The sequence below is a fragment of the Trachypithecus francoisi genome, unplaced genomic scaffold (genome assembly GCF_009764315.1).
Source record: "Trachypithecus francoisi isolate TF-2019V2 unplaced genomic scaffold, Tfra_2.0 Lachesis_group19, whole genome shotgun sequence".
Lineage (NCBI taxonomy): Eukaryota > Metazoa > Chordata > Mammalia > Primates > Cercopithecidae > Trachypithecus > Trachypithecus francoisi.
Genome location: NW_022681464.1, coordinates 46,344,330 through 46,460,814, shown reverse-complemented (window position 1 = coordinate 46,460,814; position 116,485 = coordinate 46,344,330). Strand labels below are relative to the sequence as shown.

The 116,485-nt window shown below is 38.6% G+C and overlaps 1 protein-coding gene, 1 long non-coding RNA gene, 1 other non-coding gene and 1 pseudogene across 3 annotated transcripts; 1 reads left to right on the top strand and 3 right to left on the bottom strand.

The window, feature by feature from the left end:
* The first annotated feature begins 5,021 nt into the window (after nucleotides 1-5,021).
* LOC117064177 lies at nucleotides 5,022-5,786 on the top strand (annotated as a pseudogene).
* A 23,360-nt stretch (nucleotides 5,787-29,146) lies between these two features.
* On the bottom strand, nucleotides 29,147-102,926 carry ANKRD62 (ankyrin repeat domain 62). The gene is given in 18 exon segments (XM_033178401.1): nucleotides 29,147-29,338; nucleotides 30,724-31,205; nucleotides 31,208-31,270; nucleotides 31,273-31,645; nucleotides 32,791-32,994; nucleotides 34,854-34,957; nucleotides 34,960-35,055; nucleotides 42,321-42,462; nucleotides 42,733-42,766; nucleotides 51,485-51,654; nucleotides 55,712-55,782; nucleotides 96,913-96,980; nucleotides 99,445-99,582; nucleotides 100,919-101,025; nucleotides 101,611-101,784; nucleotides 101,936-102,050; nucleotides 102,743-102,822; nucleotides 102,824-102,926. Coding segments are annotated over 18 exon segments (2,709 nt in total). The 5' UTR covers nucleotides 102,920-102,926.
* Nucleotides 98,082-98,187, bottom strand: LOC117064323. The gene has a single exon (XR_004429385.1). It is a non-coding gene; the product is annotated as a U6 spliceosomal RNA (small nuclear RNA).
* A 1,276-nt stretch (nucleotides 102,927-104,202) lies between the features above and the next one.
* LOC117064183 lies at nucleotides 104,203-111,469 on the bottom strand. The gene is made up of 3 exons (XR_004429311.1): nucleotides 111,359-111,469; nucleotides 110,823-110,986; nucleotides 104,203-104,292 (listed from the first exon to the last, which is right to left on the bottom strand). It is a non-coding gene; the product is annotated as an uncharacterized LOC117064183 (long non-coding RNA).
* Nucleotides 111,470-116,485: the final 5,016 nt, after the last annotated feature.

Here is a 116,485-nt window from a genome sequence, read left to right as displayed (position 1 = left end):
TCACGAGCTCAGGAGATCGAGACCATCCTGGCTAACACTGTGAAACCCCGTCTCTACTAAAAAAAAAAATGCAAAAAACTAGCCGGGCGAGGTGGCGGCGCCTGTAGTCCCAGCTACTCGGGAGGCTGAGGCAGGAGAATGGCGTGAACCCGGGAGGCGGAGCTTGCAGTGAGCTGAGATCCGGCCACTGCACTCCAGCCTGGGCGACAGAGCGAGACTCCGTCTCAAAAAAAAAAAAAAGAAAGAAAGAAAGAAAAGGTTCTGATCTTCCAGAAAGATTTTACTAACATCTTAGCTCTATAAGGAATGGGTAAATACTGTGTCCTTGTGAATTATTTTTATGTAAACGTTATGGAGAAGGCAAGATCTTCTGGAATCACGGCCTCCAATCTTGCCCCTCTCCCGCCCCGTCCTCAGCTCGCTCTGGATCCTCCTGTGCCTTGTCCTGTGGGTGACAGCCACACGCCACAAGTGGGATTCTGCGCTGTGGGTGGTCTGCACAGTGGTGTCATATTCCACGGAATGTTCATAGCTTGGTTTCTCACCCAGCAGTGTGCAGCTCTTCCCGTCCCCGGACACGGGGACCGGCCCGCTGTTGTAACTGCCTGGAGTTCCCGGCATGTGTGCAGCTGTCCCAGCGAACATCTCCCTCTTGCTGCCCTCTGCGCTGTTTCCAGTTGGCCCTTGGCATCCACAGTGCTCTCCTGGGCATGCTCACGTGCATCCTGTCTCCGTGGGTGCCTCGCGGGGGGTAATACTAGGAAGTGGAATCCGTGGATTTTAGGGCATGTCTATTTCATTTATTTATTTTCTTATTTCATAACTGTAACTCTGCAGTCCAGCTAAATGTGGAGGGGAATAAGGAAACTGCAGCGAGAGCACAAAGACCATAGGACACTGTGAGCAATGGGGCGGAGGGGCGCTCCCGAGCTAGGGAAGGAGTGGGCTGTGGTTAAGAGAAAACACAAGCCCAGTCGTCAGCGCTGTCCACAGTCGGCAATGGTGATCTGCTGCTGGTCTTGCCATTCCTGGGCTCAGGCGCTCTGTGGCTTCCACCGTGTCCATGAACCTTGCCAAACATCACGTGCTTGCCACCCAGACACTCAGTCCTAGCTTCACGGGTGAAATACTGGGACCTGTTTGTGTTAGGTCCAGCATTTGCCATGGACAAGTCACCAGGACCCGGATGAATCAGGATGAAGTCCTTGTCATCACATTTCTCCTTGCAGACTTGCCGCCAGTGTCATTATAGCCTGTGAAGTCGCCACCCGGGCAACAAGCCCTGGAATAATTCTGTGGAAGCAGGAACCCTCATAGCCAAATTCCTTCTCTTCAGGGTTCAGAGCATGAAAGTTTCTGCTATCTTTGGAACTTTGTCTGCAAAATCTGGAAGGAGACTAGCCCAAGGGCTCACCACCAATGGCAATGTCAAAGAACATGGTGGGGTTGACCATGGCTGATGGCAGGGGACTCTGGGAGGCAGCAGCGTCTGCAAAGCTGTGTATTTTGACATTTCAATAGATCCCACCTTGCTTCTCTTTCCTCCAAGTATGCAGACCCTTTCCCTGTGCTGACCATGAAGCTGGGCTGGACGGTGTCTCTGCAATGCTCTCCTTCCCCTTTCTATGGCATCAACATCATACTAATGATAATGTAGCGACTGCTCTTTATGCCTTCCTTCAAACCTTATTCAGAAACTTACCTTTTCAAATAACAGAAAAATAGAAAAACAGACGGAAATGGCTGGCAAAAAATGCCCTTGAGGAAATATCCAGGATGACAAATAATCAAAGGGAAATAAAACAGTTCCTGATGCCACCTTTTGCCTGTCTGTTTAGTAAAGTTTGTTTAAAAGAACCATCCACGTTGGGGAAGGTGCAATGAAACAGGAATTGGTACTCTTACTGCTGGTGGGAGGGTAACCTGTTCCACTCTTTGAAAAGTAATTGGGTAAATATGTATCAAAACTTGAACAAATGAGCCTCACCTTTCCTATACCAGTTCCGCTTCCGAGAACCGGTTCAGGCAGCTTTGGCACCCCTGGTGTGTATTGGGTCCGCTCTGTCGACAGGTCTCATGCAGAAAAGGCAAGAAGGAGGTTGGCGGCAGCTGTGGGGTGGTGGCGGCTCTGCACCCGGCTGGCTTTGCATCATCGCTCCTCATGCCCGGTTTTGCATCTTCGCCTCCAGTCTGGAGCTCCAGCCTCTGCCCTCCCTGGTGCCTCCCTTCAGCTCATGGAAATGGTCCTCTTCTGACTCTGCTGGGTGGGGTGGCCCTGACCAGAAACATCCAGTGGCTACTCAGCCTGGCATGGCCATGGTCTGAGAGGCCCCAGCAGAGCACAGTGACCTGGTGCCAGGGCCCCCTTCAGCACATCACAGGATGGGGACAGCACATCACAGGATGGGGAGTGGGTCTGAGGGCTGACCCTGCCTTCTTTTTTTTTCTTTTGACGAAGTCTCACTCTGTCACCCAGGCTGGAGGGCAGTGGTGTGATCTCGGCTCACTGCAACCTCTGCCGCCCGGGTTCAGGCAATTCTCCTGCCTCAGCCTCCTGAGTAGCTGGGATTACAGGCGCCTGCCACCACGCCTGGCTAATTTTTGTAGTTTTAGTAGAGATGTGTTTCACCATCTTGACCAGGCTGATCTTGAACTCCTGACCTCTTGATCCACCCACCTTGGCCTCCCAAAGTGCTGGGATTACAGGCATGAGCCACGATGCCTGGCCAACCCTGCCTTCTTAGGCGGAGCAGGCCAAGCTCTGACTGCAGCACTGAGGCCAGAAGAAAAAGGACTTGTTTGGAAAGGGCGAAGTTTCGGCATTTCGGGGGATTTATATTAGAGGCATAAGTGGAGCACGTGCTTCAAGCGATTACACTTTCTGAATTAGCAGCATAGTTGTTAAGTGACATACCTGGATTCAATAGCCAAAATTCAGAGAAAGGGAAGCTTTCATAAAAATCATGTTAATGCAGCCCGAATCTTCTCTCCCTTTTTGTTTTATGACACCCGGGATTGGCTGAGAGAAAGGGATTCCCCACCGTTCCACTTCATAATTAAAGACAACCTGAAATCACAGAACCCCAAGGATCACATGACTAAATGAAAACTGCTTAGAGGAGAGAAAAAATTCAAAAACCCACTAACTGTTCAGTGCTGAGGGTCTAGTGCAGTAATTTTTACCCAGTAAGAAATGTATCCTAGTTATTGTCTTCCTGAGCTCCTCCACCTTTTTCTCTTAAATTTGCAATTTCTGATGTTCCTACAGGGTGTGGAATCTGATGGGTTGGTCCATAAATATTGACAAAACAGAAAGAAGAAAAATGAAAGAAACAAGCGTTACCACTTCACCTTATGTGTGAACCTAAAACTCAGTGGTACAATGTTTCTCTTTCCCGGCATAAGATGGAAAGAGAGAATAAGCCCTTTTAAAATTCTTAGGCACTGCTTATAACGTCTCAGGTGAGTGAGTCCCTGAGAATGAGCTGGAGTTGTTTGCAATACCTACCTCGTACTTTGCACCTTACACACACACACACACACACACACACACACACTCCCAGACTCTCATGCCTCAACCAGAACCTCAGTATTGGGTTTCATGGAGTCCGGCTTTTTAAGTTGCTCCAAAAACTGCCCATAGCATTTGTCTTGGTGGATGGCACTGGGGAGACGAAACAGAAATGGAAAAGAAATTGAAATGTTTCCTGTGACCTTTTATACCTTTTGAATTTCACACCTTTTAATTTTAATTGAAACCACATGCATGTATTACCAATGTAACGTATTGATTAGTTATCATTCAATATCAGCTCAGAATGCTCTTCAGTAACTTCTGTGTAATTATATAGACATAATTGTGAAGAATTATTTTTTAAAAAAAGGAATACTGACTGAGAGTCTAAGTTAACCCAGTGGTGACACTCGGGGCTGGAACTACTAGATATTCACATAGAAAAACATGCACCTCAGCCCCCTCTCACACCACCTGCAAAAGGAATTCAAGATGTGTCATAGGCCCCCATAAAAGAGCCAGAACCATAAGGCTTCTAGAAAAAAAGAAGGAACTGTCCTTACAACTTAGGGTGGACACAGATTTCTTGGAGATGGTGCAAAAAACACTGGCTGGATGTGGTGGCTCACGCCTGTAATCCCAGCACTTTGGGAGGTGGAACCAGGAAGACTGCTTTAGCCCAGAAATGTGAGATTAGCCTGGGCAACAGAGACAGACCTCATCTCTAACCAAAAATAAAAGGTAGCCGGATGCAGTGGTGCATGTGACAATGGTCCCAGCTACTTGGGAGCCGGAGGCAGGAGGATCAGTTGAGCCCAGGAGGTCAAGGCCGCAGTGAGCAGTGACGGTGCCACTGCACTCAGTCAAGCCTGGGGGACAGAGTGAGATCTGTCAATCAAGCCTGGGGGACAGACTAAGATCTGTCAATCAAGCCTGGGGGACAGACTGAGATCTGTCAGTCAAGCCTGGGGGACAGAGTGAGATCTGTCAGTCAAGCCTGGGGGACAGAGTGAGATCTGTCAGTCAAGCCTGGGGGACAGAGTGAGATCTGTCAGTCAAGCCTGGGGGACAGAGTGAGATCTGTCAAAACCAAAACCAAACAAGAAAAAGCCACTATTGGTAAAACAAAAAATTGGTAAATTGGACGTCATTAAACTTTGAAACGTTCTGCTTACCAAATAACAATCCAACAAAATGGAATAGGTAAGCTACACACGGGGGGAAGTATTTGCAGAAAACATATCTGAAGAAGCATCTTTAGAGAACTTCTGAAAGTTAACAATAAAAAGATGAACAACCAAATCAAAAGCGGACACGAGACTTGAACGACCACGTGACAAAAGACGCTACACACATGGCCAGCCAGCACGTGAAAGCTGCTCACGTTAGTGGTCACTGCTGGGCAAGGCAGTTTCAGCAGGATTCCAGTTTCAGCAGTTTCCCAGCACTGGGCCTTTTGGACATTGATGGGACCCTGACCACCCTGCAGCAGAAAATTACCAAAGAAATGGATGACTTCCTACAAAAAGTGAGGCAGAAGATCAAAATCGGAGAGGTAGGCATGCTGGACTTTGAGGAAGTGCAGGAGCAACTGGGAAATGATACGGTTGAAAAACATGATTACACGTTTCCATAAAATGGCTTGGTAGCATACAAACATGGGAAATGCTCGTGTAAATGTCACGAGCATTCAAAGTCACCTGGGTGAGGTCCTAATCCAAGATTTAATCAACTACTGTCTGGGCTACAATGCAAAAATTAAACTCCTGAAGAAGAGGGGTACTTTCACTGAATTCTGAAATGGGATGTTAAACATGTCCCCTATTTGAAAGAAGCTGCAGCCAAGAGGAACGCATTAAGTTCTACAAATTCAATAAAAAAGAAAATATAAGAGAAAAACTTGTAGCAGATCAAGGAAGGAGTTTGCAGGAAAAGGTCTTACGTTTTTCACAGGAGGCCAGATCAGCTTTGATGTCTTTCCTGATGGATGGGACAAGAGGTATTGCCTGCAACATGTGAAAAATGATGGTTCTAAGGCCATTTACTTCTTTGGAGACAAAATCATACCAGGTGGCAAAGACCTTGAGACCTCCACAGACCCCAGAACCGTGGGCTACTCCATGATGGTGCCTGAGGACACACACAGGATCTGTAAAGAGTTTGCCTACCGTGTGAGTGGGAGGGGCAGGGGTCCCGGCTGACTAGCCAGCAAGGGGCATTCAGTGGCCCAAGCCAAGGGCCCTCCCACACATGCTCACCCCCCACCCCCCCGCAGCCCAGCCAGGCTCTGCGCACTGTGTCAAGCACGTGTGGTCTTGACCTCCACCGCTGACATGTCTTGCCTCCATCTCCAGTGCCCAGAAGCTTCCAGAAGGGAGGAGAAAAGAGTTGTCAAGAATTGCTTAGAGGAACACCTCCCATAAAAGATTTTCCCCACCCATCTGCAGCCCCCTAGTCTAATATACTCACCCCAATACATGCAGTCACAGTACACATGGTTTTTCGGGAAATTTCCCCATCATTCCAGGTTTATCTTTCTGATACAGAAAGAAAAAATGTGCCTGGACCCTCCCTCTTTGTGGTTCTTGTGAAAACGTGTTAGTTTTAATGTCTGGACCTCTGCGTCAGCACCAAAAACGGAGACCTGGTGATGAGAAAGCAAGGACAGGCCATCTGCAGTGGTCCACCCCAGGAGAGAAGCTCACAGACACCTCCTGGAACCAAGCTCCCGCCTGCACGTTGCCTTGATGCAGGTGGTGGCTGTGAGCGGGGCAGCGTGATGCCCCGTGAGTAGATGCGTCCTTCTGTTTTCCTGTGTGTGAAGCTGAGGCCTGCTGGACGGATGGCTGGCAGAGTGACAGCAAACCCTGTGGAGTTTGCACTTCAGCTGGCCCCATTTCAGCAGAAATAGTATCAGCTCTTTTTTGTGCATCTGGTTGAATCTGGCTGTGAATCCATCAGGTCCTGGGCTTTTTTTTTTTTTTTTTGGTAGCTTATTTATTCTGATTCAATTTTGGAGCTCATCATTTGTGTGTTAAAACATTCAATTACTTCTTGATTCAGTTGTGGGAGGGTGTATTTGTAGAAAAATTGCCCTATCTCTTGTAAGAAGGTTTTTTAGTTTGTGTGCATAGAAGCATTTGCAGTAGTTACTCATTTTACTTGTATTTCTGTGGGGTCAATGGTCACATTCCTTTCATCATTTCTTTTTTTTTTTTTTTTTGAGACGGAGTCTCGCTCTGTCACCCAGGCTGGAGTGCTGTGGCCGGATCTCAGCTCACTGCAAGCTCCGCCTCCCGGGTTTACACCATTCTCCTGCCTCAGCCTCCCGGGTAGCTGGGACTACAGGCACCGCCACCTTGCCCAGCTAGTTTTTTGTATTTTTTAGTAGAGACGGGGTTTCACCGTGTTAGCCAGGATGGTCTCGATCTCTTGACCTCGTGATCCACCTGTCTCAGCCTCCCAAAGTGCTGGGATTACAGGCCTGAGCCACCGTGCCTGGCTCCTTTCATCATTTCTAACAGTGTTTATTTGGATCGTCTCTCTTCTCTATTAGTCTAGCTAGTGATCTATCTATCTATCTTATTACATTTTTCAAAAAATCAACCACTGGATTTGTTGAACTTTTGGATAATCTTCTGAGTCTCAATTTCCTTCTTTTTTTTTTTTTTTTGAGACCAATTTCCTTCTTCAGTGAAGCTCTGATGTTGGTTATTTCCTGTCTTCTGCTAGCTATGAAGTTGATTTATTCTTGCTTCTCTAATTCTTTCAGCTGTGATGTTAGGTCATTAATTTGATATCTTTCTAACACTAATTTTTATTGCATTGTGGTTCAAGAGTATGTTTGGTATGATTTCAGTTCTTTTCATTAGCTAAGGATTGTTTTATATCCAATTATGAGGTTGATTTCAGAGCATGTGGCATGTGGCAATGAGAAGAATGCATATTCTGTTGTTTTCAGAGAGAGAATTATGTAGCAGTCTGTCAGACCCAGTTGGTCCAGTGTTGACTTCATGTCCCATATATCTTTGTTAATTATCTCCCTCAGTGATCTAACATTGCCAGTGGATTATTAAAGTCTCCTACTATTATTTTGTTGGAGTCTATGTCTCTTTGTAGATGTCTAAGAACTTGCTTTATGAACCTGGGTGCTCCTGTGCTGGGTGCATATATATTCAGAATAGTTAGGTCTTCTTGCTGAATTCAACACTTTACTGTTATTAATGCCCTTCTTTGTCTTTTTTGATCTTTGTTGGTTTGAAATGTGTTTTGTCTGAAATTAGGATTGCAAGCCCTGCTTTTCTTCTGTTTTCCATTTGCTCGGTAGATTTTCTTCCATCCCTTTATTTTGAGCCTATGCGTGTCATTATGTGTTAGACATGTCTCTTGAAGACAGCATACGATTGGTTCTTGCTTTTCTATCCACCTTGCCACACTGTGCCTTTTTAGTGAAGGGTATTTAACCCATTTCCACGTAAAGTTAGTGTTGATATTTGTGGATTTGATTCTGATGTTGTGTTGTTAGCCAGCTGTTATGCTGGCTTGTTCATGTGGTTGCTTCATACTGTCAGTGGTCTGTGGATTTCAGTGCATTTTTGTACTAGCTGGTAGCAGTCTTTCCATATTTAGTGCTCCTTTCAAGATCTCTTGTAAGGCAGGTCTGGTGATAACAAACTCCCTCAACTTTTGCTTGTCTGAAAAGGATCTTATTTCTCCTTCACTCAGGAAGTATACTTTGGCTGGATATGAAATTATTGGTTGAAGGATTTTTTTCTTTTAAGAATTTTGAATATAGTCCCCCAATCTCTTCTGGCTTGTAGGGTTTCAGCTAAGAGGTTCACTGTTAGCTTGGTGGGGTTCCGTTTGCAGGTGACTTGCCCTTTCTCTCTTGCCACATTTAACATTCTTTCTTTCATTTGGATCTTGGATAATCTGAGGATTATGTGTCTTGGAGATGGTATTCTTGTGTAAAATCTTGCAGGAGCTCTCCGTATCTCAATGGGTTTGATTCTCTAGTGAGGTTGGAAAAGTTTTCATGGACAATATGCTGAAATAGGTTTTCCAAGTTGTTGGCTTTCTCCCTGTCCCTTTCAGAGATGCCAATGATTCATAGATTTGGCCTCTTGACATAGTCCCATACTTCTCAGAGGTTTTGTTCATGTCTTTTGATTGTTTTTATAAATTTTTTGTCTGACTGTCTCATTTCAGAGAGCCAGTCTTCAAGCCCTGAAATTCTTTTCCCAGCTAGATTTATGCTGCTCTTAATTGTTGCAGTTGCATTGTGAAATTCTTGTATTGTGTTATTCAACTCTGTCAGGCCTCTTAGGGTTTTTTCTTTTTCTAATAGTGGCTATTTCATCCTTCAGCTCCTGTATGATTCTATTGTGTCAGCTCCTGTATTATTCTATTGTGATTCTCGGTTTCCTTGCATTACGTTTTGCCAGCTACCTGAATCTCAGAGTTCCTCATTCCTGCCCATATTCTGAATTCTATTTCTATCATGTAGGCCAGCTCCATCTGGTTAAGAACTCTTCTTGCAGAACTGTTGTGGTCATTTGAAGGACATATGACACTCTGGCCATTTGAGGTACCAGAGTTCTTGCATTAGTTCTTTCTCATCTCTGCATGTGGGTGTTCCTTTAACTTCAGTGTAGACTGAGTAGTCAATAGACTTCTTTTCTGGATGTTTTCACGGAGCTGACACTTTTTCAGGTCTTGATATGAAGCTGACTTCTTGTCCTTGGTTTCAGAGGGGGGTATGTTAGCAAGGTATACTAACATATTGGTGTTGAGGTTTTGGGGTGTGATCCAGGAGGTGGTGCTTCGGAATACTGGTCAGTTGGTAAACTCTTGCTCACTTGTGTGGCTCATCTATGTTGAACCACAGTTGCAGCCGTGTTCCTTCCCAGTACTCTGAAAGTATGGGTTCCTCTCCCCCTTGAGTGCTGGCTGTAGATTGTGGCTTGGCACTCCTGGGCTGCTCGCTGCAGCTCTGGGGCAATCTCAGTGTTTGTGTTCCTTCCCCAACTCGGAGGCCCAGAGAAAGGGACGTTAGTAGTGGTTGTGGCCAAGGGTGTTTTGTGTGTCTCCTGGGGGCTCCACCCAGAGAGGTGCAGGTCAGCATTTGCTCAGCGCCATCAGCCCAGGATGGAAGGTCTGTGCTGTGGGCCCAAGCCAGGGGTTCCCTGTCTGGTAGTGAGCAGAGGGGAGCGTGTGGGGCCCATGGGAGATGGACTGGCCTCCTCTCCTTTGGTCAGCTGCAGCTTATTGGAGGTGTGGATCAAGGACATAGGGTCTTTGCTCCTTCACTAGTCCAAGGGTAGCAAGGGCAGTTCCACTGCAGAGGCAGTGGCAGAGAGGCTTTCGGTTGCCCTTGGAGGCTGCGTCAGGAGAGTTGCCGAGCTGCTACTGGCTCCATACGTCTGGCGAGGGGTGGCTAGAGGCCCAGGCCTGAAGGACCTGCCAGGTGAGAAGTTTTGGGAAAGGGCACCCACGTAACAGTGTGGCCACTTTTCTGTAGGGCTGCTGCAGTATGCTGGGGGCCCACTCCAGTCCCTAGTCACCTCGGATTGTTCAACACCTGGAAGTATGAAGGTTGCAAAACAGCGAAGATGGTGGCCTGCCCCTCCCGCTGGGAGCTCTGTCCCAGGGAGGTACGGACCTGTTGATGGCCTGAATGCATCTCTAGGAGGTAGCTGGAGAGACCTCGGTTGGCAGGTCCCTCTGAGTGAGGAGAAACGGGATTGGGGGGCCGTATTTTTTATTTTCGTGAGACAGAGTCTTGCTGTGCTACCCAGGCTGGAGTGCAGTGGCGCAATCTGAGCTCACTGCAACCTCCGCCTGCCGGGTTCAAGCAATTCTCCTGCCTCAGCCTCCTGAGTAGCTGGGACTACAGGGTAATATTTTGTACTTTTAGTGAAGAGGGGGTTTCACCATGCTCGCCAGGCTTATCTCCAACTCCAGACTTTACGTTCTGCCCACCTCAGCCTCCCAAAGTGCTGGGATTACAGGCGTAAGCAATTGTGCCTGTTTTTAGAAAACAGCACCACGTTTTTTTTTCAAAAAGCAGTCTGGGCATGGTTCTGTTGAGCAGTGGTGGTGTGCTGTGCTGTGCTACGCTGGGGGTCTGCTTTCGTCCGGGTCTCCTGGTTCACTCCCAAGCCCGAAGGCTGGATGGGCTAAGTCGCCCAAATAGAAGAGACGGTGGCCTACCACACTCCCTGGGAGCTCCATCTCCAGGAGGTTTGGGACCTCTGTCAGCCAAAGAACACAGGCAAGGGTGGCTGGACACGCCATTTGAAAGCTCCCACCCAGTGAAGAGGAACGGGATCGGGGACCCGCTTGAAAAAGCAGTCTGGCCACGTTTTCATAGAGCTGCCCCAAGTTGGCCCTTTTAAGCGGGGTCCCTGATCCCGGTGTTTTCCAGCTGACAGAGATCTGAAACCTCCCCAGGATGAACCTCCAAGAAGGAGAGGTGGGCCACCATCTTTGCTGTTGTGGCAACGTAGCCATTGCATCCTGAGGGATTCAGGGGGTTCAAGCCGATCGAGGGTGGCAGCACCAGCCCAGCCCAGCCTCGCGCCGTCCTCACTGGGCGGGACCTCCCAACTGGAGTCTCCAGGCACTCTTGCCAGGGCTCTCCAGCTGACAGAGGTTTGAGGCCTCCCTGCGACGGAGCTCCTAGCGGGACGGGCAGCCCGCCGTCTCTGCGGTCTGGGTGGCCTGGCGGATCCAGCCGTCTGGCTTGGAAGTGAACCGCCTGACCAGGAATGGAAGCCTACCCCCAGCACAGCACAGCTGCTCGCTGAAAATATGGCCAGACTGCCTTTTTTTTTTTTTTTTTTAAGCAGTGAGAGATGGACTGGCCTCCTCTTTTTGGGTCAGCTGCAGCCTACTGGAGGTGTGGATAAGGCAGGTAGGGTCGTTCAGTCCCAAGGTAGCAAGGGCAGTTCCACCGTAGAGGCAGTGGCAGAGAGGCTTTCAGTTGCTCCTGGAGGCTCTGTTCAGGGCGTTGCAGAGCTGCTGCTGGTTTGGTATCTCTGGTGGGAGACTGCTGGAAGCCCAGACCCAGAGGACCAGCCCAGTGAAAAGATGTGGGAACGGACATCCACGTGACACTCTGGAGACTTTCCTGTAGGGCTGCTGCAGTATGCTGGGGGCCCAATCCTGTCCCTAGCCAGCTCGGATCTTCCTGTACCTGGAGGTTACACGAGTGAAGGCTGTGAAACAGCCAAGATGGCAGCCTGCCCCTCCCTCCAAGAGCTCTGTCCCCGGGAGGGATGCACCTGTTGCTGGCCCAGACACACCTGTAGGAGGTGGCTGGAGACCCCCGTTGGGAGGCCCTGCCCAGTGAGGAGGAACAAGATCAGGGGCTCCCTTTAAAAAGCAGTCTGGCCTCGTTTTTGTAGACCAGCTGCACTGTGCTAAGGGTCCGCTTCAGCCCCCAGTCACCTAGAACACTCCAAAGCCCAAAAGCTGGACTGGCTAAGTCACCCAAATGGCAAAGGTGGCGGCCTGCCTCTGCCTCTGGGAGCTTCATCCCAGGGAGGCTGGAAACCTCTGTGGTCCGGCAGACACTGGCAGGTGTAGCTGAAGACCCCTGGTCTTCAAGGGAGGTCTCACACATTGAGGAGGAACAGGATCGGCAACCCACTTTAAAAAAGCAGTCTGGCCTGGGCGCGGTGGCTCCCCCCTGTAATCCCAGCCCTGTGGGAGGCCGAGGCAGACGGATTGCTTGAGATCAGGAGTTCAAGGCCAGCCTGGGCAACATGCGAGAACCCATCCCTACTAAAACTCCAAAAATTAGCTGGGCGTGCTGGCGTATGCCTGTAGTCCCAGCTACTCGGAAGGCTGAGGCTGGAGAATTGCTTGAACCCAGGAGGCGGAGGTTGCAGTGAGCCAAGATTGCACCATGTTTTCGTAGCTATACTCATTCTTCCCAATCATTTTTAGGAAGGATAAATTGATATGAAAACTGTTTGCATGAGCAATAGAGAATATTACAAAGAATTAAAAATACGAATATGAAAGTAACATTTTTACATATTAGAAACCACTGTGTTAACACATTAAAATATTATAGCATTACTAAGTGCCCTTTATGCCAGAAAGGCAAGTGAGATTCATTCTCAGGAAATTCTTTAATTACATTAATTGTATGCATAATTACATTAATTGAATTAATGAGAATGTCATGTGCTCATGTTCATAAATGCAAACAGATGTCAAAATGTCAAACAAAATTATATTTTAAATAATTTAAGCAATAAGAAATTACCAGAATTTTTTTTTTATAGACTTTGTCTTGTTTGCTTTTAATAGACTTTATTTTTTAGAGCAATTTCAGGTTTACAGCAAAATTGAATGGAAAGTACAGATAATTCCCTGGTACCCATTGTTCCCAAATAACAACCTTCCCCACTATCAACATTCCACACCATAGTGGTGCCTTATTTGTTACAATGGATGAACCTACATTGGTACATCATCACCCAAAGTCCATGCTTTGCCTTAGGGTTCACTCTTAGTGGTGTACATTCTACTGGTTTTGACAAATGCATGATAACATGTATCCAGTATTAGAATATTGGACAGAATTGTTTCACTGCCTTAAAAATTATCTGTGATCTGCTTATTTAACCCTCCATCCCCCTAAGCCCTAGCAACCGCTGATCATTTTACTGTCTCAATTTCGCGTTTGCCAGAATATCATAAGGTTAAAATCACACACGGTTTTTTATCAGGCAGGGTTCTCCAGGGAAATAGAATCAATAGAGTGTGTGTGTATGTATGTGTGTGTTCACACACACACGGGGGGTGGGGGAGAGAAAGAGAGAGGGAGAGAGAGAAAGATAGAAGTTTATTATAAGCAATTGGCTTATGCAATTATGAAGCCTGGCAAGTCCCAAGACCTGCAGGGTAAATTGGCAAGCTGGAGACCCAGGAGAAAACAATTAACAATGTTTCTGTTTTTAGTCCAAAGACAGGAAAATTCTTGTGTTTCAGTTTGAAGGCTGTCAGGCAGGAAGAATTCTATTTTGCAGAGGGTCAGCCTTTGTTTTCTATTCAGACCTTCAACTGATTAAATTAGTTCCATTCCATCCACATTGTGTCAAAGAAAATTATATTTTAAATAATTTAAGCAATAAGAAATTACCAGAAAATATTTTTTAAACATAAAAATAGATTTGTACAAATGAAGAGTAATGACATTACATGATTAGGCAGCAAGAGTCAACATTATTAAGAAATCAAAAATAATTTTTTTTTTTTTAGATTCAAACACAGACTGTAATATAATAATATTAGGAAACTTAAATACCCTACTTTCAACAATGGACAGATCATCAAGTCAGGAAATTAATAAGGGAATATTAGACTTGAAATACACTTTAGACCAAATGGACAGAGCAGACATATAAAAAACATTCCATTCAATGGCAACAGAATACACATTCTTCTCAAGAGCACACAATAATTTTTTTTTTTAAGATAGGGTCTCTCCCTCCCACCCATGCTGAAGTGCAGTGGTGCGATCTCAGCTCACCGCAACTTCTACCTCCTGGACTCAAGCGATCCTACTACTTCAACCCCCCAAGTAGCTACGACTACAGTCATGTGCCACCATGCCCGGCTAATTTTTTTATTATTTGTAGAGCCGGGGGTTTGTCATGTTGCCCGGGCTGGTCGCAAACTCCTGAGCTCAAGCGATCTGCCTGCCTCCACCTCCCAAAGTACAGGGATTAAAGGCCTGAGCCACCGTGCCCAGCCAAAAACTAAAAAGAAAAAACTTTAATAAATTGATTTTAACTCCAATATAACTATCATCTGTTTGTATTCTGGAGATAGTTTATTCTAAAGAAGAATAAACGAAAATATCCATGAAAAGTCTGAAAAGAGAGTGACTTCTTCTGTAAAATATTGGAGACTTTGAAATTAAAATTGTGTTGTGTTAATTCATAAACAGAATGAGAGGCCAATGGCATGTAAAATTCAATAGTGAACTAACACATATATGAAATGCACTGTGCAATATAAGCAGCAGTGGTGAAAGAAGTGATGCAAGCTCGGCGTGTCTCCCTCAGGACTGATGCTCACAGACACGCAGCACAGACTTTGTCTCTCTCTACAGGTCTGGTGTGCCTACACGTGCAGGAAGGATACTTTGCCTTCCTGCAAGAGCATTTTGGGCTAATATCCAATGAATGTGATTCTTACTGCCTCAGCACTCATTGTAACCTGTTTTCAGAGCCCACAACATGCTTCCTGCTGAGCTGAGATGTCACTGCCATTACTACAACTTTATTACCTGCAGGTGACCCAGGTCTATGTTTGTGAATTATGGAAACAGTCAGACATTATTGGAGTAATTCTGTAGTTGGTGACTTGCCTGGTGCAGGACTATCGGGGGGCACCTTTCTTTACTAGGTCTGCAGGTGAAGAGTGTGTGAAGTGTTCAGAGACACTGGGATGGGCCACTCCAAAGCGTGATGCTCTCAAACTATACCCCAAACTGACACAGGCAGAAAGTTCATGTCCGTTTAGAAGAAGGAAAAACATATTTGGAAAGAATAATCATCATTGCTTGTGAAACAAAGTCTTCTTCTGAGCATGTGCTAAAATAAACACTAACAGATGTTCTATGGCCACAATAAAAGTGTTTATTTGTTAATAGATGCTGGTGAGGGTGGACAGAAAAAGGAGCACATATGGAGTTGGTGGGAATGTAAACTAGTTCAGCCACTGTGGAAAGCAGTTGGAGATTTCTCAAGGAACTTAAAACAGGTACCATTTGACCTGGCAATCCCATTACTGGTGCCGGGTGCGGTGGCTCATGCCTGTAATCTCAACACTTTGGGAGGCCGAGGCAGGTGGATCACCTGAGGTCAGGAGTTTGAGACCAGCCTGGCCAAAATGGTGAAACCCTGTCTCTATTATAAATACAAAAATTTGTTGGGTGTAGTGGTGGGCATCTGTAATCCTAGCTACTCAGGAGGCTGAGGCAGGAGAATCGCTTGAACCAAGAGGAGGTTGCAGAGAGCCGAGATCACGCCACTGCACTCCAGCCTGGGAGACAGAGCAAGACTCTGTCTCAAAATAATAATAATAATAATAATTAACAAAATAAAAATAAAAATCCCATTACCGGGTATACACCCAAAATAAAATACATTATTTTACCAAAAAGACACATGTAAACCTGCACATGTACCCCTTCTATCTAAAATACAATTTGAAAAACTATTTTTAATAACATTTGTGAAAAATGTTATCTAATTGTAGGAATAAAGACGGACTTTCTAACTAAGTTCAAGAGGACACAGCCAAAAGGAAGGGACTAGGAGAAGGGCTGAGGCAAGCCAGAAGTGTCAGCATGCTTGGCACAAGCTGGTGGGTATTTGCTGGACTGACAGCTGCCCTGGGGAAATGAAAAAGTGTTACTGAGACACAATTATTGATTCTTTAATTTCTTGATTTTCCTAGGACATCTTTATCATTCTTCTCTCACCCTCCTGTGTGTGTTCAGACATCTGCCTCTTAGAGGTGACTTGTTGGCTGCAGAATGTGGCACTTATTACTGTCCTTTGCTCAAGGAAGAAGGACCTCTCTAATTCCAGAAATGTCTCTATCTGATGAAAGAAATCAAATAACAAATGAAGAGATATACCATATTCATCAACAGAAACAATAGTGTTAAGATGCCAGTTTTTCCTAATATACAGATTCAATGCAATTCCAGTCAAAGTAGAAGCCAGTAAGTTGGAGAATATAGAAAAACTAACTCTAACGTTTATATGGATAGGCAAGAGAACTTCAATGGTAAAACATAATATTGAAGAAGAATAAAATTGGAGGACGGACACTAATCAACTTCGAGACTTACTATAAAACTACAGTAATCAAGAGTGTGAGATTGATGAAAAATAGACAAACAGATTGATAAAACATGATAAAGTTCATAAATAGACACAAATCAATGTACTCAATTTGTTTTTGAAAAGGAAATAAAGGAAATATGATGATGAAACAAAGATAGTTTTTCAGGAAGTGGGGCTGGAACAACTGAACATCCACAGGCAAAAAATAGAATCACAGACCTTATACCTTAACAAAAATTAACTCAAAATAAAGACCTAAAATATAACAGAAAATTATAAAACTGATAAGGGTTTGATAATGACCTTTAGAAAAAAAACAGAGTTGCAGTTCATAAAAGAAAGAAGTGATAAGCTGGATTTGATTAAAATGTATTCCTTTTCCTCTGTGAAAGACACTAAAAAGAAAACCCATAAACTGGAAGAAAACACCTGCCAAAACATATCTGATTAAGGGCTGTTGTAAAAATATATCAGTATTCTTAAAACAGAATAGTAAGAAACAACCCAATTTAAAAATGACCTAAAGGGCAGGAGCAGTGGTTTATGCCTGTAATGCCAGCACTTGGGGAGGGTAAGGCAGGTGGATCATTTGAGGTCATGAATTCGAGACCAGCCTTGGCCAACATGACGAAACCCTGTCTCTACTAAAAATACAAAAATAAGCCAGGTGTGGTGGTGCATGCCTATGATCCCAGCTACTCGGGAGGCTGAGGCAGGAGAATAGCTTGAACCCAGGAGGCAGATGTTGCAGTGAACCAAGATTGTGCCACTGCACCCCAGCCTGGGTAATGGAGCAAGACCTTGTCTCAAAAAAAAAAAAAAAAAAAAAAGCGCTAAAGACCTTAACAGGCACCTCACCAAATGAAATATACAAATGAAAAATAAGCATATGTAATGATGCTACACAAAATATTTCCTCAGGGAAATGCAACAATGAGATGCCACTGCACACCTATTAGAATGACCAAAATCCAGAATACTGACATCACCAAATACTGGCAAAAATGTGGAGAGGAACTCTAATTCAATGCTGTGGGAATGCAAAATGGTGCAGTCATTTTAAAATTGTATTTATAATTTCAACTTGTATTATGGATTAAAATGCATACATGCTGTCACATGGGTAAACTGCATGACACTGAGGCTTGGGGTCCCAACAATCCCATCACAGAGGAAGTAGGCATAGTACCCAATAGGTTGTTCTTCAGCCCAGACACCCCTCCATCCTTTCCTTGTCTAGTGGTCCTCAATGTCTAGTCTCATCTTTATGTTCATGTGTATTCAATGTTTGGCTCCCACTAATAAGTGAGAACCCACGTATTTGGTTTTCTGTTTTTGCAGTAGTTCACTTATGGTAAGTTACCTCCAGTCCCAACCATGTTGCTGCAAAGGACATTATTTCATTATTTTTTATGACTGCATAGTATTCCATAGGGTATATGTGCCACGTTTTCTTTATCCAGTCTACCATTGATGGGTGCTGCCATGAACATGCATGTGCATGTGTTTTTATGGTAGATTGGTTGATATTCCCTTGGGTATGTGCCTAATCATGGGATTGCTGAGTCCAATGGTAATTCTGTCTTAAGTTCTTTGAGAAATTGCCCAACTGTTTCCACAACTGCTAAACGAACTAACATACCCTCCAACGGTGTGTAAGTATTTCCTTTTCTCCACAGCCTTGTCAGCATGTTATTTTTTTACTTTTGAGTAATAGCCATTCTGACTGGTGTGGGATGGTATCTCCTTGTGGTTTTGATTTACATTTCTCCAGTGCTTAGTGGTGTTGAGCATTTTTTCATATGCTTCTTGGCCTTGCATATGTCTTCTTTTGAAAAATGTCTGTTCATGCCCTTTGCCCACTTTTTAATGAGGTTGTTTTTTGCTTGTAAATTTAAGTTCCTTTTAGATTCTGGATACTAGACCTTGGTCAGCTGCACAATTTGCAAATATTTTCTCTCATTTGGTTGATTGTTTACCCTGTTGATAGTTTATTTTACTGTGTAAAAGCTCTTTAGTTTAATTAGGTCCCATTTGTTGACTTTTGTTTTTGTTTCAATTGCTTTTAGCATCTTCATCATGAAATCTTTGCCAGGTCCTATGTCCAGAATGATATTCCCTAAGTTATCTTTGAGGGCTTTTTTAGTTTCAAGTTTTACATTTAAGTCGTTAGTCATCTTTAGCTGATTTTTGTATATGGTGTAAGGAAGGGGTCCAGTTTTAATCTTTTGCATAAGGATAGCCAGTTATTTCAGAACCATTTATTGAATGCGGGAATACTTTCCCCATTGCTTGTTTTTGTTGATTTTGTCAAAGACTAGATTGTTGTAGCTGTGCGGCATTATTTCTGGGCTCTCTATTCTGTTCCATTCATGTAAGTCTGTTTTTGTACCAGTAGCATGCTGTTTTGGTTACTGTAGCCTTGTACGATAGTCTGAATTTGGGTAATGTGATGCTTGCTTCCACTGTATGTATACCACATGTTAAAATCCATTTATCTATTGATAGACACTTAGGTTGTTTTCACATCTTGGCTACTGCAAATAATACTGCAATAAACATGGGAGAGCATACATCTTTTTCAGATTCTGATTTTAATCCCTTTCTGTATGTTCCCAGTAGTGGAATTGCTGGATCACAGGCAATTGTATTTTTAGTTTTCTGAGGAATCTTTTGTTTTTCAAAATGGCTGTACCAATATGCAATACCACTAATAGTAAATAACAATTCCCTTTTCTCCACATCCTTTCAAAACTTATATTTCATCTTTTTGCTAATTGGCAATCAAACAGATACGAGCTGACACCTCAATCTGGTCTTATTTTGTATTATCTCATGATTAGAGATGTTGAGCAGAGTTTTTAATATATCTGTTAGCCATTTGTGTGTCTTCTTTGAGAAATATATATCTAGGTCTTTGCCCTTTTGAGACAGGGTGTTGCTCTGTCACCCAGGAGAAAGTGCAGTGCTGTGATCAAGGCTTACTGCAGACTCTACCTCCCAAGATCCAGCAATCTTCCTCCTTCAGCTTCCTGAGTAACTGAGACAAGAGGCACATGCTTCACACTTGACTAATTACAAAAAATTTGTTTTGAAGATGGGGAGGTCTCCTTATGTTGCCCAGGCTGGTCTTAATCTCCTGGGCTCAAGCAATCTTCTCAGCTCAGCCTCCAAAAATGCTGAGACTATTTACAGGCATGAGCCACACTGCATCCGGCCCTTTGCTCATTTTTCAATTGGGATATGTTTTCTTATTATTCAGTAGATTGTGTTTCTTTTAAATTTTGGTTATTAGGCTCAATGTATAATTTTCAGTGTTTTTTTTCTAATCTTGTGTGTTGTTTCTTTTGCTGTGCAAAACTTTTCAGTTTGATGCCATCATATTTGTCTACTATATCTTTTATTATCCATGCCTTTGAGGTTATTAAAAGAAAATACTTGCCCACAGCATAAGATTTTTTCTATGTTTTCTTCTAGTACTTTCATAGCTTGAGGTTTTAAATAAGTTTTCAATCCATATTTAGTTGATTCTTGTATAAGGGTAAGATAATGGTCCATTTTTATCCTTCTGTATATAATTACTCCATTTTTCTAACACCATTTGCTTTTTTCCCTAACACCATTTGTTGAAGAAAATATTGAGTATTTTCAATGGGGAAAAGGCAATCTCTTCAACAGTGTTAGAAAAACCGGATAACCACATACAGAAAAAGAAAATTTTTGTCAAACATTAATTAACTGCAGATGCATTGATTCATTTCTGGCCTCTCTTGTTCCATGTTGGTATACCTGTTTTGATGCCAGTGCCATGGAGTTTTGATGCTAAAGCTTTGTATTATATTTCAAAATCTGGTAGTGTGATGCCTTCAGCTTTGATATTTTTGGTCAAGACTGCTGGCTATCCAGAGTTTCTGTGGTTCCTTACCATATTTTTTCTATTTCTGCAGAGTGAAATTAGAATTTTAATAGGGATTGCACTGAATCTGTAGATTGCTTTTAGTATACACTTTTTAACAATATTCTTTCAATTCAGAAGCATGAGATATCTTTCCCTTCATTTCTGTCATGTAGAATAACTTTTATCAATGTTTCATAGTTTTTAGTATACAGATCTTTCACATTCTTATTAAATTTACTCCTATTTATCTTATTTTATTTCACTGTGAGTATTCTTATTTTTTAGTCAGTTTGTTTTTTGTTTTTTTATTTTTATTTATTTTTTATTATTATTATACTTTAAGTTCTAGGGTACATGTGCATAACGTGCAGGTTTGTTACATATGTATACTTGTGCCATGTTGGTGTACTGCAAGTCAGTCTGTTTTTAATGTGCAGTAACACTTTATTGTTGAGTGGGCATCCTCATCTTGTTCCTGATCAAGAGACACAAGAAAAGCCTTCAACTTTTCACCAGTGAATATAATGGGAGCTGTGAACATGTCATATTTGGGCTTTATTGTGTTGACAAACATTCCTTCTATACCTAATTTATTGAGTTTTTATCATAAAAGGATATTGTTTTGTCAAATGCTTTTTATGCATCAATTAGAATTACTGTGTTGTTTTTGTCTCTCATTCTGTAAAAATGGTAAATCGCACTTACTGATTTTAATATGTTATGCCATCCTTGCAACCTAGGAATAAATCCCACTTGATCATAGTGAACAATCCTTTTTAATGTACTGTTGAATACAGATTCATATTATTTTGTTGAGGATTTTTGCATCTATGTTTATCAGTAATAGTGGTTTGTAGTTTTCTCTTATAGTATTTTCTTTATCTGGGTTTGGTTTCAGGGTGATGCTGGTCTTATATAATTAGTCTTGAAGTCTTCCCTTCTCTTCAACTCTTTGAAGGAGTTTGACAACAATAGGAATTAGTTCTTAAGTGTTTAGTAGAGTTCAGCTGTAGAGATACCTGTTCCTGGAATTTTCTCTGGTGGGAAATTTTATTTACTAAATCAATTTCCTTACTCCATTATTCTGTTAAGATCTGCACCTTCTTCATGATTCCATCTTGGTAGGTTTCTAGGAATGTATGTACATCTAGTTTGTCTGATACCTTTCTGCATAATTGTTCATAGTAAGTCTTGTGGGCCTTTATATTGTCTTATTAATGGTAATATCCCATTTTACTTTTATGAATTTGAGTCTTTTCATAGTCTAGCCACGCATTCATCAATTGTTTACCTTTTCAAAACACTACGCATCTTAGTTTCATTGATATTTTCTATTTTTTCTAGTCCAAATGTATTTCTGCTCTTTGTTACTTCCTTTCTTCTGCTAAATTTTGACTGACTTTGTACATTTATTTTCTAGTTCTTTAAATTGTAACTTTGGGTTATTTGAGATCTTTTATTTGATGTAAGCATTCATTGCTATAAAATTTCCCCTAAGAACTGCTTTTACTGTATATAACATATATTCATAAGTTGTTTATCCATTTTCATTTCTCTCATAGTATTTTGTAAATTTCTTTAATTTCTTCTTTATGCAGTTTTCATTAGTAGTTCAGGAGCATATTATTTAATTTCTACATATTTGTTAACATTTTAAGATACTCTTGTTAATTTCTAGCTTTATAACATTGTGGTCAGAAAAACACTTGATATAAATTCAATACTGTCAAATTTCTTATTACTTTTTTTGTGGTCTAGCATATGATCTATCCTGGATAATGCTATGTGTGCACATGAAAACAGTATGTTTCTCTTGGATGGTATGTTCTACATATGTTTGTTAAATTCATCTGGTCTGAAGTGTAGTTTCAGCTCCGTGTTTACTCACTGATTTTCAGTCTGGATTATCTGTCCAGTGTCGAAAATGGGGTACTGAATTTCTCTAGTATTACTGTGTTGCAGTGTATGTCTCCCTTCAGATCACTTAATGTTTGCTTTATATGTTAAGATGCTCTGTTGTTGAGTACATATATATTTACAATCGTTATATCCTGTGGCTGAATAGACCCTTTTATGACTGTATAATGACATTCATCATCATCTTTTTACAGTTTGTGACCTAACATCTATTTTGTCTGAGATAAACATAGCCACCTCTGTTCTCTGCTTTTCTTTTCATTTGCATGAAATAACTAACTTTTTCCATTTCTTCACTTTCACTCATGAACGTCATTTAGCATTAAGTGAGTCTCTTATATGCGGCATATATTGAGTATTGTTTTATGTTATCCACTAAGCCTCTCTCTACATTTTGAAACTATTAGTTTGTTCTTGCACTGCTAAAAACAAATACCCAAACTAGGTAGTTTATAAAAAAAAAAGAGGTTTAATTCGCTCATGGTTCAGTAGGCTGTAAGCATGGCTGGAGAGGCTAGATCTTACAATTATGGCAGAAGGCAAAGAGGAAGAAAGTAAGACTTACATGACTGGAGTAGGGGGAAAACAGAAAGAAGGGGAGGTGCTACATACTTTTGCAAACAACCAGATCTCATGAGAACTATCACAAGTAATAGCAAGGGAGAAATCCACCCCCATGATCCAATTACGTCCATCCAGGCCCCTCTTCCAACACTGGGGATAACTGATGCACAAATTCAGTAAAGTTGAAGGATACCAAAATAAGCTAACACAAGTAAATAGTGTTTCTATATACCAATAAACTAACTATCTGATGAAATTTTAGAAAACAATCCCAAGTACAATAGCAACAAAAAATTAAATACTTAGGTGTAAATTTAATCATTTTGTCTTTTATAAAAAGATAAAAAGCCCTCTATATGAAAAACCTGTAAAAAACCAATGAACTGGCCGGGCGCGGTAGCTCAAGCCTGTAATCCCAGCACTTTGGGAGGCCGAGATGGGCGGGTCACGAGGTCAGGAGATCGAGACCATCCTGGCTAACACGGTGAAACCCCATCTCTACTAAAAATACAAAAAACTAGCCAGGCGAGGTGGCGGCGCCTGTAGTCCCAGCTACTCGGGAGACTGAGGCAGGAGAATGGCGTAAACCCGGGAGGCGGAGCTTGCAGTGAGCCGAGATCTGGCCACTGCACTCCAGCCTGGGTGACAGAGCGAGACTCCGTCTCAAAACAAACAAACAAACAAAAAAAAACACCCAATGAACTACAGTTTACAAACCCAATAAAAAGATATCCTATGTTCATGAACTGGAAGAATTAATGTTGTGAAACTGTACAAAAGGTAACATATTTAATGCAATCACTATCGAAATTCCCATGTCATTCTTTTTTTTCTTTTTCTTGAGAGGAAGTCTTGCTCTGCCACCACGCTGGAGTGCAGTGGCGTGATCTCAACTCATTGCAACCTCTGCCTCCCCAGTTCAAGTGATTCCCCTGCCTCAGCCTCCCGAATAGCTGGGATTACTGCCACCACACCCAGCTAATGTTTGTATTTTTAGTACAGACATGGTTTCATCATGTTGGCCAGAATGGTCTCGATCTCTTGACCTCATGATCTGCCCACCTTGGCCTCCTAAAGTGCTGGGATTACAGGTGTTAGCCACCATACCTGGCCTCCAATGTCATTCTTTTACAGCAACGAAAACAAAATTTTGACATTTGTATGAAATAAAGACTCCCAACTAGCCAAAAGAATCTTGAGCAAAAAGAACAAAGCTGGAGACATCCTACTACCTGATTTCAATACATAGTATAATACAATTTTAATACAAAAAGCATCATACTGGCATATAAATGGACACATTGGCTAAATGAACAGAATGGAAAACCCAGAAATAAACCCACATGCTTACAGTCAACTTATTTTTAACAAAGATGCCAAGAACACACAATGATGAAAAGACAGTCTCTTCGATAAACGGTGTTACAAAAATGGAATATCCACCAGAAAAATAAAATTAGACCCTGAACTTACATCATATTAAAAAATCAACTCCAAATAAAGACTTAAATACAACACTTGAAAACTACTGGAAGAAAACACAGGGCTAAAGCTCCATGACATTGGTCTAAGCAATATTGCTTTTAATAAGACACTGACAGCACAGTCAACAAAAGCAAAAATAAGACAAATTTCTTGTGGCTCATGTTTTGAATTTCCGGTCATTACTTAATCTGGTCATTACTTTCTGGCACTTCATGGCACTTTCTGGCACCAAGGGAAAACAGATGAGAAAGGCAGGGACTATAGTTAACAATGACAAACACTGGAGTTTCAGTCAAATATGTGCCATCTTTGTAATAGATTTTGACATGTAAATTCTAAATTATCTTCTTCTTTATAAGTAAATATGAAGCTTAATGACATGGCATCTGTTAGTATCTTCGGCCATTTATTGAAGGTATGTGAGCTAAATCCTTTCAAGGCATGTGAGCCAGTGCTCCTGAGGAAAGCAGTGACATACATGCTTTCTCCTGATGTCTCCAACTATGTAAAACTGCATTAAAGCTACTCCTGAACAACATAAAGGAAGTTCCCTCAGTAAGATAAATCCCAGTCTTTTGCCCCAGGAGAGAGAATGTGGATTATAGAATAGTGGGTGTGAGTAAAGCGGGAAATTATTTGGATAATGAGAGTATATTTTTTTCTTTGAGGCAAGGAAGCAAATCATGAAAACAAGATTGGAATATAGAAATATGATACTAATATATATGGTAAATTCTTGAGAAAAGAGCCTGATAAAACAAAAATTTAAAACACAGAAACAATAAAGAATACAAGATTTAGAACAAAGTTTATGAAGAAAGTATAAAAAAATACATTCACGTTCAGAATATATAAAGAACTCTTACAAATCAATAACAAAAAGGCATCAATTAAAACATGGTCAAAGGATAATGACCAGGTTTTTCATCCAAGAACATAGACAATGTCCAGTAACCACATGACGATGCTCAACATCAAAGGGAAAGGCAAATCAAAACCACAGTGAGGTACCACTTCACACCACTAAATGCCTATAATAAAAAAGATGAAAAATAAATACTGGAAAAGATGTAGAGAAACTGGAACCCTTACACACTGCTGGTGGAAATGTAAAATTGCGCATTTCTGTGTCATCTACATGCCATGCGAGTCTTAAAACCAATTGTCAATTTCTACAAAATAGAAAATGCGCAATAACTCTGAAAAAACCAAAAGAATACATTTAGAGGAAAAATATAACCCAGTTTGAAGAATTATTACAAAGCTACAAAAATTGTAACAGTGTGATTTTGGCATAAAGATAAAGAGATCAATAGAACAGAACAGAATCCAGAAACCAGGTATACATAAAACGCGCACACACACACACACACTCTTTCTCTCTCTCTCTCTTATAATATGACTGGTCAAGTGACTGCTTATGAACTGTAATTGCTTGATACATGAGTCTAGCATCTCTTGGCCTTAAATCGCTACCATAACCTTGAGAAGTTGATGATACCTTTGTTTTCTGAGAACAGCTGCAGTGTGCAAGCTGACAGTTCCATAGAGATGGAACAAGTGTAGAGCCAGGGAAAAAAAGGGATACACACAGACTTCTTAAGATATTTTTTTGAAAGCTATGGAAGATGATAAACTAATGAGGCATAAGTATACTTTTCATTATGAATGTTTGTGTTGTCACATCTTTCAGTAATGTGTATAAGAAAAAGTATTTAATGTGGTATTTGTTAACCAAGCAACCCATTCACTATTTACATTTACTTCAGAAATCCATGATTTAAATTTAATTCATAATTTTTGGCAACATACCTTCATCTACTTCTGCAGTTATGTTCTCTTGCACACCTGCTACATCTGAAAAAGTCAAATATTATTAATAATGTTTAAGTTAAACAAGAGACATTATCATGTAGCCCTTTCGTAAGTCAAGGAGCATCTCTACTCTGGGTTGATCATTCCTAACTTGAAAATCTGAAATCCAAAATGCTCTACAATCTGAAACTTTTTGAGCACATGCATGATACCACAACTGGAAGGGTCCACACCTGACCTCATGTGACAGGCTGTGATGGAAACACAGTTAAAACTTTGTTACATGCAAAACATTTTTGTAAAACATTGTACAAGCCAGATGTGATGGCTCACGCCTGTAATCCCAGCACTTTGGGAGGCTGAGGCGAGTGATGGATCACCTGAGGTCAGGAGTTCGAGACGAGCCTGGCCAACATGGTGAAACTGTCTCCACTACAAATACAGAAATTAGCCTGGTGTGGCTGCACGCACCTGTAGTCCCAGTTACTTAGGAGGCTGGGGCAGGAGGATTGCCTGAACCTGGGAGGCAGAGGTTGCAGTGAGTTGAGATCATACCATTTCACTCCAGTCTGGGCGACAGATCAAGACTCTGTGCCCCACTGCACCCCCATGCCGGGCAAAAAAAAAAAAAAAAGAAAAAAAGAAAAACATTGTGTAGAATTATCTTCAGGCTATGTGCATAAGGTGTATATGAAACATAAATGTATTTCACATTTACACTTGGGTACCATCCCTAAAGTATTTCATTAGGTGTATACAAATATTCCAAAATCTGAAAAAATCCACTTTTGGTCCTCCCAAACATTTTGGACAAGGGATATTCAATCTGTCCTATGAGAAAAATAAAATTCCTTTTCAGTGTGACAGAAAATAAGATTGACTTATCAAACTTGAACTTACCAAAATGTTCTGAAGCTGCTCAATTTTGTTCACTCGCTTTTTCATTCTAATTTTTAACATGGCATTTTCTATTTTAAGCCTAAAATGCATATTTTAAAATAATTATTGTCAGACATAATTTTTTAAAAAATCATATAAATTGTGAACAAACATCTGAAGGAATAATTACATAAATTCTGAGATATTTGAAAAGTAGAAAATTGAGCAACTGTTATTTTTCTACCTTTGTTTTGTAGATGTAAAATTTAAAAAATGTAAAAAATGTAGAAAATTTATGCATTTCAAAATAGCTTAAAGCTGAAATTTTTCCTTGGCTTCACATAGACATACTTATTATCTTAACTGATATAATCTCATACTACACATAGTCATTTGCTTTATAAATACTCAAGATACTTTGTATACTGCTTTAAATTGTACTTTTGCACGTGGTCTGGCATCTCCTCAGCACATCTTAGAGTCTCTGTGCGTTGATCCTGCATTTCTTGCAACTAAAACAAAGAATTAAAAACAACCTTTAGGTGTGGAAATAACCCAAATGCCCATCAATAGGTTAATGAATGAACAAAATACGGTTATACATAAAATACTGTTTTAGACTATCACAATCTATTTTATTAAAAAATGATAATCTAGGACAAATCGACCTATTACCTGTTTTAACTAAATTTTACTGGAAGGCAGCCACACCCCTTCAGTCTGCGTATTGTTTATGGCTACTTTTGTGCTGTAACTGTAGTGTTGAGCTGTTGCAACAGGGATCTTATGGCTCACAAAGTCTCAAATAATACTACCTGGCCCTTTACAGAAAAGTTTACTGACCTATGCTCTACGATTAAAAGACAGTATTTTTCTTTTTTAATTTATATTTTATCAAATACTCACATTTAATAAATGGGTAAAATGGGGAAATATAGGAAATTACTTTATAGTAAGCATTTATATTTTTCAATTCCAAACACCACTATATCAACTATAATTTCATTTCTTTTTTGTCTGTATCCATTTAATTTTGTTATAGCAAGAAAACTTGCACTTTTTTTTTTGAGACGGAGTCTCGCTCAGGCACCATCTTGGCTCACCACAACCTCCACCCACCGGGTTCAAGCGATTCTCCTGCCTCAGCCTCCCGAGTAGCTGGGACTACAGGCACGCGCCACCACCATGCCCGGCTAATTTTTGCATTTTTTTTTTTTAGTAGAGACAGGGTTTCACCATGTTGGCCAGGATGGTCTCAAACTCCTGACCTCAGGTGATGCACCCGCCTCAGCCTCCCAAAGTGCTTGGATTACAGGCGTGAGCCATGGCATCTGGCCCATTTTTAACATTTAAAACTAAGCATCATCTTTCCTTTGCAGGGACCAACCAAAAAAAAATTTAAAATAAACAGAAATAATTAAAATAGACAAGATAAATTTCAGGTAAGATCCTACAGGTTCTGCTGATTCTCCTATTGAGTGGCAGGGCTCACGTCATCATAGAAGATAATTGATTTAAAAGTGTATCTTAAACTGCAGAGATGTCCATTGAGCATGCCAACGGAGAAGCCATGTTGTCAAAATGCCCACCTGACCCACCCAAACATCTCAAACCTACCCTTTGCCGACCTCCTATAACCCCATTTGTAATTTTTGTGTTTTTATTTTTTTAAACAAGAGAAAGTAGACACATACATGTTGGCAAATGCTAACTGTCCATAGTTCTATGACTATGACTACAGCCCAATAAAAAGTCAGAGTAAGGATTTTCATCAAAATACTAATTTATTCTGTAGAATGGCCTTTCTGTACAAGTTAACCAGAAACCCATGAAATAAGTAAGCACAAGTCTTTATTCACACAGAAAAGTAGAGATTAAAACAAGAAAATTTTCTGAACATTCCATTAGACATTATCCTCTGAATTAATCTGGCTTGTCTCCACGTGGCAATGAAAAAAATCACTAAAAATATACTGTAAAAAGAAAAAAATTCTCTAATCTTCTGTGAGAAATGATGTGTAATTCTCAACTTTCATAAGGGGAAATACTAAGAAAATATTTGTAATTATAAAACACGGCAGAGATTGAGAAATGTGTATTATAATCAAATTTTAACAAAATTAATTATAATGAAAATACAAAAGAAAGCTCTCCACTGAAACTGGTGTCCTGAAACACTTGATATTATTTAACCAGCTACAGAGTAACTGTTGACATGCTAAGTTTCATACATACTTGACTTCTCAGCTGGCCTAATTTCTTTTTTGAATCTCGTGTCTCATCTTCTAAATTAACGTGACGTTGTGATGAAATCTCTAGCATAGCTTCTGACAGTGACTGTTTGTTCAGGGCATCCCCCACTTCTCGCTGAAGCTGTCTCATGACTACCTGGTAAGATGTCATTTTTGTTACTGATTTTACATATCACCTTATTATTAAATTTTGTTAACAGTATGTAACTCTAATGTATACGTTTTGAGAAATATCACCACACACATTGATTCTTCTTCTTCATGTGTACACATTCCTATTTATTTCTGAATCCAGGTAAGGATAAAGAAGGTGTTATCTTTGTGCCAAACTGGTGCTGTGTTACTCATACAACAGATTCAGTGCACTGATGAATGTGCAACGCTTAAAAACCTTCTGAGGTCTCAAAAGGAAACAGGCATGTGGGTGGGACTGGTGGTAGTGAATTTTACACTGTGCAGTGCTTTCCCTCTTTTTAATAAGACGCTCAAACCAACCTCAGAGTTCCTCACATATTCAGTCACCAGCTCAAATTATTCCAATCGATTTCCATCTCAGAAGAAAAGTAACATGCCAATGGCCTTAGAGGCTCTAGGTAACCTGGCTTCCACTTCCCTCCCTGACCTCAGCTGCGGTGTCTCTCTTCCCTACTCCCCACCATTCTCTACCACCCCTCATTAGTCTAAAAATGAGGATCCAATGTGAAACTAATAAATCACAGACAGCTAAGCTTATCTTGTACTGGACAACATTATATCCAAATGAGAGTCATTGAGCCTTGAAATAAAAATTATGACCATATTATGACTGAAAAATGTGAAAGTAAGTTATAAATGCCAGTGGGAAGATTAAATCAAAGATGGTTTTTGGCTAACATTTATCACATTTTCCCCATATTATAATGTAAGAAAGATGTCTTTAAAGAACGGAATGGTTGTATCAATACGTAATTTGAGACTGAATTATTTTCAGATTTAAGTCAAATTGACATGAATAAAAATAAAATTACGATTAAAAATTTTTACGAATAAAAAATCAATTACGATACATTAAAAGCTATTGAGGAAGAATAATTATAAAATAGGAAATACACTTTAGTTCATCTGGGAAATGTGGAATTAACTGTGAAAGTAATCCAATTAATTGAATCAATTTCAAAATAACACTTTATGAATATTTCTTTATATCTGCTTTATCATAATCCTAAAATGTGGCAACATACAGACATTAAAATTATTTCAACAGTCTAAGACTACATTATAAATGTTAGTCTATATTAATATTTTGTAACTGAAATGCTTAAATTTTCCTAAGTGTCACATTGTCTTTACTCAAAGGAAAGCATCTCCTAGCTCTAACTTTTATTTGCTGGAAACAAGTTACGTTTCTAAGGTGATATAGCAGAACTGTTTATCATGTATGTACTTTGATATTCAACTTGATTCAGTGTTTAGCCATAACCAAATAGACTTTAAATTTTGCTTCAGAAGGTTTGAAAAATACTTATTTTTCTTGATACTTACTTCTCCTTCTTCTTTCTCTTTTTCACATTGGCATTGTCTTTCTTTTAAAAGAGTGCATTCCTTCATCAACTCCTTATTGTTCTCTTCTAGCTTTCTACACTCAGCTTGAAGTTTTTCTACAGTATCTTCACATTTGGCTCGGATATTAATTATTATTTCTTCCTGATTGTCAGCTTTCTTGTGAACATCATTACACTGCTGTTGATACAACAGATTTCGGCTTTGTAGTTGAAATAGTCCATCCTCTACAGATTGCTGCTTTCTCACGTATTTTTCAAAAATAGGTTGGTCATTTTGGTACATGTGCTCAATGTTCTTCAGTCGACACTGTGTTCGGCTTAGGACTCCTTGTATGTGTTCTACAGCCAATGTCTTTTCTTTGAGAGCCTCTCTTTCATAATGGAGCTCAGTTTCCAGGCCACTGGATGTACTCTCAACTTTAGAAAGTTGCTGAGAAAGAATCTGAATGTGAGAATTAATATTTCTTGTAAATGACAGCATTCATTTACTGTGCTCTGGAAAGCAAGCTGTCGGTCTCTTTTGCTGACTGACACTGATCGTGATCACATAGGGTAGCAGCCAGTCTACAAGGGTATGATTCCATTTCTGTTTTCAGTCTTTGTGTGCTTTGTTTTTCCTTCTCTAGCTCCAAATTGAGCATTGTATTCTCATCCATCAGAGCATGAAGCTCTTTACTGTAACCGGTTATTGTTTTTGTTAATGCTTCCTCATTCAGCTTTAGAGTCTTTTCAAGGTCTTCATTGTTTTCCTTTATAATTTCAATATCCTTGAAATATTTCTTTTCAGTTTCCTGGTTCTGATATTTTATTGTGTCTGTTTCCAGCCTGAGTCTGGCAGTTTCATCCCGCATCAAGTGATTTTCCTGCCACAGGTCTCTTTCTTTTTCATGAGTATGAGAACTCTAAATAAAACAAAGAAAACTTTCAGCTAGCACCCAATAAAATGACACATTATGATTTCTTCTGAAACCAAATAAGTAATAACCTGTTACATTTATACAATGAAAGAGTTGCCATCTGGATATCCAACTAAAAAAAAGTTGAATCAAAACCTCAAACCTTTTAGAGCATAAATTCTCAAAAGTTCAAAAATGTATTTGAAGACAATGAATCTATAAAAGAAAAAAAAAAGAAACACTAGAAATGACTTAAGAATCTCAGAATTTTTTTTAAAAAAGGCTTTTACTGAATTTCAACAAACCCCAAAACATAAATGATTAAAAACTATGATTACATTTAGAAACTGGGTTTACACACTAACATCTAACCTTTACTTTCCCTATAGTAAGAGCCTTAGGTCTGCAGATATCTGGACAGATGAAATTTTCCAAATTCCTTAAGTTTCTTTTTTCTGTGAATATTTTATAGATAATTCTACTTTTCTTACATTTTTAGAGTCAGTTTTAACAATGATATGTATTGATAAATGACAGATCTGGGCATTGTACTAAGCACTTTTGTATGCATACATCAATAAATTCATTTAGTTATCACAATTCTGCAAGGAAAGGTCAAAAATAGAAGCAAGTTGCTGGATTTTTCCTAGGTCCTCTGACTCTGCTTCTAGTGCTCTTCCACCAGACCACAGTTACTTCCATGGGGTAGACATGCAAATACAATAGAAACCTTTTCTTTCAAAACACAAAGAAGATAAAATTTATAAAGCTCTTCTTACAAAATCATGAGATTATTTGCTATTATGATCACTTTTATTTCTTTTCACATGTTTGAAACCATAATTAATGTGAAATAGGGAAAACTACACTGAACTATGTCACTAAGAACAGATTACTTATCAACAAAATATCATTAAGCATATATTATGGGTTATCATTGTTTTCCAAAGGTCTTTGAGCTGAAATAAAATATAACTTTGAAGCCAAGATTTATAATAAATAGTTGTAGTTATAAGTTTCATTTATTTTTAAGATGAAATAAAATTTGTGGCTTGTTTTAGAGCTACATCATATATATAAAGTCAAAGGGATATTCTAAGTAATATTAATAAAATATTAGAAATGTAAAATTTTACTAAACATTAATTTACCTCATTTGAGTTACTTCTTACAGTCTTCAATTCCACTTCCAACAATTCGAGAGTCAGCTGAAGTTGTTTTTTCACTTCGGTTTGTGTCCTATACTGCTCTTCCATTATTTTTAACTCTTCCGTATCTTTTTCATACAACTCTTCAGCCTTTCTTCTTTCTTCTTCTTCTTCTTGTAAGATACAGCTGTAGTTAAATATACTTATCTTAAAATCCTTTAAAAACAAAACACTCACACGCTGGTTTACTATCCTAATAAAGTGCCAATGTTCTTGAATATTTTTTCTTCTAGTTTTCATGTTAATATCTCACTTTGATATCTTCCAAAGAACATACAAATTGAAAAGTAGTAAGGAATGAACATCCTGCTAATTGATTAGCTTCTGTTACTAGTAACTCTAGCAAATATTAGGAAAAAAGATGCTGAAAATTATTCAGTAAAGTTACAAGATAAAAATTACCTTTTCTTCACACAGTAATTACTCCTCAATTAGGATGAATCATTTAGAGTAATTAACATAAAGTAACTTTTTATAAACAAGTTGATACATTCACTAGAAATATATTTTCACCTTCATGAAACATTCATTGCAAGTATTCCTAAACATAATCTACATTGTAAGATAGCACCTTCAGATGTCTTCTCGCAACATATATCTCCAGATGACAATAATCCAAGACTAAGCTAAGGAATCTAAGATGTTACCCATACGTTTTATGTTTCTTTTTCTGGTAAGACTTTTGACTTATTCTGTTGATTAGTATGTATTTTACAAGCAATTTAAAAATCCATTCTCAAACAAGATCTAATATTTAAACAACAAAGAATAATATCTGCCTTCTGCATAGAAGTTTGAATTAATTTAAACTCTGCAGCACAGACAGATGTTGACTAAGCTAATCAGTAATCACTTTCCATTTTACTTTTCATTCACTGCATATTAAGAGTAAAACTGGGCCAGGCGTGGTTGTTCACACTGTAATCCCAGAACTTGGGAGGCCAAAGCCAGTGGATAACTTGCGGTCAGGAGTTTGAGACTAGTCTGGCCAAAATGGCAAAACCTCATCTCTACTTAAAAAAAAAAAAAAGGACGGGCGCGGTGGCAAGCCTGTAATCCCAGCACTTTGGGAGGCCGAGACGGGCATCACGAGGTCAGGAGATCGAGACATCCTGGCTAAACGGTGAAACCCGGTCTCTACTAAAAAAATACAAAAAATTAGCCGGGCGAGATGGCGGGCGCCTGTAGTCCCAGCTACTCGGGAGCTGAGGCAGGAGAATGGCGTAAACCCGGGAGGCGGAGCTTGCAGTGAGCCGAGATCGCGCACTGCACTCCAGCCTGGGTAACAGAGCGGACTCCGTCTCAAAAAAAAAAAAAAAGTTAGAAGCATGGTGATGCATGCCTGTAATCCCAGCTACTTGGGAGGCTGGGCACAAGAACGCTTGAACCCGGAAGCAGAGGTTGCAGTGAGCCGAGATTTCACCGCTGCACTCCAACCTGGTGACAGAGCACGACTCTGTCTCAAAAGGACAAAAAAAAAAAAAAGTAAAACTGGTTAATTTTAAAAATAATTACTCTGGGTGGAGAAAAGTATACATTTCATACTCAAATTATAAATTATAAACTTTCTTAAAACAACTTAGTTATATTTAATCAAAGATCTCTTTTAAAAAGCTCCTATACTCTAACCAGATAGCTCTATTTTGAAAAATTTATCCAAAGAAATAGAAATGTAGAAAACTATGGATATGTAAGATGTTTCTTATAGCATTAATACAAAAAATTAAAACCCCCAATTTCAATTTTTTAATGAGATTTCCAAAGGGTAAAATTCTATACAGCCATTAAAATTATGATTTAAAAGAATATGCATTTAATTATTAGAGAAGCATTTACAATTAAGAACTTGTGATATTTTATCAAAAATTTCACATTCCACAATTTTAAGTTTTCTTCTCTAGTAAACCCTAGAAGGTAAGTCAGCTATTACAAAAATTATCCTACATATCTTTAGTATAAATAGTTCAAATATTTCTTTAAAACTAGAATGTGATACCTGAAATTACAGAGCTTTTGTTACATTCAAGATTCTGATGCTCTAACTGTGATTTGGTTTCATCTGTTTCAGATAGTTCCTTTTGTAGCATGCTAATCTTATTTTTCATTTTTGAAATTTTACTTTAAGTTGCTCACAGTTACATTTTTTATGTTCTGTTGATCTTTCACATGCAGCTATTGCATTCTTGATTTTCAATAGGCTAACAAAATCTGTAACCAGGAGAAAACAAAATAGAGATAAAATACATGAGTAGGTTTTTAAATGTAAAGGACTGTGCATTTCAACATGGCACTCATTCATACACTGAATGGATATGTATCTATTAAGTGCTTGCAATGTGGAAAATATGTTAAAAAGCTCTTCAGATAAAAGAGACAACACGTCTGATCTTGTTTAGCTTAAAGTGTAGTAAAGAACACAGAAAAAAAGTGACAATTACACATTCAGATAGATGCTCTAAGAACACATAGTTTTTTAGTCACCTAAGAGAATCTGACCTATAGTTGGCCCAGGGAATTTCGCTGAGGAAGAGAAGGCTACACTGAGAAAAAAAAAAAAGAGAAGGAAGCAGCTGAGCAAAGGAGGAAAGCAAAGCACTCTGGCTAGTCTGCTGCATGTGCTGGAGTTCTGCTGCAATCTGCTTCCAGCCAAGAGGGAGCAACAGGTGCTGATTTTCCTCCTTACCTGAAACAACCAACACAGACAAAATATATTAAACAATGATTTTCAACCCAGTGGACTTCAGGTAATGAAGATGGTCATCACTGAAAGACAGAAGCAAATGTAACCTTTTTTTGACAGAGCTCTTTTGTTGCCAGAGCTCCCAGGCCATGACAAAGTGAGAAAATCTGACAGATTTCCCTGAGTGGGGCGGTGACGCTAAGAATCTAGTAAAACCAAAGCAGAAAGAAATCACAGGACAGAACACTGGAGAGGATAAAGCAGCAGAGGAGACAAGCCCTGGAGATGAGCACAGGTCCCCTCTGAAGAATTTAGTGGAATAATGAAAAAAATGGATGTGTGCTAGGAAACTTCCTAAGACCAAGGGGTGGCAAGCGGTGGGGGGACACAACAGAAAAGAAGATGAGAAAACCATGCCTGGTGTTCACAAAGTGCCCAGAAGAGGGTCCATTACCCAAGAGCCAGGCCCAAAAACTCTACTTCACAGGATGATAAATAATCCAAAACTCTTGCCTCAGGAGTGGCAAATTACCCAGAATCTAAGCAAGAACAAAAAGAATCTGTTAGAAGTAAATCACTGTACCCCAACTAAAGCTCGAGACAGTAAGTGGAGGTATGAAAGGTATTTTTTAAAAATCAACCACACCTGTAGAAATGCAAATTACAATGTCAGAGGTAAAAACTACAATCAAAATAAACACAGATCACAATCATAATTTGTCATGATGAACCATGAGAAACCCTCAAGCAACTAATACATAATCTCAAATAGAAAACAACAAAGACAGAAGAATTTGAAAAATAATTGGCCAAAACCATTCTAAACCTGGCAAAATCCATATTCCCCCAGATCCAGGAAGGAACTGTCTGGACAAAAAAAAAATAAAACGTGACACAAGCCTGTAATCCCAGCACTTTGCGAGGCCGAGACGGCGGATCACGAGGTCAGGAGATCGAGACCATCCTGGCTAACAGAGTGAAACCCCTCTCTACTAAAAAAAAAAATACAAAAAAACTAGCCGGCGAGTGGCGGGCGCCTGCAGTCCAGCTACTCGGGAGGCTGAGGCAGGAGAATGGCGGAACCCGGAGGCGGAGCTTGCAGTGAGCTGAGATCCCCACTGCACTCCAGCCTGGGCGACAGAGCGAGACTCCGTCTCAACAACAACAACAAAAATAAATAAGAGTGTACCATTGTCATTTTCTTATACCATCTATGATGTGGTATAACATTACTTGAAGGTAGACTGTGATAGGTTAAAATTATATACTATAAATCCTAAATAACCACTGATATAGCAAAGAGTTATATATAATAACCCAAAAAGAATACAAAATAAATCATAGAAAGTAGCTGATTAATCTAAGGAAAGCAGAAAAAGAAGGGGAACAAATAGCAGCGAGACTAACAGCAATCAAACAGCACAATGACAGACAAACTTAACTCTATTGAGTATCACATTATAAATGAAACTGGTCTACAAGCCTCAATTAAAATGCAGACTGCCAGACTCGATAAGAAAGCAATACCCAACTCCATGCTGTCTATAAGAAATGTATGTTAAATGTAAAGAGACAAAGCGGCCGCAAGAATAGAAAAAGATACATGCTCACACTTGACAGAAGACTACTGAAAGAAATGTTCAATTAACATCAAAGTAGCTTTCACAGCAAAACCATTTCCAGCAATAATAAGGTCATGTCATAATGATGAAAGTTTCAGTTATTCAAGTAGATATAATATCCTAAATGTTTATGCCCCTAATAACATAAGAAATTCAAAATACATGAGCCAAAGTAGATAGAACTATAAAAGGAAACAGACAATTTCTGAGTAATCTGAGATTCAATACCCTTTACTCAGGAAGTGATAGAACAAGGAGGCAGAAAATTGGCAAGAATAGAGCAGACTTAAAAAACAGCATGCCTTTCAAGTACCTATGGAACACTTACCAAAATAGACAATATTTTAGGCCATACAATAATCTCATTAAAAAGATAAGTACAAAGAATGTAAGTCATACAAAGTACATATCCTGACCACAAATCAATGATATTAGAAACAATAACAAAATAATGCTAAGAAATACTCAAAAACATAAAACTAAGAAACCACGTCTAAAAAACCCTGGTTCAAAGAGACGATGAAAAAAGAAAATCTTTTGAACTGAGTAAAAATGAAAAAATAACATATCGGGGTTTGTAGAATGCAGCAACAACTGCACTTAAATACACATTTTTAGCACTATGTCAATATTATAAGAGTCCCAAATCAATAAACCTGACTTCTCCCTTAAGAAAATGGAAATAGAGGCCGGCGCGGTGGCTCAAGCCTGTAATCCCAGCACTTTGGGAGGCCGAGACGGGCGGATCACGAGGTCAGGAGATCGAGACCATCCTGGCTAACACGGTGAAACCCGTCTCTACTAAAATACAAAAAATTAGCCGGCGAGGTGACGGGCGCCTGTGGTCCCAGCTACTCGGGAGGCTGAGGCAGGAGAATGGCGTGAACCCGGGAGGCGGAGCTTGCAGTGAGCTGAGATCCGGCCACTGCACTCCAGCCTGGGTGACAGAGCGAGACTCCGTCTCAAAAAAAAAAAAAAAAAAAAAGGAATAAATAAATAAATAATTAAATAAAATAAAATGAGAGAATTAAACCAAAGCAAGCAGAGGATAAAAACAAAACCATCTGCTGGGTCTGAATGTTTGTGTTCCCAAAAGTTTATCTGCTGAAATCTAATCACAAGGGCGGATTTTTTGAGGTAGTCAACATGAGAGCCAAGCCCTCATGAATGGGATTAGTGTTCTTACACAACACACCCCAGAGAGCTCCTCCACCCCTTCTGCCATGTGAGGATACAGAGAAAAAGAACACATCTATGATCCAGGAAGGTTCCTTACCACACAGCAAATTTGACAGCACTTTGACCTTGGACTCTGCAGACTCCAGAACTGTTAAGAAATCATTTTCTACTGTTTATAAGCAACCCAGTCTATGGTACTCCGTTATACTATTGGTTCAGGAAAAAAGGAAGATCAGCAACACCAAACACTTTGGAGATTGATAAATGTGAGAAATGTCTATTTACCCTGGCTGATCAGGAAGAAGAGAAGTTACAAATTACTAATTTCAGAAATAGTAATGTCACATGATTACAGACTGTACGGATACAAAAAAAGAAAACAAGGTGACATTATAATTTTTATGTGTAACATGACAAAATAGATAACATTAACAAATTCCTTAAAAGGGAAAATTACTAAATGTCAACCAAGAAGCAATAAATAACCTGATTGCCCTAAATATAAAAAAAAAAAACTTCATAGCTGAAGACCATCCTACCAAAAGAAATTCAAACTCAGTTAGCTATGGCAGTGAACTCCACTAAACATTTCATAAGAAATAATACAATTCAATCCTAACTCTCCAAAAAAAAAAAACAAAAAAGTACACCCCAACTTACTCTTCAATGTTAGCATTATCCTGAGCCAAAACCAGACAATGATATTACCAATTAAAAAAAAACTCCCTCATGAGCATGAATGTAAAAACTGAATCAATTTGTGAAACAACCAAGACATCCTCCAGTAGGTGAAAGAATAAACTGTGGTTAAACAGCCAACAATGGAATATTATCCATGCTAAAAGATATGACAAATCAAACCATGAAAATACATGAAGGAACCATACATGCATATTACCAAGTCAAACAAGCCAACCTAAAAAGGCTACTTTTTTTGTTTTGTTTTGAGACAGAGTCTTGCTCTGTCTCCCAGGCTGGAGTGCAATGACATAAGCTTGGCTCACTGCAACCTCTGCCTCCCAGCTTCAAGCGATTCTCCTGCTTCAGCCTCCTGAGCAGCTGGCATTACAGGCGCCTGCCACCACACCCGGCTAATTTTTGTATTTTTAGTAGAGACAGGGTTTCGCCATGTTGGCCAGGCTGGTCTTGAACTCCTGACCTCAGGTGATCCACCCATCTTGGCATCGCAAAAGTGCTGGGATTACAGGCGTGAGCCACTGTGCCCGGCCTTAAAATGTTACTTTCTGTATGATTCCAACTATATGACTTTCTGGAAAATGTAAAACTATGGGTACAGTAAAAAGATCAGTGGCTGCCAGAGGATGAGGGACACCAGGAAAGGATACACAGGCAGAGTACTGAGGATTTTTAGGGAAGTGAAATGTATATGACCCGCATACATGTCAGTGTACCTTAAGATCAAACCCATATGATGTAGAGCACCAGTGTACAATGCACACTACGGGCTGCAGGTGATTCTGATGTGCCAATGTAGGCTCATCCATTATAGCAACTGTATCACTATGGAAGGGTTACTGATAAGGAGGGAGGCTACATATGTGTGCAGGTAGAGGTATTTGAAAGTCTCTGTACCTTCCTCTCAATTTCGCTGTGAACATAAAACTGGTCTAATAAATAAACTCTTTATAATAAACCAATAAACACTTTATCATAACTTCTTTGAAAATTGAATCCAACAGTATAATAAAAGGACAATACATCATAAACAAATGGGTTTTTTTCCCAGGACTGCAGGGTCACCTTAACATTCAAACATCGTTGTTATCTGCCAGATTAACAATGGAAAACAGTAGATCCATAGAATCATCTCAACAGATAGAGGCATTTGATACAATTCAACACTTATTCCTGATTTTGTAAAAATGAAAAAGTCTCAGCAAAGTAAGAATCCAGGGACCTTCCTCAGCAAGATAAAGAGCATCTATGATGAACCTTCAGCTAACATGTAGCATGGTGAAAAACTGAGTATGTTCCCCAGAAGATGAACAACAACACAGGAATGTCTGCTTTCACTGCTTTTATGCAGCATTGTTCTGAAGACTCTAGCTAGCGCAGTCGGGCAAGAAAAAGAAATAAAAGTCATCCCAGTTGAAAAAATAAATAAAACTATCTTTATACACAACCATGACCACACAATAGGTTTGAGTAAACTCTAACCTGTGGGCCTGCTTCTTGTCTTTGTCAGTGAGCACAGCTGTGTTCATTAACATACAGGTTGTCCATGGCTGCTCTCATACTACAATGGCAGAGTCTATCAGCTACAAGAGAAACCCCTTTTGCCACAAGTCTTTAATAAGAGGGTACTTTGAGAAAGAAAAGGTTTGATAATCTTTGGTCTATGTAGAAAATCTGATCAAATCTACCACGAATTAATAAGTGAGTATTATTAGTACCAGGACTAATAAGTGAGTTCAGTAAGATTGAAGTATACAAAACCAACATACAAAAATCAACTGTATTTCTATACACTCATGATACACAATCAGATTAAATTTTTAAGCATATCATTTACAACTACATCAAAAACTGAAACAGATAAATGTGATAACTATAGACTATACACACTAAAAACTACACAATATTACTGAGAAAATTAAATATGACATATAAATGCAGACATCCATTTTTTAAAGAGTAGGAAGATTCATTATTGTTAAGATGTCCACTCTCCATAAATTAATCTATAAATACACACAATTCTAACCTAATGTCCAACAAGCCAGCACTTGTTGGACATTTTTAAATGACAAGGTGATTCTAAATTTTTTTTAAATTGACAAGCTGATTCTAAAGTTCATGTGGAAATGTAAAACTAGCATAGGCAAAACACAATGAAGAAGAGAAAAATCAACTTCAACAACAATTATATACATCCAGTAACCAAAACAGTTGGCCACTAGTATAGGATGAATATCCCTTATTAAAAATGCTTGGACCAAAAGTGTTTCAGGTTTTGGATTTTGGAATATTTGCATATACATGATGCAATATCTTGGCGATAGGACCCGTGTCTAAACACAAAATACTTATTCACAAAGACAGATGGTAATTAAAAAAATACTTTCAATAATTTTGTGCATGAAACAAAGTTTGTGTATATGAGGTGAACATGTTTAGTCATTAGGATCATGCATATTAACCACACCCATAAGAATGGCTACAAATAAATACTGCAATACTTAGTGTGACAACACAGTAACCACAACTGTCCTGTTGTGCTGATGAGATGGAAATGGTACACTTTTTTTTTAAACAATTTGGCAACTTTTTCTAAAAAGGGAACATAAAGCTGCATAGGACACTTTTGTGGGTTATGGATAACTACCTTGATTATGGTGACAGTTTCACATGTGTATGTATCTGTCAAACCTTATCAAACTGTACATTTTACATATGTGCACTTTAACATGTATCAGTTATACCTCCCTGAAGCTACTGATTGTAGGAGCAAACACCTGGGCACTGGCTGTGACACAGAAACAAGGGTGTGAAATGAAGTAGTATAAAGCTAGAGCATTGTCATCTTTACCTTATAGCAATGATAAGTGGCAGCTGGGTGTTAAGCAAACAGGTAACATGATCAGATGTGAATTTTAAAATGTATATAATTATGATTGCAGAATAGACCATGGTTTTGGAAGGTGGGGTAGTAGGGAAAAGAGTTAAATAAGGTTATCACAGTATTCCAGGTATGAGATAATGATAACCTGACCCTGTGTGAAGGCATAGAAGAGAAGCAGAGTCAACAAATAGATTTAAGAGTGTCATTCACACTGAGAAAGGTACAGTGGAATGATCACAGCTCTTTGGCTAACAGTATACAAGATACAGTAGTTCTCATTCTATGTTCACAAGAAGCATACTTCCAAGATGAGCATCCCTATAACACATCTATGGTACAGTGCTAAGCAGTATCTGCATACATTACTATAGGATAGGGAAAGAACCTTATATGTATGCGTTGGTCCTACCTTTACACTCCATTCCATGTTGTTCAATGTGTAACATAAAATTCTTATCATCAGAGTAAAGCAAGTCATCATCCTCTGAGGTTTTTTTAGATGACCCAGTTACATCATTAAGGTCATCGCTGAAATATATTTGGCTTTTAACCTATAAAATAAATAACACTGTTTCAAAATGCCCTCAAAATATTTATAGCATATACTAAATATACACCAGTGGGAATTATCCATCTTTTTATATGAGCAAAAACACAGGTACTTCTTAAAATAACTGACTTTGGTTAAAAGGTGCTTTTATGAATGGTTAATGCTGCTTTATCAAAATCAATGTCTTTACAACAAAAGATTTCTGTTTTTTTACTATGATCTTTTATAAGGGATTTTCAACAACATCCTTGACAATTTACTTTTACAATACCTTGCTCTTTTCATTAGAGGTTTTCCTTGCAAGCCTAAAAAAAAAAAAAAAACCAAAAAAATCCAATCAGGCTATTAGTAAATACGTAAAATACAAAGAATATCTAAAACTTTTTTATATAAAAACCTCTGTATTTGTAATTTCTCTCTCTTATTCATAATGTTTACAGGTAATGTTTTTACAGGTGATGCAAAAACATTTTTTACAAGGGGAAAAACTATAAAGGGAAGGGTGGTGCTACAGGACAAATGAAATATACTAATGTCAAAATATTAATTTAAATCAAGCTTTCTGATCATCAAAGACAGAAAAAAACCACATTATTTGCAGTATTTGATAGAAAAATATGTATCCTGGGTTTTCTCTCATCGCCCTTTTCAATACAAACAAGTTTCACTGGTACTAAGACCTATTTGATAAATATTACTTACGTAACAGAATCCCTTTTTTAATGATAACATTAGCTAGTCGTTTCGGGACACACTGTGCGAGTACTGTGTACTATTCTAAACACTGTGCATGTATTTCCGTCACTTAAATCCTCCCAGCAACTCTGTCAAGTAGGTAACATGCTAGATACTTGATAAAGAAAGAAACTAGGCACAGAAAGCCACATAACTTGCCCAAACACATAAAACTGTTCAATAGCAGACTAAGCATTCAACCCAAGAACTCTGGCTCCAAAATATGTGTTTCACAATACATTATGAAAGTAGTATTTATTTTCAAGTAATATGATAGCAGATGAATTCATATTATCTTTCCATTTCTGAATATAAGTAACAATTTCTGAATCTTGCAATATTTTTAAAGTAAGATTTTAACCTTGGCTTTTCTTTTAAGTTCAGTGGTACAACTGCAGGCTTGTTATGTATGTAAACTTGTGTCACGGGGGTTTGTTGCAGATTATTTCATCACACACGTATTAAGCCTAGTACTCATTAGTTATTCTTCCTGATCCTTTACCTCCGCTCTCCACCTTCCAAAAGATGCCAGTGTGTGTTGCTCCTCTCAATGTGTCTGTGTGTTCTTACCATTTGGCTCCCATTTTTGAGAGAGAACATGTGGTATTTGGTTTTCTTTTACTGTGTTAAATTGCTAACGATAATGGCCTCCAGCTCCATCCATGTTCCCGCAAATGACATGATCTCATTTTTTTATGGCTACCTAATATTTCCTGGTGTATATGTACCACATTTTCTATATACAGTCTATCAGTAATAGGCATTTACTTTGATTCCAGGTCTTTGCTATTGTGAATAGTACTGCAATGAATATATGCATGCATGTGTCTTTATAACAGAATAATTTATATTCCTTTGGGTATATACCCAGTAATGAGACTGCTAGGTTGCATGGTACTTCTGTCTTTGAGGAAATGCCACACTGTTTTCCACAATGGCTGAACTAATAATGTACACTCCCACCAACAATGTATACGCATTCCTTTTTCTGTGCAACCTTACCAGCATCTGTTATTTTTGTACCTTTTTTTTTTGAGACAGAGTCTCAGTCTGTCGCCCAGGCTGGAATGCAGTGGCGTGATCTCAGCTCACTGCAACCTCTGCCTCCCAGGTGCAAGCAATTCTCCTGCCTTAGCCTCCTGAGTAGCAGGGATTATAGGCGAGTGCCACCATACCAGGTTAATTTTTGTATTTTTAGTAGAGACGATGTTTCACCAATATTGGTCAGGCTGGTCGCAAACTCCTGACCTCCTGATTCATCTGCCTCGGCCTCCCAAAGTGGTGGATTATAGGCATGAGCCACCATGCCTGGCCTGGACTTTTTAATAATAGCATTCTTACTGTGTTAGATGGCATGTTATTGTGGTTTTGATTTGCATTTCTCTAACGATCAGTGAAGTTGGGCTTTTTTTCCATGTTTGTTGATCTTGTGTATGTCTTCTTTTGAAAAGTATCTGTTCTTGGCCTGGAGCAGTGGCTGACATCTGTAATCACAGCACTTTGAGAGGCCAAGGTGGGCAGATTACTTGAGGTCAGAAGTTTGAGACCAGCTTGGTCAACATGGCAAAAACCCATCTCTATTAAAAATACAAAAATTAGCAGAGTGTGGTAGGGCATGCCTGTAGTCCCAGTTACTCGGCAGGCTGAGGCATGAGAATCACTTGAACCTGGGATGAGGAAGTTGCAGTGAGCTAAGATCACAGCACCGCACTCCAGCCTGGGAGACAGAGCAAGACTAAAATAAAAAGAAAAAAAGAAAAGTATCTGTTCATGTCCTTTGCCCACTTTTTATAGGGTTTTCTCTTGTATTTACGTTTCTTACAGATGTTAGATATCAGACGTTTGCCAGATGCATAGTTTGCAAAAACGTCTTCCCTTGTGGAGGTTGTCTGTTCAGTCTGATGACAGTTTCTTTTGCTCTGCACAAGCTCCTTAGTTCAATTTGATTCCATTTGTCAATTTTTGCTTTTGTTGCAATTGCTTTGGCATCTTCATGATGAAATCTTTGCTGGTGCCTATGTCCAGAATGGTATTGCCTAGATTATCTTCCTGGGTTTTTATAGTTTTCAATTTTACAGTTAAATCTTTAATCCATCTTGAGGTAATTTTTGTTTATGGCATAAGGAAACGGTGAACTTTCAATCCTCTGCATATGGCTAGCCAGTTATCCCAGCACCATTTATTGAATACGGTCCTGTCCTTGTTGCTTTTTGTCAGGTTTGTTCAAGATCAGAGATTTGCAGCTGTGTGGTCTTGTTTCTGGCTTCTCTTTTGTTCCACTGGTCCATGTGTCTGTTTTGAACCAGTGCCATGTTGTTTGGTTTCTGTAACTCTGTAGTATAGTTTGAAGTCAGGTAGTGTGATTCCTCCAGCTTTGTTCTTTTTGCTGAGGACTGCTTGGCTATTCACGCCTTTTTCTGGTTCCCTATGAATTTTAAAATAGTTTCCTGTATTTCTGTAAAGAATGTCAGTGGTAGTTTAATAGGAACAGCATTGAGTCTATCAAATGCTTTGGGCAGTATGATTTTTTTTTTTTTCCTTTTTTTTTTTTGAGATGGAGTCTTGCTGTTGTCGGCCTAGGCTGAAGTGCAATGGCATGATCTCTGCTCACTGCAATCTCCGCCTCCTGGGTTCCAGCTGCCTCAGCCTCCCGAGTAACTGAGATTACAGGCGACTGCCACCATGCCTGGCTACTTTTTGTATTTTTAGTAGAGACAGGGTTTCACCATGTTGGCCAGGCTGGTCTCAAACTCTATCTTTGAACAGTGTTTTGTAGTTCTCCTTGTAGAGATCTTTCCCCTCTCTACGTAGCTGTATTCCTAGGTTTTTATGTTGTTGTTTTGGTGGCAATTGTAAGAGTTCCCTCTTGGTTTGGCTCTTCACTTGACTATTGTTGGTCTATGGGAATGGTAGTAATTTTTGCACATTGATTTTGTATCCTGAAACTTTCCTCAAGTTGTATCAGCTTAAGAAGATTTTGGGCTCACACTATGTGGTTTTCTAGGTATAGGATCATGTCATCTTCAAACTAAGATAGTTTGACTTCCTGTCTTCCTATTTGGATGCCCGTTATTTCTTTCTCTTGATGGATTACCCTGGCCAGAACTTACAATACTATGTTGGGAAGAAGTGGTGAGAGAGGGCATCCTTGTCTAGTGCCACCTTTCAAGGGGACCGCTTGCAGCTTTTGCTCATTCAGTATGATGTTTGCTGTGGGTTTGTCATATATGGCTCTTACTATTTTGAGGTATGTTCCTTCAATAACTAGTTGAGAGTTTTTAACATAAATGTATGTTGAATTTCATTAAAAGACATTTCTGAATCTATTGAGATGTGATTATCTCAATAATAAACAGAGTAATTCTGTTTATTTGATTAATCACTTATTGTTTTTTTTTTTTTTTTTTTGAGACTGAGTCTCGCTCTATCACCAAGGCTGGAGTGCAGTAGTGCAATCTTGGCTCACTGCAACCTCTGCCTCCCGGGTTCAAGCGATTCTCCTGCCTCAGTCTCCTGAGTAGCTGAGACTACAGGTGCGTGCCAGCACACCCAGCTAATTGTTTGTATTTTTAGTAGAGACGGGGTTTCATCATGTTAGTCAGGATGGTCTCGATCTCCTGACCTCATGATCTGCCCACCTCAGCCTCCCAGAGTGCTGGGATTACAGGCGTGAGCCACTGTGCCTGGCCTATTCATCTGCACATGTTGAAACAACCTTGCATCACAGGGAGGAAGCTAAATGCTCACATCACAAAGAAAGATCTCAAGGATAACAACCTAATGTCACAACTCAAACAACTAGAAAGGCAGGAGGAAAATCTAGGTGAGGGAGTGACATTCTGAAAGCCAAGTGAACAAAGTGATATGCAGGAGAAAGTTCTCCATGGGGTCAAATATTGCTGATAGGCTAAATAAAAGGAGATCTAAGAAATTATGCCTAGATGTATCACAGTGAAAAAATGAAAAGCTTGAGAATAGCAAGTTTGGAGGAGCGGTGAGAGTGAAAATTATGACAGAGTTCAAGAGTGAATGAAAGGGAAAGTTGAGTCCATGAGTACAGATGGTTCAATCTCAAGGATATCATACCTAAGTGGCATTATCATGTATGACCTAATATTCTTCTTGAATTTCCCAATCCTTTTACGATGATTAGTTACATAGTATGTTTTAACACTTTAAGCATTTTAAAAATTATATACATATGGCATTTTTATAAGCCAGACCATGGTATAAATGAATAAAGCCATAAAATTATAGAACTAGAAATCCCCTTGAGCATTTCTAGATTATATAAAAGTGATTACTATTTTGCTCATGCTTATAAAGACCACAGAAAGACTAATGATTTCAAGGACAGTATTTTTTACTTGAGAAAACTCACCCAACTCTGGGACATTTTAAACTCATCAAATACACAAAGCAATTAGTCATACTAAAATACTCAGTTCTGTAACAGGAATAAAAAGTGACAATGCAAAAATATCTTATTTTGTAAACTTAATTTTTGTAAATTACACAATATGAAGTCTACTGAAAATATGGTGTGGTTCATACTTTTCAAAGGAAGAATAATGATATGCATTGAGAGTGCCTCTAAACAGGACATACACTGCATTGGCAGCTCCTTGTTTTAAGCACACAGGGTCAGCAAATTATATAAACAGTGTGTGCCAAATAATAAATAGTGTGTGCCAAATTCAGCCTACTACCTGTTTGTGTTTTTTTTTTTTTTTTTTTGTAACATTGAAACCTATTCTTTTATTGAATGACAAGGAAACCTATTCATTTATTGAATGACAGTAATTCACTTATCAAGTGACAGAGTGACACCTATTCATTTATTGTCTATGAAAGATGTTGGACTACAACAACACAGACCCTCTGGTCCATGAAGCCTAAAAGTTACATAAAAAGTTGGCCAACTCCTGGCTTGGTAGATCAAAGGTCCTTTGATATACTTCGATAACTTTTAGCAATATTGTAAATCTTTATATAAATTATGGTTCCCCATGTGCAATCCCTTGGCAATATTCAGATTATTATAAAGGTCCAACATTTGAGCACTTTTGCATTGAGAAAAACAACAATTTTATAACTAACGATTCTGTTGGTAACAAAGTAAAGTGCCAACGTAGCATGTAGCTTCCTTTTCTAACTCAGTCAACACTGTAAGTATTAAGATCATACAATATTGTATTCTGACAAAATTTGCTTAGGAGAATTGGTACTTGCAGAGTGGGGTACTGCTATAAAGATAATCTGAAAATGTGGAAGAGACTGGAACTAGGTAACTCACAGAGGTTAGAACAGTTTCGAGGGCTCAGAAGATGACAGGAAGATGGGAAAAGCTGGGAATTTCCTAGCAAATTGCTGAATGGTTTTGACCAAAATGCTGATAGTGATATGGACAATGAGGTCCAGGCTGACACAGTCTCAGATGAAGATGAGGAAGTTAGTGAGAACTAAAGTAAAGGTCACTCATGCTATACTCTAGCAAAGAGAATGGTGGCATTTTGCCCCTGCCCTAGAGATCTGTAGAACTTTACACTTGAGAGAGATGATTTAAGTATCTGGCAAAAGAGATTTCTAAGCAGAAAAGCATTCCATATGTAAGCTAGCTTATTCTGAAAAGCATTCATGTGGTCACAAAGATGGTTTTGAACTGGAACTTATGTTTAAAGAGGAAGCAAACCATAAATGTTTGGAAACTTTGATGCCTGACTACGTGGTAGAAAAGAAAAACCTGTTTTCTGGGCAGAAATTCAAGCCTTCTGCAGAAACTTTCATAAGTAACAAGGAGCTGAGTGTTAATAGCCAAGACAACGGGGAAAATGTCTCCAGGGCATGTCACAAATCTTCCCAGAAGTCCCTCCCATCACAGGTGCAGAGGAAAAATGGTTTCTTGGGTTGGGACCAGGGCCCCGCTGCTCTGTACAGACCTGGGACATGGCACCTGGCATCCCAGCTGCTCCAGCTCCAGCCATGGTAAAAAGGGCCAAGGTACAGCTCAGGCTGTTGCTTTAGAGAGTGAAAACCCCATGCCTTGGCAGCTTCCATGTGGTGTTGGGCCTACAGGTGCGCAGAACACAAGAGGGGAGGTTTGGGGACCTTTGCCTAGATTTCAGAGGATGTATGGAAATGCCTGGATGTCCAAGCAAAATCTGCTGCAGGGGCAGAGCCCTCAAGAAGAACCTCTGCTAGGGCAGTGCAGAAGGGAAATGTAGAGTTGGAGCCCCCACAAAGAGCTCCCAATGGGGCACTGCCTCGAAGAGCTGTAAGAAGAGGGTGACCATTTTCCAGACCCCAAAAAGGGAGATCCACTGGCAGCTCATACCGTGCACCTGGAAGAGCTGCAGGCACTCAACATCAGACCCTGACAGCAGCCACAAGGGCTGTGCCCTGCAGAGCCCCAGCGGCAGGGCTGCCCAAGGCCATGGGAGCCCACAAGGGCTGTGCCCTGCAGAGCCCCTGCGGCAGAGCTGCCCAAGGCCATGGGAGCCTACAGTTCGCATCAGTGTGCCCTGGATGTGAGACACGGAGTCAAAGGAGATCATTTAGGAGCTTTTAGATTTAATGACTGCCAAGTAGAGTTTCAGACTTGCATGGGGCCCATGGCACCTTTGTTTTGGCTAATTTCTCCCATTTGGAATGGGAACATTTACCCAGTGCATGTACCCTCATTGTATCTTAGAACTAACTAACTAGTTTTTGATTTCACAGGCTCACATCCTTGTCTCGGATGAGACATTGAACTTGGACTTTTGGGTAAATGCTTGACTGAGTTAAGACATTGGGGGCACTGTTGGGAAGGCAGTATTGGTTTTGAAATGTGAAAAAGACATGAGATTTGAAAGGGGCCAGGGGTGGAATAATATGGTTTGGTGCTGTGTCCCCACCAAAATCTCATCTCAAATCGTAATCCCCACCTGTTAGAAGAGAGACCTGGTGGGAGGTGACTTGATCATGGAGGCTGTTTCCCCCATGTTGTTCTTGTGATAGTGAGTTCTCACAAGAGCTGATGGTTTTAAAGTAGGGGACTTCCTTGCTCTCACTCTCTCCCACTGCCTTGTGAAGAAGGTGCTTGCTTCTCCTTTGCCTTCTGCAATGACTGTAAATTTCCTGAGGCTTCCCCAGCCATGAGGAACTGTGAGTCAATTAAACTTCTTTTGTTTATAAATTACCCAGTGTCAGGTAGTGTCTTTATAGCAATATGAAAATAGACTAATACAAGATATGTTATCAAACCAAATGCTTTAAAGATACTTTACTGGTGAAATAATCACTACACTATAAATGCAACTTCATTTTTATAAGAGGGTTGCATACTACATTATTTTATGGGTATGACTATTTATTTATTTCCTTATTAATAGACTTTTATGCAATCTCAAACATTTTGATATGACAATGCTATAATGAAAGTTCTTACGATATATATGTATGCATGCAATAATTTCATATAAAGAAATAACTATACGGCCGGGCGCGGTGGCTCAAGCCTGTAATCCCAGCACTTTGGGAGGCCGAGACGGGAGGATCACGAGGTCAGGAGATCGAGACCATCCTGGCTAACACAGTGAAACCCCGTCTCTACTAAAAATACAAAAACTAGCCGGGTGAAGTGGCGGGCGCCTGTAGTCCCAGCTACTCGGGAGGCTGAGGCAGAATGGCGTGAACCCGGGAGGCGGAGCTTGCAGTGAGCTGACCCGGGAGGCGGAGCTTGCAGTGAGCTGAGATCTGGCCACTGCACTCCAGTCCAGGCGACACAGCGAGACTCCGCCTCAAAAAAAAAAAAAAAAAAAAGAAATAACTATACACACACACATGTTGGCCTATATGTGATATATAACATATATCACAAATTATATATATAACAAATATATAATTAATGACCTTAACTGCTTGTGTGTATATGTAAACTCATATTTTCCTGTAGAATCTAGTCCCAGAAGTAAAGCTGTCAGGTTAATGAAATGACATATTTAAAATTTTGAGGCATGCTACTAAACTATCCTTCAATAAAGATTTACCAATTTCATTTAGCAACAGTGTATAAGAGCATATCTTTCTTCACATTTGTCTGTCTAGTTATTTTTTAAATAAAACATCAATATATTGGAAAGATCGTATCTCATTGCTTGTTAATTTCCATTTTATGATTACCAGGCAAGGCAGAATATTCCTCATAAAAGTACAAAATTTGTTAATCGTATATATTAACCCAAATTAGAATTCATTTTATAGAACAATTAACAATGATCTGCTGTTAAATATTGCTATAGGATTACCTATCAAACTTGTCATGCTCCTTCCTGGGAAATTGATGATTATCAGGTTTTCTGTTCTTTATTTTGTGAATTAATTCATCAACATCATTATCATGGTCACTGTCATCAGCATGGATGTTTCTTGAAACTTCCATTTTCTTATTTCTGCATTTCTTCATTTTTTCTTCAACCTTCAATGAAAGTTTCATACTGAGAATAGCTGTCATTATTTTATCTAATAGAACTTTTTTGTGTTCATTTAATTACTTGACTCAGTCTGTCATATTGGTCATGACATGATAAAGTACCTTGTGCTTACTTTCATCATTATATATAATTCTACGTGTTATAATTTTTATTGAAATTCATATAAAGTCTGATTTATTTCTGTTGGAGTGAATAAAATTTTCAAAACTTTCAAAATGGGCCCATTCCAAATTTGTGCTTTTATTCCCATTGCTGTCTAATATACATTCCCCCCCCCCCCCCGGTGCCCTTGTGACGAGCAGAAATAGAGAAATAAAAAGAAAGCCGTGAAATCTGTCCTCTTCTATCTGTACCTCCTGGAGTTGACACTAAACGGCCAGATTTAGAGGGTGTGACATTGTGGGGCTTCACCAAGAACAGAAAGGAAGCTTTCCCCTTTCTGCGGTTAAGCTTTCTTTTCCCACTGTCTTTTATTTTACTTTTTTCATTTGGATCCTAGGATATCAAAAATGTGAAGGTGCCTGCTGAAATACAAGAACCAAAATTTGAAACCACACAAGAAACAGAGTCAAACTGCTAAGATGCTACTTTAGGGTTCTGGAAAATGAGATGCTTTCCAAATTTCACATTCAGTAACCACGACATTTTATAGCTGGAGGATATACAGTGTAAGAAATTATCTACTTTAGCCCCATTATCAAAAAAGATTAAATGATTCATCTAAAGCCCCTGGCATTTCCGAGCATTTTATTGCACAAAACCTGATAATACTGTTTCATAATGCTGAATCAGATAAATTACCTGATAAATTCATCAAATTAATCAGAAGAATTAAAAGTGTAACTCCGGGAAAGTAACTTAATGCCTCAGAAGGGGCTGAGAGGCCTCATCTACTTTTACTTTTAAAGGTGAACATCACCAGATTTTTGTTTATCTTTAAAACTCGATGTACCTAAATCAGGTTTCTACTTTGGAGTCATATACTAAATTTTTGGCTGAGAATCCATGGTACTGACATAATAAAGTTATACATGCTAAAACTTATGCTCTATTAAACAAAATCACATTAAGATCTGCTTTGACAGAAACATGTGGAAGTTGTGATTAAAAATAGATGGAGATATCTATATACATTTGTTTTCAAACATATTTAAGGTTGGCATGATGAAATTATAAGCCCTAACATATTGAGTGAAATGGATCAACTTGCACACCTGAAAGCACAACATACAGATTCCTTTGCCTATGAATATTTGTTCCAACTCTCAAGGATAGATACATTTTTAGAGCACTTCTCAGTCATTGCTTCCTTCCCATTGACTTCCCACTTTATTGTTTAAGTGCATTTCATCTTTAAATCAATAGGGAAAAATTAAACTCGAGAGCTTATTAAATGTTTAAAGCATTTCATATAGGCTAACCCTAGTTTAGAATTGTCTATATCCATGATATATGAATAGATTAGTTTTTTTCCAGTCCCTATGCCACTTGGAAAATGGACAGACTTGGGCTGATTAAGTAATGAAGATTATAGAATGTTTTCCTGAACTCCTATCATTTAAATTGAGAAATAATCTATTTCTACACACAATTACATATATAGATAACCCCATTTGGCGTAAGAGCTTTTCATAAGTAAAAAAATTAGAATGCACCAAATAATTGGTCAAGAGAAAGAAGAACAAATAGCAGCAAGTGACCCTGTAAATCTTTCTGAAGTTGAACTTTTCTTTCTTCTAAGAACTGTGGGAAGACAGCGACCGTCTTCCAGACCCCAAAAAGGTAGATCCACTGACAGTTCATACTGTGCACCTGGAAAAGCTGCAGGCACTCAACATCAGACCATGAAAGCAGCCACAAGGGCTGGAACTCTAGTTGTAATATACCTGCCTCATTCTTAAGTCTTTGTATATTGTGCTGTAACTATTCTATATGTACTTATGATGCTCTGTCACTGTGTGGTGGAGAAGAATGCACATTTTCTAACCCAAGTTCTATTCTTTTATAGTTATTTGTACTGTAATTATGATATAATGGTTTCTGGAACAAGTTCTGTATTGGTTTTGTATTCTTATTAAGTGTCTGTAACAACAGAAACACTATGCTTTTTTTTTTCTCACATACTTAATTTATGTGGAGCAGGTAAGCCACAAATCTAAAAGGCTTGTTGGATCACTAAACTGAGGCACATTTCTGATGTCCAATTTGCAATTGATATTATGTTGGTGATTTTTTTCATCATGGACCTACAACACTCTTGGTCTTCTTTTATTTCAGTGGTAATTACTTCTGAGTTCCTTGCTTTTGTACTTTTTGTGTCATTATAAAATTCTCCTGGTCAATGTTAAAAGCATGTTCTGTGTCTGGTTTGTTACTATTTTCACAGTATATTTTCATTTAAATAAAAATTAGAAGATGACTGGCAAGCAAATTCTGGAGACCAAGAGTATAAATGAGATCAAAAGACATTTATGAGGCGGCACTATTTTTAAACAGGAAGTATTAGGAATACATATTAGATGAACACTCCCAGATACATCTTTTCCTGACAATCAGGTGCATTATTTGTCAAATTTGAGGGTATTTTCTTTAAGTTTGCTATTCCTGTAGTTATCATGGAGTGGCTCTTCCTAAAAACAAGGCAGTAGTTTTGTATTCTTCAGAAATTTCACCCAAATTCTGCTTTAACTCAATTTTGATGAGTTTTAAAGTTTTTTTCCACCTCATTTGTCTTGTTTGATCCACATTTTCCTCCTACTTTTGCACATAAGGGAGTCCTGCATATACAGATGTATGCTATTACAGTACTTGTTCACTTCTGTTTGCTGAGACATTTTTTGCAGATGTGAAAGTGGAAGATTATGAGTTTTGTTTGTCAGATGTCTTTTCTGTCAGGGTATATGCTTTAAGGACAACTTTGTCTTTAAATAATGAAGTATGAAAAAATGAAAATTTAACTGTTAAATTTCTTAATATATGTTTACCTAATCCCAAATCACTTTCTTGTAACCAAAAAGTGAAAAATAGTTTGCATAAGCCTAAAATATAAGAAAAACACAAACCATCAAACTTCACTTTCACAGTGTTTGCAGTAACATTAATTCATTGTGTGACAGATTTACCAAAAATAAAATGAGATTATTTTTAGTAATACAAAGTCATCTTCACTTAACAAGATTTTATCTCACTGTGCTGGAAATAGTGATACCCAACAATGGACATTTGAGTGTTTTTTCAAAGATTACTAACTGGTGAGAAGGCAAACTTTAAATTATTAGGAGTCAAAATCAACACCAATCAAAAGAAAAGCAAATTCTTACATTTTAATTCAAATTATATACTGTAAAATAATAGTGTTATATAGCTATATAAACTATAGGCTTAAGTCAAGTTCTAATAAATTTTCAGGCCTACGAATGGCAGTTGATTTAAAATATTTAAAAATATTTGCAGATTTCCTATGTTGAAATAAGTTGGGAACATTATTGCTTGAACCCAAACACCAAAAGTGCCATTTTGCAAGGTCTGATTCTCTTGATAGGTAGTTGGGTTGATTTTATGACCCCATTCTACCCTGAACATAGATATTGAAATTAGTAAGCGATCACAATGGAGTATGCATGTTTAATCTTGGTATTAGTCATAAATAATATCAAATGCAAATTTTGGACCACTGGCAATGATTACTCCTTTAACAGGAATCCAACTCAGCAGCCATCACTGTTAAATTATTCATAATTTTTTATTGCTTAAAATTATAATTCAATATTTGATATTACCTTCTTTATTATATTAGGTTATAAAAACGGAACAGCAAACAATACTCAGGAACTTTTTGCCTTAGTTCCAAGATTAATATTAGCTGTAAATCACTGTATATTCTTAGAACACTTTAAGTTTTAGAAACAGTTAAAATGTTTTTAAAATTAACTATTAAATTATATTCGATTGATTCTAAAAGGCTAGTCCAAAAGTAATTTCATTTGGATTATGCTACATTACCAAAGAAAACCAGAAATTTGAAATTAAATTTTGACATACCTGTGGCTGGCTACTCTCGCATCCTTCAAGGCTCTCTTGCTCTCCCTCTGATGTCATTTCTGAGTCTTGTTCTGCTCACAAATCCATATATTTAGTTAAAATGAACTACTTAGAACAATTAGATAAAAACTTTAGTCTTTATAAAAATGAAAATAACATATATTTTTCTTGTATAAATTGAGAATTTTAATGAAGCTTAATCTTTAGTGATATATCTACTTCTTAAGAATTACTTCTAGTTCCCCAAAACTTCAACAAACTACTTGGTAAGACACCAGATGTCACCAGATTCAAGCCATATAGACCAACACCTCAAAGATTCACTTACAAATTAATCCACCCAATATAAATGAATGAAACTATCAGAAAAACAAAATTTGAAAATCCAGTATTAACAGATAAACTAACACTATATATTGTTCTTTACTTCCTAACATTACCTTTTTAATAACACACTAAGCCTGCTTCTCATTATGAATAACTTCCAATATGACTGTTACTGCTTATACGTGTATCCATATACACCCCGTTCATAGTATCTGAAATGTTTTCCTCTACTATTCTGACAAATTTCATTTTTCAACAGACAGCTATATAAACTCTTCTTTGATTCTGGCTCTTTACCCAGATAAACAGTTTTATATAATACAGGTTTCATAAAACATGCAGTTAAGGTTTCAAAAGTGGGTTTATGTTTTAACTGACTATAACTAAAACAGAAAGTGGGGGTTGGTAGATGACCTTGAGCTATCAAGAATGAGATGATGGTTCTCTGGAGACTGAGCACCCTTCGCGGTGCCCAAGGAGGCTGAGCTCTGTTGCTGCGAACCCCAGTGGTCAGACCTGCTCATATCTCAGCATTACTTCAGAACTGACCTACCGCAGAATGGTGTGGAGTGCAGCACATTTGCTTGTCACCGAGCCACCATCCTGGTTCCCAGGTTGCATCTCTCCACTGGACTAGTGAGAGGGTCGTCAGTGTTTTGCTCCTGGGCCTGCTTCCAGCTGCTTATTTGAAGCCTTGGCTCTGTGACCCACTACTCCTGGCTGCAACCCTCACTCTTCATAGTTACCAAAACAGAACCAATAACAAAATCTGAAAAGTGATTTTCAGAATTATTATAAATCAATAGTAATCAAAACAATGTGCCACTGGTACAGGATGAGTATCCCTTATTAAAAATGCTTGGGACCAGAAGTATTGCAGATTTTGGATTTTGGAATATTTGCATATACATAATGAGATCTCTAGGACATAGGACCCAGGTCTAAACACAAAATACACTTATTTTTCATATACACCTCATACACAAAGCCTGAAGGTAATCTGACTTTATTTTATTATTCTAATTTTTCAGACAGTCTTGCTCTGTCACCCAGGCCAGAGTGCAGTGGTGAGATCATGGCTCATTGCAACCTCTGCCTCCCAAGTTGAAGCAATTTCTTGCCTCAGCCACCTGAGTAGCTGGGAATACAGTGTGCATCACCATGCTCAACTAATTTTTGTATTTTTAGTAGAGATGGGGTTTTGCCATGTTGGCCAGGATGATCTTGAACTCCTGACCAAAAGTGATCCTCCTGCCTCGGCCTCCCAAAGTTCTGGGATTACAGGCATTAGCCATCACGTGAGCCTGGCCTCTTAAAGTAATTTTAAATATTTTGTAATTTTTGAATGAAACAAAGTTTGTGCACATGAGCTCAGTTATGGAACTTTCCACTTGTGAGATCAGGCTGACAATGAAAACATTGTGGATTTTACAGCATTTCAGATTTGGGATTTTGAATTAGGGATGCTCAACCTATATAAAAAAAGTCAAATACAGACAGTCCCCAACTTCAGGTGGTTTAACTTATTAATTTTACAATGGGTTTAATGAAGTATTACTTAGCTTTTGACTGAAAGGGTGGATTTATCAGGAAGTAACCCTACCATAATTTGAGGAGCATTGAATTAATAGAATTCAATAGAAAGTCCACAAATAGATGACATATAGGCAACCAGTTTATTTCTGACAAAGGCAGGCAGGATGGCAATGTGGTAGAGAAAGGATAGCCATTTCCACATATAGTGCTCAAACAACTGGCTGTTCAGATCCAAAAAGTTAACTTGAATCTATACCTCATTCTATATACAAAAATAAACTCAAAATGAAACATGCATTTAAATGTAAGACCCAGAACTATAAGACCTCTAGAATGATGCACAGAATAAAATTTTTGAGAAAATTACTTGTGCTAGGCAAAGTTTTCTTAGATACGACATAAAATGCAAACTCTGTAACTAAACAAGTTCTTCAAAATTTAAAACTCTTCAAAAGACACTATTAATAAAGTCAACCTACAGACTGGAAAAAATGTTCTTGTAATAATATCCAGAACTATTAAAATTCAACAAGCAAGAAAACATCAATCTAATTTTGTAAATGGAAAAAGATGTGAAAACATAGTTCACTAAAGAGGATATACAGATGGCAAATAAAACCATAGAAAGATGTTTAACATGTTTAGTCATTAGGATCATGCACAGTAACCACATCCATGAGAATGGCTACAAATAAATACTGCAGTACTTAGTGTAAAAATGCAGCAACTGCAACTGTCCTATTCTGCCGATGACAATACAAAATGGTACACATCTTTTGGAAAACAATTTAGCAGTTTTTCTAAAAAGGGAACATAAGGCAGCAAAGGACACTTTTGTGGGTAATGGATATGATAACTGTGTTGATTATGGTGACAGTTTCACAGATGTATACACCTGTCAAAACTTACTAAATTATACATCTTACATATGTGCACTTTAATATATATCAACTATATTTCACTAAAGCTAAGGATTGTAGGAGCAAACACCTGGGCACTGGCTGTGACATAGAGAGAAACAAGGGTATGAAATGAAGTAGTATAAAGCTAGAGCATTGTCATCTTTACCTTATAGCAATGACAAGTTGCAGCTGGGTGTTAAGCAAGCAGGTAACGTGATCAGATGTGAATTTTAAAAATGTATATAATTATGGTTGCAGAATAGACCATGGTTTTGGAAGGTGGGGAAGTAGGGAAAAGAGTTATAAGGTTATCACAGTATTCAAGGTATGAGATAATGACAACCTGACCCTGGGTAAAGGCAGATTTCTGAGATGAACATCCCTGTAACACATCAGTGATCTATGGTATGGTGCTAAGCAATGTGTGCATACCTTACTACAGGATAGGGAAAAAGCCTTATATTTATGCATTGGTCCTACCTTTATGCTCCATTCCATGTTGTTCAATGAATAACATAAAGTTGTTATCATTGGAATAAGGCAAGTCATCATCCTCTGAGGATGTTTCAGGTGACCAAATCATGTCATTGAGGTCATCCTTGGAACACAGATCTCTTTTAACCTATAATAAATAACACTGTTTCAAAATGTCTACCAAACATTTATGGCAAATACTAAATGTACACCAGTGGGAACTATTCATCTTTTTCTATGAGCAAAACCAAAGTACTTCTTAAAATAACTGACTTTGGTTAAAAGGGTACCTTTATGAATGGTTTTGCTGTTGCTTTTTGAAAGCCAACGTCTTTACAACAAAGGATTTTCTGTTTTTAAGTGAACTTTAATACGGGATTTTCAACAACATCCTTGAAAATTTACTTTTACAATACCTTGTTCTTTTCATTAGAGGTTTTCCTTGCAAGCCTAAAAAAAAAAAAAAAACCAAAAAATTCCAATCAGGCAAATAGTAAATATGTAAAATACGAAGAATATCTATAACTACTTCTTAAATAAAACCTCTGTATTTGTAATTTCTCTCTCCTATTCATAAAGTTTACAGGAAATTTTTCACAGGTGACATAAAATACAATTATTTTCTACAAGGGGATAAAACTATACATGGAAAGGGTAGCATTATAGGACAAATAAAATATATTACTACTAATATAAAAAATTAAGTTTAGATCAAGTTTTCTGACAGCCAAGAAAAAGAAGAAACATGTTACTTGTATTACTTCATAGAAAAAATATATATAACACACTAGTTTTTTCTCTTGTTGCCCCCCCTCCATTTTTTTTTTTTTTTTTTTTTTTGAGACGGAGTCTCACTCTGTCGCCCAAGCCAGTGTACAATGGCGTGATCTCGGCTCACTGCAACCTCCACCCCCAGGGTTCTAGTGATTCTCCTACCTCAGCCTTCTGAGTAGCTGGAATTACAGGCGCCTGCCACCACGCCCAGTTTATGTATTTATTTATTGTTTGTATTTTTAGTAGAGACGGGGTTTCACCACGTTGGCTTGGCTAGTCTTGAACTCCTGACCTAAGGTGATCCACCTGCCTTGGCCTCCCAAAGTGCTGGGATTACAGGCGTGGGCCACTGTGCCAGGCCTTGTTGCCCTTTCATATACAAACAAGCTTTAATTGGTACTAAGACTTACGTGATAAATATTAATTATGTAACAGAAACCCTCATTTAAATGATGACATTGGTGAGCTTTTCAGGACATACTGTGCAGGTACTGTTATTCTAAACACTGTACAAGTGTTTAAGTGTCTTGAATCCTCCCAACAGTTCTGTGTAGTAGGTAACTTACTAGGCATTTAATACAGGAAGAAAGTAGGCAAGGAAAGGCCGGGCGCGGTGGCTCAAGCCTGTAATCCCAGCACTTTGGGAGGCCGAGACGGGTGGATCACGAGGTCAGGAGATCGAGACCATCCTGGCTAATACGGTGAAACCCCGTCTCTACTAAAAAATACAAAAAACTAGCTGGGCGAGGTGGCGGGCGCCTGTAGTCCCAGCTACTAGGGAGGCTGAGGCAGGAGAATGGCGTAAACCTGGGAGGCGGAGCTTGCAGTGAGCTGAGATCCGGCCACTGCACTCCAGCCTGGGCGACAGAGCAAGACTCTGTCTCAAAAAAAAGAAAAAAAAAAGAAAGTAGGCAAAGAAAAGCCATATAATTTGCCCAGGCCCATAAAACTGGTCAGTAGCAGACTAAGCATTCAAACCCAAGAACTCTGGCTCCAAAATACGTGTTTCAGGATACTCTATAATACGCTATAAAAGTAATATTTATTTTCAAGTGTTTACAAGTAATATAATAGCAGATGAATTAATATTATCTATGACTACAAATAATAATCTCTGAGTCTTGCAATGTTTTAAAGTAAGATTTTATACCTATGCAGTTTTGGAAACCTTTTAGTAATCTGAAAATTTGGTTTCTCTAAAGAAATTCACCAAAAAACATTCATTCATCCTTTCAACTATCCATGCATTCGACCAACACTAACTGAGTGTACAACACATGTCAAAGAGTCTGTTGGTTGGTCCAGGGAAACATTTTTTTTTTTTTAACCTTTGAACTACACAATCCAAAAGTAACAGTCTGCAATGAATTTTTTCAGGAGTTTGCTTTTCTATTATTCATTAGAAAGCCTCCCCCTCCCCAAACCTTAAAGGTGACACACCTGTTACTTCAGAGTACCTTGCTAAAGCACAGCTATTCGTGATGCTACTTTCAAAGGTACTGTGATACATAAATCATCAAGGAATGTTTAAATTCTATTCAATATGACTCAAGTGTTTGTATGTTTATTATTACAGAGTCTAAAAATATATGCATGTGAGTTTAACTTTTAGGTCATCATTTTCACATACCATTACATTAAAATATTCCATTTCTGAACGAGTTCTGAAAGAAAAACCTTTTCCAATAAAATGATACATGAATAGAAATTGTAAGAATTGATTTACTATAAATATTTAAAAGAGAATGGATCAAACTTTCCAAAGCTCACACATGCAAACAAAACTAAATTCCAAAAACACGTTTCTTCTCTACTGGATTATTCCAAACAACAAACAAAAATACTCTCTAACAGTTTCCATTTTAAAATTGAAAATGAAACAAAAGTCCCTTGAATCTCACATTCTTCTTCTTCACTTGTCACCCATTCATTTCTCTACTGCCTTTTGCAGTCCAAGTTCTCTCAGGAGTTGTCTGTGTTTAGCGCAACAGTCAGGGTTCCATGGCAACCAGCTGACACTCCTCCTTGACCAGGGCACTAATCATCATCTGAATCAGTCTTCCAGCAGCATTGATACAGTTGACTATTCTCTAGATTAGGCTGTCTACACTAGTTTATTTCCAGATAAAGTAATCACTGCTAGTATTCGTTCACAGGGAGATAAGAAAATTAGAGATTTTATCCTCCTTCATCCTTAACCATTTCACTAAAACTGCTATCATTATTTTTATAGAAGACTGCAGTCTTCTAGACTGGGTAGAAGACCAGTAAGTACATTGGCCTTCTCAAACACTGGTGTAATGACCAGTTCTTTTGAGGTGTATTTTTTAAATTTTCATTTTTCTTTACTTCCTTCACATGCAAGGGATGATCACTACTTTAAAAAATCCATTAAAAAGCCAATGTTGGCCGGGCGCGGTGGCTCAAGCCTGTAATCCCAGCACTTTGGGAGGCCGAGACGGGCGGATCACGAGGTCAGGAGATCGAGACCATCCTGGCTAACATGGTGAAACCCCGTCTCTATTAAAAAATACAAAAAACTAGCCGGGCGACATGGCGGGCGCCTGTAGTCCCAGCTGCTTGGGAGGCTGAGGCAGGAGAATGGCGTAAACCCAGGAGGCGGAGCTTGCAGTGAGCTGAGACCTGGCCACTGCACTCCAGCCTGGGCGGCAGAGCGAGACTCCGTCTCAAAAAAAAAAAAAAAAAAAAAAAAAAAAGCCAATGTTTTCTAATAATTCTACTTACAAAGAATAAAAAATTTATTGTGAGATTCATACTCTTCTCCATCTCAATTTATTTACTAATTCAAAAACCAATTTGAACTACCAACATATCCAAAGAAATGTATATTCCCAGCTTTAAATAAAAAAAGGTAATCAGCCGAGCGCAGTGACTCACGCCTCTAATCCCAGCATTTTGGGAGGCCAAGGTGGGTGGATCATGAGGTCAGGAGTTCAAGACCAGCCTGGCCAAGATGGTGAAATCTTGACTCTACTAAAAATAAAAAAAAAATTTAGCCAGGCGTGGTGGCGAGTGCCTGTAATCCCAGCTACTTGGGAGGCTGAGGCAGGAGAATTGCTTGAATCAGACGTTGCACTGAGCCAAGATTGCACCATTGCACTCCAGCCTAGGTGACAGAGCAAGACTCCATCTCAAAAACAAAACAAAACAAACAATACAAAAACAGGTAACCAGGCCGGGCATGATGGCTCACACCTGTAATCCTAGCACTTTGGGTGACCAAGGCAGGTGGATCACTTGAGGCAAGCCTGGCAAACATGGAAAAACCCTGATTCTATTAAAAATACAAAAATTAGCTGGCGTGGTTGTACACGCTTATAATCCTTTGGAAGCTGAGGCATGAAAATCACTTGAACTTGAAAGGTGGAGGTTGCAGTGAGCTGAGATCGTGCCAGTGCACTCCAGCCTGAGCAACAAAACTAGACTTTGTCTCAGAAAAAAAAGCAAAACAGGTAACAGGTAATTATGACACAACGCAATACGTAAGAGCTCATCTAGCAAAAATTATATCTGAGCATGAGGAAGACTTTATGGAAGAGGCAAAAGACAAGAGGAGCTCACCAGGCCAAAACAAACAAACACACAAAAAACAAAACAAAACCAGAAAGAGTAGGAGAAAACCATTCTACATAGAGAATAGAATGTGAGCACAGGGATTCTACATAGAGAATAGAATGTGAGCACAGGGATTCTACATAGAGAAGAGAATGTGAGCACAGGGATTAGGCACGTGGCATCCGGATGTTTCTTGGGAACTTGAAAGGTAAAGTGTAAAACACATGAAAGTAAACACTGAGAGAAGAATGCTACACTCAACTTGAATGCTACACTACAAGGCTGGAGCTCACTGCCTGCAAGCAATGACTCTTAGACATGGGGTCACAGTTGGATTTGTGCCACAGTTTTTAATATGTTTCACTTGAATTAAGTTTTCAAAATACCATGACCTACATACAACCTGAAAGAAACTGTGAAATTACCTTAAAGGGAGAAAACACTTTTAAAATACCCGTATGTCTTTATATATTGTTCAAATTAGCATTATTCTGATTAGATAGAATTTTGTTTGAAAATAGAATGATTTTATTAGAAACTTTTAGCATAGTATCTATTTCTAATAAGAAAAGCTGAGTGACCACAATATTGGGGTGTGCTCCTGAATTAGAAAACCATTTATACAGAGTATAGCTCATTAAAAAGAGTCCAAAGAATCCAAAAAGGGCATATAATTGCCAGGTAAAACTGTCAGAATGAACCCATGTCAAACTGTATTTTAAGTGAGTATTAATGTTTAAAACCATACACCAGGATAAACTCTACTCACTCATTCGGTAAACATTTATTGAGTTGCTACTTATTATATGCTAGGTCCCTTCCTAAGCAATGAAAAACACAGTGACGACAAAATCCTACTCATGAGCGCCAAGTAAACAAAACAACTAACAGCAGAAGCAAAATATATAGTATGTTAGAGAGGAACAACTGAAACAGAAAAAAGGAATGTTCATGTGCAGGAGGGGCAAGGTGGCGAAAATATTAGGATGACTAGATAAGACCTTGCTGAGAGAGTGGCTTTTAAGGAAAGAACTGAAGAAATGGAAAGAGTAAGCAAGGAGGATATCTAAGGCAAAAGCACTCCATACAGAGTCAACTGCCCAGTACAGAGGGATGCAGAGTGTGTTCACAAAATAGAAAGAAGTTCCGTGTGGCTGCAGCAGACTGGAAAGAGGAGAAAGGCAGAAGCCTAAGTCAGGAAAATAAGAAGTCAGATCCTGTGGTTCCTTTGGAGTATTAGGAGAAAATCTGGCATATATTTTGAGTGAAATGGGAGGCAACTAGAAGTTTTTAACCAAAAGAGTGACATAATGTGACATGTTTTAATAGGTTCACTGGGTAAAGAATTGACGAAAAGAGGATTAAACATGGAGAAACAGAAAGACCTATTAGCAGTCTATTACACTACTCTACATGGCCAATCACATGATAGTAGAGTGGCTTGGACATGAAAGATGTGCTGGGTTTCTGGATATATTGTGAAGTTAGACCTGATGAGATCTGCCAACATCTTAGCTGTGGAGTGTCGGAGATGGGGGTCGGGGGAGGGAGAGAGAGAGAATGTGTGAGTCAAAGAGGACACCAGGGTTTTCGGCAGAGCATTTGCAAGAGTTGTTATTAATGGAACAACCGGACTACATAAGGGGCAGGCAGGAGGAAGAACATCAGTAACCAGATTTTGGACCTGATAAATTTGACATACCTAATAGCTAATCAAGGAGAGATGTCAAGTAGACAGGCTGATATACAGGTCTGAAATTAAGGAGAGAAATGGGCTGGAAATATAAATTTGAAAATCATTAGCATATACAAGCTGGTAAAAGTCAGAAGATAAAACCTCAAGAACTGAGCCCTGGGTCACTTTAATCTGTGAAAGGTAGAAGACGAGGAGATGTAACCAAAACAGGCTAAGATGGATGGACTAGAAAGTCAGGAGGAAAATCTAGGCCAGAGAGTGAGATTCTGAGAGCCAGTGAAGAAAGTGAAAGTATTGTTGATAGGTTACATAAAACCAGATCTAAAAAATTATATCTAGATGTGTCACAGTGAAAAATCAGTGACAACATGGAGAATAACAATTCTGGAGAGTGGTGAGAGTGAAAATTATGGCAGTGAGTTCAAGAGTGAATGGAAAGGAAACTTGAGTCCATGAGTACAAGCAGTTTAATTTTAAGGACATCATGCCCACGTGGCATTATCATGCATGATCTAATTTTCTTCTTGTTAAACTGTATTTTTCAATCCTTTCATAATGATTAAGGATTAATTACGTGGTATGTTTTAACACCTTAATAGTTTTTAAAAATTACATATATATGGCATTTTAAAAGCCAGACAAAGGTAATAAATAGCATCATAAAATTATAGAACTAGAAACCCCTTGAACATTTCTATATTATAAAGCTGGTTATCATTTTGCTCATGCTTATAAATAAAGACCACAGAAAGGCTAAAGGGCAGTATTTCCTACCTGAGAAAAATCACCCAACTCTGAGATATGTTACACTCATCCAATATACAAAATGGTTTGTCATATTAAAATATTAAATTCTATGAGATGAAAATTCAAATAATCTTATTTTGTCAACGGAATTTTTGTAAATTATATCATAGGAAGTCACTGTGGTAAAATATGGTGCCGTGCATGCTGAAATGTCTTTTAAAAGGATAATGGCAGGCATTCAGAGTGCCTCTAAACAGGAGGTTCACTGCATTAGCAGCACCCTGGTTTGGCACAGGAGTCAGCAAATCAGTACTTGTGAGCCAAATTCAGCTCACTGCCTGTTTTTGTAAGTACAGTTTTCTTGGAACACAGTGCCACCTATTCATTTATTGTCTATGAAAGATGTCAGAGAACTTCTGGTCCAGAAAGCCTAAAATAGTTACTATCTGGCTCTTTACAGGAAAAAACTCATCAACTCCTGACTCAGCAGATCAAAGATCCTTTGATATAGTTTAACAAGTTGTACCAATGCGCTGAATATTTACATGGAATACAGATCCCCATGTGCAATCCCTTGGGAATATTCAGATTATTCTGAGAATTCAATATTTGAGCACTCATGCATTGAGAACAAAAAAGCAAATGACATAACTAGCAATTTTGTGGGTAACGTAAAGTGCCAAGGTAGCATGTAGTTTCCTTTTGCAACTCAATAGATATTACAAGTATTAAGAAATTACAACATTATATTCTGACAAAATTTACTTAAGTTGTGTTATCAAACTAAATGTTGTAAATATACTTAACTGATGAAATAATCAGTATACTATAGATCCAACTTCAGTTTTAAAAGAGACTTGCATACTACATTATTTAATGGGTATCACAATTTAGCCATTTCCTTATTAATAGGATTTTAGACTATCTCCAGCTTTTTGATATGACAATGCTATAATGAAAATTCTTAATATATATAACTATGTAATATATATTAATATCCTTAACATACTTTTGTTATACTTAAGATGTTTCATAAACATGTTACAAACATACACATAGAAATACATAAGACATATATGCATGCATGTATGCATGTCTATATGCATGTAGCCAACATATATATATATAACATACAATAGGCCAACATATATATATAAAACATACAGTAGGGCAACATACACACACACACACAAAGATACACATATCAGAATATATATGTTGGCCAATTGTATATTATATATAACACGTAATAAATGTCCATAACTTGTATGTATGTGTAAAGTCGTATTTCCTTCAGGATCCAGTCTCAGAAGTAAAGCTGATATGTTAAAGGAATGACATATTTGAAATTTTGAGACATGCTATTAAATTACCCTTCAATAAAGATTTACCAAATAAGTGTATGAGAGAACTTTTTTTCACATTTGCCCACACTAGTTATGTTTTAATAAAATACCAATATGCTTGGAAAAACTGTATCTAATTGCTTGTTAATTTGCATTTTTCTGATTACCACGCAAGACAGAATATTCCCGGTGAAAGTATAAAATTCATTAATCATGCATATTATTTGAAATTAGAATTCATTTGATAGTACAATGATAATAATGTACTATCAAATATTGCTATAGGCTTACCTATTGTACTCTTCACTCTTCTGCCTGGAAACTGATGATTATCAGATTTTCTGCCCCTTCTTTTTTGAATTAATTCATCATCATCATCATCATTGTCACTGTCATCAGCATGTAGGTTTCTTGACACTTCCATTTTCTTATTTCTACACTTTCTCATTTTTTCTGCAACCTTCAATGAAAGTGTGACACTGAGAATAAATGTCATTATTTTATCCAATAGAATAAACTGTTCATTCATTTTGTCGCTTGACTCAGTCTGTCATGATAATAGTCATTAAAATATTTCGGACTTTCATTTTATCATTATATAATTATTAGTATAAGTTATAATTTTTCCATTGAAATTCATATAAAGTCTAATTCATTTCTGTTTGAGTGAATACAACACAATTTTCCAAACTTTCAAAAAGGGTCCATTCCAAATTTGTGCTTTTATTCCCATCCAGTCTTTGCTAATATAAATTTTCACCATTTTGTGATGAGCAGAAATAGAGAAACAAAAGGAGAAAGCCATGAAATCTGTCCTCTTCTATTTTTACCTCCAGGAGTTTACACTGAACGGCCAGATTTAGAGGATGTGACGTTGTGGGGCTTCAGGAACAGAAAGGAAGCTTTTCCCTCTCTAGGGTAAGCTTTCCCCACTGTCTTTTTCTTTTTTCATTCGGATCCTAGGACTTCAAAACTGTGAAGGTGCCTGCTGAAATACAGGAACCAAAATTCGAAACCACAGAAGCAGCAGAGTGAAACTGCTGAGGTGCTAGTAGAGTTCTGGAAAATGAGATGCTTTCCAAATTTCACATTCACTAACCATGACATTTTATAGCTGGAGAACAGACAGTGTAATTATCTACTTTAGCCCTGTTATCAAAAAAGATGAAATGACTCATCCAAAGCTCCTAAAGTGGCATTTCCTAGCATTTTGTGGCACAAAAACCAATAATGCTATTTCATAATGCCGAGTCAGATAAATTACCTGATAAATTCATCAATTTATCACAAGAATTCAAAGTATCACTCTGGGAAAGTAACTTAATGCCTCACCAGGGGCTGAGAGGTCTCATCTATTTTTACTTTTAAAGGTGGGTATCACCAGATTTTTGTCTATCTTTAAAACTTGATGTACAGAAACCAGGTTTCTACTTTGGAGTCAAAAACTAAATTCTTGGCTGAGAATCTATGGTATTTATATGATAAAGTTATCATGCTAAAATTTATCATACTCTATTAAACAAAATCACATTAAGATCTGATTCGACAGAAACATGTAAAAGTGGTGATTACAAAAATAGATGGAGGGAGGTGGCCAGGTGCGGTAGCTTACATCTGTAATCCCAGCACTTTGGGAGGCCGAGGCGGGCAAGTCAAAAGGTCAGGAGATCAAGACCATCCTTGCTAACACAGTGAAATCTCGTCTCTACTAAAAATACAAAAAATGAGCCGGGCGTGGTGATGGGCACCTGTAGTCCCAGCTACTCCGGAGGCTGAGGCAGGAGAATGGCGTGAGCCTGGAAGGTGGAGCTTGCAGTGAGCCGAGATCATGCCACTGCACTCCAGCCTGGGCGACAGAGCGAGACTCCATCTCAAAAAAAAAAAAAAAAAAAAAAGAAAAAAAGATGGAGGTATGTATACATATTTGTTTTCAAACATATTTAAGGTGTTCACGGTGAAATTATAAGCCCCAACATAATGAGTTAAATGAATCAACTTGCACACCTGAAAGCACAACATACAACATACACCTTTGACTATGAATATTTGTTCCAACTCTCATGGATAGGTACATTTTTATATCATTTCTCAGTCACTGTGCTTCTTTCCCACTGATTTCCCACTTTATTAAGTAAGTGCAATTCATCCTCAAGACTGTAGGGAAAAATTCAGTCCTAGAGCTTATTACATTCTTTTTTTTTTTTGAGACGGAGTCTCGCTCTGTCCCCCAGGCTGGAGTGCAGTGGCCGGATCTCAGCTCACTGCAAGCTCCGCCTCCCGGGTTTACGCCATTCTCCCGCCTCAGCCTCCGAGTAGCTGGGACTACAGGCGCCCGCCAACCTCGCCCGGCTAGTTTTCTGTATTTTTTAGTAGAGACGAGGTTTCACCATGTTCGCCAGGATGGTCTCGATCTCCTGACCTCGTGATCCGCCCGTCTCGGCCTCCCAAAGTGCTGGGATACAGGCTTGAGCACCGCGCCCGGCCGCTTATTACATTCTTTAAGCAATTTCCTATATGCTTACTCTACTTCAGAAGTATCCATATCCTGGTGCATGGATAGATTAGTTTCCCAGTCCCAATACCACTTAAAAAACTGATAGACAGACTTGGGTTGATTAAGAAACAAAGACTATAGAATGTTTTCCTGAACTTCTGTCATTTAGATAGAAAAATAATCTATTTCCACAGAAAATTATGTATTTAGTAGCCTCAATTTACACAAGAGCTTTTCATAAGTAAAAAAGTAGAATGCACCAAATAATTGATCAAGAGAAAAAACACGTAGCAGCAAGTGAGCCTCTAAGTCTTTCTCTAAGTTTCAAGTTGAACTTTTTCTTTCTTCGAAGTCAGGTACTCTAGTTTTAATATGCCTACTTCATTCTTCAGTCTTTGTATATTGTGCTGTAACTGTTCTTCCAGATGTACTTTTGATGTTCTGTCACTATGTGGTGGAGAACTTCTAATCCAAGTTCTATTCTTTTATAGTTATTTGCACTGCAATTATGATATAATGGTTTCTGGAACAAGCTTCTGTAACAATATAAACATCATGCCTTTTTGTTTACTCACATGCTTCATTTCTCTGGAGGAGGTAAGTCACAAATCTAAAAGGCTTTTTGGATCACTACACTGAGGCAGCACATTTCTGATGTCCAATTTGCAATTAGTGTTGTTTTCATCATGTGCCTATAACACTCTTGGTCTTCTTTTATTTCAATGATAACCACTTCTGGGTTCCTTGCTTTTGCATTTTCTGTGTCATTATAAAAATTCTACTGCTCTGTGTTAAAAACATGTATAGTGTCTGGTTTGTTATTTATTTTCATAAAAAAAAAAAAAATCAGAAGGTGACTGGCAAGCATATTCCAGAGACCCAGCATAGAAATGAAATGGAAAGACATTTATGAGACTGAACTATTTTTGTTCAGAAAATATCTGGAATACTACACGTAGGAATATTCCAGATGCATTCCTTCCTGACAATCACGTATATTATTTTTCAAATTAGAGGGCATGTTCTTTACATTTCTTTCTTCCCGTAGTGGCTCTTCCTCTGAACAATCCAAAGTTTTGGATTCTTCACAAATTTTACTCAATCTCTGCTTTAACTTAATTGTGATGAGTTTTAAAGTTTTTTCCACCCTCATTTGCCTTGTTTGATCCACATTTTCTTCTATTTTTGCACACAAAGGAGTCCTGCATATAGAGATGTATGCTCTCTATTACAGTACTTGTTCACTTCTGTTTGTTGAGACATTTTTTGCAGATGCAAAAGTGGAAGATTAATTTGCTAGTTTTGTTTGTCAGATGTCTTTTTTGTCAGGGTGCATGTTTTAAAGATAACTTTGTCATTAAATAATCAAGTATGGAAAAATAAAATTAAAAAATTGTAAAACTTTAACTGTTAAACTTCTTATTCTATGTTTATCTACTCCCAATCACTGGACTGTAATTAGTTAAGTTAAAACTAATTTACATTAGTCTAAAATAGGGGAAAAATATCAACCATCAATCTTAACTTTGTAACTGTTTGTTTGGACTAAGATTAATTCATTGTGTGTTTAATTTACCAAAAATGAATTAAAAGGTGATTTGCACTATTACAAAGTCATCTTCACTTAAGAAAATTTTATCTCAGTGTACCTGAAATAGGGATACTCAACAAACAGTGCACACTTGAGTGCTTTTTTTCCAAAGATTACTAACTGATGAGTAGGCAAACTTTTCACAGAAATCAAAATCAATACTAATCAGAAACAAAGCCAAATTCATAAAATTTAATTCAAACTATAAACCGTAATATGATAGTGTTATGTAGGATTCTATATAGACTATAGTCTTAAGTCAAGTTTCAATATATTCTAAAGTCCACTAATGACAGTGGTTTAAAAAAATTTTAACAATAGTTACAGATTTCCTATACAGAAATAAGTTAGAAAGTTACTGCTGTTTGTACCCTCACACCAAAGCTCCCATTCTGCAAGTCCGGTTCTCTTGACAGGCAGTTGGGTTGACTTTATGACCCCATTCTCTTCCTGAACACAGATACTAAAGTCAATTAAAATTTACAATGGAGAATACATTTTTAATCATAGTATTAGTGACCAGTAATATATAAAGTTGCAAATTTTGAACCATTAGCAATTATTACTCCTTTAACATGAACCCAAGTCAGCAGCCATCACTGTTAAATTGTTCATAATTTTTACTGCTTAAAATTATAATTCATTATTTGATGTTACCTTATTAGGATGTTATAAAAATGAACAGCAAACAATATTTAGGAACTTTTGGCTTCATTTTCAAGAGAAAAGATTAGCTGTAAATCACTATAGATTCTGAAAATATTTTCAGTTTTATAACCAATTAAAATGTTTTTAAATTAAATATTAAATTATAATCAACTGATTCTAAAAGGCAAGTCCAAAGGTAATTTCATTTGAACTATGTTATGTTACCAAAGCAAAGAAAACCAGAAATTTGAAATTAAATTTTTACAAACCTGTGGCTGGTTATTTTCACATCCTTGAAGCCTGTCTTGCTCTCCCTCTGATATCAATTTTAAGTCTTGTTCTGCTCAAAAATCCATATATTTCATTAAAATGAACTACTTAGAACAGTTAGATAAAAGTTATAGTCTTTATAAACATGAATAAAGAACATTTTTCTTTTATAAAATGAGAGTTTAAATAAAGCTTAATCTCTAGTGGGGTATCTGCTTCTTTAAAAAATACTTCTAATTCTCCAAAACTTCAACAAACCACTTGGTAAGACACTAGATGTCACTAGAGTCAAGCCATACATTCATCTCATAGATTCACTCACAATTTCATCCACCCAACATCAGTGAACAAAACCACCAGAAACAAAATAAATTAAAAATCCAAAAGAAACACAAATTTTCCTTTACTTTATAATAGTACCTTTGTAACAATACACTAAGCCTGTTATTTAGTACTAATAATTTCCAATATGACTTTCTCTTTACCCCTTCATCAATGTACACTCCATTCTTTATATCTGAAATGTTGTCCTGTACTATTCTGACAAATTTCATCTTATAAGACTAACACACCTATGTGATGTCTTCCCTGATTCTATCTTTCCCTAGATAAAAGTTTTATATAATGTAAATTTCATAAGACATGCAGTTAAGGTGTCAAAAGTGAGATTATATTTCAACAGACTATAACTAAATTACAAAAGTGCACATACTCCAATGACAAGAAGAAAAAAAAGATCTTCACTAAGAATAGCAATCATGACCGTGAAAGGATAAATGTCAAAGATAATGGGAGAGTGGTGTGGCGTATCGTTACTGCAACACATCAGATTCATTTATACCATTATCCTACAAGTATCCATCATATTCAACTATTTGTCTTGTAATTGAGGAATTACACAGTTGTGATGAAAGATAAGCTGAACATATTCAATTCTCATCAGATAAACTGTTCCGAATTCATCAGCTCAGATAGTTGTAGAATAAGTTAATATGAATATACATCTTTTTAAATTACAAGGTGAGATACTGCTATGTGTAAATTGATTGTATCGTGTGGTTTGCCCTGTCTTAAAGTTTCTTGATCCACTCATGCAAGATGGTATATAAAACACATCACAAAATAATGTGTGAGCAACTTTCAATGTGTAAATATTTATTGCAAAAAATAAAAATTTCACATTCATTGTATTAAGCTTTTATATTTCAAAATCAGTACAATGTTTATTAAAAACATTAGTTTTGTTATTTGAGGAATAAATCCTGTACTTTGTTTCTGAAACTACTGTGATTGGGTATACCATCCTAGTCTCTCAAGTACTTTTATGGAACAGGTATCTAACAAAAAAATAGCTTTCTTAATAAAAAAAATAGCTTTCTTAACAAAAACAGTAAAAGTTCTTTAGTTCAAATGAGTTTCATTTGATTATTTAATATAAATTTAACTTATACCTTTGATGTGTGATATAAAGTACAGCAATGAGTTGCTATGGTTTACCCCAATTACTGCAATCCCTCCTCCATCCAATAATTTCAAGGGCAGTGATAATCTAATGTCCTGAGTACAAACATACTGAAGCCATCTGAATTAAGTTCTCTCAAGTGTCCTCATCACTAACTCCAAAACTACTGAGATAGCTTATTTCTTTCCTCCCTCATTCCCACTTCACAGTTCCTATGTCTTTGGAAAAGTCTCTCAATGTGTGGTCTTTCTTCTTGCATATACCTCTCATGGATTATGCCCACTTCTTTCCTCTTCATTAGGCAGTAGGATCCCACATCAATAATTTCTATTTCATAATTTTATCCTCTGGCTGGAAACATGTTCAGAAATAAAAGCAACACAACACTTTCCCTTGGCCCTTTTATGTCTTGAACTGCTATCCAACAGCAATCCACGGGCAAACAGATACATAGTTGAGTACTCAACAGCACTGATCACCAGAGAAATCCAAATCAAAATAACAGTGACAGATCATCTCACCACCCCAGTTAAAATGGCTTTTATCCAAATGACAGGGTATAATGAGTGCTGATGAGGACATGGACGACGAGGAACCCTCCTACATTGTGGGCATGTAAATTACTACAGCCACCATGGAGAATACCGTGCAGAGTCCTCAAAAAACTAAAAGTAGGCCAGATGTGGGGCTTATGCCTGTAATTCCAGCACTGTGGGAGGCCAAGCCAAGAGGATTGCTTGAGCTCAGGAGTTGGAGACGAGCCTGGCCAATACGGTGAAACTCTGTCTCTACCAAAAATGAAAACAATTAGCCAGGCATGGTGGCATGCACCTGTGGTCCCAACTACTTGGGAGGCTGATGTGCGAGGATCATCTGAGACCAGGAGGCATTTTTTTTATTTTGGCATCTAAAAAAAAAAAACCCAAAACTAAAAATAGAACTACCATATGATCCCAGCAATCCCATTGCTAGGTATATACTTAAAAAGCAAGGGAATCAGTAAATTGAAGAGATATCTGCCTTCTCATGGTTATTGCAGCACTCTTCGTAATAGCGAAAATGTAAAATCAACCTATTTGTACACCAAAAAAATGGACAAAGAAAATGTACATATACACAATGGAATACAGTCTAGTCACAAAAAAGAATGAGATCCTGTCATTTGCAATGGCATGGATGGGTATACATTTTCTCATCAGAAACTTCAAAACTACCAGCTCACTTCATTCTTTCCCCTCTGTCCGTGCTCACAATCTATCTACTTCGTGAAAGATTTCTACATCTGCAGTCATGCTTCTTCCCACTCCACATTTTTTATGGATTACTACCACCACATCTCCGCTCTTGTTTTAGCAATAGTATGTTACATCTATAATTTCTATTTCTTCACCTCTTTCTACTTCCCCTCTGGCTAGAAACATGATCTGAAATAAAAGCAAAATCATGCTGTCCTCTGAGCCTCTTATGTTTTAACTGCTCCCCAGTGGCTCCTTTCCCATTCCTATATAGGAAAAAGTCTCTAACATTGCCACTCAGAGTGTGGCTGGAGGATCAGCAGCGTCAGCATCGCCCGAGAACTTAATAGAAATGCAGAATCCCAGGCCTGCTGAATCAGAATATACATTTTAACAAGGCCCCCAGATGATATATTGAAGTGTGAGAAGTTCTGTTCTACACTCACTGTATATGACTTTAAATTGTATACATGCATAGATGACCACACATTCTTATATTCACCTAGGGTAGATAAAACATAGCATTGCCTGGTCAGGTTCTTCCATCAATGAGGAAGACAGGAAGAATTCAAAATTTTGCTCCAGTTCTCCGACAAGTTTTGGTGCTAGAAGCCCACTATATCTTCTTCCCACTTTTCTAAAACTCTTTCCTTCCTTTTTCTTGAGATGGAGTCTCGTGCTGTCGCCCAGACTGGAATGCTCACTGCAAGCTCCGCCTCCCGGGTTCATGCCATTCTCCCGCCTGGGCCTCCAAAAGTGCTGGGATTACAGGCATGAGCCACCGTGCCCGGCCCCCTTTTCTTCCTTTTTCTAAGGAATTATTCTATTTTGCCACGTTCTGTTATATGTACCTTCTTTTTCCTTCATTTACCCCTGCACTCACTGCCTTTCTCATTCTTCATTCCCTCTTCTCATCTTTCTTCTTATTTCCTGACTTTCCTCAGATCTTAGAATACCTTGAAATGCAGCTATTAATTCAGCTCCTTTTAGTGGCACTCTCAATTTACTCTCCTGTGGATGTCTGTTAATACATAAAATGTATCACCTTATCACTTTTCTTTTTTCTTACTGTGCATTTAGTAAGTGACCTTCCTTTGCTTGTTGTAATACATAAGTGATGGTGTTTTCAAGTAAACATTATGGGAAATGCATTTAAAAAAATACAATTATTACCATCTACATTTCCATTTACTGCATTTTTCCTCTGCTGATCAGCCGGCCCAGATGAATGACCACCATGCTTCTGGAGAAGATTCTTGGAGATACTCTGTTAAAATTAATATCAACAATGAGTTTCAATATAAAATAACAATAATAGTTGCACAAAAATTTCCTAATCACTTATTTTAAAAATCCAAATGTCCTATATTAAAAGCATGTAGACTTAAAAATAAAAGAAGCTGGTACTGAAAATCAAAACATTTCTTTTTTTTTTTTTTTTGAGAGCCAAGGCTGGCGTGTAATGGCGTGATCTCGGCTGACTGCAACCTCCCACTCCTGCGTTCCAGCGATTCTCCTGCCTCAGCCTCCTGAGGAGCTGGGATTACAGGCGCACGCCACCATGCCCAGCTAACTTTTCTATTTTTAGTAAAGATGGGGTTTCACAGTGTTGGCTAGTCTGGTCTTGAACTCCTGACCTCAGGTGATCCACCCGCATCAGACTCCAAAAATGCTGGGATTTCAGGCATAAGCCACTGTGCCCAGCCTGAAAACCAAAACATTTCAATAGAGAACCTCACATACACTGTTTAGATGGAGCTTAGTTTTATCTTCATTAGGCTATTGACTCTGTAAAACTGAGTATGGAAGGCAAAAGGAAACCTATTTGCAGACAAAGTATTAACTTAGGTGCATATTTCAACAAGACACTTACTTCAGAAGACCTAACTCTAATTTGCAAACTCCATCAAAAGTAAGAGGGCACTACAAAAATAAATTTGCTACATTAGGGCATTTAACATTTAAATTATTCCCAATTATAGAATTTTTTATTATTAAAAGAAGATTAACTGGCATGATAAGAAACTTTGGAGTACTCCATGTTGTGTATAAAAAGAACACTGATGAAACTGCTTCATTTAGGTAAACAAGGGCTTGAAAAAATTAAAGTATTTCTTGATAAAATTTTTACTGATAAAAAAATGGTTGAATAAAATTACAAAGTACTAAGAAAAACTTCTGTTTATGTTTAAATAAATGCAAGCAAGGTATACTCTGCCACTCTTTTCCAATTAAGAAATAACTTCAAAAACTAGAGCAAGCCTTAATAAAACGGGAAGAATAAGAACATTGGCCGGGCGCGGTGGCTCAAGCCTGTAATCCCAGCATTTGGGAGGCCGAGACGGGCAGATCACGAGGTCAGGAGATCGACATCATCCTGGCTAACACGGTGAAACCCCGTCTCTACCAAAAATACAAAAACTAGCCGGGCGAGGTGGCAGGCGCCTGTAGTCCCAGCTACTCGGGAGGCTGAGGCAGGAGAATGGCGTGAACCCGGGAGGCGGAGCTTGCAGTGAGCTGAGATCCGGCCACTGCACTCCAGCCTGGGCGACAGAGCGAGACTCCGTCTCAAAAAAACAAACAAACAAAAAAAAACATTTATTCACAAAGCATCTAAAATGTTCCAGATTCTCATTTGCACATTTTCTTTTCTACACATTGCAAATGATGATGATGATGGTTACCCCATTCCCTGTTTTCTGGTCATTCGAGGATGTTTAAAGCAAAATGAACAATTGTTATCCATTTTTCTCTCTGTTCAGAATATCCTCCTTTCAGACTTTCAGGGGGCTTGCTTTTTCTCAGCCTCTAGATGGCAGCTTAAATGGCACATAGAAAGATCTTCTCTGACTACACAATTCTATCCCAATCCTAACTACAGACTTCCTCCATTTTCTGTAATTGAACATTTTCTGTTTTCTTTATAGGAAGCACTTATAGTGACTTAGGCGTTTGTTGTTTCCTTGTTTTTGTGTTCCTACTACTCTAGGATAAGCCCTCCTCTTGTGTATTCAGTGTCTTACTGCCTAGCACACAGTCCGTACACAATGACAGAAATTTATTCCAGGTCAAAACATTTAAAATCTTATTAGGAGGTCCTGGGTGCCAAATCACCCTACTCCCGTAGGATGTCACCAGTAATAGACCACTAAAACTTACCCTACTCCAATCTGGAAATCCACATACCTATGTTATACTTTCTCATTGTTCTCTTGTCAGTACTGACTACTTGACAGTACTCACTAAAGGTTAAAAAAAAAAAAAAGACTCGCAGTATGTATTAAGGCACTGAATCCCACTGTGCTTCATTTTGTCCCATATTTGCATACACACATTCCAGTTTACAAAATGTTTTCACATTTCTTGCCACATTTGTTCATTACATATACCTAAGAGCTAGATATCAGTACCATCTTTATGAAAAAGGGCACTGACATTCAAATAAGTTAAATAATTTTTCCCAAGGTTCCATAGCTAGTAAGTGACAGGACCAGGACACTAACGTATCTTTTGACTTCCAGTCAGTGCTGGTACCACTATGCACCAGTTGCTTCTACCTAAGAGGTCAGGCCATTCCCATCTCTTTCCACAGTTGTGGCCTTAGAATACATCATTGTTATTTTCTACTTATGTTACCACAAGCATGACTGCCACAAAGAAATTCAAAGCATTCTACTGTTAAAAAGAATTAAAACACTATTAAACCAAATGGTTGTTTTTATACTTCCACACGTAGACTATTTCCCATGCTTTTCCTTCTCATAAAATGTTCCTTGCAGATCTACACTGATGATCCAAACATATCAATACTTTCAAGTCCTAGGCACTATCTTTATTTATTTTTTATTATACTTTAAGTTCTAGGGTACATGTGCATAACGTGCAGGTTACATATGTATACTTGTGCCATGTTGGTGTGCTGCACCCATCAACTCGTCAGCACCCATCAATTCATCATTTATATCATGTATAACTCCCAATGCAATCCCTCCCCCCTCCCCATGATAGGCCCCAGTGTGTGATGTTCCCCTTCCCGAGTCCAAGTGATCTCATTGTTCAGTTCCCACCTATGAGTGAGAACATGCGGTGTTTGGTTTTCTGTTCTTGTGATAGTTTGCTAAGAATGATGGTTTCCAGCTGCATCCATGTCCCTACAAAGGACACAAACTCATCCTTTTTTTATGGCTGCATAGTATTCCATGGTGTATATGTGCCACATTTTCTTAATCCAGTCTGTCACAGATGGACATTTGGGTTGATTCCAAGTCTTTGCTATTGTGAATAGTGCCGCAATAAACGTACATGTGCATGTGTCTTTATAGCAGCATGATTTATAATCCTTTGGGTATATACCCAGTAGTGGGATGGCTGGGTCATATGGTACATCTAGTTCTAGATCCTTGAGGAATCGCCATACTGTTTTCCATAATGGTTGAACTAGTTTACAATCCCACCAACAGTGTAAAAGTGTTCCTATTTCTCCACATCCTCTCCAACACCTGTTGTTTCCTGACTTTTTAATGATTGCCATTCTAACTGGTGTGAGATGGTATCTCATTGTGGTTTTGATTTGCATTTCTCTGATGGCCAGTGATGATGAGCATTTTTTCATGTGTCTGTTGGCTGTATGAATGTCTTCTTTTGAGAAATGTCTGTTCATATCCTTTGCCCACTTTTTGATGGGGTTGTTTTTTTCTTGTATATTTGTTTGAGTTCTTTGTAGATTCTGGATATTAGCCCTTTGTCAGATGAGTAGATTGCAAAAATTTTCTCCCATTCTGTAGGTTGCCTGTTCACTCTGATGGTAGTTTCTTTTGCTGCGCAGAAGCTCTTTAGTTTAATTAGATCCCATTTGTCAATTTTGGCTTTTGCTGCCGTTGCTTTTGGTGTTTTAGACATGAAGTCCTTGCCCATGCCTATGTCCTGAATGGTACTACCTAGGTTTTCTTCTAGGGTTTTTATGGTATTAGGTCTAACATTTAAGTCTCTAATCCATCTTGAATTAATCTTCGTATAAGGAGTAAGGAAAGGATCCAGTTTCAGCTTTCTACTTATGGCTAGCCAATTTTCCCAGCACCATTTATTAAATAGGGAATCCTTTCCCCATTTCTTGTTTCTCTCAGGTTTGTCAAAGATCAGATGGCTGTAGATGTGTGGTATTATTTCTGAGGACTCTGTTCTGTTCCATTGGTCTATATCTCTGTTTTGGTACCAGTACCATGCTGTTTTGGTTACTGCAGCCTTGTAGTATAGTTTGAAGTCAGGTAGCGTGATGCCTCCAGCTTTGTCTTTTTGACTTAGGATTGTCTTGGCAATGCAGGCTCTTTTTTGGTTCCATATGAACTTGGCACTATCTTTTCAAGTTCCAAGTTCTAAAAAAACCGTACAGCTTAAACTCTTTTATCTCTGCATCTCATTAGGATATTTACACATCCAGATACCATGGAATCATACATTTGCTCCTAGGTTGACCTGGAATAATTCTTTAGTTTTTAGACAAACTTATCTTCAGAACTCAAAGTGATTCCCTGTATTTTCTTTTTCATTATACTATATTGGCTTCTTAAATGGATCCTGCAAATTAGCAGAATTGTACTATGCAGCAGTAATCTACTTAGCACATAATTATTGTATTCATCATACACTGAAATGTGAGAAAATAATTCCTTTATGGGCGTACACACAGGTGAGAAAGTAAAGCTCAAGCATCCTATTTTATGATTTAACATCACTTCATATTTATGACAGTAGACAGTACCTTAGAACTACAGGATGATCCCATATCTTCCTCTTCTGATCCTGATGATGACTTATCTATAAAATGTTATTCACAGACACATTCATGAGACTATTAGTTACTGTAAATTTCAAATACATATAACAAAAAGTCTATCTCCATTCATGAGTATTTAAATAAAATAAAAATAATAAGAAAAACTAATTTCAGGTTTGATGTAGTTTCAGGAAAAAGGAGTTTGTAATATAAGAAAAATAGCAAAAAAAATATATAAATTTGGTTCTGTAATTTTTTTTTTTTGACAGGGTCTTGCTGTGTCATCACGAATGGAATGCAACGATGTGATCACAGATCACTGCAGCCTCACCCTCCTCAGCTCAAGTGATCCTTCACCTCAGCCTCCCAAGTAGTTGGGACTACAGGCCTGTACTACCACGCTCAGCTAATTTTTGTAGTGTTTTTTTTTTAAGAAGAGACCACGTTTTGCCATGGTGCCCAGGCAAGTCTCACACCCCTGGGCTCAAGTGATCTGCCTACCTTGACCTCCCAAAGTACTGGGATTATAGGCATGAGCTGCCACACTTGGTTTCCTTTTTTTTAAAGTAATACCATTAAAGCAAATACTTTTTTTCAGAGATATTCACTAACTTACCACCTCTAATTTTTATACACAAAAAAATAAAATTATTACAATTTGTTTGCTCTTGTGGGGCACTTTAAATAATACCATTTTCGTTTTTTCCAGTTGATGGTTTTGTTGCTTCCTCCTATTAAAAAACAAACAAACAAAAAAAAACCAACTTTACAAAACATTGTATTTCTTTATTCACTGTGCGTAGAAAATCAAGGCATATCCTGAGAGAAGCCAAAAATATAAACAAAAGACAGATTCCACCCTCTATTCAAGTGGGGATATATGAAAAGAAACAAGAACAGAAACATATAACACTAGGTCTACAATTAAAATGAATAAAATATGGTGAGGGCATAAAGAGAGAATAGTCAGTTCTACTTGGAAAGCTCTATAAATGCTGCAAAGTCAGGGCCATATTTTAAAAGTCAGACAAAGTAAAGAGTGAGGGTATAAGGGGTTTCTAGGCAAGGTAGCATGGGTAGAAGGATGGGACATGAAACCACATGGCAAATGAGAGGCATTCAAGTAAAACTGGGATGCAGTCAGAGGGAATGGGATGGAGAGAGAAAACAGGACAATCAGGCCAAAGTACAAAAGATATGTGTCATGCTGGAATGTAAAATTCCCCCTTCATGCAATCGGGATCCACTCAATAAGCAGATGAGTTAGATCATTACAAATGTATTTTGGGAAGGTCACCCTGGCAGCAATGTAAAAGGGAGTGAATATGGTGAGGCAGGGGCCCAACTATAAAAGAGTATTCTAGAATTAGAGGTCACAATGTGAACAACAGTAAGAAGATATGAAAAGTGGGAAGCAGGTAAAAATACAGAACTTGGTAAGAGAATGCATTGGTGATGTGAGACCTGGAGTGCAGCATGTTTCCTCTTTCAATGTTTCAGTGCTATTTATCAGGTGTTACGTACTAGGAGGGGAAGCCAGATGACAGATTACAAAGGGCCAGGAGTCAGGAAAGACTCACGAACAATGTGTTCAGTTTAGGACCTATGAAATTTGAGGTACCCAGGAAAGTTAGAAGACAGATCGGGATAAATACATTTGGAACCAAAGTAGATGGCCTTACTCAGGAAAAGGACACAGTGTTGATGAGACAAATATTTGTAAAATATACTAAACTAGTAGAATTAAATAATGCAAACCTATACAGAACTCTAAACTTTTGAAAATAAAAACATGAGGGAAAAACATGGAATTCTACTTTTCAATTATATATTTCCACATTTGTTTCAAGAGTACAAAATATTCCTTAATCTATGCAGACACTTATTTCTGGAATGTTATGGCAATATGCATTTTTGAATTGCACGGAAAGATTTAATTCTTGTTTTTTTGGAGACAGATTCTCACACCCAGGCTGGAGTGCAGTAGCATGGTCTTGGCTCACTGTAACTTCCACCTCCTGGGTTCAAGCAATTCTCATGCCTTAGCCTCCTGAGTAGCTGAGACTACAGGCATGCGCCATCACGTCTGGCTAATTTTTTGTGTATCAGTTAAGATGGGGTTTCACCATGTTGCCCAGGCTGGTCTCGAACTCCTGAGCTCAGGTGATTTGCCTGCCTCGGCCTCCCAAAGTGTTAGGATTACTGACGTAAGCCAATGTGCACAGCACATACTGAGCTGTTCTTTTTGGTTGCTTTCTACATCTTTCCTTCCATAAAGGCAAACCTAAGAACTATTTATTCCCACCATTTTTCATAAATCTCAATCCCATGCATCTATCTCTCTGGTAAGACTTGTTTTCTGTTATCATCTTGAGGGCTTGTATTTCTTTCTAGGATCTCTGTCATCATTATTAAGATTGAGGGGATGTATGTGAAAAAGCATGGGGAGGGGAAAGATTTCAAAAAAAACCAATCTACCTTTGTAACACCAGGGTTCACTATAGGATTGAGGGAAGGTTTCAGACCAGGGTGTGTAGGTCGACGAGGCTGACCATTGATGATTTCAGGATGGATTTTAACCTCATCTTCATTTTTACTGTCAGAACCGCTGCCCTCAAGCAAAGTTATATTTCCTGTTCTCACAGTACCATATGTCGTTTTCACTATAGTTAAAGCAAAGAGTATATAAAAAATGTGTAATTAACTGTCAGTGAATAACACAAGAATAGGCAGTCTTCAGATAGCTTACGATTCTTCCTTGTTGAGAAGATTGCTTGTTGAGAAATAGTCCTTGTTGGTTGTTGAGAAATAGTTCTTCGCTTGGTTAAGTGTTTTTCTGGAACATTCTACAAAGAAAACAATAGCTTTAAGAAAATAACATGTATCAAGTTTAATAACACAATATTCACCAGTACTACATGATCTAACACAAAGCATACAGGTTTTACAGTCACTCAGATGTATTAACAGATTCAAACCTTAAATCTGCCATTTACTAATCTACATGCTCATGGGGTGAGGATTATGAGAGATGATACAGATATACTCAAAATGTTACTCTTTTGCCCCTAGTTCATTATTACACAAATACTGTATCGATTAGAGTATTTTCTTAACCGAAATAACCTAGAAGAAAGCTTACCCATAGGGAGTTTTGAGTATTACTGAAAAAATGAATATATTCAAAAATATAAAATAAATATGTGATAATATTTTGTGCATTTTCATAAATTTCGTCTTATGGGGAAAATGTGAGAACTTAGTTTTTAGTGGTATCTGATTTAAATGGGTAGGCACTGCAAACAGTACAAGCAACTTCTAGGCTGTTTATAAAAAAGCTGAAACAAATTATCATATTAATTCAGTTCCTTCCAAGACAGAGAAAAAAAAAAAAACAAGAATAAAGCTTATGGGGCAATGACTGATGAGTGAAATCCACACACAGCTACTAAAGAGGAAGCTGTCACTAAATATGCTGACAAAAGAGACAGAATACTGTAATCAAAGAGCAGACACTAAAACTTGTTGTGCAAGGCAAAAGGCTGAGGTAAATCATTTTTAAAAGGAGAGGCAGGACAGAGAAACATCAAAACAAAAAAAGAGACACAGCCAGTTAATCAAGCATGAGCTTAAGCCAAGGAAAGAATTTTAAGCACAATAATGTATGCGGAGAAATACAGACACATAACAAAAACTTGTGTTCATAATGGATCCCTGTAGTAGCACTTATTAGAATTTGCTCTACAATAAGCTTTTTGTAAAAACTTGTCTAATAAACGAGTTAATTCTATTACACTAAAATACATCTATCACTACCTGAAAGCTGGAACACTGTTACCCCAGAGAGAGAAAAATGGAAAAAGAAATATTCCATCAACTTTCTACCTGGAGAAAGAATAAGCAAGCAGAATTCTAAAGAGTAATGTGTGGCTCGAAAATATGTATTTAACAGAACATGAGTTGGGGCTTTAAAAAGTTTAAGAAATTGGCCGGGCGCAGTGGCTCAAGCCTGTAATCCCAGCACTTTGGGAGGCCGAGACGGGCGGATCACGAGGTCAGGAGATCGAGACCATCCTGCCTAACAGGTGAAACCCCGTCTCTACTAAAAAATACAAAAAACTAGCCGGGCGAGGTGGCGGGCGCCTGTAGTCCCAGCTACTCGGGAGGCTGAGGCAGGAGAATGGCGGGAACCCGGGAGGCGGAACTTGCAGTGAGCTGAGATCAGGCCACTGCACTCCAGCCTGGGCGAGAGCGAGACTCCGTCTCAACAACAACAACAACAACAACAAAAGTTTAAGAAATTGTATCCTAAAATCGAAACCTAACCTTCCAGTTGAAGAATATTAGAAACTATACTGAATCTATCTTTCCTACTTATGACATATTTCTAATTTCTTTCCTTCTTATTTTGACATGTTTTCTCAACACAATTCATCTGAACTTATATATCTTAAACATTACAAGAGGCCAGGCACAGGGGCTCACGCCTGTAATCCCAGCACTTTGGGAGGCCAAGGCGGGTTGATCACTTGAGGTCAGAAGTTCACGACCAGCCTGGCCAACATGGCAAAACCCCCATATCCACTAAAAAAAAAAAAAAAATTAGTCCGGTGTGGTGATGGGCACTTGTAATTACGGCTCCTAGAGAGTCTGAGACATGAGAATCACTTGAACCTATGAGGCGGAGGTTGCAGTGAGCTGAGATCACGCCAGCCTGGTGACAGAGCAATCCTCTGTCTCAGAAAAAAAAATAAATAAATAAAAGGGAATATAAATTTAAGCCGTAGTTTAGAAATGAAAGAGATTTAGTTATTAGAACATATCACGTGTATTATGTTACTTATAACGTTCCATTATATAGAAACTCATTTGTGTGTTCATTTATTCATATTGAAAACTATTAAAATACTTCTTACACACAAGTCACAATTATAGTTACTCCAAATACACAAAAACATGTTTCCTGACCTCCACTCCAGTAGCTCATAGTAATACAGTAGCTTTGAAATTATTATTTAAATAACTAAATAGAAAAGCCTGAGATTTAAAATTTTAGAACTGAGTAGGTATTTCCGAAAATTACACTTACAAAAACCTTCTGAAACTAAAGTCTTACCATATGAACACTAAAGTCTCTGCTTACTTCTGAAAGTTGTTATTTTGAACAAAACATGTATTCTTCAGTTAGAGTAAGGCTTTAAAATAGACTCTCAGTGACTTAGAAAATATAGTGGAATCCCTTTGTAAAACAGGTTTTGAGGAAGAATTTAAATTTCGAGTCTTTCACAATTTTAAAAAAATTAGATATGGAGTCTTGTTACGTTGCCCAGGTCTCAAACTCCTGGGCTCAAGCAATTCTCGTGTCCCAGCCTCTTGAATAGCTGAGATTGCAGGCACATGACATCATACATAAATAAATTCTCATAATTTCCAATATTATTTTAGGCTAATTACAGAACAAAGGATAAAATTATTTTAAAACTCTCTGCTAAAAACTGTATAATAACAAAATAATAAATGTCCAAGAAGAAAAAAGCAAATATATACTTTGGGCAACAGGGAGACCCCATGATTACTATAACAAGTAATTGGATCCATTTGACCTTCGTTTAACAAATAAGTAGTATAAAAGTCATGTTAGTATGATTTAACACAGTAAGGATCTTTTTTTTTTTTTTTTTTTTGAGGCGGAGTCTCGCTCTGTTGCCCGGACTGGAGTGCAGTGGCCGGATCTCAGCTCACTGCAAGCTCCGCCTCCCGGGTTTACGCCATTCTCCTGCCTCAGCCTCCCGAGTAGCTGGGACTACAGGCGCCTGCCATCTCGCCCGGCTAGTTTTTGTATTTTTTTTTTTTAGTAGAGACGGGGTTTCACCGTGTTAGCCAGGATGGTCTCGATCTCCTGACCTCGTGATCCGCCCGTCTCGGCCTCCCAAAGTGCTGGGATTACAGGCTTGAGCCACCGCGCCCGGCCAGGATCTTTATCCCAATAAATTTTGACCAAATTTCACATCTCCTCTATTGTGGGGAAGCTTTTGTAATATAATTTTCCTGCCATTATGTAGTTTCTAGCCCATTCTCTTCTTCAGTTCCCATTCCCTCAAAGTATTGATCAGTTACCTGTTACTTACCAAAGTAAAAAAAAGAAATGTACCTAGTCATAGTTCTATAAAATGGTTTTCTCTAACCAAATTTCTATTACACAGATAAAACAAAGGTAGACCACTATTAAATTTTAAAAGTAAATACTATGCAAAACTAGATTCAGAGTGAGAATATTAATTTCACAAGACCACTTTACCTTGGATTTAAAATTGAAGTCACCATCCTTTTTTAGTCGCGTACGCACTAAAAAAGTATCCAGTCTGCAGGAAAGCCGATAGGGCAAAAATATACAAGAAAAAAAATGAGCAGGTTCATTACTTACAAAACAATTAAAACAAAACAAAAATCCCAGTCTATATCTGTATGCCCCCTCCAAAAAACAAAAAAAAGAAAAACAAAATCTAGGAAAAAGTCAGCTATCAATATATCAAATAATGTATCTTGGTATAATTAAAACATGACCTTTGTTTTAAAAAATATTTGTTACCTATTTCTGCCTTCAGCTCTCCAAACTTTTTTTTTTATTTGTTTGAGACAGAGTCTCATTCTGTTGCCCAGGCTGCAGTGCAGTGGCCGAGTTCACGCCATTCTCCTGCCTCAGCCTCCTGAGTAACTTGGCTACAGGCGCCCGCCACCACGCTTGGCTAATTTTTTTATTTTTATTCTTTTAGTGGAGACAGGGTTTCACTGTGTTGGTCAGGATGGTCTCAATCTCTTGACCTCATGATCTGCCCGCCTAGGCCTCCCAAAGTGCTGGGATTACAGGTGTGAGCCACTGTGCCTGGCCCAAACCTAGGAGATATCCAATGCCTACCCAGTCTTACTTCCATAGCAAACAGTGTCAGCCAATACACTGGCAGAGACCCACAGTAATTTGTCCTGAAGGCTGAACTGAAAGCTCAATTAACTCAATCATGCCTGAGGTTGCAATTTTTGGAATCTGAAAAATCAGACCTTGGCGATGGCCTTGAGTGGTAGGCTATAAATAATTCTCACAGGCTTAGCATTTCAATAATGGAATACTAGATATACACGGGTTTAGCTGACATAACTGAGTCCTGGTAGTTGTACCTCTATTTCCCTAAGTACTGTATCTAAATATCTTCCTTCCCATGGGCTCCCACTTCCAGATCCTTCTTCTGCAGGGCTCCATGGCAGTCTCCAATTTAAATCTTCAGCCTAGGAAAGCACAGCTTCCTAAAAGAATGAGCTCAAATAATCAAGGGTAGGAGCTCTCTGTTTCCCTGTTCCTGGAAAGTAAGCTAAATGGAGTTTCAATCATCCACCTGCAGCATAGGCATATGACCAACTACCCCACTGAAGCTCCATGACTGATTTGCCAGCTAATCCTACTCTTGCCTTAAGCCTACACAGATATGAGAAGAACATTAGTTAATTGGGAAAAGTGGCAGAGAAAAGGGGATACCTGGCCTGGACCACAGATCCATGCAGTTCAGCAACCTCCAGTACACTAGTACTCAATGGGCTCTAAGCTACCCCTCTGTAAGTTGGAGTGGAAGATGATACACATTTCTATATACTCTAAGACTCTTCCCAGTGGCTCAAATTCTCTTAACATCTTTCCAAACAGACAAACAAACAAAACCTTGATGTCTGTCACTTTTTCCAATTAGAGAACCAACAAAGCAGCAACCCGTTTAGGACTCTCTTAAACCCACTACTTTAACATGTCTTTTTTGCTAACTTACAACATTCTGTGTTTTTCATTTCTCTAATTTATCACAAAGCCCACTATTCTGATCTCTTTTTCAAAACCCCTACTCTTATCCAACTCAGTGTCTTTGGCCTTCCCCTGCTAATTCCACTCTTATCCGCTTCCATTAAGGTTCACCAGCTCATTCCATTCTCATCCTCTTCCACTGGGATCACTAGACCCACTCTCCCTTTTCTATTATTAAAACACTCACCGATAGGATGATACACAAGAGGACTAGGCTTTGAATGAAGGAATCTGAGTTTGCATCTCTTTTACTCTCTTTGAGTTTCAGATTCTTCACCTGAACAACCACTTGACCCAGACGTTCAACACAGATAGAAATACTAAAGAATATTTTGTTTGGTCTCTAAGATCCCTTTAAAATCCTGAAATTCTATGTGCTTTTGATTCTGTCTGTTGAAAAATGAAGAATATTTAGCTGGCATGAGCACAGTAATAGAAGAAAAAACCACCAAGAAAAGCAGAGAAGAAACAAACAAACAAAAAAAATCAAGAAAAGACACCATGGAATACTATGCAGCCATCAAAAAGGATGAGTTTGCGTCCTTTGTAGGGACATGGATGCAGCTGGAAACCATCATTCTTAGCAAACTATCACAAGAAGAGAAAACCAAACACCGCATGTTCTCACTCATAGGTGGGAACTGAACAATGAGATCACTTGGACTCGGGAAGGGGAACATCACACACTGGGGCCTATCATGGGGAGGGGGGAGGAGGGAGGGATTGCATTGGGGAGTTATACATGATATAAACGTCATGCACATGTACCCTAGAACTTAAAGTATAATAAAAAAAAAAAAAAAAAAAATCAAGAAAAGAATACAGAAAACTCAAGGAAAAAAAAGGACTCCACAGAAAAAGAAAAAGCTTCATGGAACTAGGCAAGCTACTTGCCTAAAGGAAAACCACATAGAGAAGTCAGAAAGGAGAGAAATCAATTAACATTTCCTTTGAATGTGAGCAAAATAAAATTAACATAACATAGTCTATATGCAGATCACCTGCAGCAAACTAGTCCTCTCCAGGACTTGCCTGATGTTGCTTATGGAAAACCTAGGGCCCTGTAGCCCAGCTGAGTGAGATCTGCCCTAAAAACGTTGATGGTAACAATAAGGTGCTGGTTACCACTGCAATTGTCAAGTACATTAGGACAAATTTCTGAACTAACCAAGCTTCTAAAAAGGACTCTAAAGAGTGTTAACGTAAAACAAAATGTGACTTTCTGAACTGATCTGATTTGGACCCGTACCTTGATCCCATTGCTGCACAGGTCTCAAGAGAAGTGATCTGGGGGCCAGGCAGGCTCATGTTCAAATCTTGGGTTGGCTACTTGTTAATTATGGGATCACGGGCTAATTATCCAACCCTCTGAATCATGGCTGCCTAATTATTTAAATAGTAGGTGATAACAGCACAGATACTTGCAAAGCAATGTGAGGACTACAGGAGATGATAAATGTGAAGCACATAAGCCCAGAGTAAAACAACCAACAGTTATTAGTTTCTTTTCTCTGCAGTCCCTTAGAAGACATATCACTTTTCAGAATCTGTGAAATCCTACCTGTTCATGCAGTCTTCAATGGTAACAGCAGGCGCTACTAAAGAAAAAAATACATTTAAATCAACAATAGAAACACATAAAATATCAGAATCATAAGGGAGCATGGCAGCAACTGCCTGTAATTCCAGATAGGAAAATAAGATCACAGTCAGTTTCTCTTAATAATGACTGTGTATCAAGCCAGGTGCTATGTGTGCGCATGTAGTCCCAGCTACTCAGAAAACTGAGGCTGAAACATCACACGAGGTGAGGGGTTGAAGGCTGCAGTGCGGTATGACTGTGCCTATGAATAGCCACTGCACTACAGCCTGGGCAACATAGCAAGACTGCCATCTCTTAAGAAATAATTGGTGGTAATAAGGCCAGGCACGGTGGCTCATGCCTATAATCTCAGCACTTCGGGAGGCTGAGGTGGGCAGATCACTTGAGGTCAGGAGTTCAAGATCAGCCTGGCCAACATGGTGAAACCCTGTCTCTACTAAAAATACAAAAATTAGCTGGGCATGGTGACAGGTGCATGTAATCCCAGCTACTTGGAAGGCTGAGGCAGGAGAATTGCTTGAACCCAGAAGGCGGAGGTTGCAGTGAACTGAGATCAGGTCATGCCACTGCACTCCAGCATGGGTAACAGAGCAACTCTGTCTCAACAACAACAATAAAAGAAATAATAATTATTACTAAATAAATGTGCATCATTCACTCAACTGTGATAATTATAGAAGTATATATAGCCACTGGATATAGAATAATACTTTACTACTGACCATAGAGTTCCTTTTGTTTCAAAACTTTTTCTTAATTGCATATAAAGCTAAAAACATGGTTCACCTATTAAAGGTACTTCTTCACAGAACAAATCAAAAAGTCAAATACTGCATTCAAAATGTAGGATGAGTTGTCTATTTCCCTCCTAAAACAGTGGATTTTTATCATTAATGGTCAATAGTACTTTAAACTTCTTTAGGAAAGAAAAAAGTCTTGTAGACTGGGCAGGGTGGCTCATTCCTGTAATCCCAGCACTTTGAGAGGTCAAGGTCGAAGGATTACATGAGGCCAAGAGTTAGAGACCAGCCTGGGCAACAAACATAGCGAAACACTCATTACTACAAAATGAAACAAAAAATTAGCTGAGCATGGTGGTGCATGCCTGTAGTCCTAGGTGCTTGGGAGACTGAGATGGGAAGATTGCTTGTGCCCTGGAGCTCAAGGCTGTGGAGAGCTAAGATCACACCACTTCATTCTAGCCTCAGCAACAAAGCAAGACCCTGTCTCAAAAAAAGGAAGTTATATATAGATGACTAAAAGTATGATCAAGAAATGGACCTCATATTCTACTTAAATCACAGATCACAAATTTCTGAAAAATATAATACCAGAAAAACACTTCACTTTAAAACTATGTCAGATAAAACAAGTTGAATTTGACAATCCAGAAGATACTTAAAAAATTCTTGGCAGACCATCATCAGTGACACTGCCATTGTGATAGAAGTTTAGCATAAGAGACTAACAGAATAACAGATACACTTTAGGATAGGTAGCCAATTCTCTTGAAATAATCCACATTTGTCAAACACACATCTGTTAGAAATGCGTTCTGAAAGTGTTTTCTTTAGGGATGAAATTCAAAAGGAAGCAGTAGAAGTGTAGATATCAGAATGGCAAATGAAGAGGCAATTGTACTAAGAAAAAGAACCAGGTACTGGGTTTTCTACTGATGTCATCAGAATTCCCAGAATGCTGGGAACTAGTATATTCAGCATATCACCTTATATTTTTCTCCATATTATACAAAAGATGTCAGTTTCTCCAAACTCCTCATCTGTAAACTACACTTCTGATCAAAACTTGAAACTGTCAAAACATGGCTGTATTATAATTCCATGACAGAGGGAGGTATGTGTCTGACAGCAGGTTCCAGTTGTTGCTACCAGAATTCAGTTTCAAGATGTATCCAGAAGAACTTATCAAGTACTTGAGTGTAAATCAAGTTTTTCCACAAGAAGCAGATAAGAAAGACAATACTTTTCCTCACACGTGACCTTTAGGTTTTGACAATTCTGGAAAAATGTTGGCAAGTGTACTCATCAGTCTAGATTATTTTCCCTGACTTTGTACATAGCTGTACGTAGCTGCTGTAGTTACCAAAAACCTAGGTAGGATCTTGGTAGATTTGTTCTTTCATATTTGAACACCAGAAGTATGAATCACATCTAGAGTAAACCTTACAACTCCAAAATCATTCTTTTGAAAAGGGTACCACTAATGACCTTGTAAAAGTTAAATCCATTTTACTTTTTAGTAATCTTGTTAGAATTGACATTCCCTTCTTGAAATTCTCACTTTTTGAACTTTGGCAACTTCACTTCCTCTGACTCCTCTCCCACTTTTCTCTAGCTACTGCTCATTCTCCTTTGTCACCTCCCTTTTCCTTTGGGAAATCTTGCTATGCCTAGGGTTCTGTTACTGGCTTTCTTGTCATTATCCACCTTCTGCACGATGGACAAGCTCATTGAGATCTATGACTTTGCTTAATAATTATAACAGGACCATTCTATGTCTGCAAATCCAACCTTGGAGTTTTATCTGCAGCTAGAAATCCTATTATCTGATTTCCTACAGAAAATATTCCTCCACGGTTGTTCCATTCAACTCAACACGTATTGGAAAAACATTTGTCTTCCCTATTCCCTACACTTCTCTATTCACCTGAACTTCCCTGTTCAAACTCAGTACAAACGCTAGTGCACAACCTCAAAACTTACGATCTAAGATTTCTCTCTGCCACCTAACTTTTTACTTTCAACAATCACTAAATCATATTAACTGCGCCTCTTTTCTGCCTCTGCTTTATATTTCCACTGCCACAATATAAATATGTTTATATTTCTGAGTTAAACATGGCCTCTTAACTGATGTCTTTCACAGGAGGAGGAAACCCTACCAACTATTAGTATTTCTTAAATTGAAAAAACTAAGACAACAAATGAAAAGGGCATAAGGCCAAGAAAATAAACATTTTAAAATGAATAAACTGAGCTTCTTATAATTATTTCACCTTGCGTGGGTGAAAACATCACAGTAGATTGAGACTAGTACAAGGACTGGAGATAAGGAAACTACAGCTTTGACTACAGACAGAGTTTCCTTTGTCTCCCAGTCTACCTGGTTACCTTTCATCTACCTTCTAAGTGAGGGGTCAGCAAACTACAGGTCACAGGCCAACTCCAGCCTGCCATATGGTTTTGTACATAAACTTTGGAGCACAGCCTATCTATGCCTGCTTTCACACTTCAGTGGCAGTGTTGAGTAGCTATGACAGAGACTACATGACCTAAAATATTACCTATCTAGCCCTTTACAGAAAAAGCTTGCCAATCCTTGCTTTGTACCATAACCAGAATGCCCTAATCCTTCTCAAATCTAATCTTGAGACTTCCCTGCTGAAAAATTTCTAGTGAATGCCTGCAGCAAACATTGCTGGTTCCCTACCTAATAGCCATTCTTTATTTTTTCTTGCTGGAGAAATGCAAGTCTACTTAGATATTTATCATCTAATATCCCTCCTAGCTCCAAGAAGAGAAATGATTATTCTAAGCAAATCACAGTAATTACATTTGCTTTTCCAGTGCCTGGTTTAGGAATGAGCAGCTCGTGTAATCAGGGCAATAAAATGTCACAGGAAGTCCAATGCAAGCTTCTGACTTTTCTCCATTTTCTGAAAGAAACACGTGAAAAAAAAACAACCCTTCCAGCCTTTAGATATTGTCTTGTGAGAACATGGTGTTTGAAACTGTTGCTAAGTAGCCAACCATGAAATGTGGCACATATACACCATGGAATACTATGCAGCCATAAAAAAGGATGAGTTTGCGTCCTTTGTAGGAACATGGATGCAGCTGGAAACCATCATTCTTAGCAAACTATCACAAGAGAAAACCAAACACCGCATGTTCTCACTCATAGGTGGGAACTGAACAATGAGATCACCTGGACTCGGGAAGGGGAACATCACACACTGGGGCCTATCATGGGGAGGGGGGAGGAGGGAGGGATTGCATTGGGGAGTTATACATGATATAAATGATGAATTGATGGGTGCTGACGAGTTGATGGGTGCAGCACACCAACAAGGCACAAATATACATATGTAACAAACCTGCACGTTATGCACATGTACCCTAGAACTTAAAGTATAATAAAAAAAAAAAAAAGAAAGGAGGTAGCAACAAAACACTGCGAACAGCGCAGCTGAAAGAGGGACGAATGAGATACGACGGTATCACTGAACCACCAAAACAACTTTGGCTCCCATTGTTTTAGCTATTGTTAGTTAGGTCATCTAACGTTTGCAGTCAAAAGCACCCTACCGAAGAATTTTTCCATGGCCTACAGATAAGATCTACACATTTCTATATGTTTAAAAAGTCTTTCCTAAGCTTGACTTAGCTAGGTATTCAAATCATTACCAACCATTCTCATAGCATACTTTTTTTTTTTTTTGCACTAGCAAAACTGAACCAACTGCTCATAAACTCTGCAAAGTTCCCTCAAGCATCTTACCTTTTGCATTTGCTTTTCCTTTTGGCAAATGGGCGATCTTGTTAGCTGTTCCTTCTGCCAAAGACACAATCTTGTGAGATATTCCTTTTGACAGGGAGCATTCTTCTGCTTCTTTACCTAGCAAATGTCTACTCACTCTGCTGCATGCTTACCTTAAATCCTACCCATGTTTTAAAATCTTTCATTCCCCACCATGGACATAACATATTTGGCACATACTGAATGCGATAAATACATAATAAACAATAATTATAAGCTCCCAGAGGGCATCTGACACACAAAAAGCACCGAATAGAGTAGTAAATAATAAAAATGACAATAATAACCATGGCTTCTGACTATGTATTTTTAAATGTTTGCATTCTGTACTTATTAGAAAAATGCTTACTACCTTAAAGACACTTTATATTTATTAAGTGGACAAGAGAATGAAAATGTTTTCTTTGAAAACTCTGTATAACCATAAAAATTATGAGCACCTTAAAGACCAAAACTATGTCTATTCTACTTTTGTCTCCTGTAACTTGGAAAGCCTAACCTACAGGCATTCTTTCATAAATATACATTAAATCAAAGGTGTCCTCATACACTTCAGATTGTACAAGTGCATTAGGTGTCACATCGAGGTAGGAAAGTAGCATCTTCGTTCTTCTGAAACATTTTTGTATGAAGAAAATTACCAAGCAAACCCTCTGAAAAATGGCACCGAATCACGCCTCTATTTTGGGAGTGAATGTGAAGTTGTAGGGCTGTGTGGCAGAGCACATGTCCTACCTCAAAGAGACAGCCCTTGCTCTGTTCTGGTAATGGTTGCTGTACTTTTACCATAATATGTTGAGCCTAGAGTTGGGTTATTCGAATATTATAATAATCTTTTAGCTAATAGTAACAGAGTGTCTTCTTCTAATAAAATTGATGTTACCATGACAATTAACTAGCAGAGAGAACAAATTTCACCCTAACGAGGTAAATATATCTCATTTTATTTCCACTTGGGGGGAATTAAGTCAACACTAGTGAGACCTTCTTGGTATAAGAATATGTAACATGGCCTGTGCTTCTCAATAAGGAATTTATTTTCTGACTTCTCCACACACTGGGTATCTTTAAAAAATAACATCCTATTGGTATTGGTACAGTTCTTATTGTTTGTTTGTTCATGGTACCAGAAAGATCTCATTGAAATTCTAGTTTTAAGGAAAGTTACTTTTTTGTGACACAAATCACCATGTCAGAGTTGAGCTCTGAATAACACAGGTTTGAACTGCAAGGGTCCACTTATCTGCAGATTTTCTTTTGCCTTTGCTACCTGAGATGGCAAGATCAATCTCCCTCTACCTCCTACTCCTCCTCAGCCTAGTCAACTTGAAGACTCTGAGGATGAAGAGCTTTATGATGATCCACTTTCCACTGAATGAAAATATATTCTTTCTTCATTATGATTTTCTGTATAAGTTTCTTTTTCTCTAGCTTACTTTATCGTAGTAACAATACAGTATATAATACATATAACATGGCCGGGCGCGGTGGCTCAAGCCTGTAATCCCAGCACTTTGGGAGGCCGAGACGGGCGGATCACGAGGTGAGGAGATCGAGACCATCCTGGCTAACACGGTGAAACCCCGTCTCTACTAAAAAATACAAAAAACTAGCCGGGCGAGGTGGCGGGCGCCTGTAGTCCCAGCTACTCGGGAGGCTGAGGCAGGAGAATGGCGTAAACCCGGGAGGCGGAGCTTGCAGTGAGCTGAGATCCGGCCACTGCACTCCAGCCTGGGTGACAGAGCGAGAACTCAGTCTAAAAAAAAAAAAAAAAAAAAAATACATATAACATAACAAGTATGTTTTAATTGACTGTATAATCAGTAAGATTTCCAGTCAACAGTAAGCCACGAGTAGTTAAGTTTTAGGGGGGACTCCAAAGTTATACACAGATTTCAAACGGAATGGGGGACTGGTACTCCTAAATCCCACACTGCTCAAGGTTGAGCTGTAATACGTATTTATTAAATGCAAAGCATTTATTTTATAAATTAAAATATCCAATTTTATACAAGTCCAATTCATCATAAGGTGACTATAAAGAAAACATACCACATACTAACTTAAAAATATTTTTTCTTATTTACACAAAAATATCATCTAGAATTTCAGAAACTATGATAATGAATTTTTTTCAGATAATACTGCTTGAGATTATAAATTGCCTACAAGTAACCTTTTAAATAATTCTGAAATCTAGATTACTAAGAAAGTAATTAAAAAATATACATTCAATTTATACAGTGGTTTTTTTAAACTGCTGTTTTGTGATGAAAACTTCCTTCCTCTTACTTTTTTATCTATGTCAGGACCATTGAGAGAAATTCACTATCAGAAGTCATACCTGGATTTCTATTTTGAAGATGTTTACGTCTCTTGTTTGCTTTATATTCAGAAATTAGTCTGCGAATGCTATGTACAAAAATGTAGTAAATACAATTACTATTTTAATACTGATATGAAAAACATTTACCAAATACATTACATTCTTAAGAGTATATCAAACAATATCAGAACTTTAATTATATACTTTTAGTTTGTAAGCTTACAAAATTCTTACTAAGCTTCTAATTAAAGAAGAAAAAAGTAAAGTATTTATGAAGTGAGGACAGTATAACTCAGTAAATGAACTCATGTAAAGTTGACATAATGGAAAATGATCTGACTCATAAGAAGTCCTAGCTCTGTAACCAATGGATATTTGTTCTTGGACAAGTGGCTTCTCTTAGGCTCAATGTCTTCTTCCAAAGAATGAAGGTTTTACCACCTCATTCGCTAGGTTATTATAAACGTTTAATGAATTCACATTTTAATGTGCTCAGAAAAAGAGTAAAGCAATGGAATAATTTGTTCTTGAACATTCTGCTGAAATTATTTTGGAATCCCAAATGAAACCCGATGTGTATTTTCCCATATGTTCTAATATTAAAATGGTATGATCTTTTGAAAATGTTGTTAAGTCCTAACTTTGTTACTTGTTCTATTATTTGTATGTAGCTTATGATTTAGGACATCTCAACTATTTCACAGTTTGTTAACTAAATTGATAAATAGATTGTGTCATTAAAATAGATAACATGATTGTCCCTTGTAACTTATGTCATCAATCACACCAAAGGCAGAAAGCTAACAGATGTCAAGACCTGGCTTGGACTACTACTATTTTTCCTCTATAGACTCTAACTCTGAACCAGTGGATCTTTGTTAGAATGATGCTGCCTCTCCATGGTCATCTCCAACTGACAAGGAAGACAAAAACCCTCATATTTTTGAAGTGTCATGAAGGAGATGCAAGTGGTTATTTTCTCATTTCTGAGATACATACTAACAATATATGTGCACACAACACACCATGGGTTACTCAGCTCTATTCTCATTTCACAGATTACCTTACCCCAATGTTTTTGTAATGAAAATGTGTGATTTCATTATTGGCTAGCACCTGTTTTGCTTCGACTCACACTGTTTTCGGGAACTTGTCAGCAAACTAGTCAAATGGCCCTCTTGTAACAGTGTAATAGGGACTGCTTCACAGATTAGTGCGTCACGCTTATGCAGGGGTCATGCTAATTTTCTCTGTGTTGGTCCAACTTTAGCATATGTGCTGCGAAGCAAGCACAAAGCCCTACTTTTATAAATGGATGCTGATCAGTCATGGATGAAGCTTGGCTCTCTGTTCAGTCTAACTCACCTACTTGAGACTTAGATAATTCCGACAAATGGCTTTCTATGAGGTAAAATTTGAAGATACTTTAAAAACTTGAGGTAGAGGGGCAAGTGGGCTGGGAGATTTTTATTATTATGGAAAACAGATCACTCGAGGGGTCAACCACAAGTTGGTGCCCACTGCTCTGAGGAAGGATAACATGGGCCCTTCCTCTGTCTAAGAAAAACTGCTACATAAGATATAAAAGAGCTTGGGGTAAAAATGTGGTAACAAAGAAGAAAAAACTTTGATATCTTCCTACAACACTCTCTGAACATATCTAACAGCTTAGAACCATCCCAACTAATATTTGCTAGACAGAAGACAAATAAGGGACTCAAAGAATAACTTACCACGAAGGTCTAGGATTCCAGGCTAAGATGTGGGCTCCACATGAGGTTTTGAGTATGGAGGAAAGGGTCAATTTGCTCCCTATGTGTGTGGGTAAAACTAGGATGTCCAGCAGCCACAGCAGGGTACTGGTGCTTTGGAAACAATGGCTGGGCTATAAGCATATTTATGTGAACTACAAGTTGTGACTTGGAAACCTACGTATAGATTACTATAAAGACTGAGGATCTGAATCAGAAGGGGCAAAGGTCAATCTTTACCAGACTGTAGGAGCAGTTTCAATGACAAAAAAAACAGTAACAGAATCCATATAAACAACAGAATAGTTAGAATGTCCTTTCCTCAACCCCTACCCCCTGCACCCCACTGACTTGTAAAACATGATTGTCTTCCTTGGACTTAGAACCTCTTAGTTTCTTGAAAAATTCAAGGTAGAGGGTATATGAGATAGCTGCCAGGAGATAGTCCAACATTTTCTGATACACTGGACATTTCAAGACTCAAATAACTAATTATAAAAATCAAAGATGTGAAACTATTTTATCCCATGCGTAGGGGTTATACTTGGAAAGAAATGGAAAACATTAGGATCCCTAAGCATAAAAGTCTTAAGAGTCTTGAGTTAAAGAATCCTACACTCATTGCTACTTCTAACTTGTCTAGTCTTATGCCTGATTTCTGGCTGATGAAGTGGACTAACTCACTGCCACTCCAAAACTACCTGAACCCAACTATGAAATCTCACCTGATGTATAAGATGCAATGGTTACAATTACTTTAAACCTCAATTTAGCGTTCACTAGCCTTTTAAATACTTACGCTTGAAAGTTATAAGCAACGGCGTAGTCTTCTGCAGTCCATCCAGATATATCTTGGCAACAGACATCAACATTGTGCTGAAGAAGCTGGAGGACTACACCTGTTGATCCATTACAAGCAGCAAGAATCAGGGCTGTTCTAAAATAACAGAGAGATTGTTTCACGCTTAGAAACTTTAGCAAGGTGATGTTAAAAGCTAAATTTATATACTTTACCAATTTAATATGCCTGTCCATGTAGAATTTACCAATTATATGTACTAATAAACACAAGCATCTCGGGTGCTGAAGGGGTCATCTGTGTAAATTGCCACCAGAGCCAAATGGAGGGAACAACAAGGAAGCCTCTTGTCCCACTGGGATACGACATAGCAGAAGCTGCTAAAATAAAGTCTTTGGATGGGCAGGATACTATGCTTTCATCACCTATCTAAAGTAGCCAAAAATTTAAGCGAAAAATTATCCATTTCTTCCCTAGTCTGACATAATATACTGTAATTCAAAATCAGCTTGGGGTCAATAAGTAAGAGCTATCTGCAGGTTTAAAACAGTAACAATAATGCTAATAAATAGACATAGTAGTTTCAGTTAATAATGGTGATAATCATATGCGAGGCACTGGATTAAATGCCATATATACATACATTACTTATACACAACCACCCTTGCAGGATATATTATCCTCTTTTTTCATATAGGGAAACATACTTGGTGATAAGCAATGTTCCCAAGGTCACACATCTCGCAAGTAGAAAAGCTAAGAATTAAACCCAGTCTTGTGTGAATCTACAGCCTATCTCTTTTTTTCTCATTGTCACCCATGGCTTGTATTCATTAAAAGAAAAGTTTACTCACTTAAAGCTATCTTTTTTCCCTCTGCCCATACTAATTAAAAATAACATCAAAATACACTAGAGGTAAAAAGAAGAAAAAACCCAACGAACCCGCAGTATCTGGCAAGAACAATTAATAGTTACGTAGGAATAACCTAACATTAATATTCTTGAAAGAAAGCAAGCTAAAGCAAAGAGTCATCCAAAAGACAAAGTGATTTTCAACTCTAATTTATCTTTAACATAGTATTTTGAAAGGAAAAGCATGTAAGAAGCAGAGGTTGAAACTACTATAGAAGAGGTAAGAAATTTCAATACTGAGTCACAAAGTCAACTAAAAGTTGAAGTCCATACTTTTAAAACAAATAAAACCAATATGAAATCCCTTTAGTTAATATAATATGACTCAAAATATCACCTCATCCATCAACAAACATCAGTCAATATAATGAGATGAATCCTGCAATACACCATTTTTATGCTGCCCAGTCCAAATAATTGTTTTTCTACCTGATGATTTGTGTTATTTCTCTCTATCCCAATAATAAGTTAATCTTATCAAAGTAATATTTCTGACAAGTGACTGTTAACACTCTAGAACAACACTCAGGTTTAAAAATGCACAAAAAAGAACTACTGTACCTTCTAAAATTATCTATTGCAGTTAAATCTGGTTTTTTCTTCAACAAAAATGTCACCATTTGCTCTTTTTTCCTATTTATGGCAAGTAAAAGTGATGTACATTCACCCTGCAAAACAGTAAAAACAATTTATAATTCACAAAATTACATACTTCCCAACTGAACTGAAAACCTTATGTTAAGATCCTATGAACTTAAACATGAAGCAGAAAGCAAATTAAAAGCAATCCCTTCCTTCTCACTCCACCGTGCTGGCCCACACGCTGCTCCTTCCCTTTCAGATACCCCTCCTAGGGTGTCTGGAAGGCACAGTAGCAGACTGGAGCACGTATGCCTCATATAAAGAGGTAACCACTGCACAGCATACTGAACAACGATATGAGCTCAAGGGAATCCAGATGGATCCTTTAAGAGAAGCCTGAAATCTAGATCTGTGTATGTGTCTCCTAAATTTTACATGTTGACACAACTTATGGAAGTAAGCTAAACTAAATCTATGGGGCACATTTAGACTACAGACCTCGTGTTTTCATATTTGCTATGAATGTATTTTTAAATAGTTGTATGTAAAGCAAATATTTGCATGTAATATACTTCCTTCTAGTTTCAGATGTTCTACTAAAAAAAAAATCATGTTAATAGTAAAACAAATACACTTGAAATACTTTGAAAAGAACATTGGTTGATCTATACCTGGCTTTTTGCTTCAATATCTGCACCATATGCAAGCAGTTTTTCTGCCATTGATATATTCCCATTATCAATGGCATAGTGCAGAGCAGTGTTGCCATACATATCTCTAACATTTGGGTCAGCGCCATGTTCCAGCAGGATGGATGCACAAACTTCTTCTTGACCTTGCACAGCCTGCCAGTATCAGATCAAGAAATAGACTGTAAATTCTAGGAAATCTTCCACAGGATTCACCAACTAATTATATTTCAGTGAGGTGAATTAGTTTTATTCTGTGAATTTAAATTAAATCCATCCCATGCTGAAAGAGTTGGCTACCACATACCTTGATCAGAGCTGTCCTGTTTTCACTGTCAGTGAGGTTAAGCTGGCATTTTCTGGCCACCAAGTCAGCTACCACTCCCGGATGACCGTGGGCACACGCCAAATGTAGAGCAGTCCTAGGAGAGGGAGAGGTCATTTTAGGCCACTGTAGTGCACAGTCCCAACATGCAACGATGCATGGAATTGTAAACATCAAATAGTATGTTATCCCTCTGCCTTCAGAACAAATAGTTACTCTTCTCGTCAAGAAAGGCAAGGTTTCCACATCCCAGGTGCTGCTGAGCCTGCCAGGGTAGAAAGCCCAGTGCCCTTGGTGACAACACTCACCCCCCCCCCCCTTGCATCCTACCCACATCCTAACCAACTCAGCCCCCTACCAGTCCCCTCACTCCATCCAACCCCCACCCCATCCAATCCTCACTCCACTCCCCACCACAGTCCCCCACCCCATCCAACCCCCACCCAAATCCACTCCCCACAGTCCCCCACCCCATCCAACCCTCACCCAACTCCACTCCCCACCAGTCCCCCACCCCATCCAACCCCCACCCAACTCCACTCCCCACCAGTCCCCCACCCCATCAACCCCCACCCAACTCCAACTCCCCACCACAGCCCCCACCAACTCCACCCTCACCCAACTCACCACCACAACAGTCCCCCACCCCACCCACTCCACCTGACTTCCACCCCACCCATGCCTTCACCGCACCATATCTCCCCTACCCCGAAACCAGGAACGGGGGCTTCTCCCATATCCCCAGGCCTCCTTCCGCAGCCCCCAGCGCCGGCTTCCAGTTCCCCTGACCTGTTCTTGTTGTCTCTGTCGTTCACGTCATTCAGCCTGAGCAAGATGCTCTCCTGCACCTTGTTCACATCACCCGCGATAGGCAGCTTTGTGGATCATGCCCAGATCCTTCTGCCGGACTCGGTACCCGGGATTTGAGAAGCCATCCTTGCCACGATTCTTCCTCCAGGGAGCCATGCAGCCCCTGCAGGTCCCCAGGGACGACCCCCCAACCCCCTCCTGAAGCCAAAGATCTTCTCCCAGGCTGAGGGACCGGCTTCAAGACACCTCAGCTCCCACTCGCTTTCTGCCGCTCTGGAGCACAGCACCAGCACGTCACCAGGTCCAGCCGCAGCCTCCGTCAGGGACACTCCAGTCTCCAGCCGCTCGGAGGAGCACCTAGCCCAGCAGAGCCGTTAGGCACCAGCGCGCATGCGCACCTCAGCCGGCCCACGACGCCCTCCGCGGAGAAACCGCTCACTCTCGCGGGCGCCACCTGCTGGCAGCACCCTCTACCCGAACCATTAGGCACCAGCGCGCATGCGCATCTCAGCCGGCCCACGAGGCCACTTGCAGAGAAACCGCTCACTCTCGCGGGCGCCACCTGCTGGCAGCACCCTCTACCCGAACCATTAGGCACCAGCGCGCATGCGCATCTCAGCCGGCCCACGACGCCCTCCGCGGAGAAACCGCTCACTCTCGCGGGCGCCACCTGCTGGCGGCACTCCCTACCCGAACCATTAGGCACCAGCGCACATGCGCACCTCAGCCGGCCCACGAGGCCCTCGGGAGAAAGAGGTCTGGGCCATGTGCACTCTCGCGGGTGCCCCGTGTAGGCGGCCCCCTACCCAGCTAGTAGGCCATGCTCCCCGGAGTGGGCAGGGATCCCTGGTGCGCACCACCCGCCTTGCCCCAAGGAGCCACTGACTGCTCTGCCCATGCCTGCTGCTAGGACATGGCCTGGGAAACTCAGCAGCCTCCTGGATGACAGGTTTGCCACCACCACGGGGCGGCGGTGGGCTCCACCCAATTCCCCGCTTCCCAGTGGCTTTGTTTACCCACTTAAGCCTCCACAATGGCGGGCACCCCCCCCAGCCTCGCTGCTGCCTTGCAGTTAGATCTCAGACTGCTGTGCTAGCAACCAGGGAGGCTCCGTGGGTGTGGGACCCTCTGGGCCAGGTGTGGGATATAATCTCCTAGTGTGCCGTTTGCTAAGACCCTTGGTAAAGCAGAGTATTAGGGTGGGAGTTACCCGATTTTCCAGGTGTTGTGTGTCTCACTTTCCCTTGGCTAGGAAAAGGGATTCCCTTCCCCCTTGCGCTTCCCAGGTGAGGCGATGCCTCGCCCTGATTCAGCTCTCGTGGGTCGGGCTGCACCAGCTGACCAGCACCGATTGTCCGGCACTCCCCAGTGAGATGAACCCCGTACCTCAGTTGAAAATGCAGAAATCACCTGTCTTCTGTGTCACTCACTTTGGGAGCTGGAGGTTGGAGCTGTTCCTATTCGGCCATCTTGGGCATGCCAAATTTGCATTTTTCTTTACTTACTTCACATGCAAGCGATGATCACTACTTTAAAAAATCCATTAAAAAGCCAATGTTTTCCAATAATTCTACTTACAAAGGATAAAAAAATTATTCTGAAATTCATATGCTTCTTCATCTCTATTTACTAATTCAAAATCCATTTGAAGTTCCAACACATACAAGAAAATCTATATTCTCAGCTTTAAAAAAAAAAGGTAAAGGTAATCAGCTGGGCACAGTGGCTCAAGCCTGTAATCCCAGCACTTGGGGAGGCCAAGGCAAGTGATCAAGAGGTCAGGAGTTCAAGACCAGTCTGTCCATGATGGTGAAACCCTCTTTTGTATTTTGTAAAAATGCAAACATTAGCCAGGTGACATGGCAGGCACCTGTAATCCCAGCTACTTGGGAGGCTGAGGGAAGAGAATTGCTTGAACCCAGGAGGCAGAAGTTGCAGTAAGCCGAGATCACACCAAGCACTCCAGACTGGGTGACAGAGTGACACTCCATCTCAAAAACAAAACAAAACAAAAACAGGTAACCAGGCCTGGCGTGATGGCTCAACCTGTAATCCCAGTACTTTGGGAGGCTGAGGCAAGTAGATCACTTGAGGCCAGCCTGGCCAACATGGCAAAACCCTGACTGTTTTAAAAATACACCAATTAGCCAGCGTGGTGTTGCATGCTTGTAATCCTTGGGAAGTTGAGGCATGAGAATAACTTGAACTTGGGAGGTGGAGGTTGCAGTGAGCCAAGATCGTGCCACTGCATGCCGGCTTTTTGTTTCAGGAAAAATAGCAAAACAAGTAATCAGATAATTATGACATAATGCAATATGTAAGAGTTGATCCAGAAAAAATTGTATCTGAGCATGAGGAAGACTTTATGGAAGAGGCAGAAGACAAGAGGAGCTCACCAGGCCGAAACAAACAAACACACAAACAAAAACAAAACCAGACACAGTAGGAGAAAACCATTCTACATAGAGAAGAGAATGTGAGCACAGGGATTCTACATAGAGAATAGAATGTGAGCACAGGGATTCTACATAGAGAATAGAATGTGAGCACAGGGATTCTACATAGAGAATAGAATGTGAGCACAGGGATTAGGCACGTGGCATCCGGTTGTTTCCTGGGAACTTGAAAGGTAAAGTGTAAAACACATGAAAGTAAACGCTGTGAGAAGAATGCTACACTCAACTTGAATGCTACGCTAAAAGGCTGGCGCTCACTGCCTGCAAGCAATGACTCTTAGACACGGGGTCACAGTTGGATTTGTGCCACTTTTGTTTTCATGTTTCATTTGAATTAAGTTTTCAAAATACCATGAAGCACATATAACCTGAAACAAACTGTGAAATTACCTTAAAGGGAAAAACACTTATTTTTAAAATACCTGTATGTCTTTATATATAGTTCAAATTAGCATTATTCTGATTAGATAGAATTTTGTTTGAAAATAGAATGATTTTATTAGAAACTTTTGTATACTTATAGTGTAGTATCTATTCCTAATATGAAAAGCTGGATTTACCAGTAGAAAATTGCAATTACTTTCTCTACAGTAAACACATGCAAAAGGATATCACTATGATATACCTACATAGATTTACAAAAAGGCTAAAATTTCCCATTGGAGATTATGTTAGTTATGAGTTCAGCCTGAGCCCTTAAAAACACAATAAACAAAAATAAATCCAGCAATAATTTACCAAAAATACATGTAGATGAGTTTAAGTCTTAGTCTTCTGTTTAAAACTAAGCTTCTAAAAACTCTTTCTGACAGCATTTATTAAACAACTCCTCTTGACCCAAACTTCAAAGTAGATAATTCTAGAATATAAAATATTGTTCATTTTGAGCATAGTTAATAGAAGGTAACTTTCAAACAGAAAACATCTGATTAACATTGCCACAAACTAAGGAAAATGGTGACCTGTAGCCATGCTAACAGGTAGCCAACCAGAACCAATTTTAAATCTAGTCAATCAATGACACTGGCCTCACTAACACCAACCAACGAATGCCAGCCACTTGTCTCTGAAAGACATCCAGAGACAAACTCACCCCCATCCGCATGCCTGGAAGCGCTAACGAATCCACAACAGTCTCATGCAGATAACCACATTGCTCCAGATGACGTCAACCCAGTTATGCCTGTGAGAGTTGGCCGAGCCTTCAACTCCACTCTTCCACAAACCTTATGTAAGGATCAGCAACTGCTCCATCACAAGAGACTGTGCCTGACCAGCACAGATCTCTTACTAGAGAAGACAATAAATCCAACTTTTTTTTTTGCGACAGTGTCTCACTCTGTCACCCAGACTGGAGTGCAGTAGCAAGATCACTGCTCACCACAACATCTGCCTTCCAGGCTCTAGGGATACTCCTGCCTCAGCCTCCCAAGTAGCCGGATTACAGGCACACCACTACTGCCAGCTAATTTCTGTATTTTTTGTAGAGATAGGATTTCACCATTTGGCCAGGCTGGTCTTGAACTTCTGACCTCAAATGATCAACCCGCCCTGGCCTCCAAATTGTTGAGATTACAGGTGTGAGCCACTGTGCCCGGCAAAATCCAACTTTTCTCTATTTATTTCAGATGCTAAAGGCTCATAACCCTTGGAAATAATTTTTACATCCATTGCATTTACCACCTGATATTTTCTTATTCCTAATAAAATACTAATGAAGTTTGAAACTCCTGTGATCCCTTGAGCCATGATTAAAATGATCATAATTATCAGTAATAGAATAGTGAAAACCCGCACAACACTGGGGTGTGCTCCCTAATTAGAAAATCATTCATATAGAGAGTACAGCTCATTAAAAAGAGCCCAAAGAATCCAAAAAGGGCATATAATTGCCAGGTAAAATTGTCAGAATGAACTCATGTCAAACTGTATTTTAAGTGAGTATTAGTGTTTAAAACCATACACCAGGATAAACTCTATTCACTCATTCGGTAAACATTTATTGAGTTGCTACTTATTGTATTATATCCTTTCCTAGGCAATGAAAAACACAGCGAAAAAAAATCCTACTCATGAGTGCCAAGTAAACACAAAAAAACAAATAGCAGAGGCAAAATACGTAGTATGTTAGAGAGGAACAACTCAAGCAGGAAAGAGGAACGTTTATGTGCAGGAGGGGCAAGGTGGCGAAAATATTAGGATGACTAGATAAGACCTTGCTGAGAGAGTGGCTTTTAAGGAAAGAACTGAAGAAATGGAAAGAGTAAGCAAGGAGGATATCTAAGGCAAAAGCACTCCATACAGAGTCAACTGCCCAGTACAGAGGGATGCAGAGTGTGTTCACAAAATAGAAAGAAGTTCCAGCTGCAGCAGACTGGAAAGAGGAGAAAGGCAGAAGCCGAAGTCAGGAAAATAAGAAGTCAGATCCTGGGTTCCTTTGGAGTATTAGGAGAAAATTTGGCATATATTTTGAGTGAAATGGGAGGCAACTAGAAGTTTTTAACCAAAAGAGTGACATAATGTGACATGTTTTAATAGGTTCACTGGGTAAAGCATTGACGAAAAGAGGATTAAACATGGAGAAACAGAAAGACCTATTAGCAGTCTATTACACTACTCTAGATGGCCAATCAGATGATAGTGGAGTGGCTTGGACATGAAAGATGTGCTGGGTTTCTGGATATATTGTGAAGTTAGACCTGATGAGATCTGTCAACATCTTAGCTGTGGAGTGTCAGAGATGGGGGTCGGGGGAGGGAGAGAGAGAGAGAAGGTGTGAGTCAAGGAGGACACTAGGCAGAGCATTTGCAAGAGTTGTTATTAATGGAACAACAAGACTACATAAGGGGCAGGCAGGAGGAAGAACATCAGTAACCAGATTTTGGACCTGATAAATTTGACATACCTAATAGCTAATCAAGGAGAGATGTCAAGTAGACAGGCTGATATACAGGTCTGAAATTAAGGAGAGAAATGGGCTGGAAATATAAATTTGAAAATCATTAGCATATACAAGCTGGTAAAAGTCAGAAGATAAAAGCTCAAGAACTGAGCCCTGGGTCACTTTAATCTGTGAAAGGTAGAAGACGAGGAGATGTAACCAAAACAGGCTAAGATGGATGGACTAGAAAGTCAGGAGGAAAATCTAGGCCAGAGAGTGAGATTCTGAGAGCCAGTGAAGAAAGTGAAGTATGTTGATAGGTTACATAAAACCAGATCTAAAAAATTGTATCTAGATGTGTCACAGTGAAAAATCAGTGACAACATGGAGAATAACAATTCTGGAGAGTGGTGAGAGTGAAAATTATGGCAGTGAGTTCAAGAGTGAATGGAAAGGAAACTTGAGTCCATGAGTACAAGCAGTTTAATTTTAAGGACATCATGCCCACGTGGCATTATCATGCATGATCTAATTTTCTTCTTGTTAAACTGTATTTTTCAATCCTTTCATAATGATTAAGGATTAATTACGTGGTGTGTTTTAACACCTTAATAGTTTTTAAAAATTATATATATATGGCATTTTAAAAGCCAGACAAAGGTAATAAATAACATCATAAAATTATAGAACTAGAAACCCCTTGAACACTTCTATATTATAAAGCTGGTTATCATTTTGCTCATGCTTATAAATAAAGACCACAGAAAGGCTAAAGGGCAGTATTTCCTACCTGAGAAAAATCACCCAACTCAGATATTTTGCACTCACCAAATATACAAAATGGTTGGTCATATTAAAATATTAAATTCTATGAGATGAAAAAAGATGAAAATTCAAATAATCTTATTTTGTCAACGGAATTTTTGTAAATTATATCATAGGAAGTCACTGTGGTAAAATATGGTGCCGTGCATGCTGAAATGTCTTTTAAAAGGATAATGGCAGGCATTCAGAGTGCCTCTAAACAGGAGGTTCACTGCATTAGCAGCACCCTGGTTTGGCACAGGAGTCAGCAAATCAGTACTTGTGAGCAAATTCAGCCCACTGCCTGTTTTTGTAAGTACACTTTTCTTGGAACACAGTGCCACCTATTCATTTATTGTCTGTGAAAGATGTCAGAGAACTTCTGGTCCAGAAAACCTAAAATAGTTACTATCTGGCTCTTTACAGGAAAAAACTGGTCAACTCCTAACTCGGCAGATCAAAGATCCTTTGATATAGTGTAACAAGTTTTACCAATGCGCTGAATATTTACATGGAATACAGATCCCCATGTGCAATCCCTTGGGAATATTCAGATTATTCTGAGAATTCAATATTTGAGCACTCATGCATTGAGAACAAAAAAGCAAATGTCGTAACTAGCAATTTTGTGGGTAACGTAAAGTGCCAAGGTAGCATGTAGTTTCCTTTTGCAACTCAATAGATATTACAAGTATTAAGAAATTACAGGCTGGGCACAGTGGCTCACGCCTGTAATCCCAGCACTTTGGGAGGCTGAGGCGGGCAGATCACGAGGTCAGGAGATCGAGACCATTCTGGCTAACATGGTGAAACCCCATCTCTACTAAAAATACAAAAAATTAGCCGGGCATGGTGGCAGACGCCTGTAGTCCCAGCTACTTGGGAGGCTGAGGTGGAAGAATGGCATGAACCTGGGAGGCGGAGCTTGCAGTGAGCCGAGATCGCACCACTGCACTCCCGCCTGGGCAACAGAGAGATTCTCCGTCTCAAAAAAACAAGAAATTACAATATGATAATCTAACAAAATTTACTTAAGATGTGTTATCAAACTAAATGTTTTAAATATATTTTACTGATGAAATAATCAGTATACTATAGCTCCTACCTCATTTTTAAAAGAGAGTTTCAAACTACATTATTTAATGAGTATGACAATTTAGCCATTTCCTCATTAATGGGATTTTAGACTATCTCCAGTTTTTTGATATGACAATGCTACAATGAAAATTCTTAACATATGTAAGCATGTAACATATATTAATATCCTTAACAACTTTTGTCATACTTGAGATGTTTTATAAACATGTTACATACACATAGAAATACATAAGACATATATGCATGTGTGTGTACATATGTCTATATGCATGTAGCCAACATATATAACATACAATAGGCCAACGTATATATATAACATACAATAGGCAACGTATATATATAACATACAGTAGGGCAACATACACACACACACACACAGATACATATATCAGAAATATATGTTGCCCTATTGTATGTTATATAACATGTAATAAATGTCCATAACTTGTGTGTATGTGTAAAGTCATATTTCCTGCAGGATCCAGTCTCAGAAGTAAAGCTGATATGTTAAAGGAATGACATATTTGAAATTTTGACACATGCTACTAAATTACCCTTCAATAAAGATTTACCAAATAAGTGTACGAGAGAACTTTTTTTCCCACATTTGCCCACACTAGTTATTTTTTAATAAAATACCAATATGCTTGGAAAAACTGTATCTAATTGCTTGTTAATTTGCATTTTTCTGATTACCACATAAGACAGAATATCCCTAGTGAAAGTATAAAATTCATTAACCATGCATATTACCTGAAATTAGAATTCATTTGATAGTATAATAACAATAATCTACTATCAAATATTGCTATAAGCTTACCTATTATACTCTTCACTCTTCTGCCTGGGAAACTGATGATTATCAGGTTTTCTGCCTCTTCTTTCTTAAATTAATTCATCATCATCATTGTCACTGTTATCAGCATGTAGGTTTCTTGCCACTTCCATTTTCTTATTTCTGCACTTTCTCATTTTTTCTGCAAGCTGCAATGGAAGTTTGATACTGAGAATAATTGTCATTATTTTAACCAACAGAAAGAACTCTTTTGTCTTCATTCATTTTGTAACTTCAGTCTGTCATAAGTCATTAAAATACCTTCTGCTTGCTTTCATTTTATCATTATTAATGTAAGTTATAGTGTGATTTTTCCTTTGAAAGTCATATAAAGTCTGATTTATTTCTGTTGGAGTGAATACAACACAATTTTCCAAACTTTCAAAAAGGGCCCGTTCCAAATTTGTGCTGTTGTTCCCATCCACTCTTTGCTGTCTAATGTAAATTTCACCCTCTTGTGACGAGCAGAAGCAGAGAAATAAAAGGACAAAGCCGTGAAATCTGTCCTCTTCTATCTTTACCTCCAGGAGTTTACACTGAATGGCCAGATTTAGAGGATGTGACGTTGTGGGGCTTCAGGAACAGAAAGGAAGCTTTTCCCTCTCTGGGGTAAGCTTTCCCCACTGTCTTTTTCTTTTTTCATTCGGATCCTAGGACTTCAAAACTGTGAAGGTGCCTGCTGAAATACAGGAACCAAAATTCGAAACCACAGAAGCAGCAGAGTGAAACTGCTGAGGTGCTAGTAGAGTTCTGGAAAATGAGATGCTTTCCAAATTTCACATTCACTAACCATGACATTTTATAGCTGAGGAATAGACAGTGAAAGTAATTATTTATTTCAGCTGCTTTATCAAAAAAGATTAAATGACTCATCCAAAGCTTCTAAAGTGGCATTTCCTAGCATTTTATGGTACAAAAACCAATAATGCTATTTCGTAATGCTGAGTCAGATAAATTACCTGATACATTCATCAAATTAAATCACAAGAATTCAAAGTATCACTCTGGGAAAGTAACTTACTGCCTCAGCAGGTGCTGAGAGGCCTCATCTACTTTTACTTTTAAAGGTGGGTATCACCAGATTTTTGTCTTTCTTTAAAACTCGATGTACAGACATCAGGTTTCTACTTTGGAGTCAAAAACTAAATTTTTGGCTGAGAATCTATGGTACTTGTATGATAAAGTTATACATCCAAAAACGTATACTCTCTTAAATAAAATCACATTATAATCTGATTTGACAGAAACATGTAAAAGTGGTAATTAAAAAATAGATATATCTATATACATTTGTTTTCAAACATATTTGAGGTGGTCATAATGAAATTATAAGCCCCAACATATTGAGTGAAATGAATCAACTTGCACACCTGAAAGCACAACATACAATATACTGATTCTTCTGAGTATAAATATTTGTTCAACTCTCAAGGAGAGATAGATTTTTATGTCACTGCTTCTTTCCCATTGATTTCCAACTTTATTAAGTAAGTGCAATTCATCTTCAATAGGGAAAAATTAGATCCTAGAGCTCATTACATTGTTTAAGCAATTTCCTGTATGCTTACCCTAGTTCACAAGTATCCATATCCATGGCATATGAATAGATGAGTTTCCCTGTCCCTCTGCCCCTTGGAAAATTGATAGAGGACTTGGGTTGATTAAGAAACAAAGACTGTAGAATGTTCTCCTGAGCTTCTATCATTACATAGAAAATAATCTATTTCCACACACAATTATGTATTTAGTAGCCCCATTTTACACAAGAGCTTTTCATAAGTAAAAAAGTAGAATGCACCAGATAAGTGATCAAGAGAAAAAACACGTAGCAGCAAGTGAGCCTCTAAGTCTTTCTCAAGTTGAACTTTTTCTTTCTTCGAAGTCAGGAACTCTAGTTTTAATATGCCTACTTCATTCTTCAGTCTTTGGATATTGTGCTGTAACTGTTCTTCCAGATGTACTTTTGATGTTCTCTCACTGTGTGGTGGAGAGGAATGCACATTTTCTAATCCAAGTTCTATTCTTTTATAGTTATTTGCACTGCAATTATGATATAATGGTTTCTGGAACAAGTTCTGTATTGGTTTTGTATTATTATAAACGTCTGTTAACAAGAGAAGCACCATGCCTTTTTGTTTACTCACATGCTCCATTTCTCTGGAGGAGGTAAGCCACAAATCTAAAAGACTTTTTGGATCACTACACTGAGGCAGCGTATTTCTGATGTCCTATTTGCAATTAGTGTTATTTTGGTATTTCTTTTCATCATGTGCCTGTAACACTCTTGGTCTCTTTTATTTCAGTGATAACCACTTCTGGGTTCCTCGCTTTTGTACTTTCTGGGTCATTATAAAAATTCTCCTGGTCTGTGTTAAAATATATACAGTGTTGGTTTGTTATTATTTTCACAGCATATTTCATTTTCATTTTTAAAATAAAAATCAGAAGGTGACTGGCAAGCATATGCAAGGACCCAGAGTAGAAATGAAAAGGAAAGATATTTATGAGACTGAACTATTTTTGTTCAGAAAATATCTGGAAATACACATAGGATGCATAGGATGCATACTACTCTAGATGCATTTTTTCCTAACAGTCATGTATATATTTGTCAAATTAGAGGGTATGTCTTTACATTTCTTCTTCCTGTAGTGGCTCTTCCTCTGAACAACAGAAGTTTTGGATTCCTCACAAATTCATTCAAACTCTCCTTCAACTCTATTGTGATGAAGTTTCAAAGTTTTTTCCACCCTCATTTGCCTGGTTTGACCCACGCTTTCTCCTATTTTGGCACACAAAGGAGTCCTGCATATAGAGATATATGCTGTCTATTATAGTACTTGTTCAATTCTATTTGTAGAGACATTTTTTGCAGATGCAAACTGGAAGATTAATTTGTTAGTTTTATTTGTCAGATGTCTTTTCTGTCAGGGTGCATGTTTTAAAGGTAACTTTGTCATTAAATAATCAAGTATGGAAAAATAAAAGATAAAAAATAATAAAACTTTAACTGTTAAACTTCTTAATCTATGTTTATCTTCTCCTAATCACTGGATGGTAATTAGTAAGTTAAAAATAATTTGCATTAGCCTAAAATAGGGGAAAAATATCAACCATCAACATTAACTTTGTAACTGTTTGAACTAAAATTAATTCGTTATGTGTTTAATTTACCAAAAATGAATTAAAAGGTGATTTGCAGTATTACAAAGGCATCCTTCACTTAGGAACATTTTATCTCAGTGTACCTGAAATAGTGATACTCAACAAACAGTGCATACTTGAGTGCTTTTTTCCAAAGATTACTAACTGGTGAGTAGGCAATCAAAATTGACACTAACCAGAAAACAAAGCCAAATTCTTACCATTTAATTCAAATCACATACTATAAAATGATAGTGTTATATACCTGTTCTGCATAGACTATGGTCTAAGAAGTTATATATTCTAAGGACTAGTAACAGTTAAAAATTTTTTTTTTTTTTTTTTTTCTGAGACGGAGTCTCGCTCTGTCCATGGAGTGCAGTGGCCGGATCTCAGCTCACTACAGCTCCGCCTCCCGGGTTCAGCCATTCTCCTGCCTCAGCCTCCCGAGTAGCTGGGACTACAGGCGCCCGCCACTCGCCCGGCTAGTTTTTTTTTTTTGTATTAAAAATTTTTTTAACTATAGTTACAGATTTGCTCTATGAAATAAGTTAGAAAGTTACTGTTTGTACCCTCACACCAAAGCTCCCATTCTGCAAGTCTGGTTCTCCTGACAGGCAGTTAGGTTGACTTTATGACCGCATTCTCTCTCTGAACATAGATACTAAAGTCAATTAAAAATCACGAGCCAGGCGTGGTGGCTCACAATTGTAATCCCAGCGTTTTGGGAGGCCGAGGCAGGTGGATCATGAGGTCAGGAGTTCAAGACCAGCCTGGCCAACCTGGTAAACCCCATCTCTACTAAAGATACAAAAAATTAGCTGGGAATAGTTGTGCACACCTATAATCCCGGTTACTCGGGAGGCTGAGGCAGGAGAATTGCTTGAACCCGGGAGGTGGAGGTTGCAGTGAGCCAAGATCCAGCCACTGCACTCAGCCAGGGCCACAAGGTGAGACTCTGTCTCAAAAAAAAAAAAAAAAAAAAAATCACACTGGAGAATACATTTTTCATCACAGTTAGTGACCCATAATATATAAAGTTGCAAATTTTGACCCATTAGCAATGATTACTCCTTTAACATGAACCCAAGTCAGCAGCCATCAGTGTTAAATTGTTCATAATTTTGATTGCTTACAATTATAATTCAATATTTGATGTTACCTTTTTTATTATTTAGGATGTTATAAAAATGAACAGCAAACAACATTCAGGAACTTTTGGCTTCATTTCCAAGGGAAAAGATTAGCTGTAAATCACTATAGATTCTGAGAATATTTTCAGTTTTACAGCCAATTAAAATGTTTTCAAATTAAATATTAAATTATAATCAACTGATTCTAAAAGGACAGTCCACAGGTAATTTCATTTGAAGTATGCTAAGTTACCAAAGCAAGGAAAACCAGAAATTTGAAATTAAATTTTTACATACCTGTAGCTGGTTGTTTTCACATCCTTGAAGCCTGTCTTGCTCTCCCTCTGATGTCATTTTTAGTCTTGTTCCGCTCAAAAAGCCGTACATTTCATTAAAATGAACTACTTAGAACAGTTAGATAAAAGCTATAGTCTTTATAAACATGAACAAAAAAACATATTTTTCTTTTATAAAATGAGAATTTAAAGCTTAATCTTCTTTAAAAAATACTTTTAATTCTCCAAAACTTCAACAAACCACTGGCAAGACACTAGATGTCACTAGAGTCAAGCCATACATTCATCTCATAGATTCACTCACAATTTCATCCACCCAACATCAGTGACCAAAACCACCAGAAACAAAAAAAATTAAAAACCCAAAAGAAACAGATAAAGTAATACTGTATATTTTCCTTCACTTTATAATAGTACCTTTGTAACAACACACTAAGCCTGTTATTTAGTACTAATAATTTCCAATATGACTTTCTCTTTACCCCTTCATCAATGTACACTCCGTTCTTTATATCTGAAATGTTGTCCTCTACTATTCTGACAAATTTCTATTCATCTTTTTTGTTTTGTTTTGTTTTGAGACAGAGTCTCGCTCTGTCGCCCAGGCTGGAGGGCAGTGGCGCGATCTCGGCTCACTGCAAGCTCCGCCTCCCGGGTTCCTGCCTCAGCCTCCCGAGGAGCTGGGACCACAGACGCCCGCCACCTTGCCCGGCTAGTTTTTTCTATTTTTTAGTGGAGACGGGGTTTCACCGTGTTAGCCAGGATGGTCTCAATCTCCTGACCTCGTGATCCACCTGCCTCAGCCTCCCAAAGTGCTGGGATTACAGGTGTGAGCCACCGCGCCCGGCTTCTATTCATCTTATAGGTCAAAACATCTATGTGATGTCTTCCTTGATTCTATCTTTCCCCAGATACAAGTTTTATGTAATGTAAATTTCATAAGACATGCAGTAAGGTGTCAAAAGTGAGATTATATTCCAACTGACTATAACTACATTACAAAAGCGCACATACTCCAATTGTTACCCATTTTTCTGTCCAGAATATCCTCCTTTTAAACTTTCACAGGGCTTGC